The sequence below is a fragment of the Macaca nemestrina genome, chromosome 13 (genome assembly GCF_043159975.1).
Source record: "Macaca nemestrina isolate mMacNem1 chromosome 13, mMacNem.hap1, whole genome shotgun sequence".
Taxonomy (NCBI): domain Eukaryota; kingdom Metazoa; phylum Chordata; class Mammalia; order Primates; family Cercopithecidae; genus Macaca; species Macaca nemestrina.
In genome coordinates this window covers 103,153,433-103,297,611 of record NC_092137.1, presented here as the reverse complement: position 1 = coordinate 103,297,611, position 144,179 = coordinate 103,153,433, and the positions used below count along the sequence as shown (strand labels likewise).

Sequence of the window (144,179 nt, the reverse complement as noted above, 5' to 3'; positions counted from 1 at the left end):
TGGATGGATGAATGCATGGATGGATGGACAGATGATGAATAGATGAAATCATCATGTTAAAATCCCAGTACAGCGTAGGGGGTCACTCCTGTAATCCCAACACTTTGGGAGGCTGAGGCAGGCGGATCGCTTGAAACCATAAGTTCGAGACCAGCCTGGCCAACATGGTGAAACCCCCGTCTCCACTAAAAATATTTAATATTAATACAAAAATTACCCAGGTATGGTGGTACATACCTGTAATCCCAGCTGCTCAGGGGGCTGGGGCACGAGAATCGCTTGAATACAGGAGGCAAAGGTTGCAATGAGCCGAGATCGTGCCACTGCACTCCAGCCTGGGCAATGGAGTGAGACTCTATCTCAAAAAATAATAACAAATAAGTAAAATAAAATCCCAGTACAATCCAGAAATTGTATAATTGCTTACAGTTTATTAAAATATGATTTAATTGTTGTATAGTATAATGGTATAAAAGTGCATGGTATAGTAGATAATGGAAAATAAAGAACTGAGTTAGAAGAACCAATTTTTAGTCCTCTCTTGGTCACAAACTGGTAGAGGTTGCCTGCATTTCTTGGCTCATGGCTCTTTCTCTGCATCACTCCAACATCTTGGTTCCACGGTCACTTCTCTCACTCTGATCTCTTGGTTCCCTCTCACAAGGGTCCTTATGATGACACCCAGCCCACATGGATAATCCAGGATCACTTCCCCATCTCAAGAATCTTAAAGTTAATCACACCAGCAAAAGCGCCTTTGTCATATAAGGTAACATTCTCAGGTTCTAGACATTAGGATGTAGACATTATTCAGCTTGCCATTGATAAGTATAGGCAAAACTAAACAAAACAAAAGTTTGGGTGCGGTGGCTCATGCCTATAATTCTAGCACTTTGGGAAGCTGAGATGGGCAGATCACTGGAGGTCAGGAGGTCAAGATCAAGGCTGCAGTGAGCAGTGACTGCACCACTGCACTCCAGCCTGGGCAAAACTCTGTCTCAAAAAAAAAAAAAAAACCAGAAAAACCACTTAAACCTCACACTTTATACAAAAATTAACTCAAAATGGATCACATATTTATTTATTTATGAGACAGGGTCTTGCTCTTTTGCCCAGGCTGGAGAGCAGTGGTGTAATCTTGGCTCACGGCAACCTCGACCTCGTGGGCTCAGGGGATCCTACCACCTCAGCCTTCCAGGTAGCTGGGACTATATGCGCATAGTACAGGCACTCATTTTGGTATTTTTTGTCAAGAAGGGATTTCGCTATGTTGCCCAGTGTGGTCTCGAACACTTGAATTTAAGCAATCCACCTGCTTCAGCCTCCTGAAGTGCTGAGATTATGGATGTAAGGCACAGCTCCCAGACCCAGTTCTGTATCTTGATCACAGTGATAGTTATATGGATTTACCCGTGTGATAAAATAGCATAGAACTATATATTTATCCTGTGCCAATATCAATGTCCGATTTTGGTATTACACTCTAGTTCTATAAGATGTAACCATTTTTGCCACTTCCTGTGAATGTATAATTATCTCAACATAACAAGTTTAAACATACAGGCATATTGCATGTAAACTATACTGCAACAAAGTTATTTCTTATAGAGTGATCTGTTAAATATGTGACAAAATGCAGTGTAACAGCCTGAGATCATACTTTGGTGCCAGAAAGAACTGAGGTTGAATCAACTGTGCCCTTTATTTTCTTGCTTAATCTCAGAGAAACACCTTAACCTCTCTGAGTATCCATGTTAGCATCTGTAAAATTTATGTAATATTATCCATGTTACAAGGTTGTGGGAGAAATTTATGTAGATGTCTAGTTCACATGAATATTCTGCAGGTTTTAGTTCTCTTTTCCGTTTCCCTTACCCCATTGTGAGATTTCTCACGTACAATAATTCACAAACAATTTTAAAATATCATTTGTGAAGTTTATTTATTTTAGTGTTTAAAAATACAGTCAAAACCTAAGGCGCCTCCAGTTCTTCTTATAATTCTATGCCCAATTAATTCACCCCATACAGGAATTGTGCTTTACCAGGGAGCAATGTTAGGAGTTACCATTAGGTGGCAGACCATCCTCCCTATTGACCCATCAATTTGGTCAACAGAGGTAATGGTAACCACCTATACTTAGATTATGAAGTCTTTCTGTGTTTCCTGCTGTGAGGAATTTCTGGAACAGCCCAGTTCCTTCAGCTTTCCTGGCCCTGAAGCTTTAAAAGTGATCTGACAATATACTCAGCTAAACTCGGCTCAACAGTTTATCGAATCTTTATCAAGCTCAGACAACAGGTGCTGTACAAAGGATTTGGAGTCAAACCATATTCAATGTTCAGTCTGTGTGGCACGTTTGCTTTGTGTGTGTGTGTGTGTGTGTGTGTGTGTGTGTGTATTGCAAGGTATTTTTTTTTTTAACAAATCCTCCTATATAATGTCATCCAAAGTATTGCAAAAAGTATTTGTTTTTCTTTGGTATCCAACTTTCATGACTTAGACAAAGCTAAAGAGAATTAAATTGAATGGTCAAAGGTGATTCAACTGGATTTTTCACTGTTGAACTTCCTCAAGAGATCTCAGATCGTAGGGTAACCAACTTGTCCTAGTTTTCCTGAGACTTTCCCAGTTTTTGATTTGAAAACCCCATATCCTATAAAACCCTGGGAATCTGGGCCAGTTGGTCACTCTACCAAAAGATAGCCTCTCTTTTTCTCCCACTCCAAGGAGTATCAGAATGAGAAATGGGAGTGGATTTGAGAATGACCTTGTTCTGTCCTTTCACTAAGCCTGTCTTGTCACGGTACCTGCCAATCAGGACACCATGTCTAAATGTCAGGCAGACCTAATGCTGTTCTTTGAATCTTGGGACAGCATCCAGAGCAAACATGAGTCAGTAAAGCCTGGAAAACTCTGGTGATAAGGTGGAGAATAAATTGGGGTGGGAGAGCTTTAGTTTGGGTCATCAGAAGGCTACTCTGAGGAAGTGACATTTGAGCTGAGCCCTGAAAAAAGAGAAGGAGACAGATATCCAAAGTTCTGTAGGGGAAGGCATTGCAAACAGAAGAAGTAGCAAGTGCCAAGGCCATGCAATGGGAAGAAATGTAAGATGTTTGTGGAACCAAAACAAAACAAAACAAAACAAAATGCTCAGTGTGGCTAGAGCAGAGTGAGAAGGAGAAGAAGGTAGAAGGTGAATTTGTCAGGGCAGGCGGCAACTGGTCCATGGAAGGTATTGTGGGTCTTGGTAAGGAGTCTGGATTTTATTCTTGGTAAGGAGAAGCCACTGGAGATCTTAAGAGGGGGAAGGACATGATCAAGCTTATGTTGTAAAAATATCCCGTGGGGCTAAGGTGGGGATAGGTAAACCATTCAAAAGACACCCACTGTTGGAATCAAACTCATGGTATCAGACTGGCGAGAACCCCTGTGCCATCATCTGAGAGGACATGCTGCTGTCGGGGAGAGAAGGTAACAGCTTTTCCTCACCCGTCACAAGGTTCATGATTGATCCTCCCATGACAAAAGACAGATTAACAAGAGAAATGCGCACACGTGTATTTCATATAAGTTTTGCATGAGAGACTTCAGAAACTAAGATGCAAAGAAATGAAGAAAACACTGTTTTTACGAACAGTCTTGCAGAAGTATGATTGGAGGACCAAAGGGTATGAGCTGATAGCAACAAACTGAGGGAAACTTAGCAAGGTTGGTTTGTTTAGATTTTTCTCGGCTCTCCTGTGTAATATTCCTCTTCTCCAAGTGTAGGATGGGCACCTGTCACATGGGGATGTTAAGACCTGCTTCAGGAGAAGCTCAGCTTAGTTTCCTGGTCTGCTTCAGAGGGTAAGAGGTGAGGGGAAAGTACGAGTGGCCTTCCTGCTTTTGCTGTTTTCTCAAATGCCAAGGTGCCACATATTGTAGTAGCGTGTCCTGAACCTTATAAGTATCAACAAGGAAAGAGGGCCGCCACTAAGAACAGCTACCCGACTGGAATCTCTCCCCATTTCCCCACACCCTGCCTTAGAGCCGAGAAGCGGCTCAGTCACCCAGCATTAGGCCTCACCAAGAGCAAGGGATTACTCCCCAGAGACAGCCACGAAGTCCTTGGACACTACTACCTATGTATCTTTACCCTGAGAGCATGCAGAAGAGGGAGAGATGAGAGAGTGAGGAGATGTGGTCCAAAAGTGAGAGAAACTGTAAAAGCATGAGCCCTCTCTAGTGCTCTTCATCCTGAAATGCCCTGCAATACACACTCACTGCCTCATCCCACTAGTTTTCCTCTTCCATCCGTCTGATGCTGGAGCTGAGCAGAAGACGATCGGAAGTGTCTCTCAGGATCTGAGAATGCATCCGCTATCATTCTTGAAATGAAGAGGAATGTGAATGCGAGATCAGCCAGCCTCCCCCAGCAGCAGCATGGGCACATCCTGACATGCCAGGCTATTGGGGTGTCAAGTTTTAAAGAGGTGTAAAAATGGTGGCACTGGTTGCCCCAGGTAGGGGGCATTAGCGAGAATTCTGGTGGCAAAGGCAAGATCTCTGAGAGAGAGAGGTAGATAGAAAAACAGAGAGAGATCTTTAGCAGGTCCTCAAATGATCATACCACCTGCTCTTCTGGACACCCCATTTTACCCTTGGATTGGACACAGGCATGGATTCAGCAATGAAATTTGTGGGTGAGAGGAAAGAGATGATGAGCTGGTCAGCTGGTGTTAATAAAAACACTCAACTACACACATTGTTGGTCTTCAATACTCCACCCCTCCAAGGCCAAGAAGTTTGTGAACCACACAGCTCTGCTTTCTGCTATGAAGAGTGCTGAGTTAAGCTTGATTAAGAGTTGCCACCAAATAAATGCTTGGAATGAGTTAGGGCGATTGAGAAAAAGTGAATCACCTGCGCCAAGAGGCGCTCCTGGGTGATGTCTGGTAGGAGTGCTAGGAGTGGGGGAATTCAGGGACAGTGAGGCTGAGGAGGGAATGAGGCCTCAGCATGGGGTCCAGGGAGTGTGTCCACACACAGTCTGTACCTTAACAATGGATTTGCTGCAAAAACTGGGCCAAGGTTCCAAGGTAAACAAGACTCATGGCCAACTGCATCTGTGACTAGTATGTTTGATCTGGCAGGGACCAGGGTGGGAACAGACACAAGCATCCCATGAGCATGACTCATACCTCTGCTATTGACGGCACCTGAGAATGAGGGCCTCTGAGAAGAGCAGCAGCTGGGGAAGGCAGGAGAGCTGCCACCCAACCACCTTTGGAGAACCTAGACCTGGACTGGACTAATCACAAGGTATTGTTGGACAGCGTCATTCTTTCCTCCGCCCTCACTGGGGTAAGGTTATCTTACCTGTGATACTTAGGTCTGTAAAGATAAGACTTCTGGCCAGGCACCGTGGCTTCATGCCTGTAATACCAGCACTTTGGGAGGCCGAGGTGGGCAGATCACTTAAGGCCAGGAGTTTGAGACCAGTCTGGCCAACGTAGTGAACGCTGTCTCTACTAAAACTACAAAAATTAGCAAGGCATGGTGGCACACACCTGTAATCCTAGTTACTCGAGTAGCTGAGGCATGAGAATCATTTGAACCCAGGAGGCGGAAGTTAGCCTGACATAAAGTTTGTGTAAAAGATAGTAGGTAAATTATTGAATCTTCCTTTGATTTATAGGCCACTGTCACTTCCAACATGGTCCAACTGATAACACCCCATCATGATATTTCTGCCATTACATTTGATCACCAATATATTTATATGTCTCCCTTCCCGCTCTCATGTGAGATTTTTGAGGGCAAAAGGATGGTGTCAAACATCTCTGGAACCTAGCACTCTGCTTGGCACATAATAAATACCAAATGATTGTTTGTTGTATAAGTCAATGACTGTATCCTAGTCCAGGACGTTCTGTTTTTTACCTTTATGCTCCTACCATGGACTGCTTCCAAGTGAGAGTTTATTTTTCTCCTCTCATAACCCTGAGTCAGAGACTTGATGGAGCCTTCTTAATAAGAACAAAACCCAGGTCCTTGGACACTAGACCAAGGATCTCCATGTGAGATGGGGGCATGTGGGCCATGAGGTTGCACCTTTGGTCTAGTTCCTCTGCTTGCCCAGCTGTGAACAAGCTCTCCTTACTACACCTTATATCACAGCTGAAACATGCAAACCCAACTTCAAGAAGGACTGGACAATCATACCCAATACTTTGTTATGAGGACGTTTTATTCATTTATGTAAAAAAAAAAACTTGCCAATATCTACTTGTTAGTAATTGCTTTGTTGTTATTGTTGTCTCCCTCTGTCACCTAGGCCAGAGTGCACTGGCGCGATCTCGGCTCACTGCAACCTCCGTCTCCTGGATTCTAGCGATTCTCCTGCCTCAGCCTCCTGAGTAGCTGGGATTACAGGTATGCACCACCATGCTCGGCTAATTTTTGTATTTTTAGTAGACATGGTGTTTCACCATACTGGCCAGGCTGGTCTCAGACTCCTGACCTCAAGTGATCCCCCACCCTTGGCCTCCCAAAGTGCTGGGATTACAGGTGTGAGCCACTGCACCCAGCCCAGTAATTGTTCTTCTAGTATTTGTTGACTAATAAAATTCATAATGAAAAATTAATACATTCCCCAATGATTTAAAACATATTTGCATTTTATTAATCATGCTATTTCTAGATTCATTAGATAGATTGTCATCTGTATGTGTGAGATATATTGTTTATTCAGCCCATAGCCAAAAGCTTGGTGGTCCTGTGGGTTTTCCAAAGCCTTGTCCCTCTCCAAACCTCATGTCCTGATGACTCTGTGGTCCCTCAGGAAGGTAGCTTGCCTAAAAGATAAGGCTTGACTCCCAACTCAGGAGACACCCATTCATATGAGATTCTAGGAAAATAATACCACTCAGGAAGCTTCCCTTCTTCACTTCTCAACTCTTCCTTCTTCAGTATCAGCCCTGGGTCTCCCCACCCTTCCAGAAAGGTGTTCTTTCAGGATTCCCCAAAGACATATTGAATAACTTCAGTAGTTCTTAGGGGTTAGATGCCAGCCCCAAGGTCTTAGTAAAAGACTTATTTTGTCTAATATAAAATAAAACTAAGCGAAATTAAAAATGGGGACTTTCTCATATGGGGAGAGTTCCACACTCTTTAAAAATCCCTAGCTGCAGTGGCTCACACTGTAGTCCCAGCACTTTGGGAGGCCAAGGCGGGCGGATCACTGAGGTGGGGAGCTTGAGACCAGCCTGACCAACATGGAGAAACCCCATCTCTACCAAAAATATAAAATTAGCCGAGCGTGGTGGCACATGCCTGTAATTCCAGCTACTCAGGAGGCTGAGGCAGGAGAATCACTTGAACCCGGCAGGTGGAGTTTGTGGTGAGCTGAGATCGTGCCATTGCACTCCAACCTGGGCAACAAGAGCGAAACTCTGTCTCAAAACAAACAAACAAACAACCCCTAGATATTGTCATGCATGTCCACAAGAATTCCTCTACTACCTTTCTCCTGATGTGATATCCAAACCGTATCAGGAGGTTTAAAGACATAGAGTCTAGATGGAGCATTCAGAAACAACTCCCAAATGTGAAGTAATCAAATAGGTGACCAGGGGCTCTACTACATTGGGAGGCTGTCACACAGCCCTCCTCCCCCTCCAGCCAGTGCTAGCACTTCTAATTTTGCCGCCTTTCCCACTTAACTCAGTTCTGAATTCAAATGTCACATACATGCTTAGGATTAGTGGAATGAGAATGAGATTCAGAGCCCTACATGCAAGGGGAAATGTTTGTAGATTTCTTGCCCCTACAATACAGGCAAGCACACAGGAAGAGGCCCACACAGAAGTTGGGGCGCCAAAGCACAGAATTTCCTGCCTGTAGACACCCTTCATCTTGATTTCACCCCTGATTGGAGGTCTTGGAATCCTACCCAGATTTTCTGGGACGTTGCTAATCCAGTGTGATCCGTGGACCAGTAAGTTAAGCACCACCTGAGAGCTTTTAGAAATGCAGACACTCGGGCCCCATCCCTACTTCATTAGAATCTGCATTTTAGTAAGATCTTCAGGTGATTTTTACGATGTTAATGTTTGAGAGTAACAGTTTGACTCTCAAACTTGACTTCACTGGGGAAAGTTTAAAAACTACCAATGCCTGCTTCCCATCTTCAGAGCATCTAATTTTACTTGTCTGGGGTAGTCTGAGCATCAGCTTTTTTTGATATGCTCAAAGTTAGAGAACTACTAGCCTAAGAAAACAGAAACCCTTGCTTGGGCTTTGCACACTAACCTTGGAGCTGAGTGTTCACCGTGCTTGCACTTCACTGTCTCATGGAGTTTGAATGCCAGGACCCTGTCAGCCTGCTAAAGGTCTCAAGCAATCACAGAGTTATGTTACTCTTCACAGAATTTTCTGTTTAGTTTAAGAGACCATGGAAATCAGAAAGGTGCTGAAAACTAAAATTTCCAAACTACCATGAAAAATAAATTCCAAGATGAAGGAGTTGCAAACAGGACTACACCCTTTTCTTAAAGACTCCTGCTTGGATATTTAACACAATACCTAGCACATTACATATGTCCATTTAAATGCCACAAAAGACTGGGCACAGTGGCTCATGCCTATAATCCCAGCACTTTGGGAGATCGAGGTGGGAGGATCACTTGAGGCCAAGAGTTCAAGACCAACCTGGTCGATATGGCAAAACCCCATTCCATTAAAAATACAAAAATTAGTTGGGTGTGGTGGCAGGCACCTGTAGTCCCACCTACTTGGGAGGCTGAGGTAGGAGAATCGCTTTAACCCTGGAGGTCAAGATTGCAGTGAGCTGGGATCGTGCCACCGCACTCAAGCCTGGGTGACAGAGCAAGATTCCGCCTCAAAAAAATAAAATGAAATAAATGCCACAGAAGTGATTTTGGATACTGACAATGTACTGTGCTTCTTAATTGGTACAAATGCTTCCACACTGGTCAGATTCATAAGAGTATTCCCTGTACAATTACAAGCTGGATTAGATCAAACTTTCATTGTGATGAGACTCTTGGGCTCCATGTCATGGGGCACAGTAAACGTGTGGTCCATTGCATTCTACAGCAGTTCAACTCTTGGTTTAGTTCCAAGACAGACGTATATTATAACAAAAATTTTTAACAAAATGACATCCAAGAAATGTTCATTGAATTGAACATGTGGTGTTGCGTGTTTTACAGGATCTTTGTCTATACAATATCTTTTGTAGTGTAGATGCTCAGAAATATTTACTGGCTTTGGATATGACTGGTTTTTCATTCAAAGCTAGTGAGATTGCATCTGCAAAGACTGAAAGGTGCAGCTACATAGGTGATGAGTGTTATCCATTCCCCAAAGTGTACAGACATGTCCCCTCCACCTCTCTGGCATTTACATCACTGTGGCCTTCCACAGTTCATAATGAGGTCAATTTTGATCAGACAATAGAATTAAGTGCATCACTGCTCTAATCTTCTTTATACAGTGTTTAATAGGCAGAATTAGAAAGGTTAACATTTCACAATGGGCTAAGATGCCTGAGCTAGTTTATCCTGTAAAATGAAAAAGTAGTATCAAAATTAGTTTGGGTGTTGGTCACCAAACACCATTTAGTGACGGGGCCTGGAAAGGTTAGGATTTCAGAATGGGAAGAGAAGAAAGAAAGAAAATTTGGAGAATATTTGGTAGATCAAATTATGATATACCAAATGACAGTCTTTATGAACGTGAGGTTGAGAACCTACAGGTAGGTCTAACCAAATCACTACGGCTGAAAATATTCTCTGCCCCCATATGGCCCCAGTGTTTGATACAGGTTGCCCCTTGCCTTTTGTCCCACCTGCGTTTCCCAGCATACATCGACATCTCCAAATCTTCCATGAGTCTTTTCATTCAGTCTTTAGAGTCTGGAGTAATTAGATGGTGTGGTTGCCCTTGGGCTAATTGACTGGCAGCCAGCAACTCACTCTCCATTCCCGTGTTGGCTTTCTATTGAGCTTTTAAGAATTAAAGCTTGTATTGTTTGAAGCATGAATAAACACTTCGGAAAAAACGACTTTAGAGACAAAACTACAAAATTTCATGACAACTAAGGTTGGTGTAATGGGTTTAACAGAAGGGATCTGTCTACTTTACATATCACCTTGGTTGTACCTGAGTTAAGTGTTTAGTTAGGGCCTTACCTCCATGGAAGTCAGATGACAGAGAAGGGAAAGCAGCCTGAGAGGAAAGTCACTCCAAGTGACCTGGAGCCTAGCAGATTGGGTCCAACTCTATAGTACATCTGCAGAGGTGTGAGGGTTAATTTTATATGTCCACTCAGCTAAGCCACTGTACCCAGCTTTTTGTCAAGCACCAGTCTATGTGTTACTGTGAAGGTACATATATTTTAGATGAGATTAACATTAGAGGTTGAGTAAATGAGAATACCCTCCATTATAGGGGTGGGCCTCACCCAATCAGTTGAAGGCCTTAAGGGAAAACACTGAGGTCCCCCTAGGAAGAAGGAATTCTGCCTCCACACTGCCTTTGGACTTGACACTGCAACATCAACCCTTCCTTCAATTTCCAGCCTGCTCTCCAGATTTCAGTCTTACCAGCCCCAACAATTACGTGTGACAATCCCTTAAAATCTCTCCCTCTCTCTGACACATACACCTTCCCCCACCTGCATACACACATACATGCACATTCTGATCCATTTCTCTGGAGAGCCCTAATTCCAGAGGAGACCCTCCCCCAGGTCCAGATATCCTCCATCACTCTCATCTGGCCTACCAGTGTGTTGTATGCTCTGGGAAGGGAAGAAGTATAGTACAAATGAGTAAAACCATGACACGGGGGCCCTGTGGCTCTCCTAAGAGCAATCTCTCTGAAATGAGTTTCCCTGCTGGCCAGAGAGAAGACAGCTTGGTGCAGAGTCATCTGGAATGTGTCCATGAACAAGGACAGGCATGAGTGGGCAGAGAGGAACAGCGGCAGCCTTGGGGCAGGACCACATGAGCTGGGGTGTGAATGTGAGTGTGGGAGGTAGCTCTCCCTCTAGCTCTTTTGCTCCCTAAACTATAGAAGAAAGGAAACTTAAGTAAAATTGCAAACTGGCCAAGCCTTGGAGGCGCTGGAACTATACCTGTGAGCATTCCAGAAATATTTGCAGATGAGAATCTCTAGAAATATGACTTTCTGTCAGACCTAGTGAGTATTACGTTTTATAATATTACTATCAATGGAACTTATTTTGAGGTCATTTGCTCCTGGGGCTTGGACATGCTAGTTATATTTGCCTGATATTAAATCAATTGGACAATATGTCCACGCAAGTAAAGAAACTGCTTAGAAATGCAGTTGCCTGTGCTATTGAAGAAGGATAGTTATTTTGTTGTGAGACTGGCTAGAAAAATAGAATCGTGTTCTCAGCGATACACTCTCAGTTGGTCTCCACCTCTGGTTTAAGCAGAGTACAATAAAAATCTTATGACTTCTCAGAGACTTGACAACAAAGATGCTTTGTGAATTTTTAGGATATTCTAGGACTAGTGTGAACTGTGTTCCCTAAACTTATTTGCCCATGGAACCTTTCTTCAAGGGGTATTTTTTGGGGACTCGTGTTTCATGGAACACATAAACTGGTGATCTTCCTTTAAAGATGCTTTTCCTATTATTCACCAGCTCCAAACCTTTTCATTCTTTCTGCTTGCAGAACAAATCCCTTAGTCTGACATGAGAGGCCATTGGTGATCAGGCCCTCTCCTCTGTAGCTGTATCTCCTACAATTCCTGTTTAGTGATGTACTTCTGCAGCCAAATTCACCATTCCCGGAACCTGAGTCCCATGCCCAGCTTTTCTAAAAGCTTTCTTGGCTTTGTTCTGGTTCTTAAATCCTCATGTCCGAAAGTCCTGTCCTGGTGCATGTGTACAAAGGGCCTTCTGGGTTTTAAAAAGAAATAAGTAGAGCTGCCGGTTTCTGGGAGGCCTTTACACCTTTGAGAAACGTAATCTGAACTAAGACCCACTTGTGGTAGCTGAATTTTATATCCAAAAAGTTTCCCTCTTATGGTTTTGGTAGTTTATGTGTCTTGGTTATTCAGAGGACCAATTATAGATTCCCCCTTTAGCCACCAGAGAGAAGAAAAAAACTCAAAGCATCTCTGGTATTGCCACACACTGAGATACCAGATGCCCAAATGCCTGTACAGAGTAGTACAATGTGGCCAGGGCTGGTACAGAGTATTCAGTAGGTGCTTATTCAGTAGGTGCTGTGTTGTTGTGCTTCAGAAGAGAAGATTCTCTCTTCTATTCTCACATCCTCGAAGAGTCTTAGTGGGGATTTATGTCTATCTTCCTTGCTGAGCTGCTTATAGCTCATTCAAGTTCATGATGTGCGTGGCCTTTTGACTTTAACAATTCTGGCCAGGCGCGGTGGCTCACACCTGTAATCCCAGCACTTTGGGAAGCCGAAGCGGTGGATCACCTCAGGTCAGGAGTTCGAGACCAGCCTGACCACTGTGATGAAACCCCATCTCTACTAAAAATACAAAAATTAGCCAGGCGTGGTGGCATGCGCCTGTAATCCCAGCTGCTTGGGAAGCTGAGACAGGAGGATTGCTTGAACCCAGGAGCTGGAAGTCGCAGTAAGCCGAGATCATGCCATTGCATTCCAGCTTGGGCAATAAGAGTGAACCTCCGCCTCAAAAACAAACAAACAAACAAACAAACAAACAAAAAACAAAAAACAATTCTGAGGAATGTGGGAAGCCAGAACTGTGTATGGAAACTGCCCTTCTTTCTGCCTTCTTTTCGGAACAAAGAATTTTTCCTATCAAATGGCAGTTCTCCCTACCCCCGGCCCCAAAGAGAGAGGCAGCAAGGGAAGAAGGTGGAGGAGGGTCCACTTCACAGCCTCCCTCTGACCTCACTTTTCCAGCTCATGCCAGTTCTCCCAGAATAAACTGGTAAATAAAGTCATCTGATCCTCTGAACCCCACCCATGAGCAGCAGGCCACAGCCGCAGCTGCCTTAGGCATTTCAGAAAAACACATCAGAGTCACTACTGGCCTCTCTCAAGGGTCAGGTGACTGTCACTCTACTGAAAACGCAATTTCCAAGCCAATCAAGAAGAGCTTGTTATAAGCACACATTTCCTGCTTTTGGGATTCAGGAGCTGCAAGGAAGCTGCTTTCAAAGTGAAAGAAGGATTTCAGGAAGCTGCAGACTGCTGGGAAAGGAGAGAATAGAAACATCTTACCTAAAGCACAGCAGCAAGAGGGGAAGCCCTTGTTCCTGTAGAGAGACGCGAGGGGCAAACTTAGCAAGCTGACCACCATCCACTGCATCTGGGCCCTTTGTTGATCATCTCACTCAGAATGTGTTTGGTAGAGGAAGGCATTAAAGCATGGGATAGTACTGCCCTTTCCTGAACTCCTTTTTTTCCTGGAAATCCTTTAGATCAGCACTAGGAGAAGAGTGGAGGCCCCATATTCTTGATTCGAGAACAAGTCCAGGCAAAGACTCTTCGTTCCAGTCATTCATTTCTTCATTTGTCATTTATATTGTCAAATATTTAAGGAGTGCCTACCATATGCCAGATGGTGCATAAGGACTGAGGACACAGCAGTGACCCAGAGAGCCTGGAACTCCCAAGTCATCAAGTCCCTTATCTTCCTGAATGGAATGTGGGCCATACCCTGGCAGGGTGCAGCCCTGACTTACTGGGCTTTAGAACTGGCAGTATTAACCAGTCACCATGCTGCCAATAAAGAATAGATGTACCGGTCTTAGGAATGCAAGTAGGTGGAAATGTAGAACCATGTGACCTTTGTGTCGGAAAGGACTGTCAAGATTATCTCTCAACTTCTCCATTTTCTGATTCCCAGCCCCGTATTCCTTCAATTATACTCATGAACATGACGCGACTGGCTCATAAGCAATAACATATCCACTTTGAATGATTTTTCTAGCTCTATATCAGCACTGATTTAAACTATTTTTACCAACTGCATTACTTTTTGATTTCACTAAATGGAAATTCTGTAACTGCAGACTAGTGAAGGGGGGTTAAACATTCCTACTGCAAACATTCAAAGCTAAGGATTAAACACATGTTCTTGATAACATTAGTGCTCTGGCCTTGTTCAAATAAATGTAGATGTCGTAGGAAGAGAAGAGATAGGGAGGAAACCGATAAAGAAGTTGAGCTTTCTAAAAAAGCCAAGATCTTGCCACAGTGACTCAGGATGATTGCAAATAAAGCAAGATTGGAATTTTAAAATGCTGTCTCCTTGGCTTCTCATAACCACTCTGCCAAAGGTTTTCGATCTTTCTGAAAACTGATGAGTAATAATAACAGCCATCCATTCTCCAGATCGCGACAACCAAGCTTTGCAATGCAAAAACAAGAAATTACGCGAAGTGCCCAAAGTGGCCTCAAAATGGTAAATGAAAGGCACATTATATTTTCTATTTTTACATTTTGACTCTTAAGAGAATAAAGGACCTTAGGAAAATATAAGTATCTTATATTTTATATAATATATAAAATAAATAAAAATATAGTAAAATATAAGTATATTATATTTTGCTGTATGTATTATGAAAATATATAGGAGGCACCCAGACAAGTCATCTTGAAGTTGCTATTTAGCTAGAATTTATTTTATTGTGTGTTTAAAGATATCCAAGAAGAAAATTCTGTGGCTTTCTGGATAAATTACTCCAATATTTAGTAACTTCCTTAACACTCACCTAATGTTTCTCTAATATATCTGGTTGTATGATCAGGAGGGTTACTATGCTATATTTTCACAATTCAGCATCACAATGCAATAATTATCAATAGGTAACATGAGCCTCTCAAATAGTGAGTTGGTGGTGCAGGTGAATTGGGAAGGACAAAAAAACAAAACAAAGCAAAAAACACAGTCCTCTGTAACTAGGCCAAGGGATGGAACCTTCTTTGGCAGGAGCAGGTAGCAGAGCTCTTGCCTTGAGGTATTGTGAGTTACTGCACATCCTCCTGTCCAGAAACCTTTCATGTTCTTCCGTTTTATTAGTTTCAAGTATATTTTTTAATGTCCAAGGAGTTTTATCTCTGTTGAACAGAAAAGGCCGGCCAGTCAAATGTCCTCTATTTCTCTAACGTAGCCTTTGCTTCTCAAGCTTCACCAACCACAAGAAAGTCAAGGGTCCAGGTTACCCTCCAAGGCCTACCTAGTCTTTCTGGAACTCCAGCTCCATAGCTGCCCATGCTAAGGCCCCGCCCCAGAGTTCTTCCTCTTCTAAGTAGTAGACATCTGCTGTTTCTGTCTGCCTAGCATCCATCTCCCTATTTAGCTGATAAAGGAACCCTAATTTCCCTTAGGAACACTCCCCTTCCCACCCACTCTGTGTAGTTATGAGGGGACTATTGACCAAGGGCCCTGCCCTCCCCTAGCTAGAAATAGACTCACAATCCAAGCTAGGTCAATAGTCCATCTCTCCAGGGAATGTAAACTTTGAGAGTGTAGCTCAGGAAAGAAAATTGAGGTGATTCACTCTTGAGAGATTTATCTTCCTGGATTCCAAAGCTGCTCGGGTTCCTGTACTTTTGGAGGCTTGGTTATTTAGCTTTTTCTTTGATTTTGTGAGCTATCCCATATCCTCCCAACAACAATATATCTTTAAAAATTGTCTTTAAAATGGTTAGAGTTGGTTTCTGTGGCTTGCCACAGAAGAGCCTGGACTGACATATTCCTCAAAGCCTTAGGGACAATTATCCTAAGATAGAACAAAGTATGACCAGCCACAGAATCAGAACGTCATGGAAAGACAGCCTTGTTGTCCCCTGGCTGGGCAATTCACCTCCTCCAGTTTCTCAAAGGCTTGGAGCCCCTGGCAGGATAGTGCTGCTGACTCACATTCACATTCAGTCCACTCCAGACCAATGCTTCTGGACAGCTCTGACTCCCCCGGGTCTCTTGTGACAACAACAATCTCCCTCTACACCACAGCTTGTCCCAGCTCATTTTGCCTCAAATACGATGCCATCTGGGAATCACCATATATTCTACCTGGTCAGGAATGGCTGATACCATAGGCCTTTTAGATTAACGTTTATTTTAGCAATTTAGGCCAAGCCTCCAGGAGTTCAGCTGAAAATCAGTTCCAACTGGAGTTGCACGTGAAATGAGGGTAAGATTCTAAAGACAGAACTAAGGCAAACCCACATAGGACTGAAGGACTGAAACCACCCTATGCAATGGAATGCCCTATGGCAGTGAAAAAAAAAAGAGGAAGATTTCTGTGAGCTGGAATTGAAAGATTTCAAAGATACATTATCTTTTTAAAAATTTTAATTGTGGAAAATTCCAAACATGTACAAAAGAACACAAAATAGTGCAATGAAGCCCCATAGACACACCTCCCGGCTTCAACTACCATTAACTCATGGCCAATCTTTTTCCATCTATACCCTTACCCACATCCAACCCTTCTCTTCAGATTATTTTGAAGCAAATCTCTAACATTATATATATATATAAAATATATATGATGCATTTTGATATATATTTGTATGTGTGAGAAAGAGAGGAAGACAGAGAGAGAGAGAGTCTCATTCTGTTGCCCAGGCTGGAGGGTAGTGGTGCAGTTACGACTCACTGCAGCCTTGGCCACCTGGGCTCGTCTGATCCTCCCAACTCAGCCTCCCAAGTACCTGGGACCACAGGTGCAGGCCAGCATGCTTGGCTAAATTTTGTATTTTTTGTAGAGACAGGGCTTTGTCATGTTGCCAAGGCTGTTCTCGAATTCCTGATCTCAAGCAATCTGCCCACCTTGGCCTCCCAAACTACTGGGATTACAGGCATGAGCCACAACACCTGGCCCCTCAGCCATATTATTTTACCCACAACAATTTCAATATACGTATCTCTTAAACACAATCATAATACTATTATCACACTGGAAAATTAATTGTAATTCCTTGGTATCATTAATAATAAGTTCAAATTTCCAAGATTTCATTTGTTTGACTCAAATTCCAACTAAGGTGCTATGTCCAGGGTCCCCAAGATCACCCCGAGGTTCAGGTGGTCATTAAAACCATTCACAGGACCTATACTTGTGATTATGATTTATTATAAGGAAAGGATACAAAATAAAATCAGCAAAGAGAAAAGGTGCATGGGGTAAAGCCCAGAGTAAACCAGACTTAAGCTTCCAAGGGTCATCTCCTAGAGGAGTCACAGTGGATTCACTTCATTCCTTTAGCATCAAATCATCACAACCGTGTGAAGCGTTGTCTACCAGGGAAGCTCATTAGTGATTCAGTGTCCAGAAAGAAAGCAGGCATTCACCATAAACCATACTGCACAATGGTTTAGGCACAATGAGCCACTCTTACCGTATAGGGGTTGGTAGGAAACTTCATGAACTCCAAGTTTCCATATGCCAGCCAATGGCTAACCTTACAAGGAGACCTTTCCAAGAATAGCAGTCTCAGGCCTGCTGTGTCAACTTTTTTCTTCACAGGTGCATTCACTGCAACTGGTTAGGATCTCTTAAATCTCTTTTTTTTTTTTTTTTTTTTTTTTGAGACGGAGTCTCGCTCTGCCGCCCACGCTGGAGTGCAGTGGCCGGATCTCAGCTCACTGCAAGCTCCGCCTCGCGGGTTCACGCCATTCTCCTGCCTCAGCCTCCCGAGTAGTTGGGACTACAGGTGCCCGCCACCGCGCCCGGCTAGTTTTTTGTATTTTTTAGTAGAGACGGGGTTTCACCGTGTTAGCCAGGATGGTCTCGATCTCCTGACCTCGTGATCCTCCCGTCTCGGCCTCCCAAAGTGCTGGGATTACAGGCTTGAGCCACCGCGCCCGGCCTCTTAAATCTCTTTTAATCTATGGGATTCTTCTCCATCGCTTTTTTCCTCCTTGTAATTACTTGTTTCTTATAGTCTGGATTTTGCTTACGCACTTTTGTAGAGTCATTTAAAATATTCCTCTGTTCTCTATCTTTCCCGTGAACTGGTAGTTGTATCTACTGATATAATCCAATGTGGGTTCTCTGTTTTTCCTTTTTGGGGGGTAGTAAGACAACTTCATAAGTGGTGTTGTATACTTCGAGAGGTCTATTGCATCAGGCGGCCTCTCTGCTGTGATGCCACTGGCTCAGTCCTTTGTCCATTAATTCAAGAGGGTCCAGAGCAGTGATATTCTGTCATTCCTTCTTCATTAGCTGGAATATTTCTATAAAGAGAAACTCACCACATCATACTTGATGACTCAGTGCTATAGTTTGTATAGTTTGTATAGAAAATTCACCCTCTTATTTTCCAGTTTTAAAACTAATGATGTCCTCTAGATCCCTCCAAAGATGACATATTTTTGAATATCATTATAAAATAAAGACTTACACATATTTGATGGGCACCGGACACAGTGGCTTACGCCTATAATCCCACCACTTTGAGAGGCCCATGCCAGCAGATCTCTTGAGCTCAGGAGTTCAAGACCAACCTAGGCAACATGGTGAAACCTCGTCTCTACAAAAAATACAAAAATTAGCCAAGCATGGTAGCATGCGCCTATAGTCCCATCTACTCAGGAGGCTGCGGCACGAGTATCGCTTGAACTGAACCCAGGAGGTGGAGGCTGCAGTGAACCAAGATCACCCCATTGCACTCCAGCCTGGGCGACAGAGTGAGACTCTGTCTCAAAACAAACAAACAAACAAACAAAAGATTAAAAACTAAACATAGTTGATGGTTTTCAATCTGTCAATGTCCGCATTATGCTATTGCTGCCCATGATGAGCCTCTACAGTTTGAAACCTGAAACCTTTACACATGATTCTACTGGTCTTTGAGAACTTGCTTCCTTTCTTAGGAGACAAGTTATTCCCGAATCATCTTGTGTATTTCCTGTCCAAATCTGGAATGAGCAGTTTTTCCCAGAATTCATGGTTCTTTTAAGTGAAAACTGGTATTTAGTGTTTACCATCTGGGTGCTAGGATGCCTAAATATTCTCACATTTAAAAAAAAAGAGAAGGTGCAAAATAGAACATGGTATGTTAATATTTGTGCAAAAAGGTGGAAAAAATTAAAAATGTTTTCATTAGCTGGACTTGTATAAAGAAGTTCTGGGGACCGGGTGTGGTGGCTGATGCCTGTAATCCAAGAACTTTGGGAAGCTGAGGCAGGTGGATGACTTAAGGTCACGAGTTCAAGACCAGCTGGGCCAACATGTTGACATCCTGTCTCTACTGAAAATATAAAAATTAGCTGGTTGTGGTGGTGCACACTTGTAATCCCAGCTACTCAAGAGGCTGAGACAGGAGAATCACTGGAACCTGGGAGGTGGAGGTTGCAGTGAGCCAAGACCAAGTCACTGCCCTCCAGCCTGGGCAACAGAGTGAGATGCCGTCTCCCGCCCTCTGCCAAAAAAACAAGACTCTAATAAAAGTAGTATCTATATGGAGGTAGGAGGAAGGAGCAATAAATTGGATTAAAAAATCACCTTTGAAAAATCCCTCAAATACCACAAAAACAGTATAGAGAAATATAAGCTCTTAATAAGTCAGACATGGTCAGTGTTGAAACAGATCGCTTTTTCCTCGGATGAACACCAGATGAAGTTATAAGCTTAAGTTTGGGGGTCATTTTGCGTGACAAATATGTATCTTTAAACACTAGAATCACACTCGGCACAGTATGAAATCACACTAGGAACAGTGAGTTAGACACCAAGACCAGCTACAGAGATTCCCAACTCTAGCTGCATCTCAGAATTACCTGGGAAGCTTTTACAATCCTGGTGCTCAGGCCATACCTCTAACTAATTTATTATATCAGAATTTCTGGCAGTGGGTTCTAGGCATCTGCATTTTTTTTTTTAAGCCCACCTTGTCATCCCAGTGCAGTCAAGGCTGAATCCCACCACACTAAAGGTAAAATTGATGTTAATTCTTCCTTCTCAAGCTCATCAGGGGCAACCCTGAGTGGAATGTTGAGCAGAATAACCTGTATATTAATAAAGATATAGAAACCTGCATTATTTACATACTTATTTCTTTTTTAAAAGTCTATTTTATTTACTTACTTTTTTTTTTTGAGAGGGAGTCTTGCTCTGTCACCCAGACTGGAGTGCAGTGGCACAATCTCAGCTCAGTGCAACCTCCGCCTCCCAGGTTCAAATGATTCTCCTGCCTCACCCTCCCGAGTAGCTGGGATCACAAGTGTGTGTCTCCACTCCCAGCTATTTTTTTATTTTATTTTATTTTTTAGTAGAGATGGGGTTTAACCATGTTGGCCAGGCTGGTCTCACACTCCTGATCTCAGGTGATCCACCTACCTTGGCCTCCCAGAGTGCTGGGATTACAGGCATGAGCCACTATGCCTGGCCTATTTACTGACTTTTTGAGATAGAGTCTCACTCTGTCACTCAGGCTGGAGTGCAGTAGTGCAATCTCAGCTCATTGCCACCTCCACTTCCTGGGCCCAAGTGCTCCTCCCACCTCAGCCTCCTGAGCAGCTGGAACTACAGGTACACACCACTATGCCCAGCTAATTTTTTGTACTATTCGTAGAGATGGAGTTTTGCCATTTTGCCCAGGCTGGTCTTGAACTCCTGGACTCAAGTGATCGACCCGCCTAAGCCTCCCAAGGTGCTGGGATTACAGGCATGAGCCACTTGCCCATTAAACGGTTATTTCTCTTAGATCTCATTTCTCCACCCTTCCCACTTTTACTTTTCCCCTCCTCCACCCCTCCTCTCTGCCAGACATATCTAGTTGAATTTGTATAAGTTCAGCACTTGTGTGATGCTCTGTCCCCGCTCTATCCATCTGTCTTCTGAAGCAGAGATTCATGCCTTCATAGCCTTCCAGCCTCCTGGTCTCGAAGTCTAGTTCCAGTCCTGATCCCTGCCAACACTCTTTACATTTCATTTCAGAGAAATATACCTCTCACCTAAGTAGACCTGCCTGAAGACCTGCCTTGACCTACAGCATTCCTGAGATGACTGTGCCAATCAATTCCCTTTGGAGCCCTGGTTTTCTCCTATTCATGGTGTTGGGTTTTCAGGGCTTATTAAGGCATGTAAGTTAACTGAAGAGAAGAAGGTTTCTTTGTGTTCTCTGATAATAGGTCTTACAGGCTTGGTTGTTGATCAAGTTGGGTGTCAAAGTCAGAAAACTTAGAGGAGATGAAAAGATCGAAGCTCCTGCCCGAGGCCCGCTTTGCACCCTTAGGGACCCAATTTTGAAAGACGCAGCCCCTGCCCTAAGGAAATCACAGCCTAAGAAGAAGGCAGGTATTTAAGCAGGTGAATAAAATACCTTATGGTAAGTGCTCTGCTAGTGGTGAGCATGCATTTGACAGAAACTAAGAGAAGAGAACAAAGCTACCATGAAAAGGTGGAGAAAGGGTCAAGGAAGACTTCTTGTAGGAGGTGCCACAGATACTGTGTTTTTATTTTTTTACTTATTTGAGAGGTAGTCTCGCTCTGTCACCCAGGCTGAAGTGCAATAGCGCGATCTCAGCTCACTGCAACCTCCTTCTCCCAGGTACAAGTGATTCTTGTGTCTCAGCCTCCCAAGTAGCTGGGGCTACAGGCATGTGCTGCCATGCCTGGCTAATTTTTGTATTTTTAGTAGAGATGGGGTTTCACCATGTTGGTTAGGCTGGTCTCGAACTCCCGACCTCAAATGATCCTCCCACCTCGACCTCCCAAAATGCTGGGATTACAGGCATGAGCTACCTCGCCCAGCCTATTTTTAACTTCAGAATACACAGGTAATGTATGTTCATTGTAGAAAATTAGAGTGAATTGAAAAGAGACACTGAAAATGAACATAAACACATTTTTTAAATGTTCTAAAGGCGAGGCATGGTGGCTCACATCTGTAATCCCAGCACTTTGGGAAGTGGAGGCAGGTGGATCGCTTGAGCCCAGGAGTCTGAGACCAGCCTGGGCAACATGGAAAGACCCATCTCTATTTTTTTTAATGTTCTGACTTGTGCTAAGTTGGAGGGAGTTATGAGACTAAACATGTAATCACTCCCTTGTACACGATCCTCTTCTGGAACATCACGCTTGGTAATGAGTGCCTGAAGATGCTGCCAGAGCAGTGTGCTGTATTAATCATTCCCCAAACTTGGAAGAGACCAAGATGTATTTTAGTAGGTGAATAGATAAACTATGGTATATCTGAATAATGGAATATTACCCAGCATTAAGAGGAAGTGAGCCAGGCGCAGTGGATCACTGGGAGGCTGAGGTAGGAACATCGTTTGAGCCCAGGAGTTTGAGACAAGCCTGAGCAACATGGCAAAAACCCATCTCTAATAAAAATACAAAAAATTAGCCAGGAATGGTGGCACGCGCCTGTAGTCCCAGCTACTCAGGAGGCTGAGGTGGGAGAATCATCTGAGCCCAGGAAGTCGAGGCTCCACTGGACTATGATTGCACCACCGTCCTCTAGCCTGGGCAACAGGAGTGAGATCCTGTCTGGGGGGGAAAAAAAAGGAAATTAGCTCTCAAGCCATGAAGAGACATGGAGCAAACTTTAACGTATACTATTAAGTGAAATAACCCAGTCTGAAAAGGCAGCATAGTATATTATTCCAACTGTAGAACGTGCTGGGAAAGACAAAACCATGGTGATACTAAAAAGATCAGTGTATCCCAGGGATTAGGGGAAAGGGAGGGATGAATAGGAGAGTGAAACTATTCTGTATGATAGATACTATAATGGTGGATACATGTCATTATACATTTGTCCAGACCCATAGAATGTATAACACCAAGGGTGAACTCTTGTAAACTATGGGCTTTGGACCATAATGATGTGTCAGTGTGGGTTCCACAATTGTAACAAATATACCACTCTGGTGTGGGATGTTAATAGTGGAGGTGGCTGGGGAAAAGAAGTATGTGGAAAATCTTTGCACTTTCAACTCGATTTTACCATAAACCTAAAACTGCTCTAAAAATAAAGTCTATTTAAAAAATTCTAAAGAGTCATTTAAAACATCAACTTTGGGCCAGATGCAGTGGCTCTTGCCTGTATTCCCAGCACTTTGGGAGGCCGAGGTGGGAAAATCAGCTTGAGTCCAGGAGTTGGAGACCAGCCTGGACAACATAGCAAGACCTCATCTCTACTAAAGATAAAAAAAATTAGCCGAGCATGGTGGTGCACACCTGTAGTCCCAGCTACTCAAGAGGCCAAGGCGGGAAGATGGCTTGAGCCCAGGAGTTCAGGGCTACAGAGAGCTATGATTGGGCCACTGCACTGCAGCCTAGGAGGAGACTCTGTTACCTAAAAAAGACAAAACAAAACAAAACAAAACTTTGACAGATGTTATTATGGTTGTATCAGCTTTCTTTCTTTTCTTGTTTTTTACTTATTTACTTATTTATTTATTTTTGAGACAGGGTCTCGCTCTGTCGCCCAGGCTGGAGTGCAGTGGTGCTATCTCGGCTCACTGCAACCTTCGCCTCCCGGATTCAAGCCATTCTCCTGCCTCACCCTCCCGAGTAGCTGGGATTACAGGTGTGTGCCACTATGCTCGGGTAATTTTTGTATTTTTGGTAAAGATGAGGTTTTACCATGTTGGCCAGGCTGGTCTTGAACTCCTGACCTCAGGTGATCCAACCACCTCAGCTTCCCAAAATGCTGGGATTACAGGCATGAGCCACCATGTCCGGCTTGCATCAGTTTTCTTTTTGCTATTGTCTACACGTACATCTTTTTGCAAATACACCTTACCATTAAGATATGTCTTGTCTTTCATCCAGTCTGACAAGTTTTGACTTTAAGAGGAGTACTTACTCCATATATGTTTAATGTAATCACTGATATATTAGGGTTTTAAATCTACATATGGCTGGGTGCGTTGGCTCAGACCTGTAATCCCAAAACTTTGGGAGGTCATGGCAGGTGGATTGCTTGAGCCCAGGAGTTTGAGAACAGCCTGGGCAGCATGGTGAAACCACATCTCTACTAAAAATACAAAAATTAGCTGGACATGTTGATGCATGCCTGTAGTTGCAGCTACTTGGGGGGTGCTGGGGCAGGAGGATCACCTGAGGATTGGGAGGTTGAGGCTACAGTGAACCGTGATCATGCCACTGCACTCCAGCCTGGATATCACGGTGAGACCGTATCTCAAACAACAACAAAAACAACAAAACTACAGTTTACTATTCTTTTTGTCTTATCCCACCTGCTCTTTTGTCTTTTTTTCTCCTTTCTTGCCTGCTTTGGTAACATTACATTTTTTTTTATTATTCCATTTTTCCACTCCACTAGCTTGATAGTTATACAATCTTTATAATTTTTTTCTTTAATTTTATCTATTAAAAATATAGAGACAGGGGTCTCACTGTGTGGTTCAGGCTGGTCTTCAACTTGGGGACTCAAGTGATCCTTCTGGCTCCACCTCCCAAAGTGCTGGGATTACAGGAGCGAGTCACCGTATCCAGTCAATCTTTATAATTCTTTAAGTGATTACCCTAGGATTATAACGTTCCTATTCCTGACTGGTTACAGTATAATATAAATTAGTACTTTACTTTGCCGGACAACACAAAGATCTTTGCTACTTTACTGCCACCTTTTGTGTTGTGATTTTATATATATATAATTACATATATAATTTTTTTTTTTTTTTTGAGACACAGTCTTGCTCTGTCCCCCAGGCTGAAGTGCAATGGCGAGATCTCAGCTCACTGCAACCGCTACTTCCCAAGTTCAAGTGATCCTCTCACCTCAGTCTCCAAAGTAGCTAGGATGACAAGCACATACCACCATGCCCACCTAATTTTTGTATTTTTAGTAGAGATGGGATTTTGCCATGTTGGCCAAACGGGTCTCGATCTCCAGTGATTGAGTGAAACACCCACTCTGGCATCCCAAAGTGCTGGAATTACAGGCATGTAGTTATATATTTTAATATTATATACATTCAATATTATGCATATTTAAAATTCCCAAAGACATTAGTACAATAAATTTTCCTTATATTTACTCCTAAATTTTTTTAAATTTAACTTTTATTTTAGGTTCAAGGGTACATGTGCAGGTTTGTTCTATAGCTAAACCTGTGTCATGGGGATTTATTGTACAGATTATTTCGTGACTCAAGTATTAAGCCTAATACCCATTCGTTATTTTTCCCGATCCTCTCCCTCCTCCCACCCTCCACCCTCTGATAGGTCCCAGTGTGTGTTGTTCTCCTCTATGTGTTCATGTGTTCTCATCATTTAGCTCCCACTTATAAGTAAGAACATGCGGAATTTGATTTCTGTTCCTGTGTTAGTTCACTAAAAGTGACGGACTCCAGTTCCATCCATGTTCCTGCAAAGGACGTGATCTAGTTTTTTTATGGCTGCAAGTATTCCATAATGTATATATACCACATTTTCTTTATCCAGTCTACCACTGATGGACAGTTAGGTTGATTCCATGTCTTTGCTATTGTGAATAGTGCTGCAGTGAACATATGTGTACATGTGTCTTAAAATAAAATGATTGATATTTTGGGGGTATATAACCAGTAATTACCCAAATGTCTGATATTTCTGATTTGGTATTTCTGATTTTAGGTCTTTGAGGAACCACCACACTGTCTTCCACATGGCTGAACTAATTTACACTCCCACCAACAGTATATAAGCATTCCTTTTCTCCCCAACCTTGCCAGCATCTGTTATTTTTTGATTTTTTAATAGTAGCCAAGCCGACCGGTGTGAGATAGTATCTCACTGTGGCTTTGATTTGCATTTATCTAATGATCAGTAATGTTGAGCTTTTTTTCATATGCTTGTTAGCCTCATGTATGTCCTTTCTAAAAAAGTGTCTGTTTATGTCTTTTGCCCACTTTTTAATGGGGTTGTTTGTATTTTTCTTATACATTTGCTTAAGTCCCTTATAGATGCTGGATGTTAGACCTTTGTCAGATGCATTTGTCAGATGCATAGTTCGCAAAAGTTTTCTCTCGTTCTGTAGGTTGTCTGTTTACTCTGTTGATAGTTTCCTTTGCTGTGCAGAAGCTCTTTAGTTTAATTAGATCCAGTTTGTCTATTTCTGCTTTTGTTGCAATTGCTGTTGGTGTCTTCCTCATGAAATCTTTGCCTGTTCCTATGTACAGAATGGGATTTCTCTTTATTTCTGGGTTCTCTATTCTGTTCCATTTGTCTCTGTGTCTGTTTTTGTACCAGTACCATGCTGTTTTGGTTACTGTAGTATAGTTTGAAGTCACGTATTGTGATGCCTCCAGCTTTGTTCCTTTTGCTTAGGATTGCTTTGATTATGTGGGCTATTTTTTGGTTCAACATTATTTTTTAAATAGTTTTTTCTCGTTCTAAAAATTTCACTGGTAGTTTGATAGGAACAGCATTGAATTTATATACTGTTTTGAGCAGTATGGCCATTTTAACAATATTGGTTTTTCCTGTCCATGGGCATGGAATGTTTTTCCAATTGTTTGTGTCGTCTCTGATTTCTTTGAGCAAGATTTGGTAGCTCTCCTTGTAGAGATCTTTCACCTTCCTGGTTAGCTGTATTCTTATGTATTTTATTTTTTAGGTGGGAATTGTGAATGGGATTGCATTCCTGATTTGACTCTCGGCTTGACTGTTGTTGGTGTACAGAAAGGTTAGTGATTTTCGTACACTGATTTTGTATTCTGAGACGTTGCTAAAGTTGTTCATCAGCTTAAGAAGGTTTTGGGTCTGGCACGGTGGCTCATGCCTGTAATCCCAGCACTTTGGGAGGCCGAGGCGGACGGATCACGAGGTCAGGAGATCGAGACCATCCTTGCTAACATGGTGAAACCCTATCTCTACTAAAAATACAAAAAATTCGCTGGGCGTGTTGGTGGGTACCTGTAGTCCCAGCTACTCGGGAGGCTGGGGCAGGAGAATGGCGTGAACCCAGGAGGTGGAGGTTGCAGCAAGCTGAGATTGTGCCACTGCACTCCAGCCTGGGCAACAGAGCGGGACTCCGTTTAAAAAAAAAAAAAAAAGAAGAAGAAGAAGGTTTTGAGCTGAGACTATATGGTTTTCTAGATGTAGAATCACGTCTCTGCAAACAGGGATAGGTTGACTTCCTCTTTTCCTATTTGGATGCCCTTTATTTCTTTCTCTTGCCTGATTGTCCTGGCCAGAACTTCCAATACTATGTTGAATAGGAGTGGTGGAAGAGGGCATCCTTGTCTTGCACCAGTTTTCAAGGGGAATGCTTCCAGCTTTTGCCCATTCAGTATCATGTCGTCTGTGGGTTTGTCATAGATGGCTCTTATTATTTTGAAGTATGTTCCCTCAATACCTAGTTTACTCAGATTTTTTAGTATGAAGGAGGATTGAATTTTATCAAAAGCCTTTACAGCATCTATTGAGATTATCATGTATTTTTTGTCTTTAGTTCTGTTTATGTGATAAATCACATTTACTGATTTGCGCATGTTGAACCAACCTTGCATCCCAGGAATAAAGTCTACTTGATCATGGTGGATAAGCTTTTTGATGTGATGCTGGATTCAGTTTGCCAGTATTTTGTTGAGAATTTTTGCATTGATGTTTATCAAGCATATTGACCTGAAGTTTTCTTTTTTTGTTGTGTCTCTGCCAGATTTTGGTATTAGGATGATCTAAGCCTCATAGAATGAGTAAGGGAGGAGTTCCTCCCCCTCCTCAATTTCTTGGAATAGTTTAAGCAGGGATGGTACCAGCTCCTTTTGTACATCTGGTAGAATTCAGCTGTGAATCTATCATGTCCTTGGCTTTTTTTTGCTGTTGTTGTTGTTAGGCTATTTATTCCTGACTCAATTTCAGAGCTTGTTATTGGTCTGTTCGGGGATTCAATTTCTTCCTGGTTCAGTCTTGGGAGGGTGTATGTTCATAGGAATTTGTCCTTCTTTGTTTTTCTAGTTTATGTGCATACAGGTGTTCATAATACTCTCTGATGGTTGTTTGTATTTCTGTGGGGTCAGTGGTAATATCCCCCTTGTTGTTTCTGATTCTGTTTATTTGAATCTTCTCTCTTTTCTTCTTCACTAGACTTAGCTAGTGGTCTATGTTATAAATCTTTTTAAAAAACCAGCTCCTGGATTCACTGATCTTTTGACTGGTATTTTGTGTCTCAATTTCCTTTAGTTCAGCTATGGTTTTGGTTATTTCCTGTCTTCTGCTAGCTTTGGAATTTGTTTGCTCTTGGTTCTTTAGTTCTTTTAGTTGTGATGTGAGGTTGTTGACTTGAGAGCTTTCTAACTTTTTGATGTGGACATTTAGTGCTGTGAATTTTCTTTTAACCCTGACTTAGCTGTGTCCTAGATATTCTGGTATGTTGTATCTTTGTTCTCATTCGTGTAAAAGAACTTCTGATTTTTGCCTTAATTTCATTATTTACCCAAATGTCATTCAGGAGCAGGGCATTCAATTTCCATGTAATTGTATAGTTTTGAGTAAATTTCTTAATCTTGATTTTTAATTTGATTGCACTAGGGTCTGAGAGATTGTTATGATTTCAGTTATTTTGCATTTGCTGAGGAGTGTTTTACTTCTGATTATGTGATCAGTTTTAGAAGATGTGCCATGTGGCAAAGAGAAGATTGTATATTCTGTTTTTTCTCAGAGAGGAGTCCTGCAGATATTTATCAGGTCCATTTGATCCCGTGCTTAGTTCACATCCTGAATATCTTTATTAATTTTCTGTCTTGATCTGCCTAATATTGTCAGTGGGGTATTAAAGTCTCACACTACTATTGTGTGGGAGTCTAAGTCTCTTTGTAGGTCTCTAAGAACTTGCTTTATGAATCTGGGTGCTCCAGTGTTGGGTGCATATATATTTGGGATAGTTAGATCTTCTTGTTGAATTGAACCCTTTACCACTATATAATGCCCTTCTTTGTCTTTTTCAGTCTTTGTTGGTTTAAAGTCTGTTTTGTCTGAAACTAGGGTTGCAACCTCTGCTTTTTTCTGTTTTCCATTTGCTTGGTAAATTTTTCTCCATCCCTTAATTTTAAGCCTGTGCGTGTTGTTGCATGTGAGATGGGTCTTTTGAAGACAGCATCTCAAAGGGTCTTGTTTCTTTTTTGTTTGTTTGTTTGCTTTTTTTTTGATACAGAGTCTCACTCTGTCACTCTGTGGCCCAAGCTGGAGGGCAATGGCATGATCTCAGCTCACTGCAACCTCCACCTCCTGGGTTCAAGCCATTCTCCTGCCTCAGCCTCCCAAGTAGCTGGGACTACAGGTGCATGCCACTACACCCAGCCAACTTTTGTATTTTTAGTAGACACAGGGTTTCACCATGTTGGCCAGGCTGGTCCCAAACTCGTGACCTCAAGTGATCCTCCTGCCTCAGTCTCCCAAATTGCTGGGATTACAGGCGTGAGCCGCCGCGCCCAGCCAGGTTTGATTCTTTATCCACCTTTCCACTCTGTGTCTTTTTTTATTTTTCTGAGACAGAGTCTTGCTTTGCCACCCAGGCTGGAGTGCAGTGGCATGATCATGGTTGACTGTGACCTCCACCTCCTGTCTTCAAGCAATTCTCATGCCTCAGTCTCCCAAGTAGCTGGGATTACAGGTGTGCACCACCACACCCAGCTAATTTTTGTAATTTTAGTAGACACGGGGTTTCACTGTGTTGGCCAGGCTGGTCTCACACTGCTGGCCTTAAGCAATCTGCCTGCCTTGGCCTCCCAAAATTCTGGGATTACAGAATTTTGTGGCTCACTGCACCTGACCTCTGTGTCTTTTAATTGGGGCATTTAGCACATTTACTTTGAAGGTTAGTATTGATATGTGTGAATTTGATCCTGTCCTCATGATGTAAGTGGGTTATTTTGCAGACTTGTTTATGTGGTTGCTTTATAGTGTCACTGGTCTGTGTACTTCAGTGTGTTTTTGTAGTGGTCAGTAATCGTCTTTCCTTTCCATAATTAGTGCTTTCTTCAGGATCTCTTGTAAGGCAAGTCTCATGGTAACAAATTCTGTCAGCATTTGCCTGTCTGAAAAGGATTTTATTTGTCCTTCACTTATGAAGCTTAGTGTGGCCAGATATGAAATTCTGGGCTGGAATTTCTTTTCTTCAAGAATGTAATATTGGCCTCCAATCTCTTCTGGCTTGTAGGGTTTTTGCTGAGAGGATTGCTGTTAGTCTGATAGGATTCCCTTGTAGGTGACCTGACCTTCCTCTCTAGCTGTCTTTGAAATTTTTTCTTTTATGTTGACCTTAGATAATCTGATGATCAAGTGTCTTGGGGATGATCTTCTTATGAAGTGTCTTACTGGGGTTCTCTGGATTTTTTGAATTTGAATGCTGGTCTCTCTAGCAAGGTTGGGGAAGTTCTCATGGATGACATTCTGAAATATGTTTTCCAAGTTGGTTCCATTCTTCGCATCTCTTTCAAGTACACCAATGAGTTACAGATTTGGTCTATTTACATAATTCCATATTTTTTGGAGGTTTTGTTCATTTCTTTTTATTCTTTTTTCTCCATTCTTATCTGACTGTCATATTTCAGAAAGCCAGTCATCAGACTCTGAGATTCTTTCCTCCATTTGGTCTGTTCTTGCTATTAATACTTGTGATTGCATTATGAAATTCTCGTAGTGTCTTTTTCAACTCTATTAGGTCGATTACGTTCTTTTCTGTACTGGCTCTTTTCTCTGTCAGCTCCTGCATTGTTTTATCATGGTTTTTATCTTCCTTATATTGGGTTTCAATATATTCCTGTTGCTCAATGACCTTCATTCCTACCCATATTCTGAATTCTATTTCTGACATTTCAGCCATCTCAGCCCAGTTCAAAACCCTTGCTGAAGAGACAATGTGATTGTTTGGAGGAAAGAAAGCACTCTGGCTTTTTGAGTTGTCAGAGTTTTTGCACTGATTCTTCCTCATCTTTGTAGGCTTATCTACCTTCAATCTTTGAGTTTGCTGACCTTTAAAATTTTTTTCTTTTATCCTATTTGATGACCTTGAGGGTTTGATTGTTGTATAAGGTAGATTCCACTGACTGGCTTCGTTTTTGTTTTTGTTTTTGTCTTTGTTTTTGAGACAGAGTCTTGCTGTGTTGGCCAGGCTGGAGTGCAGTGGCATGATCTTAGCTAACTGCAATCTTCACCTCCTGAGTTCCAGCAGTTCTCCTGCCTCAGCCTCCCAAGTAGCTGGTATTACAAGCGTGCCCTGCCACCATGCCCAGCTAACTGTTTTTTTGTATTTTTAGTAGAGACGGGGTTTCACCATGTGGGCCAGGCTGGTTTCGAACTCCTGACCTCAAGTGATCTGCCCGCCTCAGCCTCCCAAAGTGCTGGGATTACAGGCGTGAGCCACCGCACCCAGCCTGGCTTCATTTTTGGAAGATTTTAGAGGGTCAATGCTCGGCTCCCAGCTCCTGGACTGTGTGCTGTAACTCTGGGGGACTTGTATTGGGCCCTGGCTTTGTTCTCTGGCTCCTTGGGGTTAAGGATTCACTGTGTTAAGGGGCCATGGTACCCCCGGACCACTGGTCACTACACTCCAATAGGGGGTGTCAGCCGAAGTGTTTCATAGTGGGATGACAGTGAGATTTGACCTCATAGTGGCAGCTGTGTCAGAGTGCTAGCAGGTGCCAGGTTGCCTGCCCCTCTGTGGGTGTTCACCACATTGGCAGAGGCAATGCAGCTGGGGCAAGAGGGCAGGGTGTGGGGTGGTTGTGCTGGTGACTGTGGGCAGTTACACTGGAGGTGGTGTTTGCTGGGGGCAGGACGCCGGTGGGTGCAGGTCTGGGTGCCTTCTCTATGCTCCATAATTAGGAGTGGTTGCTCAGGGCTGGGGAGAACCCACTGTTCTCTGTGCAATGCTAGCATAAGGGTGGTGCACTGACAGAGGTGGCGCTGGCTGGCTTTGTGCCCACCAAGGCTCCATCTGCAATGATGGTTGGCGACGGGCGGGGGTGGGGGGTGGGAGACTGCACTCCCCCATGCTGGTGGGGCAAGGAAAGCAAAATCTGCCTGTGCAGACATGCACCAGCAAAGCTATGTGGGGAGCTGTGGTGGGCCCAGGGGGAGCTACAGTATGGGGAGGGAGTGTGTGGGCTGGTGTGTGGCCATACGGGCCACTCCATTGTAGCTCTCCACCGGTCAAGCATGGTCCACGAGTACAGAAGGTATGATACCCCCCAGGGCACCCTAGACTGCCCTGCAAGCAGGTGTGAACAGGCTGGGGTCCCGGGAGAGGCCGGCATACCAATTAGTGCTCAGGTCGGACTGGCTCCATCTGATCTGCAAGACCACCCTGCAGAGTTCAGTTTCTACAGCTCCCCTAGAACTAAAGTCTCCTATGGGAGCAAGGAGAGCCTAGGGAGATTGCCATCCCTAGCTGTGCTCCACTACAAGCGCTCCCATATCAAACCCTCCAGGCTCCACATCAGCTGGTGTACTGCCCCTACCGCTGCTCTAAGCAGCTCTCCCTGCCAACTCGAGTGTCATGGCAAGAACAGGTTCCTCCTTGCCAGTTCAATTCACTCATTTTCCCAGAGCCACTGGGGGTCAGGAGCAAGTCCCGGTGTGCAATAGCCTTATGTAGGGTTCCCAGCTTCCTCCCGCTTCAGCCCAACTTCTGTGTCTTCCCTCATCCACTCTCAGTGCCTTCCCTCTGAAGCTCTGTTAGGAGCATGCCAGTTGTCTCAATGCCTTGGTGGGAGCTATTTTACCTGGCTGTGTCTAGTGGACCATCTTCTCTCCCCCACTTTACTCCTAAATTGACCCTTTCCCATAATAATCTTCAGTTCTCCTCCCCTTTATTTTCAAATTTTCATCTTGGGCCATTTTCCCTCCATTTAAAAATCTCCCTTTAGTATTTATTTTACTGTAAGCCGATTAGAAACAAGTTCCTTTGGTTTATTTTTTAATGTCTTTTTCTTGCTTTCTATTTTAAAAGATATTTTCACTGAGTATAGTAGTATAATTGGTCAGTTTATTTTTTTCAGCACTTCACAATGTCACTTCTTTGTCTATTAGAAAGGCATCTGTCAATCCTTCTATTGCTCCTTTGAAGGCAATGTGTATTTTTTCCCCAGAGCTTCTTTTAAGAGTGTCTCTTTGATCTTTGTTTTTCAGCAGTTTTCCTAGATGGATCAACATGTGGTTTTGCTTTGTATTTAAACTGCTTGGGGTTCAAAGAAACTTTTGAATTTGTGGTTTTTTTAAAACTGATATTTGTAAATTGTTAGTATTTCTTTAAATATTTCTTCTGCCATCTCTCTTTCTTGAAGACTCCAATTACACATATGTAAACCATTTCATAATGTTCCCTGTATCTTTTAGGTTTTTTCCCTACATTTTCCATTATATTTTTTCTTTGTGATTCAATTGTAGTATTTTTTTCCAGAGAAGTTTTCCAGTTCACTAATTCTCTCAGCAGTTGTTAAACCCATGTACTGAATTATTAATTTTAATTAATTAATTTTTTCTTTTAATTAAATAATAGCTTTTGGGAACTAAATCCACATACCATAAAATCTTTTACAGTGTATAATTCGTAGTTTTTTAGTATAGTCCTAGAGTCGCACAACCATCACCACAATCTAATTTCAAAACATTTTCATCATCCCAAAAAGAAACTCCAAGTACATTAGCAGTCATCCCCTATTCCCTCCTCTTCCCAGACCCTGGCAACCACTAACCACTACTTTCTGTCTGTATGAGTTGCCTATTCTAGACATTTCGTATAAATGGAATCATACAATAGGTAGCCTTTCATGACGGGCTTCTTTCACTTGGCCTTTGTTATCAAGGCTCAATCATGTTGCAGCATGTGTCGGTACTTCATTCCTTTTTATGGCAGAATAGTATTCCCATATAGAGATACATCACATTTTGCTTATTCATTTATAAGTTGATGAACATTTTGGTGGTTTGTACTTTTTGGCCATTGTGAATAATATTGCTATAAACATTGCTGTACAAGTATATGTGTAGATATATGTTTTCAATTCTCGTGGGTATGCACCAAGGAGTGGAACTTCTGGGTCGTATAGTAACCACGTTGAACATTTTGATAAACTGCCAAACTGTTTTTCAACGTTTCAGCACAATTTTGCACCCCCAGCAAGGTACGAGGGTTTACATTTTTCCACATCCTGGCCGAACTTTGTTACTGCCTTTTTTATTTTAGGCATATTGGTGGGTGTGAAGTGGTGTTTCGTTGTGGTTTTGGTTTGCATTTCCCCAATGACTAATGATGTTGAGCGTTTTTATGTGCTTATAAACCATTTGTATGTCAATTAGTTTGTCTTTAAGTTCTAAAGTTTCTAACAGATTCCAGGTCTTTGATGAAATTCTCCATTTTGTCATCTTTTTTAAGGATGATTATCATTTTTTAAGGAAGATTATAAAATAACCACAATTAATTTATAACCTGTGTCTGATAACACCAATATCTCAATCTTCTGTAGGTCTAATCTGTTTCTGTTTTTCATTTTTTATTTTCTGTCACTTGGTTCTATTTATTGACATGACCTAGAGATTTTTACTCAGATGCTAGACATTGTATATGAAAAATTATAGAAGCTCTGTGTGATGTTTTCCTTCTTCAAAGATCATTTAATTTTCTTCTGGCAGACAGATTGGGGCAGATCACCCTAATCCAATAGGTAATGTGATACTTTGAGGCTGGGTTTTAGGTTTTTTGAAGCTAGTTTATTTCTGCTTTGCCGTTACTCCTATCTGCAGTCTGTCAGAAGTCTCAACTGAAAGCCTGGAGGTATTTTTCAAAGCTCCAACTCTTTGCTAAGCCTGACCTCCGATTTTTGACTCCTCAGCACAATGAGACTTTCACTTTTTAGCTTCTTACCTGTCTCTCACTATGTAGTTTTTGTTTTTTGTTTTTTAATTTCTCTGATTTGAATGACTTAGGAAGCAGCAACTGCCTTAATGGAAAAAAAAGAAAAAAAAAAAAACTATCAGTCTCACTTTTCAGCCATTCTATTTCCTCTGGAATCTTTTTTTTTTTTTTTTTTTTTTGAGACAGAGTCTCGCTTAGTCGCCCAGGCTGGAGTGCAGTGGCGCGATCTCGGCTCACTGCAAGCTCCGCCTCCCGGGTTCACGCCATCCTCCTGCCTCAGCCTCCCGAGTAGCTGGGACTACAGGCGCCCGCCGCCTCGCCCGGCTAATTTTTTGCATTTTTAGTAGAGACGGGGTTTCACAGTGTTAGCCAGGATGGTCTCGATCTCCTGACCTTGTGATCCGCCCGCCTCGGCCTCCCAAAGTGCTGGGATTACAGGCGTGAGCCACCGCGCCCGGCCTCCTCTGGAATCTTAAACCTTTTAATCCGGGTTGTCTTGCTAGCCCTGAACTCCACATTTTGTTTCTCTAGCCTTATAAGACTCCTACAAGCTCTCTTAAGCTGTACTTTCCTGCATGGTCCTAGACCCTGTGCTTTTTGCTTATAATTTTTTGCTTATAATTCATTAAATGTCTCAAGAGAGAAAATGATAAGGAGTGGTACCCTGATCTAATTGCTTTTTATTTCTTTCTCATTCTTAGCCCCTCAAGTCTTGGATGCTGTGGTTGCTTTCTGATACCTTCAAAGATTTTTTTTTTTAATCTAACTTAACAGTCAAGCTCAGTGAGATATGTGGTCTAAAACCAGCGACCATGTCAGTACTGGTAGGTGATGCCCAACAGATGATAATTTAATGAAACTACAGCACTACCCTGAAAACAAATACAATACTGACAGCTAAGACAGGTTGTTCTCAATCTGGTTCATTGACAAAACTACATTCTATGTGAGGACTAAATTCTCCCATAACTTTTCTTTATTCGAACCACTGTGTAACATTTGCTTTAAGAGGATACTAGTCGTTTGGCATTTATTTGGTAGCAATGAATCATTTATATACAAATATGCATCTTACTTTTTCTCAGTTGCCTGTAACAATTAAGATAGCGTTACTGGGTGGTGGTTTGATAGACACAAATGCAAGTGTAGGCCCTGAAATGCCAAAGGGGGTTAGCCAGATTATCTTATAATTACATTATATTAAAAAATTATCATCCAAATAAAAACATAAGAAATCCGAAATCTTATTCTATACTTGCTGACCATTAAGAATATGCTGGTGTCCACCATGTGAAATAATTTTATCTATTGTTAGTGATACAAAGTGATACTTCGCATTTGTGCTTACTATTGCCACCTAGTTGTTTAGATTGTTCTGATTATAAAATTGTGTAAACATTCTCTACAGAGAAAAGAGGCAGAACATTATAGAAAATGGAAATGAAGTGACTGAAGACAACCCTTGGTGTAAGTGCCCACTGAGAACACAAGAAGAAAGTGACTTCAGTGTCCACCTGGTACAAATGGCCACTGAGAGTCCCTGGTGTAAGTAACCAAAGCAGTGCCTGGTCCAAGATGCCACCTAAAACACTGTGAGACTTAGAGAGGAGAAGCAGATTGTTTCAGAGCACACAGCAAGTTACTTGGCAGTTCCAGGGTCAGTGCTATGCTCTACATTGCCTCTATTTCTTCCTGAATTAGAAGAATTACAGACAACTGGAAAAACAAAATTACTCCCTCTCTTCCCCCTAGACAGAAAATGAAAGTAATGAAGACTTTGGGTAAGAATTTTACAACAGCATTCTCAAAGCTTTGCAAGGGGCTTTGTGCATGTAAGAGAATTTGCTATTTAGAGGTTCAGAGATCTGGCTCCTGGAGTTTGGTTATGAAGAAGGCAGAGGCAAGTTTGAAGAAAAGGCACTGACATTTCTCAGTACAATGTGAAGTCCTGAAATAGTTAGGAAATAGAATTCTTTGCAATTTCTAAAGTGGTTAGGAAAATCCTCTTCTTTGTACTTAAGAGTTCACATGTACACATACTCATGTACATAAGTGTGCACAGGCACGTGTGCTAGCATCTGTTTCTGCATTTATGCATACAGGTTTGCAAATCCCCCTTTTGGATCACTCACCAAAAGGAACAGAATGGATCATCCATATTGGCCCAGGACTGGACCAGACTATATAAATTCAAGGGTTTATAATGATCAATTACTGTCCTTGTGAAGCACCAAGGCATTTCTCTAGACTTAGTTACTCAGACAGGAAAGAAATACTCATGACGGGTATGGCCGACTGAATGTATGGTCACAATGCTTCTCTCTCCTGTGGTAGCATACACATCCACACTCCAGCTGTGACCTCATGGTATGTGAAGTGTGCTTTCCAATCCTTGCACTTCGAACTTGGCCATGTGACATACTTTGGCTACAGAGCTGTTCATAGACATAGGAGGGCAGAGACTTGAAATATGTATGTGTGGCAGACCTTGCCCTCTTGCATTTCTATTATTGCCATGAGAAGAACATGCTCCAGGTAGACCATTCTTCCAAGGAGAATGAGAGACCAGTGGAGTAGACCTGGGTCCAGCTTAGTTTGGAGCCAAGCCCCAAATGCCATGGAGACTTATGAAGATGAATACATGACTATTGTTAAACCACTAAGTTTGAGGGTAGTTTGTTACAAAGAATTATTGCCACAATAGCTGACAAATACAATGGGGGAGGCAGTGAGTCCTGGACTGAGACCAATTTCTGTGGGTAAGAAGGTGAAAAGAAGTGAAAATAAATGTATCCAAGACAGAAAAATAGACAACAGAAAGCCGGGTTAGGAACAGAAGCATGCATATGAGGAGACCCCCGAAGGCAGCATTAATTTTTGGAGTTTCTGCTTTAATTAGCCCATCCTTTCAGCAAAGTTCGATCTGCACATGCAATCTTCTGTGGTGGATATAGAGAATAAAGCCTGGTTGGAAGTTGTGGGTGAAGAGGAGCCTCCTACTTAGGGGCTGTGTCTAGGAGTTCCATGCAGTGACTACAGTGAAGTGGCCATGCCCCACAGTCAAGTTGCAAACATCTGAGATGAGTTTGCTATGGCCAGGAAGAATTTTCTAGTACATCATAAAGGAGAAATTCAAGGTCTCTGAAGTGGCGGGGGATTGCTGGGAACGATAATGGACTCTCAAGTAGCACTTCAATGTAAAGAATCTCTGACGTAAACTATGCACATGTAAATAAATTACAGGCATATAGAAAAATTATGAATTTCACAAAATCCACAATTTATCAAATATATTAAGTCCAAAGTGCCATGTTCCTCCAATTTTAGTATACATAAGAGTCTCCTAGGGTGTTTATTAAAACTGGAGATTCCTCGACCCCATTCCCTCAACTTTTGATTCAGTCAGTCCAGGGCCACACTTTAAGAAACATTGATAAGCTGCTTCCTTGCTATGGTTACAACAACCCCTTGTCTTTCATGTAGGAATTTGGGTATTTCAGGCCCATTTTACACAAGATCCAACTATAATTGTCCTTTAAAAGGTTGAAATAGCCACCAGAAGACCAGGCTTATTGCTATGTGCTCTGCATATTTAAAGCAGAACCTCCTGAATTCCTCTTTCTATCCTTGTTAATCAAACAACTTCTAGTGCTTAAAATGCACCCCAAAACTCCTTATTGATATGTCATGTGTCACATCAAACCAAACTACATTTAATTTTTTGTGTTTGATTTGTCACTTCACGGGCTAAAATCTTTGAAATTTCAGTTTTTAAGCAAATAAAATCTGTTTTCACATCCTTCTGCCTTTTTCAGGGCAAGGTGGAGGAGAAAAAGTCTGTATTGCTTTTTGTTTGTTTTAAGTTAGGTCTATTAATGTATGATTTATACACAGTAAAATTCACCCTTCTTAGGTACACACTTCTACGAGTTTGACAAACTTATATACTGACATCACCACCATCACCAGTAAGACTTGGGATATTTCCATCACCCTAAAAGAGTTTCCTTGTGCCCTTTTAGTCAATCTCATCTCCTTTGTCACTATAGTTTTATCTGTTGCAGATGTCATACACATGGAATCATACAGTATATAATCTTCTGTATCTGGCTTCTTTTACTTGGTTCAATGCTTTTGAAATGCACCCTTGTCATTCATATCATCAGTAGGTTGTCCCTTTTTACTGCTGAGTAGTATTCTAGCATATGAATGCACCATAATTTGTTTACCCATTAACTAGTGGATAGACATTGTGACATTTCCAGTTTGGGGCAATTATGTAAAAAAGCTTCTATAAACATTTGCGTACAGGCCTTTGTATAAATATATGTTTTTACCTCTTAGGTAAAAACTTAGGAGTGGGATTGTGGAGTCACATGGTGTATTAGTCTGTTTTCACACTGCTGTAAAGACAGTACCTGAGGGCAGGGCACAGTGGCTCACGTCTGTAATCCCAGCACTTTGGGAGACCAACGCGGGTGGATCACTTGAGGTCAGGAGTTCAAGACCAGCCTGGCCCACATGGCGAAACCCCATCTCTACTACAAATACAAAAATTAGCCAGGTGTGGTGACACAAACCTAGAATCCCAGCTACTTGGGAGGCTGAGGCAAGAGAATCACTTGAACCTTGGAGGTGGAGGTTGCAGTTAGCCGAGATCATGCCGCTGCACTCCAGCCTGGGAGATAAAGTGAGACTCTGTCTCAAAAAAAAAAAAAAAAAAAAAAAAAGATACTACCTGAGATAGGTAATTGATAAAGGAAAGAGGTTTAATTGACTCATAGCCCCGCATGGCTGGGGAGGCCTCGGGAGACTTACAGTCATGGTGGAAGTCAAAGGAGAAGCAAGGTGGCAGGAGAGAGAAAGCACAAGGAAGTGCCACACTTTAAAATCATCAGCTCTTCTGAGAACTCACTCACCATCACAAGAACAGGATGGGGGGACCATTCCCATGATTTAATCACCTCCGAACAGGTCCTTCCCTCAATATGTGGGGATTACAATTTGAGATGAGATTTGGGTGGGGACAGAGTCAAACCACGTCATATGGTAAGTATATGTTTAATTGTTATAGAAATTGCCAAGCTGTTTCCAAGATAGTAGTTGTACCATTTTACCTTCAGGCCAGCATTGTATGAGAAATTGCTCATATATCCTTGCCAGCACTTGATATTGCATTTTTAAAAATAGCTATTCTAATATATATGGAGCAAATACATGTGAAGCAAATTGCTTCACAATTGTTCATGCTAGGTTCAGGAACAGATATAACTGATTACTCCCATAGTACTTGTGGTAGAGTCTCCTAGGGTGTTTGTTAAAACTGCAGATTCAGGCCAGGCACGGTGGCTCACGCCTGTAATCCCAGCACTTTGGGAGGCTGAGGTGGGTGGATCACCTGAGGTTGGGTGTTCGAGACCAGCCTGACCAACATGGAGAAACCCTGTATCTACTAAAAATACAAAATTAGCCAGGTATGGTAGCACCTTCCTGTAATCCCAGCTACTCAGGAGGCTGAGACAGGAGAATCACTTGAACCCAGGAGGCAGAAGTTGCAGTGAGCCAAGATTGCACCATTGTACTCCAGCCTGGGCAACAAGAGTGAAACTCCATTTCAAAAAAAAAAAGGAAAAACTGCAGATTCCTGGACCCCATTCCTCGAACTTCTGCTGAAGTCAGTCTAGGGCCACACTATAAGAAACATTGATAAGCTAATTCCTTGCAACAGTTATATTTTAGTTCCATGCCCTTTGTCACATGACTTTGCAGTTTCTTTCACTAGAGGCAGGGCATGTCTTCCTGCCTCTTTGATGGCAGGCCTATCCATATGCCTTGCTTTAGTCCATAGTGCTCCAGTAATAAGTGCTCCAGTTCTGATACTAGTTTTAAGAGGCCATGTAAGTTTCCACCCATCTTAATTGTGTTTCTTCCATTACCATAAGAAAATCATGTTCTGCTAGATCAGGCAACTCCAGGTGAAGGGTGTGAGAGTATACATTTTTGCTGTTTTAAGCCACTTAATTTTGGTGTGGTTGCTTACACAGCATTGTTATACCAATAGCTAACTGGTACAACACAACAAATTTCACTGTGTGGCAAACTCTTCAGTGTGCCTACCCAAAAACATTCCTCTCTTTATAAACACCTATAATAGACATTTTATAAAAGATGATATATAATGTCCAACAAGCACATTAAAAGATGTTCAAAATCATTAGTCATCAGGGATATGCAAACCAAAGCTACACTGGAATGCCATCACATACCTACTAGAATAGTTAAAATTAAAAAGACAATTACCAAATGTTGGTGAGGATACAGAAGAACTTGAACTCTCGTGCATCACTGGTGGGGGTATAAAATGGTACATCACTTTGTGAAAATGCTTGGCAGATTCTTATAAAGTTAAACATCCATCTACTATATGAGCTAGTTATTCCACATCTAGGTATTTACCCAAGAGAAATAAAAACCTACATCTACAAAAAGACCTGTACCTACATAAATATTCTCATAGTAGCTTTATGTGTAATGGCCAAAAATTGAAAATATACCAAATGTACACCAACAAGTGAATGGATAAACAAACGTGGAACATATAAGACAGAATACTACTCAGCAGTAAAAAGGAACTAAGTATTGCTACATTCAACAATGTGAATACATTTAAAAACATTATATAGAGTGAAAAAAGTGAGACACAAAAGTACATACTGTATGACCGCATTTATTAAAGATGCTAGAATATGCAGACTAATCTATTGTGATGAAAAACAGATCAGTGGTTACCTAGGGGTCTCGGGTAGAAGGAGGGATTGACCACAAAGGGACACAAGGAACTCTCTTGGAGTGATGGGAATGTTCTGTATCTTGACTGTGGTATATACATTTGTCAAAACTCATCCAAATGTATATTTCCAATAGGTTCAGTTAATTGTACAAGTATTATACTTCAAGAAAACTGATTACACATTCTTCCTTTCATCCTCGCTAGCAGAATCCTCATTTTGTTTAGCGGCAGCAGGCTTTCTTTGTAGCTCTGAGTGGCTATTTGACATGGTCCGGCCTGGGAAATGTCAGTGAAAATTCCTTGGTGGTGCTTCCTGGAGAGCTCTTTGATAGGGGCAAATTCAGGTGGTTACATGCCTTTTGTCATTCCTCTTTGCCCTACCTATAATAAAGAAATGATGCTGGAGTTGCCATCCCAAGACAGTGAGACAACAGGCAAAAGGAACAAACTCACCCATGAAGCATGGAGAAATAGAAGGAGCGTAAGTTTAAATAAAACGTCACTGTAGAGCTGTGGTGTCAGTAAGAAAAATAAACCCACTTCTTGCTTCAGCCACTATAGGGCAGGGTTTTTGCTACTTACAATCAAATATCATTTCAACAGATGCAGTCTCTCTCTGTTAAGGGATTGAACTCACTGTTTCTAAATCTCAGACCTATTTTGCTGATTTTCTGGGCCACACTCAGTTGTAGAATCTTGGTTGTTTTGGGCAACCAAAGCACCAGCTTCTTTTCCTGGCCCAGCCTCACTGGCGCGCTCTCATGCCCGGTCCCCACTTTCTTACATTTCCCTGAGACAACCAGGTTCCAGAGTTCCCACAAAGTCACTGTGAAGCTCCATGCTGTCCTAAAGCAGGTAAACTCTCTTTTCTCTCCTTAATTTATTTTCCCAGTCAGCACACTTTGACTCAGGCTTTTTTTTCCAAACTAGAAAATTTGTGTTTTGTTCTCAAGTATAAAGCTTGACTCTCCTTACTGGCATTTTCCACCACTGTGCTCTTCTGCCTGTGTCTTTTTCATCATAGCACTGATCTTAGTTTTAATAATACATGTGTGATTGTTAATGTCTATCTCCCTAACCAGAGAGGTGTTAACCTTCAGAAGGGCAGGAACCACATCTATTTTGTGCTTATCTTTATTCTCATTATTTGCAGGTAGTCACGTGGAATCCCTGAATGTTAAATGAATAAACAAAACTTCCACAGTATTTACAGGTAGTAATCAGACTCCTAATTCATTAGCTCAGATTAACAGCCTTGTTCATGCCATGATCATTTTTTGAAAAAATTACAAAACCATGAAGACCAGGCCCACTAAAATATATACACTAATTTCAAACAGGTAGTTAACAATCATTTTTCATCTTGTGTTAATTTTCTGACACCTTCCTCATACCAACTGGTATAATCCCTTTTTTATCTCCTATTTTGTTGAGTAGATAATGAATTGGTTTGAGTTCGCTCATCTATTTTCTCTACTTTTCAAAATAACTTACTCTCTAGGAGTACCTCCTAAGCTCTACTTTCAACATGGAAGGCAGAGCTGCCCCCTTTTCTCCAGATACTCTGGAATCTTGTTCTCGCAATCAACCCCCTCTGCAGCAACTGCAGTCTCTTCCTTTCCAGTTCTCTTTCCTTCTGTCCTCAGGTATTCATTCATTCATTCAACAAACATTTATTAAATGCTTGCTAAACACTTTGCACTGTTTTATATCGTTGAATACATCAATGAGCAAATCTTCACAGAATTTACATGCAAGTGGAGGGAAAGAGCAGACAATAAACAAAACAAATATGTAAATTACAGTATTTGAGGGCTAAGCAGAAATAAAGCAGGAGAGAAGGAAGGTGGTGGAGGTTTTAATTTTAAATAAGATAGTGAGGAGGGACTTCATTGGGATTAGCAAAGCCTCAAATAAAGTGAGGGAACACATCTTGTGGGTACCTGGGTATTATGTGCTAAATTGTGTCCATCCAAAATTTATATGTTGAAGTCCCAACCCTTAGTGCTTCAGAATATAACTATACTGTATTTGGAGATAAGATCTTTAAAGCAGTGATGAAGTTAAAATGAGGCTGTTAAAGGTATCCCATACTCCAATCTGACTGGTGTTAGAAGAATAGGAAGAGACATCAGAGAGAAGAGGCAGTAAGGGGGCTGCCATCAGCAAGGGAAAAGGCAGTAAGAGGGCTTCCATCGGCAAGCCAAGGAGAGAGGCCTCAGAATCCAACCTTGGACTTCTAGCCTCCAGAACTTCGAGAAAATAAACTATTTTTGTTCAGGCCACCTGGTCTGTGGTATTTGTTAGGGCAACTCTAGGAAACTAATATATCTGGGAAGAGTTCCCTAGGCAGGCAAAACAACAAAGGAAAACCCCCAAGATGGGACTTGATTGGCCCAATGGAGTGAGCAAAGGCAGTATGAAATGAAATCAGAAAAGCCATAGGAATCAGATGTTGTAGCATCCTATGGTTTATTGTAAGGACTTGGCTTTTCTCCTGAGTGAACTGGGGGACCTTTTGAGGGTTACGACCAGCATTATGGAGAAGCAAGAAGACCGGTGAACAGGAAAGACTTGAGTTGCTGGATCAAATACAGCTGACAAAACAAAGATTATCCTTTGAATACAGCACTGGTGGCCTCAGCGAGAGCAGTCGTGGTGGAGTTGAGGGTGTGAATGCCTGACTGTGGTGTACTTGGGAATGGGAGAAGAGGAATTGAAGATAAGGAATTCTGAACACTCGAGTTTTGCCATACAGAGGAGCCAAGACATGTGGTAGGAGCTGGAAGGGGAAATGGGGTTTCTTGTTTGTTTTGGGCTGGGGAGAGATTAGAGCATGTTTTTAGCAGGTGAAGGATAATCTAGTATACCCATATTGCCAACACTTTAACACATCTTCACTGGTTTTGGACCAGGTGCAGTGGGTAATGCCTGTAATCCCAGAACTTTGGGAGGCTGAGGCAGGAGGATGGCTTGAGGCCAACCTGGGCAACACAGAAACCCCATCTTTACAAAACAAAATTAAAAATTGGCCTAGCATGGTGGCACACATCTATAGTCCCAGCTGCTCCAGAAGCTGAGGCAGGAAGATCGCTTGAACGCAGGAATTCAAGGTTACAGTGAGCTATGATCAAGCCACTGCACTCCAGCCTGGGCAAAAGAGCAAGACCCTCTCTCTAAAAAAATTTTTTTTTAATGTTCACTGGTTTTGATGCGGGTAATAGCCTCCCGGCTAGTTTCCTCATCATTGATGCTGTCACTGCTGAAGATGCATTTTCTTATCACTTCATTCATCTGCTCAAAAATCTTCAGGAAGCCTTGACTTGCAGTATTAAAAGTTCAAATGCCTTGGCTGAACATTCCAATCTTCTCCACTCTGCCCTTTTGCAGTTTCATCACTGTCTTTGGTGAGGTACAAAGCGTGCCAGGTCAGAGTCAGAAGACATGAATTAAAGTCATGATTCTGTGACCAACCAGCTATGTGATCTTAGGCAAAATATATCAGTGCACCGGGCCGGGGCTCCTTCCCGTTCCTAAGGAGGCGGGAGGCGTGTCGGGTAGACTGGATTGTCGCAAGTCACTGTCATCTCTAACAAGCGGACTTCTGAGCACAGTTGCGGCCACAAGTAGGCCCATCTCCTGCACCCTCCTTACCCTTCCACTTCTAGGGGCCACACGACTTCTATGGCCACTTCTTCCTACTTCGCTTTTGCCTTCCTAAGTAGTACTAGGCTTTAGAAGAGCTACAATGCCAGCTCCTTTAAGGTCGACCTCCTGCCGGTCATAAGGGACTTGCCTCCCACTCTTCACTTGGGACCGTCCCTACACTTGGGACCGTCCTCTTCACAGTCAGAATCCGCCACGTAGTAAGTGCCGCTTCCAACCAATCAAGAGGCAGTTAGCGCAGACCTTTGAGGGATATCCACTTCCACCAATGATCTTGAAGTTTTCTCCAGCGCCTTGCTTTGTGGGGCGAGGCCAACCACCGCGATGGCCAATCTGTTGCAGGAAAGGTATTCCGGGAACTGATGAGTACACCAATCAGGTAAAAAGACGTCGGGGAGGGGCATTTCTCATTGGTAATTGCGCCCGGAAGAGGGACGGGCCTCGAACGACGCAATTACGATTTGATTGGTTGGTGCGATGTTGACAACCAGGGAAAGCCCGCCTTCCCCAACAAGGCCAGCCTGGGAACATAGAGTGGCAGCGGCCGCAGCCAATGAGAGAGCAGAAGCGCGGAAAGTTTGCTCAATGGGTGATGTCCGAGAGAGGCTGTCACTCAGGTGGCAGCGGCAGAGGCCGGGCTGAGACGTGGCCAGGGGAACACGGCTGGCTGTCCAGGCCGTCGGGGCGGCGGTAGGGTCCCTAGCGCGTCTTTGCCTTGGTGAGAGCTCCGAGCGGCGGGAAAGGCAGACGCCAGTGGCTGCGCCTCCATGCCTGCGCGCGGGGCGGGCCGCTGATGGAGCGCGCCACCCGCCCGGGGCTGCTGGTACTGGCGCTGCTGCTGCCGCTGCTGCTGGGGCTCGCGGCATGGACTGTGGCCGCGGGGCGCGCCCGTGGCCTCCCAGCGCCGACGGCGGAGGCGGCGTTCGGCCTCGGGGCGGCCGCTGCTCCCACTTCAGCGACGCGAGTACCGGCGGCGGGCGCCGTGGCTGCGGCCGAGGTGACTGTGGAGGACGCTGAGGCGCTGCCGGCGGCCGCGGGCGAGCAGGAGCTGCGGGGTCCGGAACCAGACGATGAGGCAGAGTTGCCACCGCGCGGCAGGTGAGGGGCTGCCGACCCTGGGGAGGCAACTTGTTTACGCGCGCGAGCTGCGGAGGATGCGGTGTCAGGGGGCGGAGATCCGGTACCCGGGCGGGCGTCTTCCTTCGGCTGCGAGGGCACCTGGCGACTTGGGGACGAGCGCGGGGCCACGACGCCCTCCCATCCCCCGGCCAGCGACCTGCCTGGGCTCGGCTCCCGAGCGCCTGGTCCTGGCCGACGGGTGAGAGCAGCATCCTCGCATGTGCGGGAGAATGGAATTCCAGGGTTGCAAAGAAACGCCACTTCCCCTCTTTCATTGTTTTCGAGCATTGATTATCTTCCAAGGAACCTTTCCCTCTTTTTCCTTACTCACATCGCCTCCTGTCTGTGCTGGCGTAACAGCTGTTTTGAGAAAGGACTTTAGCAAAAGACGTCTGCATTTTCCTTCAAACACAACTATGTAGTGCACCCAGGCAAGGATTGAGATCAGTGTCTCTCTAATTGAGATCTGCGGAACACCTGCAGCCGAATCACCTGGGGGTGCTGGTGAAATCTGCAGTTTTCTAGGGCCCACCCCAGTTTTACTGAATCAGACATTCCCTGGGTAAGAGCCTGACATCTGCATGTTTAACAAGCACTCCGGGTAATTCTTGCACGCTAAAGTTTAAGAGCTGTAGTCAGATTCTTGAATATTGATTCTTGAACCTAAGAGCCGTAGTTGGGTTCTTGAATAAGGGGGGTTTACTGTATAAACATTTAATATAGGGTTTTCTTTGAGTTTCTCAGCATTCAAAAAATATTGCTTCAAGGTGATTGTTTTAAAGCACTTTTCAAAGTCTAGACACAATGTAAGGCATGTTAACAGTAAATTTCTGGGACAGCCAATCTTATCACACCCGTGGAGAAAGTGATGTCCCATTTTATAAATGGAGTGTTAAAGGGAGCATTAAGTAAATTAAACCAGGGAAGGCTGGGCTCTGGATTGGAACATATTTTAGACTTATAATATAGTCATTACTAGATCATAACAAGTTAGATTTAATTTTAAATTAATATTAGAACTTTGATCTATATATCTACAGACTACTATAAATAAGATAGGTACCAAAATTCTCTAGGCACCATTTGAATATATAAACATTTGTAAAAAAAAAAAAAGTGTGTGTATATATATGTATATGTGTGTGTATATATATGTGTGTATATATATATATATAAAAAACAAAGTTTTCTTAGGTTTGCTAATGACTCAATTTTCCTGGAAGAGTGTTTTTGTTTATCATAAAGAAATTTCTGAAGCTCCTGCTCAAAATGAATTACATGAAGTAGAGTTTTGTTTTTCTTAGAATTCAAATCCACTTCAACAGGTACTTACTGGTTAACAAGAGCCCAAGGATGCCCTGGGTGACGGAGGTCAGGCAGGTAGATCCTGCCTTCCAGGAGAGTGTGCAGTCTAACAGTAAGGATGAAACGAGAAGATCTATAACAGCATTACAGACCAGAAACAGTGCCAGTGTCAGGGATGTCCCAGGGTTTTTGTGGTATTCTACTAGGTGAGGTATGGGATTGGGGATAGGTAAGAAGATAAGAGAAGGTTGTGGCAGAATGTATTGGTTCCTGAAAAATGGGAAAATTGTAATGGACAGTCACTGGACTTGAGGAAACAGCAAGAGGCACAGAGGCTGGAGATTATGTTTGGAAAACATTTTGTCTATGTATATGTTTATTTGTGTGTGTGTGTATGTACGTAAGAGATATTGACATGCACGTATGTATGCTAGGCAGGGAGAAGTAGATGAGGCTAGAAAAATAGGTTAGAGCTGACTGTGTATATGTATACAGCCTGATGCTAATAGCATCATGGTCACTTGGGAGTATGTTAAAAATCCGGAGTCGGGCACCACCCCACACTCCCTGAATGAGAGTGTCTGCATTTTAACAAGATCACCGTGTGATTCACATGCACGTTAAAGTTTGAGAAATGTTGGGTAGAGTATCCTGGGTGCCAGGCTTGATCAAAATTACGCCTAAGGAATGTTTCTCTAGCAATAGCGTGTACTGAAAACTTAAGAATAACAAAAGGAGAGTGTTATAGCAGTTCAGATGAGAGGTTTAGTGTAAAGTGGTGTAGGACAGAGGGGACAGAGTTGAGATATTTGATGCAAAACCTAGGTTCTTGGCAAGTGAATTCATTCTTCCTTTCTTGGTACCCTTGTCCAGAGATGGAGACTGTGGCCAGAAGCTGAGAAAAGAGGTTTAGGGAGCAGGGAAGAAAAGGTAAGGGGTTTGGTGTTGGACATGTGACTCGGAGGTGCAGGCAGGACATCCAGAGGGAGACGTTAGGTAGGCGGGTGGAAATGAGTGACTAGACCCAGTGAGAGGGCAGTGTAAATATGAATAGTTGAAGTTGTGGGAAAGGGAAGGCTCATGAGAAAACCTCAGGAAATGCCTTTTATTTTAGGAAGGAAGATGAGCCAGCAAAGGAGACAGAAATACAGCTGGCTAGGTTGGAGGTACAGGAGGAGGACTGGGAAAAAAGAGATTGGTGATGAGCACACTGAAAGAAGTTAAATGAAGCAGCAGAGGCAGTACTCAAATTGCAAGAGGTTAAAGATTCAGGCTTTTCTGCCCCACTTCCTCCTTTCTTCACTGATGAGGTAATTTTTAGAGAAGGAACCTCTGAACTTATTTATGTGCTGAAAAGAGGGAACCTGTGTAGACAGAATGAAAATAAAGGGACTGGACGCATTGGCTCATGCCTCTAATCCCAGCACTTTGGAAGGCCAAGGTGGGTGGATCACCTGAGGTCAGGAGTTTGAGACCAGCCTGGCCAACACGATGAGACCCCATCTCTACTAAAAATACAAAAAATTAGCCAGGCGTGGTGGCGGGTGCCTGTAATCCCAGCCACTTGGGAGGCTGAGTCAGGAGAATTGCTTGAACCCGGAAGGCGGAGGTTGCAGTGAGCTGAGATCATGACACTGCATTCCAGCCTGGGCAACAAGACCGAAACTCCGTCTTGAAAAAGAATAAAAAAAGGAAAATGAAAGGAACAGATGAGGAGGTGAAGGTAGTTGGAGAAGATCCACTTAGCAAGAAGGAGGATCATTTCTTTCTCATAAATTGCAGTGAAAATAGGTATTTTGGCTTGAAGAGCATACATGATCACCAAACAGAATTGGCTAGGAAGAGATAAGACCCAGTTTTGGGGTCTGACTTGTAGTGTGTACTTCAGATAGTGTGGAATGTTTGAGAAACCTTGAATAAGTCGATGGTCAACAGGAGATAACTGCGTAAAGTTTATAAAAGTTTTTTCTAAATGCTCTTTAAAAAAAGATAAAAACCCAGACAATATTAATTAGTTCAGTAATAATAGACCAGTAATTCTGTTTGTTTCAAGGAGTATTAGGGGAACAGATTTGAATTAACCAGGCCTTTTATTATGAACAGCTGTGAAGAACTGCAGTACTGGCAAGACTTTTAAAAAGAGGGAGGTGCGGAATTATCTTTATTTTTGCATGTTGTCTTTTGATACTCAAGGAGCAATCTGAGATTCACCAGTTCATTAATTTTTTTCCTCTTGATGGAATTTTCAAGTTTCATTCTAAATGATTACTCTGCATATCAAGCATGTGAATGAGTAAATAAGCTACTTATTTTCTTTAAAAGTTAGCTAAAATAAACTTGTTTTTCTGGTACCCATCTCATTGTCCATGTTTCTTCTGTTAAACATTACATTAGTTGATATTTAAGTGGGATGGTCGTTGCAGAAAGTTGGGAAGAAAGTCTTATCACCTCACTGTTAGATTTTACATATGTTTATGGAATTTTGTGAGCTACCAGTCTTCTGACTTCAACACAAGTAGCAAATTGCAAAGTGTTACTTGGGGTTCTTGGGATGGGTTGGGAAGTCATTCTGACAATCTCAGAAGTTCTAAAGAACTAGTTTTATCTTAACTGTCACTAATTTGCAAAGTACATGTTCCTTTTTCCTCTGATTCTAATTCCTCTCTTAAAAAAGTATTTCTAAATTTGACATTAATCTCTGGTGCTTCTTCAATTTGTGCATCTGTAAACTGATTTTTTTTTTAATTAAATGAGATAACATGAAAATATTTCTAAATATAAGATGGAATACTTTCTTTTTTTTTCCTGTCCTTTTACAAAGTGATCTGATGTGAAACAAAGATACAGAAATCTGGTCTTCCTCAGACTTTCAGATTTATAATCATTTTTCTGTTTGGTTTTTTTTAACTACTAGGACCCTTGAATAGTAGCATATCACAATACCATGTTGAAAGGAAGCTCAGTCATATAGTCTTGTTCTTATTCATCCACCCAACTCCAGACTTTTATGGTTAACTGTCACCTTTAAAGAAGAATTTACACAGAACTTTCAAAGCAAGTAATAAGCTAAAATAAATATACTTCAGGCAAGTAATGAACTATCTTTTGTGTCTACAATTGTCTTTAGCTTAATTGATGCCAGGACTGTGCTTAGACTATGTGGACAGGGATGGGAGATTGCTTTTTATCTGATCTCAGGTCCCTGCGTTCATAGGCATCTTCCAGATTGCAGAGAGGACCTGTCCTTATCAGTTGCTGTGAACTGTAGCTTCACCGTGTCTCTTTACTCCCTAAACACTGCCTGATAACTCCATTTGCTTTTGTCCTTTATTGTAAGAGGGGAACTTCTAATACATTTTTATTACAAATTGTTTTAAAATACAAAGGAGAAAACTTGTAAGTTGCAGAGCTAAATGTGAGGGGAGGAGATAAATGTGTGTGTATGTTTAATTTCATTCTATTTGTAAATGACCATTTTGATTAAAAATGTTTCATAGGGCCGGGCGTGGTGACTCATGCCTGTAATCACAGCACTTTGGGAGGCCAAGGCAGGCGGATCACCTGAGGTCAGGAGTTCAAGACCAGCCTGGCCAACATGGTAAAACCCTGTCTCTACTAAAAATACAAAAATTAGCCAGGCATGGTGGCACGCGCCTGTAGTCCCAGCTACTCAGGAGGCCAAGGCAGGAGAATCAATTGAATCCGGGATGCAGAGTTTGCTGTGAGCCGAGATCATGCCACTGCACTCCAGCCTGGGTGACAGAGTGAGACTCTGCCTTAAAAAAAAAAAAAAAAAAAAAAAAAAATTATGGAATAAAGTAGAAAAGATACTTTCAAAAATGTTTTAATGTAACAGGAAAAGGATATCTGTTACGCTCATGTTAAATGTGTATCACTGAAAACTTAGATTGTATGTCTTTAAGGTCTAGCTGATATGCCAAAATTATAAAGTATAGCTGGTAATTTTTGATATATTTGTTATGATTTGGGGCATGGCTAATCTTGTCATATGTTTAAGTAAAGGAGATTTGACTTGAAGATTTACTTCATAGGTGAGGACCAGGAAGTATAGTCCAATCAGTGCTAGTTTGTTTATAAACAAGAACATATGCCTCCTTTAGTGAGAGCACAAGTTTGGGTAAAGGATTCTCACCTACACCAAAAAAACAGGTTCAACCAAATCACATTTGTAGTTTTGTGAAGTACGGCCCTCCCCTCAACCCCCAGAAAGGAAATTTGAAATTTTAAAATAAGCAGTTGTTAATGTAGAAACTATTCAATCTATACAATATTCCGCAGGAAGTAAGGTTCCTTTAAAATGATTTTATGAAGAAATTTAGCATACACTTATCAGAATTTGATAAACTTTAAATAGGCAGGTGTTCTGGGTAACTTAAGTCAGCCAGTTTTTCTTTTTTTACTGCATATTCATTGTGACATAAAGTCATTTCTCCTGGATCGAGGACGTAATCAGAGCAATTACAGGATGAACAACGTCTATGAGATTTCTGAGAGGAATAAAAAACTGCACATTGTAGTAATATAGTAGTTGCCACTTATGCAGACTTACAGTTAACACAATAACAGAGTTAACCTGAATTTCTGCTCCTGTTCAAAATTTCGTATTTGGTGCATAACCTGAGGTAAATCACATCTTTTCCCATCTTCTCAGCCTTTTTGGTGGTGATTGTTTTATGTAGGTAATATGTTTGTCCTACCAAGGTTTATTCATTCAACAAACATTTATTTAGTTTTACTGGGGCCCAGGTACTGTTAGGCCCTGAGAGTAGATGTCTTTTCCTTAGGAAGCTCCAAGCCTGACAGATCATTGTGTTAAAGAATTAACTGTCCTCGAATGGATGATAAGTGACATAAAAGTAGTGTTAGAGTGAAAAGAATGGAAGTGGCAAGTTATTGAGTCCCAGAATGAGAAAAATATCAAGGACAGTGTAGGCAACAGAATAGTGTGAGCAAGGGCACAGAGCAGGGAGTTTGTACAAGTGAGTACAGAGCAGTGATTCCTAAGCCAGGGCTCTAGGACCCCTACGGAACTGCAAAGATAAAAATGGGGATCCATGAGATGCCAGTATTTTAAAATAACCTAATGGAAATTAAATATGTAATAGAAGGTACATTAAAAAGTCAAGTTCCTTTGCTTTGAACTAGAATTATATAAAACCTTATATAGGAATTATAGTTCTTTCAAGAAATGTTGAATATTTTGATTGTTTCTTAAGTATTTCCTCTAAAGATGGGAGAATTTATTATACACAGCGTTCATTTGGCAAATGGAATACTTTAAGACGTGGGGAAAAATATAGATGAGAACTTTTGAAAACCTCACCCCATGGAAAGTGGGGAGCGTGGAGCTGGGAAGGAGAGGGGAGAGGGTGTTGGGCTGGCAGAACAGGCAGAAAAATGAGATTAGGAAAGTACACTGAAGCCAGATTGTGCAAAGCTTTATGTGCCACACCAAGCAGTGTGACCTTTCTTCTTCAGTGGGCACAGGGAACCTTGGAAGGTTATCAGATCTCTATTACAGAAACAAAACTGCGGGAAGAAGAGAGGGGAAAGAAACCTGAGGCAGGAAAACGTGTTAGAAAGCATTTTAAGGTGTTCTGATGAGAAGTGAGAATCTTCTAGAGCAAGAGCTGTAGTAATAAAGAAGGAAAAGGGTTTTTTAAATTTTGTTTTATTTTATTTTTTGAGACAGAATCTTACTCTGTTGTGCAGGCTAGAGTGCAGTGGTGCAATCTTAGCTCGCTGCAACCTCTGCCTTCCAGGTTCGAGCAATTCTCCTGTCTCAGCCTCCCAAGTAGCTGGGATTACAGGCGCATGCCACCACACCCGGCTTACTTTTGTATTTTTAGTAGAGATGGGGTTTCACCATGTTGGCCAGGCTTGTCTTGAACTCCTGATCTCAGGTGATCCACCCGCCTTGGCCTCCCCAAGTGCTGGGATTACAGGCGTGAGTCACCAAGCCCGGCCGGAAAAGATTTAAGAGAAGCTTCAGAAATAGAATTAAGAGTACATGGCTAGGCCGGGCGCGGTGGCTCAAGCCTGTAATCCCAGCACTTTGGGAGGCCGAGACAGGCAGATCACGAGGTCAGGAGATCAAGACCATCCTGGCTAACACGGTGAAACCCCATCTCTACTAAAAAATACAAAAAAAAACTAGCCGGGCGAGGTGGCGGGCGCCTGTAGTCCCAGCTACTCGGGAGGCTGAGGCAGGAGAATGGCGTAAACCCGGGAGGCGGAGCTTGCAGTGAGCTGAGATCCGGCCACTGCACTCCAGCCTGGGCGGCAGAGCGAGACTCCCTCTCAAAAAAAAAAAAAAAAAAAAAAAAAGAGTACATGGCTGTTGGCCGGGCGCGGTGGCTCAAGCCTGTAATCCCAGCACTTTGGGAGGCCGAGACGGGCGGATCACGAGGTCAGGAGATCAAGACCATCCTGGCTAACACGGTGAAACCCCGTCTCTACTAAAAAATACAAAAAACTAGCCGGGCCAGGTGGCGGGCGCCTGTAGTCCCAGCTACTCCGGAGGCTGAGGCAGGAGAATGGCGTGAACCCGGGAGGTGGAGCTTGCAGTGAGCCGAGATCACGCCACTGCACTCCAGCCTGGGCGACAGAGCAAGACTTCGTCTCAAAAAAAAAAAAAAAAAAAAGAATACATGGCTGTTGTTTAAATGTAGAGGGGGAGGGAGCACAAAGAGTTGATGTCTGATTTAAATGTTAGGTAATAGGATGGATGGCTACGCTTTTAAGTGGCAGGAATAGATTGTGGGAAAGAAGTTTCCTGAGCCTGTTATGGTGATAACAAGTAGATCCTGCTGAAGATGCAGAACTAGGATAGGGAGAGATGGTGAACTGTAAATCCTGTACAGGTTTGGGGGCTGTCATACTACAGATGGAGGTGAAGCTGTGGACATTGACCATCTAGGAGAACATGTAGTACAAATGGGAAAGTGCCTGCTCTATAGATAGAAAGCTATAAGAATGATAGGTGAGGCTGGGCATGGTGGCTCACGCCTATAATCCCAGCACTTTGGGAGGCTGAAGCGGGCAGATCACCTGAGGTCAGGAGTTTGAGACTAGCCTGGCCAACATGGTGAAACCCCGCCTCTGCTAAAAATACAAAAATTAGCCAGGTGTGGTGGTGGGTGCCTGGAATCCCAGCTACTTGGGAGGCTGAGGCAGGAGAATTGCTTGAACCAGAGAGGTGGAGGTTGCTGTTGAGCCGAGATTGCGCCATTGCACTCCAGCCTGGGTGACAAAGCAAGACTCCATCTCAAAAAAAAAAAAAAAAAATTAGTGATAGATGAGGACCTAGGAAGGACTTGTCCTGTAGAAACCAGGAAAGAATAATGTCCAGAATGAGGAGCTGGCCACAACGGTGGCTTTTGTGAGGAAAGACCTGATGAGGGGAATGAATCTGGCAGTTAGGAAACCATTGAAAATCTTTCTTGAGAGTAGCTTCCAAGAGTTGGATCATGGGCAAGAGATCGGGGCTTACTGAGGAATCATCTAAATAAATGCCTTTGTAAGCTACAGCCAAATGTAAGTGAGAGATAGAAGTCTCCGAAGTGTTTACTGACAGAGATGTTCAATATGCCTTCTTCATCCAGGTCATAAATTTAATTTTTCTCTATGGAAATGGCTAAGGTAAAACAGTGTTTATACAACTGGTCTTATGAGACTCACCTGCGGTGCTTGTTAGGCTACATTCTCCCAGTCTCCCTGTTAGGATGAGACGTGTGAACCTTTAATGGTTTTTAATAAGCACTCCAGATTATTTTTATGATCAGGTACACTTGGGTTACACTGAGATAGGTGAAATAGCCATATTTTGCCTATGAAAAAATAACTCAAATGAAGCCATGAGGAGAATAAGAGCAGAGCCATTGGGATGTACACCCACGTCTGACTTAGGCTATGATTCTTTCCACTGGAAAAACTGTCTCTGCAGTTCCTTCAGTTCTTGAATAAGTTAAGAGTTTTTCATCTTGATCATGGAACCCTCAAAATAGGGCAAGTTGGTCTTGGGGAGATAAACAACCTTATATTCTTCCTGTATTGGGAGGTGTTCATTTTTCACTTTTTTTTTTTTGTGTGTGTGAGACGGAGTCTTGCTCTGTCACCCAGGCTGGAGTGCAGTGGCGTGATCTCAGCTCACTGCAAGCTCCGCCTCCCGGGTTTACGCCATTCTCCTGCCTCAGCCTCCCGAGTAGCTGGGACTACAGGCGCCCGCCACCTCGCCCGGCTATTTTTTTGTATTTTTTAGTAGAGACGGGGTTTCACCGTGTTAGCCGGGATCGTCTCTCGATCTCCTGACCTCGTGATCCGCCCGTCTCGGCCTCCCGAAGTGCTGGGATTACAGGCTTGAGCCACTGCGCCCGGCCCCCATTTTTCACTTTTTATCTCTGTTTATGTTTCTTCTTCTTTCTGAAGATAGCATTTCGCTCTAACGCTTAGGCTGGACTGCAGTGGTGCAATCACAGTTCACTGCAGCCTCGACCTCCTGGGCACAAGCTATCCTCCCACCTCAGATTCTGAGTAGCTGGGACTACAGGTGTACGCCACCATACCTGGCTAATTTTTAAAGTATTTTTGAGTACATTTGGAGTCTCACTATGTTGCACAGGCTGGTCTCAAACTCCTGGCCCTCCAAGCAGTTCTGCGTCAGTCTCCCTGAGTGTTGGGTTTGCAAAGGAAAGCCACTACACCTGGCTGTGTTTGTTATAAATGCCATATCTTTATTTAAGTTCAACTTTTGTTTCAGATACAGGAAGTACATGTGCTGTTTGTTACATAGTATATTACACCTAGGTAGTGAGCATAGTACCCAATGGTAGTTTTTCTTTTTCTTTTGAGGTGAAGTGTCGCTGTGTCGCCAGGCTGGAGTGCAGTGGCACGATCTCAGCTCACTGAACCTCTGCCTCCCGGGTTCAAGTGATTCCCCTGCCTTAGCCTCCTGAATAGGTGGGACTACAGGCATGCACCACCTAGCCCAGCTAATTTTTTTTTTTGTATTTTAGTAGAGATGGGGTTTCACCATGTTGGCCAGGGTGGTCTCAATCTTCTGACCTCGTGATCTGCCTGCCTTGACCTCCTAAAGTGCTAGGATTATAGGCATGAGCCACCACATCTGGCCCCAATGGTAGTTTTTCAGTTCATCCCCTGCCAGTAGTCTGCAGTGTCTGTTGCTCCCATGTTTATGTCCATATGTGCTCAATATTTAACTTCCACTTACAAGTGAGAACACGCAGTATTTGATTTTCTGTTCCTGTGTTAATTCGCTTAGGATTGTGGCTTCTAGCTCTCTCCATGTTGCTGCAAAGGACATGATTTCATCGTTTTATGGCTGCTTAGTATTCTATGGTATGTATGTACCACATTTTCTTTATCCAGTTTACTGCTGATGGGCACTAGGCTGATTCCACGTCTTTGCTCTTGTGAATAGTGCACTAAATGCTGTATCTTGTTGCTATCCTCTGGTCATCTCTGCATTCAGCCTGAGGACTTTGTTTTTCAGCAATATGTATCTACTTGGTGTTTTTCTTGATGAGCACCTCTCTCTAATGAGCACCTCTCTCTTAGACTGTGATTAGGTATAGTAGCAAATCTTCATTGCTCTGGTGGTGTTTCTTAATTCCAGCCACAGCAGAAGGGGAGCCTCCATTCCAGAGACATGCTTGTGGGGAGGAGCCCATAATGAATACTACAGCTAGCTTGTAACGCAAGAGAGGAGGAATACCTTTTTTTTGATACCTGACAGAATTGTTAGGGGATATGCTATTATCCCCATTTCAAGGGGTTAAAATAATTAAGGATACCTGACTCAAATCTAAGAACTAGATTAAGTATCAATCGCCATTAAGAAGGAAAGGGAGATACTTTTTATTTTGTTTTCGTGACAGGGTCTCACTCTGTCCTCCAGGCTAGAGCACAGTGGTGCAGTCATAGCTCACTGCAGCCTCGAACTCCTGGGCTCAAGTGATCATCCCACCTCAGCTTCCCAACTCACTGGGACTCCAGCCCTGCGCCACCGTGCCCAGCTAATTTTTTAAAAACTTTTTTTTTTTTTTTAATAGAAATGTGGTCTTACTATGTTACATAGGTTGGTCTTAAACGCCTAGGCTCAAGCAGTCCTCCTGCCTGGGCCTCTCAAAGTTTTGGAATTGCAGGTGTGAGCCACTATACCCAGCCAAAAGTGAGATACTTAATTGTTCCTGCCCATGTTTGTATTTTTAAATATTGCTGAAATAGTCACATACTGCCTAAACATAATAGTTAATGAAAATTTTTTTTTTTTTTTTTTTTTTTTTTGAGACGGAGTCTCGCTCTGTCGCCCAAGCTGGAGTGCAGTGGCGCGATCCTGGCTCACTGCAAGCTCCGCCTCCTGGGTTCACGCCATTCTCCTGCCCCAGCCTCCCGAGTAGCTGGGACTACAGGCGCCCGCCACTGCGCCCGGCTCATTTTTTGTATTTTTAGTAGAGACGGGGTTTCACCGTGGTCTCGATCTCCTGACCTTGTGATCCGCCCGCCTCGGCCTCCCAAAGTGCTGGGATTACAGGCGTGAGCCACCGTGCCCGGCCAATATTTTACTTTTAAAAGCAAAACACATGGGCCAAAAAACAGAATGTTTGACTCATTTAAGTATACTCTCATGACAGGTTTTCAGTGAAAGAATAGTTAAATATTAAATCCCCGATTACTTATTAAAACGTGTTCTCATACACACGACACACATATCCAGATTTTATTGTTGAATTTTTGTTTTGAAGATGAGAGCTAGTATTTTATTCTCTGAATATACCTCTAGCACACAACTAGCAACATATTCAGAAAAAGTATCGCTTTTTCTGGCTGTTGTAAATAGAATGTCTAAGTGGGAAAAAAAGAGTTTGTCCTGAATTTAAAAGAAAAATCGTATTTGAAGTGTTCTGATGGTCTCCTTGATTTTTCATGGGTCAACACTGTTTGCTTACACTAAATTTTGTTTCAATTTGATTTTTTTTCATTCAGCCATTTATTTGTGGTTAATGATTCTTGAATAGAAAAATGAAACATCTCTACAATGGGACTAGGAAAGAGTTAACTTGGCTGTTAACTGTTGATCTCTAAATTAATTAGATTGCGTTGTTTTATAAAGTGGTATATCCAAGGTGTGAATTTTTATACTCTTTGTTATAAAATAATTTTCTTACTCAAAGTATCCTTTTGCTTTACCAACTCCTAATTTCTTTTTTTTTTTTTTTTTTTTTTTTTTTGAGACGGAGTCTTGCTCTGTCGCCCAGGCTGGAGTGCAGTGGCCGGATCTCAGCTCATTGCAAGCTCCGCCTCCCGGGTTCACGCCATTCTCCTGCCTCAGCCTCCCGAGTAGCTGGGACTACAGGCACCCGCCACCTCGCCCGGCTAGTTTTTTGTAGTTTTAGTAGAGACGGGGTTTCACTGTGTTCACCAGGAGGGTCTTGATCTCCTGACCTCGTGATCCACCCGTCTCGGCCTCCCAAAGTGCTGGGATTACAGGCTTGAGCCACCGTGCCCGGCCTACCAACTCCTAATTTCTTTAGAAAGCAGAAGGATGACATGGAGGGCAAGAAGTTGGATAGTTCTCTTTTGGTTTGTTATCTAAAATTACTTGAGTTTGTAGGATGGCAAGGTCTTTCCTTTCACAAATCAGACTAAGTTACCATTCAAAAAATTCGAAATTAGAATGAGTGTAGAGTTTGGAAACTAAATTAATTGCTCTTTGAAGGGTTTCAGATGGATTTACTTGAACATGTCTGTCTTGGTCAACTTGCGGCTTTACTTTGAATTTATATACATTGTGCATCAAGTGATATAGAAGAGATAAAGTGGCATCTTGTCCTCCCAACCAGGAATATAACTATACATGCTTACAGCGCGCATGGTCTTTAAAGCTGATAAATACACCTAATGAATTCCTAGAACAACTGTACAAGTCATCCTTTAAACAACTATTTAGGCCAGGCACGGTGGCTCACACCTGTAATCCCAGCACTTTGGGAGGCCAAGGTGGGTGGATCACCTCAGGTCAGGAGTTCGAGACCAGCCTGGCCAACATGGTGAAACCCCGTCTCTACTAAAAATATAAAAATTAGCTGGGTGTGGTGGCGGGCACCTGGAATCCCAGCTACTTGGGAGGCTGAAGCTGGAGACTTGCTTAAACCCAGGAGGCAGAGGTTGCAATGAGCTGAGATTACGCCATTGCACTCCAGCCTGGGCGACAAGAGTGCAACTATGTCTCAAAAAATAAATAGATAAAAATAAATAAAAAATTTATGGAGAGTCTGCTCTGTAGCTGGAGGTGTATGTTCCAGGCAGAAGGAACAGTAGATTCAAAGGCCTTAAGCAAAAATTTTGCATGATGTATTTGAAGAGTTGGGGGAGTCTGTCTGTGGATATGCGAACTCTGAGAAGCCTGTTAGACAATCTAAATCAGGTAGGTGGTTAGATATGTATGTCTGCAGTTCAGGGGAGAGGCCTGAAACCAGATATAAATTTGGGAGTTGCCAGGATATAGATGGTATTTAAAGCTATGAGACTGGATGAGATCACCAAAAAAATCACATGTAGGTAGAGACTATTTTAAGAGATAGGAAAGATAAGAAGGAACCAGAAAATGAAACTGAGAGAGAATAGCATAGAACTGAGTCCAAAAAAAAAAAAGGCGTGGTGTCTTGGAAGCCATATAGAGTGTGTTTCTTGGAGGGCAGGAATGGCTGGTCAGGTGCTGCTGGGTGGTCAAGTGAAGCAAGACCTGACCATGGGATTTATCAGTGTGAAGATCATTATTGACTCTGACCAAAACCATTTCAGTAAGATGACAGGGGCAAGAACTTGATTAGAAATAGTTCAACATAGAAGGGGAAGAGGAGATTTAGAGACAGTATATAACAACTCTTTCAAGGAGTTTTGTTGCAGAGGGGCAAGAAATAGATTGGATGCTCGAGGTGGGAGAAGGATTCATTTTGTTTGATCTGGTTTGGTTTTTAAGTTGGGGAAAATAGTAGCAGGTTTGAATGCTGCTATAACAAAATACTGTAGACTGGGTGGTTTATAGACAACAGACATTTATTTCTTATAGTTCTAGAGACTGGGAAGTTCAAGATCACGGTACCGGCAGATTCAGTATCTGGTGAAGACTGATTCCTCACTAATTCCCCACATGGTGGAAGGGGTGAGGGAGTCTCTGGGGCTGCTTTTACTTTACTCATAAGAGGACCCCACCTTCATGAACTAATCACCTCCCAAAGCCCCACCTCCTGGTACGATCACCTTGGGGATTAGGTTTCAACTTGTGAATTTTTGGCGGTGACACAAAAGTTCAGTTTATAGCAAATGCTGATGGGAATATTCTAGTAGAGAGGGAATGATTGATGGTATGGGAGGGACAGGAGACATTTGCAGGAGCAAGACCTCACGAATGCCTAAGGGGGAGCTCTGTTGCTTACTTGGAGGTGTTGGTGGTAGATGGGAGTGTGGACAGTTCACTTGCACTAACAGGAGGGAAGTTGGAACTCATGGTCCAGGTACTGATGAATAGATAGAGGTGGTGGGGGAAAACAAGCTGATTTCTCCTGTTTTTCTCCATGAAATAGGAAGCACAGTCACCAAGATGTGTGAGCTTGAAAGAGCTGGTATCAGAAGTTTGAGGAGCGGGGAGACATGAAATGGTTAACATGGTTTAGTGGCATAATGAATAGATTAGGGAAGGGTGTTATGATTACTGAGCATTGTTAGTAGCCTTTTTGAGGTTGGTGGTCATTAATTAAAGTGAGGATAGTCAACCTGGTATGTTTCTCTTGAGATACATTCAACTGTACAGATGTAGGAGTGAGAAAGGGGAGAAGACTGACTTTAACCAGTTCTTCCAGAGTGTGACATGTGAGAGGCAGGGTAGGGAGTTGAGGTGTGTGCAAAGTAGTGCTTAAGATGAAGGACTGTAGGATTTTAACTGGTTAAGAAAGAAGTGAGGGCATGGTGGTAGTGAAGGTTGTAGTATCAGGCTTGTAGGTTCTGGTGGGGTCAGAAGTTTGTTGCAGTCAGGGAAGTAGAGGAAGTGAGCTGAAGAGAGGGATTGGTGGTTAGGGGGTTGCGGTGATTTGTAATGACAAGGTCTAGTGTTTGACCACAGGAGCAGCTGAAGCAAGGTAGACAGATAATGAAAACCCAAAGAATTGAGACAGAAGTATGTTAAATATGTTAGGTAGTGACAGTAAACCAGCAGCTGAAATTTTCCAGGATGGGGCTAGTTACCAAAGGGTAAATTAGATGTCTACTGGGAGGGGTAATGGACAAAAAAGTCTGATCCTGAGGATTTTCAGAGAGGAGTCTGGAAATGGCAACAAGATACATGGAGTCCACTTACCCCATTCTGAGCAAGGGTTATGCTTCTGTAGGGCAGCGATGTCCTCAGGGAAAGCCCGGTTTCTATGAGAGCAAGAAGATAAGTGAACGTTCAGGGAAGACAGTGTTTCAGGGGAAGGGCTTTCAGGAGGTAGGCAGGTAGAAGAGGACATACCAGGGGACATTGTGTTCCTTAGGGGAATTAGAGTGTGGAATGAAGGATGACCTATGAGTCAGGGGCTTTTCATAAGTGACATAAACAGATAAAGGGCATATTGAAATTGTCTTGGTCCAAAGACAGTGGTGGCAAGAGTGGTAGAAGGCCCCCTCTTCCTTTCTACTAATAGAGGCCTGGACATGGGCTGGTTTTCTTTTGAGTATGTGGGATAAGTGCCCAATATCTTAGATACCTGTTTAATTTTAAAAATATTTTTAATATTTACAGGCCACTAGTAATTATCAGCACTTTAGATGGGAGAATTGCTGCCTTGGATCCTGAAAATCATGGTAAAAAGCAGTGGGATTTGGACGTGGGATCCGGTTCCTTGGTGTCATCCAGCCTTAGCAAACCAGAGGTAAGAATTTTCTGTTAAGTGTTGACTGGAAAACTTAATTCTAATGAGTAATTGCTGATATTAAGAAGTTTGGGGCCCTATTGCCCAGGTTTGAGGCCTATCTGCCTCTTATAGGTTGTGTCCCTTTAGGGCAATTACTTAACTTTTCTATTCCTCAGTTCCCCTCTTGTGAAATGAGATGGATAATAACATCTTCTTAGGATTACTTGGGGCATTAAATGAGTTAATCCTCTAAGTGAGCAGCTGAGGATCCTATCTGCCATATCAGCATAGCACATTATCTGAGCTATAAATGATTGTTTATTATCATCACAAGGTCTCTAGAAATAATAAGATAAATATAAATAAAAACTTTATTGAATTTTACTACTTAGAAATCTGTGCTGCAAAATCCCATAAATTATTATTCCCTAATTATAAACAGAATTCATCTGAAATTTTTTTGTAATGTAATTCTAGGCAAATTTGATTATTTGCAGAAAATCTATACTTAATAATTTGGAGCTCTAGAATAGTAGAGGGGAAAGAGCATAGATTCAAAGAGACCTCACTTCCAAAATTACTCTGGCACGTGACTTCAAGCCCCTCAGAGTTTTAGTTGCTCTCATCGATAAAGTGAGGACACAGCCTGCCTTCATGGGGTATAGATGGGGGAGATTAAATAAGAGAAGCTGATTTTCCTCACCTTTAGTTTCAATTCTGGTGGATGAAGTCTCTCTCCTTTTGTGGAGCTTTAGTCTGTTGTTTAAATTATTTAAGAATGAGTCCATCTTTTGAGTGGTGACTACTAACATTGAAGCAGTCACCTCTGTTTTCCAGAATGCCCGTGGCCTTCTTTTATATCGAGTTGTTCCTGTAGGACACTCCCTAGGGTAGTCTTTTTTCTGTTTTGTCATCAGTCTTTTTCTTTAAAAAGCTTCCTAGCTGATATTAAGTATGGAAAAGACAAAATCTTACATGAGGGGTTTGACAATGACCTGATTATTGGTGACCAAACTTTCCAATGGGAAACTTTTATCAGTGACCCATCTATAATAACACACTTTCCTGTGCTTTCCAGTAAACCCAGCCCGAACCTTTTCTGGTGCACCCAAACTGATACTTAAGGAAACAACACTGCCAAATTTCCACATTTGCTGTGTGCTAAACCCCGAGTAGACTTTATACGTGGCTACTCTTTCTCAGTATACTGAAAATATATTTTGAGAATAGAGAACTTCTATTGTATTATGAGTTATTAATGCAAATAGCAATTTGATTGTAAATTACATTGTTTATAATTGAGTATGGTATTCAAGTGAATTACTACTTAAGATAAACTTGTTTATTTTTCTTCTGTTGGGATTATGCTTGGGTATGCATGTTTTACTTTATTTTTAAACTAGACATAGACGATCAGCAAAATAAGAAGATTGTAAGCTGCTTACATCTGAGGTAATATCAGTGTGTTGTAGTGGTTCAAAGCATGTGTGTGTTTGCAAACTGAAGTATACATAGGTACAAAAAGATAAGTTGCATGGTATGGCAAAGTAGAGTGCAAATAGTTGTAATAACCTGAGTGCTAGTAAGAGTGTTTGAGTTATAAGCAGCTAGTTGGATTTGAAGATTTTTTTAGAGATAGCAGTTATATTAGCTGTTTTTAAAACTACAGTTCAACTTTCTTACTGTCCTTAGTTTGCACCATTTTCTGTGGTTTATTAGGGCTCCCTTGTTTTTAGTGTCCTCTCTCACACCCACCCACCCCCAATCCTAGATCTTTTGGATAGAATGCTTTGAAATGTTGAATCGTAGGCTGGGCGTGGTGGCTTATGCCTGTAATCCCAGCACTTTGGGAGGCTGAGGAGGACTGATCACAAGGTCAGGAGTTTGAGACCAGCCTGGCCAACATAGTGAAACCCCATCTCTACTAAAAATACAAAAACTTAGCTAGGTGTGGTGGCGGGTGCCTGTAATCCTAGCTACTCGGGAGGCTGAGGCAGGAGAATCTCTTGAACCTGGGAGGCGGAGGTTGCAGCGAGCCCAGATTGTGCCACTGCATATCAGCCCAGGTGACAGTGCAAGACTCCATCTCAAACAACAACAACAACAACAAGAGAAACGTTGAATCGAAAGCCTATTCAGAAAGCTCACGGGTTGCTTTTCATGCAAGAAAAGAATCCTGGGCCAGGCAGGTGGCTCATGCCTGTAATCCCAGCACTTTGGGAGGCCGAGGCGGGTGGATCACGAGGTCAGGAGATTGAGACCATCCTGGCTAACACGGTGAAACCCCGTCTCTACTAAAAATACACAAAATTAGCCGGGTGCCTGTAGTCCCAGCTACTCGGGAGGCTGAGGCAAGAGAATGGCGGGAACCCGGGAGGAGGAGCCTGCAGTGAGCCGAAATCGCGCCACCACACTCCAGCCTGGGCCACAGAGCAAGACTCCATCTCAAAAAAAAAAAAGAAAAGAAAAGAATCCTGATACCTCTTTGCATTATCTAGGTTTTATTTTTCTACTTCATAGAAAAAAAAAATCTGAAGGCATTGAAACAGCTGTGATAACATGATAGATTAACTAGATTTTACTGCTGCCCCAAATTCTTGGACCATTTCTTGAGAGTGGATGTTTAATATGTAGAGATACTGATGATATAACGTTGTTCCCAGCATTGTAACATATACTCAATGCTCCTTACACAGTGTAATCCTCATAGTAACCCTTCTGAGGTTACTACGTTGGTCCCATTTTGTAAAGAGGAAATGGCAGCTCAGATAAATTTGCTTGAGGTTGCTGACTGGCTATATATATATATGATGAGGTTGGAACTGAGCCCAGGCTTGCCTAACTGTACTCCATTCTGCCTGCTCTGAAGCCCCTTTGCCACCTTGTATATACCTCCCTTTCTTTACAAACTCAGGCTATTCATAGAGTACAGTGGTTCTCAGACTGTTTGGTTTCAGAACCTGTTTATACTCTAAAAAATTATTGAGGGCTCCAAAGAGCTTTTTTTTCCGGCTGGAGTATAATGGTGTGGTCATATCTCTTTGCAGCCTTGAATCCTGGGCTGAAGTAATCCTCCTGCCTCAGCCTCCTGAGTAGCTGGGACTATAGACATGCACCACCATGCCCAGCTAATTTTTTTTTTTTTTTTTTTGGTAGAGAGAGTGTCTCAATATTGCCCAGGCTGGTCTCGAACCCCTGGGCTCAAGTGATCTTCCCACCTTGGCCTCTCAAAGTGCTGGGATTACAGGCATAAGCCACCACGACCAGCCTAAAACAAATGTTTGAAAAACATTTATTTTATTAAAGAAATAACAGTAAACCCACTCCACAATAGCATAACATTTTTACGAATAATAACTATATTCTTTAATACAAAAAATTTAATGAGAAAAGTGGCATTTTACATTTTTGCAAGTCTCTTAAATTTCTGGTTTAATAGAAGACAGTTGTATCCGCTTCTGCCTTAAAAATATTGCATTGTTGTTTTGATTTAACTACATAAAGAAGAAAATTTAGTCACATACAAATGTAGTTGGAAAAGGGAGGAATATTCTAGTAGCCTTTTCAAATAGTTGAGGCCATTCTTTTTTAATACTCTGCCAAAACAAGTGGAAGTTTTTTAAAGGTTAGTTGCAGTGTGGAATCAGAAAACATATCAATGAACATTTTATACTCTGAACACTAACATCCATTGGTCTGTCTTGCCTTTTACTCACGCATGATTTTATAACTTGGAAAATATTGACTGAGTTACACAGATCTTTTAAATATTGGCATATTTCCTTATGGAATATTTTTTAAAAATCAAATTTGTTGCTGTTAACCACTGATCTCGTCAGAAAAGTCTGTAAGTACTGGGAAGCTGTCAAGAGAAAATTGGCAGATGCAAGTTTTTTGTTTTGTTTTGTTTTGTTTTTTGTCTTTTAGAGACAGGGTCTTGCTCTGTTGCCCAGGCTGGAGTGCAGTGGTGTGATCATAGCTCACAGTAGCCTCCAACTCCTGGGCTCAAGCAATCCTTCCACCTCAGCCTCCTAAGTAGCTAAGACTATAGGCGCTTGCCACCAAGCTCAGCTACTTTTTTTTATTTTTTGTAGAGATGGAGTTTTCTTATGTTGCCCAGGCTGATCTTGAGCTGCTGGGCTCAAGCTGTCCTCCTGCCTCAGCCTCCTGAAGTGCTGGAATTACAGGTGTGAGCCACCACGCCTGGCCCAAGTTTTCCAGTATTCTAGAATTCACCTGAAAATGTAAATTTTATCACAAATACTGTCAGATATGTTCTTTGAAGTCAAAAGTTCACTTTGTTCATTTTTTAGAAAGTGTCTACCAGATACCCAAGTCCTATAATCATGATTTTTCTCAGTTGACTTTTGAGTAAAATTGGAGCTCAATGAACAAAGCTGCTAGTTCAGCTCACAACTCAGTTCCAGAAGTGCTTTTCCTCAAGACATGCTTTAGCATGTGAAGAAAGGCTTGTTACATACTTCATAATTAGTCATGCAGAATAATGAAAAGATATGTACTCAGGGTCAAGATTTAATGAAATCAGCCTTTTTTATTGCTTCATCAAGAACATTCTTAAGTGCAACTGTCTCTGTTTTTTTCCTTTTACTTCAGGTGTATGACAGTGAAGAATACCATTGTATTCTTAGTTTGGTTCCTGAATTGTGCCAAGGCACCTTCAGTTTTAGTCAGCATTGCTTTTATACCTTCAGGGCAAATAACCCAGTGAAAAGGCAAATCACACCTTGCTTGAAAACTGTTTGCTATTTTGCACCCCTGAAAGAGTCCACAAACCATACTTTGAAAATTACTTATTTGGTTTATGATAGAAATATAAGAATATTTGTGAAATTATAAACATATTAGCAAGGAGAGAAGAATGTATTGTGAGCGTGAGTCATCTGTTATTCAGCAAGGTGTGTGCTGCTCAGCATCTAGAAGTTATGTTCAAAAGTTGAACATTTGTTCAGTTCAGATTTAGAAAAAAAAAAAAGTTGGACAAAACACCACAAAAGGATCATCAAGGCCGGGCACGGTGGCTTACATCTGTAATCCCAGCACTTTGGGAAGCCAAGGCAGGTGGATTGCTTGAGCTCAGGAGATCAAGACCAGCCTGGGCAACATGGCGAAACCCCATCTCTACAAAACATACAAAATACAAAAAGAATTACAAAAATTAACTGAGTGTGGTGACATGCACCAGTAGTTCCAGCTACTCGGGAGGCTGAGGTGGGAGGATTGCTTGGGCCTGGGAGGCGGAGGTTGCAGTGGGTCAGATCACACCACTGCCCTCCAGCCTGGGTGACAGAGTGAGACCCTGTCTAAAAAAAAAAAAAATCAAAAACTTCCATTTGAAATGCTGTGAATTGGATGCATAGAGTAATACTACCTTCAAAATGCATCCAGTGCAGTGTTTTCTTAAAGTCCTTAACCTTCATAATGGTTAACTTTGTGAGAAGTAGTTAACTTCTTCTCTCAGAAACCCAGTGTGTTTGGTTGTAAAGGCTGGTGTAGGGAAGAGGGCCAGTTGTAGCAAGCAGAAAGAGCTGGCATGGATATATAGCAGGTGTCACCTCCAGGTAACAATAAATAGGTTCATGGCTTCCTGTGGGGACTCCTGTATTAGAATGTCAGTTCCTCCAAGCTTTCATCAAGAGTGGTATGAAAGTTGGGTGCAGTGGCACCTGCCTCCTGAGTAGTCGTCCCAGCTACTCAGGAGGCTGAGCCCAGTTGAGCCCAGGAGTTTGGGGCCAGCCTGGGCCACAAAGCACAACCCTGTCTTATGAAGAGGAAACAGATTCAACTCAGAAGACCAGAGAAGATGTATTCTCTGCAACTATCAGAGTTACTTATTAATCTGAGAAGCTGAAGGATAAAGGATTTGATAGACTGTATAACAATTTTTAAGTTATTGATAAAGGAATTGATTGTGGATCCCATGTACTTTTGCTGGAATAATAAAGCCACACAGGAACTTTTTAGACCGTGTGGTATTGTGGAGGAGGGCCTAGGATTCAGGAGCTTCAGTTTTAGTCATAATTCTTCCATTAACTTACTGTGTGAACTGGCTAAATTATTTAATCAGTAGAGCTTTAATTTCCTCCTCTGTAAGATTATAGGATTGGACTACATTTCTAAAGATAATCTAACTTCATGCATCAGGTACAGTCACATGCATGAAACACCCAAGTAAATTATCTGGAGAAATTTTTGAACTTTCGCTTTTACTACATTTAAGGATTCTTCTGAAAACAAAGAACAAATTCACTAGGAATTACCATTAGGTACATACTTGCCTCCTGGCTTGCTCTGATGTTGTTCTTAACCTTTTCTGATCCAAAAGGCTTATAAAATAGTGTATTTTGTTGCTTTAGTGGGGTTTTGATTATGTCAATGAAAAAAATAAGCTCCTGGAAGATAAGGGAAATTGACAGTTCCATTAAGAACAGGATGTTTTACATTATATTTAGAATGAATTGTATGAATTGTGTACCTTGGGACACACATCTCATTTGCCATTATCTCCTGAAAAGTGTCTGGATACATAAGCTAAAACCGTTAGGGTGCATGTTTGTGTGTCTTAGAATAAATGATGCACCTAAAGTTCACTGTATTAGCTTTAACAGATATGCTTAGGTTCTAAGCATAATATTTTTGCCAGTTAATGGTAGCTAAGAACTTTTTAATTTTCAGAAGGACCACCTGACATGAAATCTGATTTGCTTTCCTCTAGTAATTTATATTCAGATTCAACCTTGGAACAAAGCACTAAGGAAATTTGTCTGTGGTTCCCCACTGATTGTCTTAAAATTTTGTAACACATGAGCATCATTTTTTCTTTAGGATCTCTGGGCTACATTTGGATCACTTCACCAAATCTAAGTAGATTGAACTATCTACTTCTTTATGTCTTGGAACTCCTTTTTAAATATGAAGACCTTCCTTATTGTTATTCAGAAAGCATATTGTTATTGTGTATATATAACTAATTTGTACTTAGATGAATACCTTTATCTTTTCTTTATTTAGAGATACCATATTTGTTTTCTGTTTTGCTTTTCTGTTAAAGATGCCCTTTTTTTCCTCTTAAGAAGAACAAACAACTCTAACGTCTAAACTTAGATAAGGTTTGGGGTTTTGCTTTATTTTGGGCATGTTTCTCCCCAAGGGACACCGCCTTTCTGTTTCAGACAGGTGCAGAAACAGACAGCTCTGATGCTGGTGCTCTCCAGCCTCCTCCCCCTCCCCACATCAGACTGCATGCATTCCACTAATATAAGGGCTTTGAAAAGTGGGACTGCCTTTGAAAAGGGTACAGCTTTACTGGTTACTGATTTGTTCAGAAAGAGTCTACTAGTAGACCCTTTTAAGTGTTTATTAAAAGAGGATCTGTAATCTCTTTTAAAGCCTCTCTTACTTATACTGAAAGCTGTCCAAGTTGTTTTGCAGTTTTTCATTTGTACGCAAACTAGCACATTTTGAGTCTGTGTCATCTAAGATGGCAGTTTATTTTGAAGCGTAGCTGTCAATCATGTAGCAAGCCAATATTTAAATAATTGCCTGGGTTAATTGCTTTTCTTTTAATTATAGAAATGAAACAGTGCTTTAATTTAATTTTGTTGTATTAATCCCTTAGCATGGCTGAAAGTAGTGCTGTGAACTAAGCTAATTTATCCCAGCATTGCACGTCACCAAAGGAGAAACTTATTTGGTCCTGTTTTTTTTTTTTAATTTTTTTAGGAAATTGGCTCTTCATGTACATTGTTTATGTCGTGAATATATATTAATCTAGGTGAAGGCAGAGATAGTTACTAAAATCAGTGTTCTTTTATCATGACTGTGAGAAGTATGCTTAGTCTGGTAGTTTTCCTTGAGGCAGTTTGTTTTGTAGGTTGACTAAATTAGTGAAAAAAAGAATTAAACAGTTATCTACTTGGTATTTCTCTGCTCTTGAATACTAATTTACAGTTTTTGAAGATAATAAATACTAAATCATTGCAGAGTTTTTCTCAACATTTAAGCATATAGCATGTCACTTGGGATGCATTCTGACTAATACACGGATCTGCTGAACGATCTCATTACCCCTCCCTTTAGGGCATCATCATCTAATGGTGATACCCCTTCCCTTGTCTTTCAGGTACCATTCCTGGAGACCCTTTACTTTTATCAAACAGTCTTCCTTTTACTTTCCCCAATGTTTCCAGGGAGGTGTAAAAATATATGTTTCTGTAATACAATAATATTGAAGCATCTCTTTTTTTTAAGTCACAAATAGTCAATTCTGACGTCTAGTAATGTAGTCAGTTGCTCATTTTGGTTAATTAAGATTTACTGTTTATGTTCCATTCAAGTGTACCATTTTTGAAGAGTTAAAATATACAAACATATATGTGTTAATTTTTCTTTAGCATTGATTGTCCTTATTGATTAATAAAGTTCTTTCAATCCATTAGAGTTTTTATGTTACAGTCAAAGAATTTTAGGCCTGGTAGAGCTTTCTGATAAAAACTGCAGCAGTTTGAGATATTTAATTCTACATTGAATTAATCTTTATTTGGTTTTGAGGCCTTGTTTTTAAACAGATGTGAATCTATGTTTGAGAAAGAAATAACTGACTTTGCATAATTAAGCTTTCTGTCTGCTTTCCCCTTTAATTTACTTCTGGAACAGGTATTCTCTAGAATTCAAAAAGCTTTTGTTATTTTTGAAATTTTGTATTAATGAATAATAGTTCTCTCCTGAAGTTTCCAATAGAGAATAAAATAAAGTTCATAATGAATTATAAGTAGTCACATGAGCTAGATTGAGTTTATATTTTTGCTTTTAACTAAGTATACATGTATATATATACATAAACACACACAAGTTACCTTAGAAGTTCAAAGTAAGCAGCCCTGGATCATAACTGTTGTTTGAGTAGCACTTTATAGTTTGTAAAGTGATATCTATTCTTACTTAGTCATTTACATAGCCCTGTGAAGTAAATATTCTTATTAACCGTAATTTTTTGGATGATAAAATTGGAGATCAAAACGGTTCAGAGATTTGTCTGATGTAGTAAAGCTGAGACTCAACCCTAGATATTTGTACTTACGTCTTCCCTCTTTCCAAATTTAATGTTTTTTTTGTTTTGTTTTGTTGTTTTTGTTTGTTTGTTTGTTTGTTTGTTTTTGAGACGGAGTCTCACGCTGTTGCCCAGGCTGGAGTGCAGTGGCGCGATCTCGGCTCACTGCAAGCTCCGCCTCCCGGGTTCCCGCCATTCTCCTGCCTCAGCCTCCTGAGTAGCTGGGACTACAGGCGCCCGCCACCGCGCCCGGCTAATTTTTTGTATTTTTAGTAGAGACGGGGTTTCACTGTGGTCTCGATCTCCTGACCTTGTGATCCGCCCGCCTCGGCCTCCCAAAGTGCTGGGATTACAGGCTTGAGCCACCGCTCCCGGCCCAAATTTAATGTTTTTTAAAATACCTTAATGCTTACCAATTTATTTGTATTTTCTCTACTAATAATTCTTCATGTGCTTTATGGAGATTAATTACTCAGAGACATCCTGCGTAGGGCACACTTAGCACATAACTCAGCACATTTTGAGCACCTAAACTGCTTCTAGGACAATCCTAGTGGGATAGTCACAGGCACCAAAACTTAACACATCCAAAACTGAATTCAACATTGTTGGATTGCAGGAGGGAGGCATGCAGAATTGTGCACTGCCCAGGACAGATGTGATTCCTGCCTTCCTAGAACTTACAAGGTACTGTGTGGAGCCAGCTAGGGAGGCAAATATGAAATAATTATAGTGTAAATAATGCAATTGAGTGTGGTAACTGGCGCAAGGCAGGATAGAGCACAAAGAAAGACTCCAACAAGCTTAAGTGCTTACCTAGCCTGATGGTCAAAGAAGGCCTTTCTTGTATGATCAGGAGTTACTGAGGCAAGAGATGGGTAGAGAGGAAGGGGAGGATTGCTCTGGGAGAGGAAATAGCCTATCTCAAGGCCTTGAGGTGAGAGTTACCATGGCATTTTCAGGGAACTAAGAGAAGTTGAGGATGGCAACAGGAATGAGGGTTGAGAGAGAGTAGCCGAAATGAGCCCATTGAGGTAGGCCAGGCCAGGACCAGGTTATACAGGGTCTAGTAAGCTATGTTTGGCATTTCAGATTTTATCCTGAGCCATGAGAAACCATTGAAGGTTTAAGTGGAAGTGATCACTCTGACTGTAGAAAATGGACTGGAACAACAGCAGAAATTGGGAGACTATTTCTAGTCTCCCACGCTAGTTAAGAGACTGCATGGTAGTCATCCAGATGGGGATGATAGACTGGATGGTGACAGTGGAAATGAGTGAAGTAAAGTGATGGATTCAAAGGATGTTTAACAAGGAAGATCTTTATGAAGATACAAGAGCAAAGGAGGATTTAGTAGTAAATTAAGAACAGGTATAGAAAGGAAGAACATGCGTTTTCTAGATATGAGTTCGGAGAGACCATGAGAGCTCTCCAAGCAGAGATGCTAAAGAAGGCATTTGACTTTATGGGTCTTGTGCTGACAGAGGGAAAGTCTGGGCTGAAATTAAAATTAGAAACACTTGTGTCATGAGAACTGAGAAGATCAATCACCTTGAAAGAAAGTAGGGTGAGAAGACCTATGACCAAGTTTTAAAGTCCAACATTTTAAAATTGAGAGAGACTGATGAGTCAGAGAAAATTGAGAGAAAAAGTGTTTCAATGATAGATTTGTTTCAGTAGGATTTTAGGGATTATCCTGCTTTCCTTCAGATTTTCCCATCTGCTACTTGGTGTGAAGACTTTATGAATATTTATAAATACTTCCATAATTAGAGATAACTGGCTTATAATGCAGATGCCTCTTCAAACAACTCCTTGATTTGTTAGTCTTATTGAAAGTTTTCAGCAAAACAGAACATCAGAAAACCCTTTCCACTCTCAATTGGGGGAACTTGGAAAGCAGTGGGAAAAAGCAGGAAGCCTGTGGATGCCCAAAGTGTTAAAAGCATTAGTCAATGGTTGGAGACCAAAAAGGAATCCCTTTTAAGTTAGTCGTGGAGAGTGACTTTGAGAATCAAGTGAAATAAGAGAACGTGAGACATTCTGTAAAACAGTGAATTGTTCGTTTTTATCCGACGTCACATAGTGAATGAGTAGTAGAGTCAGGGACCCAGGGGATGGGGTTGGATGAGGTGCAGTCAGCTGCTCTGGTTGGTGTGGATACATCTTGATTTTGTATTTTGGATGTGTGCTGTTGCCCTACCACCGTGGTTTGCAAAACAACTAGTATGGCTAAGAAAGTAATTGTTCTAGATGGAGACTTCCAGATAATAAAAAAGTAAACAATTGAGCATTTTTAATGGCATAGTTTTCTTTTTCTTTTCTTTCTTTCTTTCTTTTTTTTTTTTTTTTAACTTTAAGTTCCAGGATATAGCAGAACGTGCGGGTTTGTTACATAGGTATACATGTGCCATGGTGGTTTGCTGCACCGATCAACCCATCATCTAGGTTTTACACCCCACATGCATTAGGTGTTTGTCTTAATGCTTTTCCTCCCCATAACCCCCAACCCCGACAGGCCTCAGTATGTGTTGTTTCCCATGTGATCTCATTGTGTCCATGTGATCTCATTGTTCAACTCCCACTTACAAGTGAGGACATTAATGGTGTATTCATGTATTTCACATCTTCCCAATCTTAATGAGTTGTATCTTTTTATTTATTCCTTGGGATCATTGTTGTAAGCATGTTACTGTATTATCCTAGAAATGTTCCTTGGGGTTCTTAGGTGGGATAGTGATGTGTGCCCCTTTAATAAATATTCTAGGACAATTGGTGTTTTACACGCTCTTTCTTCATGGCCTATGTTCATTCTTCCTTATCTCTACACTCGGTGCATCTGCATCTTGCCACACTTTTTCTTACCCTCTCTTCTCCTTTTTAAACCTTGTTGCTTCTTACCTTATACACAGAACTTGGCTTTTGTTAACTATCAGGGCACTAACTATCAGTGTGTTCCTTTTCCCTCTTTCCTGGTTAGCGAACACACCGGTCTCACTAAGTCTCCTGAACCCTTTTCAATTTTCAGTCTTATAGTGGGTGAGTTACTTCTGGATACAATTTTTGGGATTTGAGAGTGTTTAATGCCTGAGTCACTAATCAGAATGCTAGTGTGTGCAAATCTGGCTTCCAAAACCGAATGAGGGAAAGTTCTTTATAGAAAAATCCTAACTAGGCCGGGTGTGGTGGCTCAAGCCTGTAATCTCAGCACTTTGGGAGGCTGAGGCAGGTGGATCACGAGGTCAGGAGATTGAGACCACCCTGGCTAACACAGTGAAACCCTGTTTCTACTAAAAATACAAAAAAATTAGCCAGGCATAGTGGCGGGTGCCTGTAGTCCCAGCTACTCGGGAGGCTGAGGCAGGAGAATCGCTTGAACCCAGGAGGCGGAGGTTGCAGTGAGCCGAGATGGCGCCACTGCACTCCAGCCTGGGTGACAGAGCAAGACTCCATCTCAAAAAAAAAAAGCAAGAAAAAAGAAAAATCCTAACTAATAAATGCAGAAAGAATGATAAAATTAGAAATTGCTGTTCTAGTTCTTTTATTGAAATAGGCCATCAAGCAATACTAAAATGGTAAAAAGTTGATGGGACACTTTAAATGGAGGGATCAGACTGACTCCCCCAAACTCAAGTGATTGACAGTAACATCATTAAAAGTGGGGCATGCAAACACTATATGCCTCCTAATATGGTATAGCACAGGGGCCAGCAAACTTTTCCTGTAAAGGGCCAGATGGTACTTATCTTAGGCTTTGGGAACCATGTGGCCTTTAGTTGCAGCTAGAAAGCAGTCATAGACAGATACATAAATGAATGAATGTGTGGCTGTGTTCCAATAAAACTTTACTTACAAAACAGGCATTAGGCTGGATTTGGCCCATGGGCTCTAGTTTGTAGACCCCTATTATAATAGGAAGTGCACAGCACCAGATATGAAGTCTTCTTGTCAAAATAATTGAACCTGCATCAGATCAAAGCTCCAAGTCTAATCATACTTTTCAGGATATAAAGGAACAAGTTAAATGACATGTACAATCCTGACTGTGGGACATTCTATAGGACAGATAAGCTGGTTTCTCAAGTAAATCAGTGAATAACAAAGGGGGTGAAAGAAGCTCCTTTGTGGAGGGAAAAGAATCAGATGTAATATGTAGACTTGGAATTCCTCATCATAAAATAGATCTTTGAGATAATAGGGGAAATTTTAAAATTTGATGATTTTACTCCAATAAACAAGTATAGAGTAGGTGAGTGGAGATAGATGGAACAGTTGGCAAAATGTTGATAATTGTTGAAACTGGATGGTAGATACATGGGAATTTATTAATCTCTCTACATTCTATATGCTTGAAATTTTTTATAACAAGTTAAAATAAAGTTGAATATACCCCAAAAAGTGTGTGAGTCAGTCAGGGAGAGGGGTTGGCTGCATAGAAAAATAGGGAAGAATCAAGTGGCAAACATTTTTTCTTATAGTTGGAGGAATTTTTGTTTTTTATTACTGGTAGTGCTCATTTTAGTAGTAGTACTTCCTTTATTTTCTCACATGAAATTCCTTCCTCCACTTTAAAACTAACGTTCTTATTTTCACATTTTAATTTCAGATGGAAGTCCCTGATTGCAAGTGCCACTGGTATTCATTGTACCACTTAGATTTTGTTAAGAAACAGAAACGGGATTACTTTACTAAACTGCTTTGTGATTACACAGATAGACTCTGGGAGTTTGCTAGCACCTTTTATTTTAAATTATAAACAGGGAAAAAACAAAGAAAATAAATACAAAAATTTAGACTTTTTAAAATGACTTAAGGGAGAAGCAAGTCACACAATGAGTTTGAGATGCAAAGCAGCGGATCAGAACAAATAGCTGCTTACATGAACAAATCAGTGGGATGTGAAAATGCATCACCGTAACCTACATTTTTTTCTACCGAGAGATTTGCAGCTGACTATCGGGTGACTCATTCCTATGCTTAGGGGGTGAGGTAATGCTATTGTGAAGGGTGATGTCATCTCTGTACCTGAACTGCATGCATATATTGCTTCTGTGGCTCTCAAGGAAAAGCTCCATCTGCTTTCACATATGCAGCCTGAAAGACTTGACAAGATTGGCACAAAGGTCAACAGCCATGTGTATGACTCATAAGCAACCAATTAGTGAAGAGCAGCTATGTAAAAGTGAACTTTTAAAATCATAATCCAGAAATATGACATGATGATTCATTATTGAATCATAATGCCTTGTTTGTGTTTTGCACTTATTGAGTTAATGCTGTTGAGCATTTAACTTTTAAAATAAGGCAGTTTTCTCAGTATGGTCAATCATACCAAGTCTTGGTTCTTTAAACTATATTTTTAATTGAAGATAAGGTTGGTTGGTCAGTCTGTTGGTTGATTGGTTGGTTTTACTTTTGGAGAGGGCAAAAATGGATTTTATTCCATATTGGTTTGGCAATTGATTTTTGCACTTAGGAGACATTGTATTCCCTGAGGACCCGCTACTGCTTTAGAGGAAAAGAGGTTTTTAATGGAAGAGGAAATAAGTCAAAAGAAATGCTATCTGTTTACTGCAGACGCACTTACTCCTCTTCCTCTTTTAGTCATGCACACCTGCTTTCTCTGTTTATACTTTAACCTAATACTACTGTTGAGATGACCAATTAAAATATCTATTTTTAACTTTATTATCATTTGAATCTAGTGTTCTGGTAAATAAATCTAGAATATTTAACATAATATGGAGGTAGATAACAGTAAATACTTGATTTTCTATCTGATAAGTAACTCAAAATAGAAGATCATCTAGGCTAAATACTACATATTGTTATTATAGGGTATGTGCATACTGTGACCTAAATTTGTTATAATGGCAACTTCAAGTTGGACATTCTACAAAAGATAAAAATAAAGGTTTTAATTTTTGAGAATAAAATTTGTTATCTATTATCAGGAAATAGAAGGAAACAAAGAATAAAATAGTTATGCTAAGACTCCAAGGTAATATTAGGTGAGGTATATACCAATGTCACTTGAGAACTTACTAAAAATCAAATGTTTTTTCAGTAAGAGTAACAGTTAGGAATCTTTAAGTATCTAGAATTATGGTAAACCTTCATTTAATGGTATGGTCTTGAGTTTCATTATAGAGCTCCTACAAGACTCTTGAGTACCTTTCTTCTGTTTTTAAACTCTTGTTTGGAAATAATTTCAAACTACAGACAGTTGCACAATAAACGTGGTACCAAAAAAAACCAAAAACCCTTATATGCTCAGATTTTACCTACCCCAACCAGGTTGCCTGCTTTACATGCTCGCCCACGTCCTCTTACCCACTGTCACTCTTCTCCCCCATTCCCTCATACACACTTGTTTTTCTTGAAATATTTGAGGATAAGTTAAATATGCATCATGGCCCTTTACTCTTAAATACATCAATGTATACTTCCTAATAGAGATATTCTCTTATGTAATTACAAAAGTTATAAGCGTTACCAATTTATGTTAATACAATGCCTTACCATCCATATTCGAGTTTTGTCAATTGACCTAATAATATCCTTTATAGCATCCTCTACCCCAAGTACAGCATCTAGTCTAGGGTCAGCTATTGCATTCATTTGTCACGTTAGCCTCTTTTAATCTAGTTGTTTTTTTTTTTCCCCCACAACCTTTCTTTGTCAGATATTGACATTTTTGAAGAATATGGTTTCTCTGTTATTTTATTTTTAAAATGGACTTTTCCTTACTTTGTGCTTGCCTGATGTTCAGGCTGTGCATTCCTGGCTGGAATACTACATAGGTGATGAAGTCTCAGGGCATCTCACTCTCATTGATGATTTTTACTTTGGTTATCCAATCAAGGTGTTATCTCCACTATATAATATATAACTTTTGTTTTTTAATTTCTTGTAACGATAAGTACTCTGTAAGGAGACATTCTAGACCATGTAGATATTCTGTTCTTCATCAAAGTTTCCACCTCAATTTAGCACCATTTCTGACTCTGGTATGACCCAGTCTCTACTGTGATGGTGGCAAAATGCTAATTTTTCCAACTCCAGCCCTTCCTTTTCCCTCATATATTATTTATTTTATCTGCTTGCAATTGGTGTGAACATGTGAATTTCTATTTTTAAAACTTCAGTACTTAACTATTTTGGTGCTTAATTGTCCCATATTTGACCAGTGGCATGCCCTCACCCTTTCCAAGCACATCCTTGTTTTTTGAAAGAATAAGATGGTAAAGGCTCATCTTGCATCTACACTGCCCCAGCCCTGGAATCTGCCATTTCTCTGAGGAGCCCTGGTTCCTTTTGGTGGAGAATGTAATTAGATAACACAATTTGGGCACCGGGTATGAGTGCACTACTTTTACAGCCACTGTGTAAACATAAATATAAACATTAGCTGACCTGGTAAGTATTTCTTGGAGGTTCAGTGAACAATTTTTGAGAATATCACAGTGTCTCAGATTATAGTTACAACAAAAAGGAAAGATAAAGGAATGATAGGATTTTTGTCAGCAAACTTACATTGCTAAAATTTTCTTAGATTTCAAAGCAAAAACATACGTGATGCTAGGTTGAAGGCCAGATAGGATTTCTCTCGACAAAGTTGGTACAGAAGGGTGTTCCAGAAAGAAGAAATGACATTGACAATGACATAAATGAACAATATCAGTAACATTAAATGTTGTGTTTAAATAACCATGCCTGATTTCTACTCATTTGGGGAGAAGTAAAAGACAGGGATGAAAGGTTTATTTAAGGTCAGATTTAGAGGACTTTGAATGTCCTCTAAAGGATTTTGGATCTTTAGGATTTGGGGTCTTTATTAAGAAGATAATAGCTGTTGAAGATTTTGGAATAGTGTCATAACAAGCTTAACTCTGACTCAGAGAGATTAATCTGGAAGATACATAGAAGATTAAGGAAATTTGCAGTTAAGAACTGTAAAGAGGCTATTATAGTAGTTCAGGCAGGAGATAATAAGGATTTGAACTGGAAAATGAAAGAAAGAAGTGAATTAGAATAGTGGCTTTTAATCTATCTTCCAAAACCCCAGGTTTGGGGCAAAGTGGATGTGTGAGTTGAAGACCAAATGAGAACTCTCAGTTACTGTATGCGAGTTTTCAAGTAAGTATCCCTTTAAAGAAAGCAGTCTGCTGCTTAAAGAACAAAAAACTATGTAGAAAAATTTTGTTAACTCTTACTTCTCTCATATTCCTGTTTCCTAAAGTTTTGAGCCTGGATAATCAGGAAAATAGTTGTGTCATTAGTTGATGTAGATCAAATTATGAATTTTTTAAATGCCAAAGGTCAATGTCACAAAGACGTACTAAAACTCTTACTGAGGAGATAAGATATTCTTGGCCAGAAACCTTGGAATTATCCTGGACTCCTTTCTTTTGCTCATGCCATAAAGAGAATCTACCATGAAATCCTGTTGGCTTTACCTTTCAATTATATCCCAAACCTGACTATCTTAAACAGCTCAACTGCTTATCAGCTAATCTCTTACCTTCCGCCTGCTCTCTCTGCCTCCACCCTTGCCTCTCAGCCTGTTCACTTTCCTTATGGTTTTTCAGACGTGATAGGTACACTTCCATCTAAGAACCTTTGCAAAACCTGGCCTGACCTGGTTAATTATCTCATGTTTAAGACTTTGCCCAAATGTTACTTTCTCAGTGGGGTCTACCCTAAGCTCTTTATTGATAATCCCCTCTCCACCCCATGCATATTTACCATTCTCCCTTTATCTTGTTCCATTTTTTTTTTAACGGCATTTATCACCTAACATACCCCATGTAATTTACTTATTTATTAAGTTGTTTGTCTCATGACACCAGAGTTTAAGCTTCACAAAGGCAGTGATTTGTTTGTTTGGCTCACTGATCTATCCCAGCCATCAGAATGTGCCAGGCCATAGGTAGGCCCTTAATAAGCATTGTTAAAAGAAGGAAGGGCAACTGAGAACACAAAATCAGTAAGCTTACTTACCAGGCTTCTAGCTCATTGCAGATTTGAGAAAGCAAATAAAAGAAAGGATGGGATACTACTTGAATCAATATCTCTAAACTTGTGTTCTTTGGAGCTGAGTCTATGACAGTAATTGGCCTTGATAAAAATAGCCCTAGAAAATACTGCATATGTTATCTATAGAAAATCATATTACACATTAACATACTAATGGCTATAAGAGCTCCTATAGTAACCTCTTCTTGAACTCACTTGATCATAAAACTCTCTTTTGGTAACTCAGCCTACCATTATGGGACCCTTTTGGCTCATGGTAAACTGAGTTTGAGAAAAACCTTACTAGAGTACTATGTGTAGGGCCTGGGAGTGATTGGCAGTTCCTTTAAATTACTTCTGGTTGATCGACTGCGCTGCTTCATGTGCTAGTCAGAAGGAGGCTGGAGTACATCAGAATCAAGACTCTAGCTCTTAATTACTATTATTCTTTTAAAGGTATGACGTTTTTATTTTTCTGGGAGAAATAAAAAAATAATAATTAATGTTATTGCTCTTTTAAAAAGTTAGCTTCTGTTTTAGGTATTTGGGAATAAGATGATTATTCCTTCCCTGGATGGAGACCTCTTCCAGTGGGACCGAGACCGTGAGAGCATGGAAACAGTTCCTTTCACAGTTGAATCACTTCTCGAATCTTCTTATAAATTTGGAGATGATGTTGTTTTGGTTGGAGGAAAATCTCTCACTACATATGGACTCAGTGCATGTAGTGGAAAGGTAAGTGAAAATACTGAATTTACTTTGGGGAAATCAGAATAAATGAGGGTAGAAAAAGTAATTTATTAAACGACACTTATTACTAGTTGAGATTTATTGTAATTATTCCCTGAGGTTGTCATTTGTTTTAATAAGAGAACTGTGAGGTAGGAAGGGGAAACTAGTAACGGAATAAATGGCAGAGCCAGGAATAGAATAGCAGGAGGAAGAGAATTCATAAATATGGTCTACTGTGTCTCAGATTTTTTTTTTTTTTTTTTTTTTTTTGGAGACAGAGTCTTACTCTGTTGCCCAGGCTGATCTCAGTTTATGGCAATCCCCACCCCCCACCCCATTTCACACCCCCTCAGGTTCAAGTGGGTTCAAGTGATTCTTGTGCCTCAGCCTCCTGAGTAGCTGGGATTACAGGCATGTGCCACCATGCCTGGCTAATTTTTGTATTTTTAGTAAAGACAGGGTTTTACCGTGTTGGCCAGGCTGGTCTCCAGCTTCTGGCCTTAAGTGATCTACCCACCTCAGCCTCCCAAAGTGCTGGGATTATAAGCAGGAGCCACCGCGCCCAGCCTCAGGTGCTTTTTTTTATACATTATTTTGCAATCCTCACAGTCTTCCTAAGTGTAATTTTTTTTTTTTTTTTTACATTTTGACAGATGAAGAACCTTCTAAAGATTAATAGTAATCCTAATGATAAGAATAATTGACACTACTTATTTATAGGGTTTGATCCTATAATAAGGTGATCCAAGAGGAAAGTTTATACTCATTTTACAGATGAAGAAACTGAGACTTTAAAAGATTCAGAAACTTCCAGGGTCACATTTAACTTAGATCTATCTGACAACAAAGTCATGCTGTTAATAACCTAGACTTTCTCCAACATTAGCTCTTAGGATATAATCGTAATATAATCTGCTTCTAAGGTTGGGTCTTATAAATCCATTATCAAGAGTAACTAATTAAAAACATCCTTTCAACCAGGCACAGTGGCTCACACTTGTAATCCTACCACTTTGGGAGGCCAAGGTGGGTGGATCACTTGAGGCCAGGAGTTTGAGACCAGCCTGGCCAACATGGGAAACCCCATCTCTACTAAAAATAAAAAAAATTAGCTGGGGATGGTGGCACACGCACGCCTGCGGCATGTAGTCCCAGCTACTCAGGAAGCTGAGGTATGAGAATCACTTGAACCTGGGAGGTGGAGGTTGCAGCGAACTGAGATCACACCACTGTACTACAACCTGTGCAACAGAGTGAGACATCATTAAAAATAATAATGACATAAATAGATAATAGACTCCATTAAAAAATAACAAAAATAAATAAGTAATTAGCCAGGCATGGTGATGGGTGCCTGTGGTCCCAACTACTCGGGAGGCTGAGGCAGGAGACTGGCGTGAACCCGGGAGGTGGAGCTTGCAGTGAGCCGAGATCGCGCCACTGCACTCCAGCCTGGGCCACAGAGCAAGACTCCGTCTCAAAAAAATAAATAAATAAAATAAAAATAAATAAATAAATAAATAAAAACATCCTTTCTAAAAAGGTAAAAAATAAAAATCTTTGTAACCCTTTAACACCTTGACATGTAAACGGTTTATATACAGACTTGGACTAAAATAAGGAAGAATAGAAACGTGGTCTTTTTACTCTTGAGTTTTTCAACTTTAACAATTCCTTATCTAAGTGTTAGGCCCATAGCACTTTCTTGCTCTTGCAGATGCTTTTCTGCCTTCTCCACCCACCTGCATCTGCATTGTATTGAGGAGGCCATGCCATCCTATCTGGCCGTTTTTTGAGCAAAGCACTTCAATCTCTGTTTACTTCGGTAGTCTCATCTGTAAACAACAGGATTGAACCCGATCACCTGGTTTTCTGATTTGATGTGCTGCTACATAATTCTGGTATTGTAGAAGGTATGCTTCTTTTCATGAGGATTTTAGTTTGGATCATATTAAGTCTTCCTTTTTTCTTTTAGTGAAAACTTGAGGGAGTTACTTTTGAATACAAAAAGCTCTCAGAAAAGTTTCAAATTTTTAAAAACCAAACACTTTTGTTATACGGAAACTCTAAGGTTGATTTTTTTTTTTTTAAACTCACCTGAAATTTTATTAATGATATTGTAGAAAAGCTATCACAAGTAGCTATCCATTTCTTCTTGTATATTCCATGGAAATTCTCCAAAGTAAGGCTAAAATTACGTAAATCCTTAAAAATCATTCCCTGAAATAAATATTCATTGGTACTGTCGTTGTTCTAAATAACTCATTTTAGGAGTTAGTAATCTAACTGATGCTTCTTATTACTTGAGTACTTCATACACATTTCCTTAGTTTCCTTTCACTTTTTAAAAATTATAGATTCCTTTAATATCTCTGATCTCTTATGAGTTTATCCTTTTACTAATTTTGTGTCTAATTTTGTCTTTTCAGGTGAGGTATATCTGTTCAGCTCTGGGTTGTCGCCAATGGGATAGTGATGAAATGGAACAAGAGGAAGACATCCTGCTTGTACAGCGTACCCAAAAAACTGTTAGAGCTGTCGGACCTCGCAGTGGCAATGAGAAGTGTGTATTCAGATAGTATTGCTGTTGGTATTGTTTAGAAATACACCTAATACCAAAATTTATCAGACTTCTGTTTTTGGAAATTTTTGACTAGTTTGTTGCCTTAAAAGCATATTATTCTTTTTTTTTTGAGATGGAGTCTTGCTCTGTCACCCAGGCTTGAGTGCAGTGGCACGATATTGGCTCACTGCAGCCTCCGCCTCCTGGGTTCAAGCGATTCTCCTGCCTTAGCCTCCCGAGTACCTGGGATTACAGGCACGTGCCACCACACCCAGCTAATTTTTGTATTTTTAGTAGAGATGGGATTTCACCATGTTGGCCAGGCTGGTGTCAAACTCCCAACGTCAGGTGATCCAATGTGGGCCCTAAAATAAAAATGATTTCATGTTTATTAACAAATTCTGAACTGAACTTCTCACCATATGCTTCAGGATATGGTAACCACAGGGGTTCTCATATGACTACTATTTATTAGTTTAGTCTCAGGTTAATGATTTTTTTTTTTTTTTTTTTTTTTGAGACAGAGTTTCACTCTTGTTGCCTAGGCTGGAGTGCAATGGCATGATCTTAGCTCACCACAGTATCTGCCTACCAGGTTCAAGCGATTCTCCTGCCTTAGCCTCCCAAGTAGCTGGGATTATAGGCATGTGCCACCATGCCTGGCTAATTTTGTATTTTTAGTAGAGATGGGGTTTCTCCACATTGGTTAGACTGGTCTCGAACTCCCAGCCTTAGGTGATCCACCCACCTCAGCCTCCCAAAGTGCTGGGATTTCAGGTGTGAGCCACAGCACCCGGCCTAATGATATTTTTTATAGCAATCTCATCCCTCGAAGTTCTTTGAATACAGAAAGATGTTAAGAGAAAATTGATGTGTTTCTTTGAGCTTGAACCTATTTGACTCTCTAATTATGTCTAGTAGGTAGTTTCATAGTTTGTCTGATTATCCCAATTTTAAAAAAATAATTTTACTCAATTTTCTTGAACTATTAAAACATTTCTTTAGCCTAATTCCTTTCTGTTCCCTTCTTTAAATAATGAATGCCCTTATGTAATTTTTATATTTAAATATGTGATTAAAAAATGTGATACCTAGATTGGATATGTTGATCCTACATCAAATGCTTGATTTTTTTTAAACCTAATATTTAAGTTTCAAATTGCCTATATAGTAAAAATAACTTTAGATTCCATCTTTATCTTTTGAAAATGAACCAGACTTTAGGGTTTTCTCTGATCCAATGCAACGTAATTCAGTTTCTTTTCCTGAAAACTGTTTTCTCAAACTCAGTTAAGAATGCATTTATTCTTTCAACTTTGGACTATGAATAGGGCTTTGCATTTGCAGACAACTTGACCTTCTTTATCCTGACTGGATTTTGTTTTTTAAGTGTTTGAGTGCTTACTGGGAGCTCAGCTACCATAGCAGCAGATGTCCAACTTAACAGAATTTTGAGTTACCAGAATAGGAAGGATCTGGGTTTCTAAGATCCATGATTGTTTAAAATATAATTATTTCCATAAATGTCAGAATTCTTAACTATGCCCTTTTATATCTAAGTGATGAGACACTATACTCTCAGTAGTTGAGTGATTTTTCAATTTACTAATTATAGAGGAAACCTTATTACTGCCACTTTATGGATAAAACTACTGAAACTTACTTAGGAAAGGGTAAATGACTTGCCACATCTTGTTCAGTGGAGATCCAAGATTGGGGCTGAGGAGGTATGACCTTCACAGGTTTGGTATCCTGGATCACATTGCCTTTTTGAGGCCATGTTTTAGTGTGAATTTAAGACTGGTTCATTCATCTTTTACAGTGGTTTATGAGGGCATAATTTTGCTGTAGTTAAATGAAATGTATCCTGCCTTTAATCAAGAGGTAAGGCAGACTGTGTGCTACCTCATTTTAAGGTGACATTGATGTGTTTTGGGAAAATCACTCTGATGTAGAAGTACAAACATTTGTAAATTTTTGAGAGAAAATCTGTCCCTTAGCTGTTGTAAGGGACACATCAGTCAGTCCACAACCCTCAAAACCATTGTATCTGAAGGGTCAGAACAAAGTTCTTGTGGGCCCTCTTGTGGCATGAATCAGCGGAGCACTCTTTTCCAGAAGGTTACGTTGACTTGTTCTTTTTCTCATCACATAATTTTAGTATTTGCTTCTTCAATCTAGAAGAATTCTATATTATTTTGTCCCTTTATTTAAATGTAAATTTCTAAAACACACCTTTATAAATTTAAGGTGGAATTTCAGTGTTGGCCACTTTGAACTTCGGTATATTCCAGACATGGAAACGAGAGCCGGATTTATTGAAAGCACCTTTAAGCCCAATGAGAACACAGAAGAGTCTAAAATTATTTCAGATGTGGAAGAACAGGAAGCTGCCATAATGGACATAGTGATAAAGGTTTCGGTTGCTGACTGGAAAGTTATGGCATTCAGTAAGAAGGGAGGACATCTGGAATGGGAGTACCAGGTACCTAACATCACTGAGGATTTGTAAATATGGTTCTTCCTCTCCCAGTCTGACCAAACTTATTGATCGGGTGGAACGAAATTACTACTACTTGGGGCTCTCAGCTTGTTCTCTGTGCTTTTAGAAATTTGTGATTTTAAATGGTATTTTATGGGTTGGAACTACATAACTACTGCTTGAATTATTTAAGACCTTTTTTCCATTTTTGTTTAGTTTTGTACTCCAATTGCATCTGCCTGGTTACTTAAGGATGGGAAAGTCATTCCCATCAGTCTTTTTGATGATACAAGTTATACATCTAATGATGATGTTTTAGAAGATGAAGAAGACATTGTAGAAGCTGCCAGAGGAGCCACAGAAAACAGTGTTTACTTGGGTGAGTAAATGTATCTTATCTAACGATAGTATACATTGACATCTAGATTGTCTTCTTACACTGTTCCTTCCTACTTCAAGAGTGCCTGTAGTAGTTTTAAATCCTAATATCATCTCTGATTTAGGTTGCCCTTAAGATTTATACTTTGATTTCCATTCCTGCTACTTTTCCATTTGTCCAATTCTGAAATTTGTTTTGTTTTGTTTTGTTGGAGATGGAGTTTCACTCTTGTTGTCCAGGCTAGAGTGCGATGGTATGATCTCTGCTCACCACAACCTCTGCCTTCTGGGTTCAAGCGATTCTCCTGCTTCAGCCTCCTGAGTAGCTGGGATTACAGGCACCTGCCACCATGCCCAGCTAATTTTTGTATTTTTAGTAGAGATGGGATTTCACCACATTGGCCAGAATATAGTGCACCTGACCTCAGGTGATCCGCCCACCTCAGCCTCCCAAAGTGCTGGGATTACAGGCGTGAGCCACCGCACCCAGCCCAATTCTGAAATTTTTAATTACTGTCACATATTCTTTTTCTCTGAGATCTATATTAGAAAGGCTTAGAAATATTCTCATTATATAACATGATTTCAAATTACTCATTAGCCCAAGAATGGTGCCATGCACCTGTAATCCTAGCTACTCCAGAGGCTGAGATGGGAGGATCTCTTGACCCCTGGAGTTAGAGGCTACCCCAAACTATAATCATGTCACTGCACTCCTGCCTGGGTGACAGGACAACACTCTATCTGTTTATATATGAGGATCGCTTGACCTCTGGAGTTAGAGGCTACCCCAAACTATAATCATGTCACTGCACTCCTGCCTGGGTGACAGGACAACACTCTATCTGTTTATATATATATAATTGTTTATATGTAATTACATATATGTATTACATATATAATTATTTATATGTAATTACATATAAAATATACTTATATAGCTAGTTATATATCCTCAAAGTCTATAATTACCTATATTTGTATTTGCATCCTTATTAGTTTGTGTCCCTCCCCTCTTTAAGATTAGGTTTATTTCTTTTTTATCAGTGCATCTATACAACTGATCTAAAAAATAAAATTCTGGTGTGCTTCTGGGCAATTGAAAGCCTTTAATATTATAAATTTTGAAAACTCTTGAATCTAATTATTTGAATTAGTCTGTCATCAAATACTTATAAAATTCTTTAAGCTCTGACAATGTGCCACCCACCTGTCGGTTTGAATGCAAAGCAAAGCAAGAATTTGTATGTTGTTATTTGTATTTGTTATTTGTTTTTTTTTTTTTTTTTTTTTTTGAGACTGAGTCTGGCTCTGTCGCCCAGGCTGGAGTGCAGTGGCCGGATCTCAGCTCACTGCAAGCTCCGCCTCCCGGGTTTACGCCATTCTCCTGCCTCAGCCTCCGGAGTAGCTGGGACCACAGGCACCCGCCACCTCACCCGGCTAGTTTTTTTTTTTGTATTTTTTAGTAGAGACGGGGTTTCACCGTGTTAGCCAGGATGGTCTCGATCTCCTGACCTTGTGATCCGCCCGTCTCGGCCTCCCAAAGTGCTGGGATTACAGGCTTGAGCCACCGCGCCCGGCCTGTATTTGTTATTTGTATGTTGAATTTGTATGTTGTTAATTGTCATGTGTATTTTGATAGTATTTAACTGAATTGTTAGCAATATTTCTAGAATTTAGGTAAACTTTCTTGGGAAAGTTACTTAGCCTAAGCTGTTTGTTTTGTGAGAGTACAGTGACTTCCTGTCTTTGAATTTTTCTACTGGAACAGTTTTCCTGTGTTACTGAAAAGGTGCTATTATTCAGTGAGAAATATCATATGGACCTTGTGTGTAACTTTCCCTCCCTGTTTTTGTTGAATATCTGTTGAGTTTATCTTTGAATGCTTCAAGCATGTTTCTTCTTTGACAAGAGTTCTGTAGTATATGTAGAAATAACTGGAATTAATGAATTTTATTTAATTAAAAACCTTTTTTAAAAAATCAATGCATAATTGACAATGTTCTGGTTGATTCAGGAATGTATAGAGGCCAGCTTTATCTGCAGTCATCAGTCAGAATTTCGGAAAAGTTTCCTACAAGTCCCAAGGCTTTGGAATCTGTCAATAATGAAAACGCAATTATTCCTTTGCCAACAATCAAATGGAAACCCTTAATTCGTAAGTGAATTGTAAACTTTTCTAAATACCATTAGCGTTCAGAGACCTAATCCTGACTGTCTTTGCCCTAGTTTTGAATACTGCAGAGATAAGAACTGTTATATACTTTTATTGGTAAACCATCATGGTATTTCAGATGTTAATAATGAATTTTTATTATCATTTAGGGCATTATTTCTTGGAAGCAGCAGTTGCTTCTATAAAAGTGTTAATAAAATATTTCTCTATACAACTTAGAAAAACTCTTAATCATTCGCTGACCATGCCAAAGTAACATTTAACTCTTAATGTATTTATATTAAGACCATTTAGGCAAAAGTTCTCTGGCTAGCACATCATATTCTTTGAGACATGAATGAATAGAAATCAAATACTGGGCACCTACTTCTTTCATTATCTTTCTATACCTTGTACGTGTTTTTTACTACATATATCATGTCATATTTTAATTGTTTATTTAAATGACTCAGATTCTCTGTAAGACTGTGTGCTTTTCAAAGGCAAGAGTCCTGGGCCATTTGTTTAACTTATATGTTTGAACTGAATTATGGTTGAATATCAGTTTATTCAATTAATGAGCACATGCCTTTTTATTCAAGTCATAACAGATAAGATTTAAGAAATATTATTATTAATAAAATAATTATTTTATTTTAGATTCTCCTTCCAGAACTCCTGTCTTGGTAGGATCTGATGAATTTGACAAATGTCTTAGTAATGATAAGTTTTCTCATGAAGAATATAGTAATGGCGCACTTTCAATCTTGCAGTATCCATATGGTAAGTGAAAATACTGAGATTTATTTTATTTTTTAATTTGAAATTAATTAATAGAATTCAAATGAAGAAAAGTCGATTAGAATATAGAAAATAAAATATCTTGGGAGACAATTTCATGAATTATTACTAAGTATACAAACTTCAAAGTCAGGTTGCCGGGGTTCAGATCCCATGTTTGCCACATACTAGATTGGGCACATCTAACTCCCTGTGTCTCACTTTCTTTATCTGTAAAATTAGAATAATAATCCTAATATCTATGTATTAAGTTGTTGTGAGGCCTAAATGAGATAATGCATGCAAAGTCTCAGTTAACATCATGCGTGTCACATAGTGTCAATAAACATTGGTTCTCGGCCGGGCGCGGTGGCTCAAGCCTGTAATCCCAGCACTTTGGGAGGCCGAGACCATCCTGGCTAACACGGTGAAACCCCGTCTCTACTAAAAAATACAAGAAACTAGCCGGGCGAGATGGCGGGCGCCTGTAGTCCCAGCTACTCAGGAGGCTGAGACAGGAGAATGGCCCGAACCCGAGAGGCGGAGCTTGCAGTGAGCTGAGATCCGGCCACTGCACTCCAGCCTGGGCGACAGAGCGAGACTCCGTCTCAAAAAAAAAAAAAAAAACAAAAAAAAAAACAAAAAAAACATTGGTTCTCGTTATTAGCTCTTCTTTATCAGCCTATATTATGTAGGCTGTATAGTAGCCTGTATAATGAAGAAAATGTGTTTTTCATAAAACCACATGAAAATGATGCACAAGTAGGTTATTTTAATTTCTTACTCAGACAAGAGAAATTAATGCAAAAGTCAAGAATAGGTGAAATTTGGCATGAAATACATTTCTATTTAGTAAGCAATTTTTTGAAGTTAGGATATATTCAGGTATGAAAGCCTTTTAAAAAGTTGTGTAATTAACAAGTCCTCAAATTTGTATCAGGTAAACACACAGACTCCTCATCAGTTACCCTAGATGTTAGCACTGGAAAGTTATTATATAAGTTAAATTGATTAAAAAACAAATGAAAAAACACCTCTGAACTAGAAACAGCAGCCTTTATCTTTTTCTTTTTTTTTTTTTTTTTTTTTTTTGAGACGGAGTCTCGCTCTGTCACCCAGGCTGGAGTGCGGTGGCACGATCTCGGCTCACTACAACCTCCGCCTCCTGGGTTCAAGCGATTCTTTTACCTCATTCTCCCCAGTAGCTGGGACTACAGGCGCCCGCCACCATGCCCAGCTAATTTTTGTATTTTTAGTAGAGACGGGGTTTCACCATATTGGCTAGGCTGGTCTCAAATTCCTGACCTCATGATCCACCCGACTCGGCCTCTCAAAGTGCCTGGATTACAGGTGTGAGCCACCGCGCCCAGCCCCTTTATCTTGAAATTGATCAAAAGACAAGGTAGGCTGGGCGCAGTGGCTCATGCCTGTAATCCCAGCCCTTTGGGAGGCCGAGGCTGGCGGATCACTTGAGGTCAGGAGTTCAAGACCAGCCTGGCCAACATGGTGAAACCCCGTCTTTACTAAAAATACAAAAATTAGCCAGGCATTATGGTACACGTCTGTAGTCCCAGCTACTCAGGAGGCTGAGGCAGGAGGATCACCTGAGTCCAGGAGATGGAGGTTGCAGTGAGGCAAGATCACTGCACTCCAGCCTGGGCAACAGAGCAAAACCCTGTCTCAAAAAAAAAAAATAAAAAAAGACAAGGTAAAAGAGAATTGTGTAATCTGAGCACATAGTACAAAATGGAAGACAAAAAAAGACAGGCTATTTTTCTGGGGCAGACTCATTTTGGCAGCCTAAAGTGAACCAAACAGCATGGATGTTTTCCTTTCATTTTGTGAAGAATGATTGGTGGTAAAATTTGGTATTTTAGGCCGGGCGCGGTGGCTCAAGCCTGTAATCCCAGCACTTTGGGAGGCCGAGACGGGCGGATCACGAGGTCAGGAGATCGAGACCATCCTGGCTAACACAGTGAAACCCCGTCTCTACTAAAAAATACAAAAAACTAGCCGGGCGAGGTGGCGGGCGCCTGTAGTCCCAGCTACTCGGGAGGCTGAGGCAGGAGAATGGCGTAGACCCGGGAGGCGGAGCTTGCAGTGAGCTGAGATCCGGCCACTGCACTCCAGCCTGGGCAACAGAGTGAGACTCCGTCTCCAAAAAAAAAAAAAATTTGGTATTTTATTGATAACCAAGCAAAAGGAAAGCTAAAAATACCCTGAAGGAAGATTGAGTATTAATTCTTGTATTTAAGTAATTGAATTATTAATGAGGTTATGAATGGAGTAGCCCTTAAGATTGTTTCTGATATTATTACTTAATATAAAGAAAATTTAGTATGCTTATAGGATAAAGGAAAATGTCTATTTACTGGAGAAAAATGAGACAAATTATGATGTTTAAAATATGTTAAAGAAGACAGACAAAAGGAATTAGTGTGATCAGTCATAGGAAAATAGATAAATTGTAATAGTTAAAGATGGGCCTATTTTCGATTGCCTTTTAAAAAAAACCATTTTAATGTTTCTATTTGAAGATAATGGTTATTATCTACCGTACTACAAGAGGGAAAGGAACAAACGAAGCACACAGATTACAGTCAGATTCCTCGACAACCCAAATTACAACAAGAATATCCGCAAAAAGGATCCTGTTCTCCTCTTACACTGGTGGAAAGAAATAGTGGCGACGATTTTGTTTTGTATCATAGCAACAACGTTTATTGTGCGCAGGCTTTTCCACCCTCATCCTCACAGGGTAAGTAAGAATCATGGTTGCTTACTCTCTGGTTTCCACTTCCCCACCTCCCATTTGCTTCTCAACCATGGCAGTCTGGCTTCCATCCCTACTGCTCCACCAAAGCTACTCTTGCCAAAGGTCTCAGTGATCTTCCTTGTGTTAAATGTAATGGACATTTTTCAGTCCTTATCTAACTGAACCTCTTTGTATTTGACACTGTTGAGCATCTCCCTTTGACCTTTCTTGCCTGACTTCCTTGACACCATGCTCTCCTGGTCTCCTTGGGTGTGATGTGGATGCTTCAGGACCTGATCTTTCTCATCCTCTCAGTATTGTTGGTATTCCTCAGGGCTCCCTCTTTTCACTGTTCATCCCACAAACTCTCCTTGGATGGTCTTCCCTACTTTCCCAGCTCCAATCTTCTTATATACTAATGGTTCCCAAATCTGTTTCTCTGGAACAGCTATCTAGTAAGTGCTACACAGGCACTTCAAATGAGCCATATCTCAGACTGTCCTGATTTCCACTCCCATTCCCCTCCCCAGCCTATTCTAGCATTTTTCTCTCTCAGAGAAATGTACTGCCATATGCAGTCACCAAAGCCGTGAATCATTTTTCTCTCCCTTGTCAGTCACCAAGTTCTGTCAAATCCTTCCTCCTAGATATCTTCATATTTTTCTTCTTCTATGTGTCAGTTTTCATTTCCCCAGCACAAATACCATCATCACACCTCTCCTGAATCACTGAAATAGCCTCTAACTGGCCTCTGTGCCCCTAGCCCTGAGGCTTTCTGCAGTCCGTTCTCTACACCCTAACTCTAGCTGCATTTCTGGGCTGAAAAACCTCTAATACCTGACCTTTCTCCCCATTGTTGTTAGGCTCAAGTCCAACCTCCTTAGAACATGCAAGATTCTGAATGATTCATACCCTGGCTGCTCATGTCCCGTCCTTCACTGGTACCCTAATCCCTTCCTCCCCTCCGCCATGCTCAGCCACTAGACTGAGCTTCTTTCAGTCTTCCCTGTAGACCATGCTCTCGCTGAGCCTGGTAGTGCTCATCTGTCTAACCTTGCCTTGGAACCTTGTTCCCTACCTCCTCTCCCTTCCCTCTCAAATAATTAACTCCCGGGTAATATCTTTTAGTTTGAAATTAGTTGACACGCCCCCCTGGGAAGTCATCTTTAACCTCCTATTTCTGAGTTAGATTTCCTGCCTGTGTTTACGCTCTGTACTCCCCTTACTAGAGTATTTACTAAAATATTTAATAGGTAATTCCTAATTTCTCTCTCTACCTCTAGACTGTACATTCTTTTTTTTTTTTTTTTTTTTTTTTCAGAGACAGGGTCTCACTCTTCTCACTCTGTCAGTGAAGCTGGAGTGCAGTGGCACAATTTTGGCTCACTGCAACCTCCGCCTCCCAGGTTCAAGCAATTCTTGTGCTTCAGCCTCCCAAGTAGCTGAAACTATTGGCATGTGCCACCACACCTCGCTAATTTTTGTATTTTTTGTAGAGATGGGGGTTTTGTCATGTTGGTCAGGCTGGTCTCAAACTCCTGGCCTCAAGTAATCTGCTCGCCTCCGCTTCCCACAGTGTTGGGATTACAGGCATGGGCCACCACACCTGGCCTAGACTGAACATTCTTAAGGACAAGGACTAGTCTACACTGTTTACCACCATCTCCTTAGCCCCTTACACAGTGCCTGGCACATAATTGGAGCTCAGTAAAGATATGTTGAAAGAATCAGTGACTAAACAGGTGGCCCACAGTGCCCCCATTTGACCATAATAATTATTAATATCCTCTAAAAAATATTTTAGGAGATGTTGGTAAAGAAACATTGCCTAATTTAATTTCCTGTTATTAAAAGCATTTTTAATGCAATTTGTGAAATTGGTTGGGAAAGAAATCACTCTAGTTTTTTTTTGTTTTTTTTTTATTTTTTATTTTTATTATTATTATTTTTTTGAGACGGGGTCTCACTCTGTCACCCAGGCTGGAGTGCAGTGGCCGGATCTCAGCTCACTGCAAGCTCCGCCTCCCGGGTTCACGCCATTCTCCTGCCTCAGCCTCCCGAGTAGCTGGGACTACAGGCGCCCGCCACCTCGCCCGGCTAGTTTTTTGTATTTTTTAGTAGAGACGGGGTTTCACCGGGTTAGCCAGGATGGTCTCGATCTCCTGACCTTGTGATCCACCCGTCTCGGCCTCCCAAAGTGCTGGGATTACAGGCTTGAGCCACCGCGCCCGGCCGTTTTTTTTTGTTGTTATTGTTATTGGGTTTTTTGTTTGTTTGCTTTTTTTCCTACCTCATTTTGTCAAAAGAAATCACTCTAGTCTTGCCCAGGAGTTTGCGTTTATGCTTACATGTGTGCACTGTCTTTCTCTTTATATCTAGTTATATATCATGCTGTACATATGACATACCCACATTATAAAGAAACAAAATTCCCTCAAATACTGGAGGGATAGCAATGGGAAGATAAAGTTTTTTTCTTTTGTAATAAAGCAAAATGCTGCATTTTGTTTTCATAATGCTTTTATTTTTCTTGATGCTACTTGTGTATCTTTCAGTGTTGTTTATTTTATAACCAAAATCGTTAGCTAACTTCAGTTCAGCTTTGTACTGGTAGTGATTTTGTTTTTCACCTTATCAGCAAAGGAAGGAGTCTGAAACTCAGTGTCAAACTGAAAATAAATATGATTCTGTAAGTGGTGAAGCCAATGACAGTAACTGGAATGACATAAAAAACTCTGGATATGTATCACGGTAAGAGTCTTATAAAATACAGCCATTTGAATCAAAGAAGAAATGACCTAAGATCTTGTTTAAATTTTTTAATGTGTAGATACCTAGAAAAATAAAACGTAGACTTAACCCTCAATAAATAAATAAATTCAAGTAACTTAAATGTATTAAAAGTGGTATATACCCTAAGAAAGATAAAAATAGAGTGTTACAGGAGTTTAGAATTTCAGCTACCAAATTAAGTTCTTATTCAAGTAACTTAGTTATTTAGGGCCTACTATGTACTAGGATTAGCATTTATAGTACCAGATAATAATTACTATGTTTATAAGATGTGATATAAGTCTCCACATGTTTCTGAATCCTCATTTATTTTCATTGTTTTATCTGTAATAGGAAGTAGAAATATAGGGAAAAACACTAATAGAACAGATAGTTTTTAAAAGCAGAAGGGGGAGATGGATTAGCTAAAAGTAGGCAGTTTAAATAAAAGTAAAATAAAAGTAGAGAAGCTATTACAATCTCTCAAGTATAAAATGTAACCTTTGATGCATTGTGGTAACTATAAATGGTGTCATGGTCTATTTTTCGTATTACATGGATTATACCTACTTTTCTCTTTGTCTTGATAGCATACTTCTTATCACTTTAGTGATATGGGGACAAGGAAAAGACGTGGAACTATACTGCTTAATATCTAGGGTAATGATTTTATGGCAGAAAAGATTGAAAATAATAGATAAATATGTATATTAGGGCCCTCCAAGGAAACAGAAACGGCAAGATGTGCATATATACCTTATACATAGGCATATATCTCTATATATCTACTTCTATATAGATAGAGATGCACAAGCATATTCACAACAAATTAAGGAAATACTTGTGATAATTACAGTCCTCATTTTTGCCACCTGTCGTGTGGTCACAGCTGGTATTTATAAGTACCTTCTTCCCCTGTCTATCCCATATTCCCTTTCCCATCAGACAACACCTCAGCTGGTTGTAATTCTTTATTTGGTGACCCAAATCCACAGTCCTGAAGGGTCTTGGGAGACTGGTAGTTCTGCCTGGATTGAATTGTTATAGTTTTCCATTGATTTTCATCACAAGGCATGATGATGCAAAGAGGTCCCTAAGGGATTTCATGTGTTTCAGACCTCCTCTTTCTTACACCTCCACTGTGAAGCAATACTCCAGCTTCCCCTTGGTAGTCAGGATCAGTCACCCAGCCATCACAGTAGCTGTCTTCTTTGTTGATTCAAAGGCATGAGGAGTTCAAAGTTGCTGTTGTATCTCCTGGTGGAAGTGTTCCTCTCTCTTAGACGAAGACCTCTAGGCCAGCCAAACATAAGTTCACAGGAACAGGAAGCAAAACTGTTGCTAATAGATCACTAGGGGGTAATGGTGGGTGATGCCACTCCCATTTCCATTCCTTGATCCCTGGACCTGTGCATACTGGCTATGGGAGAAACCATGCTACAATATATTAGACACTGATTCAGAGCATATACAGCTTTCTGGAGAACCTTCCCCTAGCCCTGCAAGGCACCTACCTGGCAGTGTAATGGAGTCTTCAAAAGGCCATTCTACCTTTCTATCAAACCAGCTGCTTCAGGATGATGGGGAGCAGGTAAAACCAGTCAATTTCACAAACAAAGCAAAATTTACTAGGTGATTAACAAATGCTAAAGGCTACTTTAATACCCTTGCTAATAAAAATACTAATATGTCAGTGACTGTCAACACCAGCAGGCAGTGAGAGAAAGAATAAAGAATCCAACAACTCCCACGAGGTAGTCTACTACTGAAGTCATTCATTGTTCATTAAACATTTATTCTGAACAGCTGTGTGCAGGACAATAATTCAGGCTTTGGGAGAATTAAAAGACCACTCCTATCCTGGAGAAACTTAAAGTCTATGGGAAAGATACTACTGGGTAAAACAAACATATAAGAAGAAAGTCATGAACCAAATCACTAAATCTGTGATGATCTAGGAGGGCATCATAAGTGAAGTCATATTTGAACTGAATTTTAAATTGTGAGAGTTCGGCAAGTAGAGATGAGGTTTGGGGAGTAGAATAAATGCGGTATCATGAATAAAGATGTATTTGTCAGGCTGTTGTCAAGAAAATTAGAATAATATACTCAAAACTGAATTAGACTTAAGTCAGTTTTTCTTTAACTTTATTCAATATGAAGAATGCAGCTCTTGAGTCTTTTTTTTTTTTGTATGGGAGTTCTATAGAATACCTAATGTTTTTAGGTGGCAACGATGTTCTAAGCACTGTTAAGAATATAATCTCTGCATTCAGTCATGAGTTCAAATCCCACCTCTGTCATTTATCAGCTGACAACTTAGGCAAGATGATACTTACATTTCTAGGGTCTGTAATAACATAAGGGTGTTACTCTTTTTAGAAGATAATCCATTTTTATATAGGTGTTTTCCTTAATATAGGAAGATAATTCAGTTGGCCCTCCAGGAGTAGGATATGAACTTTGTGGGCTTTTGCATTTGGGGAGATTGATTTGTACTGAGGTACCTTGACTGGCTATTTTTAGGAATACAGATTATTACTCTTCATTTTCTATGAAAGGAATTGGCCCATGGAACGTTGAAATCTATTGCTTCTCCTTAATTCCATGCTTTAACCAGCTGAGGCAACTACTAAATTAATAAGTATGTAAGTCATAAAGTAATTAACTTACCCTTATAAGGGATATCAGACATAATCTAATTTATTCATTTATTAATTCATGCATTTATTCAACAGACGTTTGTTAGACTTTCGGTTTGTCAAGTAGTGCCCACCCTTTGGAAATACAAAGAGAAACAAGAATGGTTTTCTGCATTCACGGCCCCCACAATACAGTGGCAGTGGGAGAAGGGAGCGGCTTACAAATAATTGCAAAAAATTAAGGTTAAGTTTAAATACTTCAAAGTATTGTGTGAAGAGTGTTATGGGAATGTTGAGACAGGAGTCTAAGAAAGCCTTACAGAGGTGGTGAGACGAGCAGAATCAAAGAAGAATAGGGTTCATTAAGCGCACAGAGGAAGGCCATCCCAGTGGAGCAGACAGCAGAAGCAAAACCTTGAATTGTGAGAGAGCATGGTGCAAATTGACTGGATTGTACAGTGCAGGTCAGTGAAGTCAGCACTAAAGGGAGAAAAAGCCTGCTTAGTGGAGGCCCCTGTGAGTGACAGATGGTGAGTTGGCTTCTGTCTGACTTGGTACCTCCAGTGGTAAGTACACTGACTCATGAGGCAACCCAACCCATGTCAGCTTTGGTTCCTAGGAAGGTTTATGGCTAAAATAGTACCTGGGTAAAATAGGATTGATTAAATTTTTCCCATAAAATTTACAGGTAATTAGCTAAGATAAAACCACATTTTCTGTAATTGAGTACAAAATGTTACAGAATGTAAAAGATACGAGAATTAGGAATATGATATTTTGGTAGATGATAGGAAGTATTAGACAGCACACATCAGTGGTGCAATAGCTGTAAGAACAAGTGATTCCCAATTAAACACATCTTTTTTATTTTTAATTTTTTTCTAGGAAATGTAAGAATGTGTTTGCTTCATTTATACAAACAGAAGAACTAAAAATGCGTTAATCAAATTATACTATTTATTAAGATGAGTTCTATGAGTTTATACATTTTTATGTGTCATAAGATTGAACTGATTTTCACCTTACCACAAAATTTAGAACTATTGCAAACCTTTATAAATTTTACCTCTTTTTAAAGATATCTAACTGATTTTGAGCCAATTCAGTGCCTGGGACGTGGTGGCTTTGGAGTTGTTTTTGAAGCTAAAAACAAAGTAGATGACTGCAATTATGCTATCAAGAGGATCCGTCTGCCCAATAGGTAATGGGTGGTACCTTTAGTAAATTGAAATCAGCACAGTGTGATCTAATCTCATGGGTAAATTATCCTTCTTACTGTACTCTGTAAACACCATAGAAAACACAGTTTCAGACCTTTCAAATCTTAGGTTCTAAGTGCTGCCAATTAACCAGCTGTCTAAAAGTTGTTATCTATATAGGTTGCTTTCTATCTACTTTTAAAATATGCCCTTGTTTTTTATTATTAACTCAGGACTTTCGTTTAGTGGCTTATAATAACTAGACTTCAATAAATTGCAGCATTTTAAAATATTCTATATTTTTGTGTAAATAAGGAAAAGTACTAGAACAAAAACATTTGAATTATATTGTCTCTATCCGGTAATAACTATTATTAGCACTTTAGAGTGTATCCTTTTGATTTTGTTTTCTGGTCATAAATTTACCTAACTGGTAGCCAGTTGCCAGTACTGTACAGTTTTGTCTGTTGCTTTCTTCTTCATATCCTCTATGTTTTTCATGTTATTAAGAGTATTTTGGCTGGGCACGGTGGCTCATGCCTGTAATCCCAGCACTTTGGGAGGCCAAGGCGGGCGGATCACAAGGTCAGGAGATCCAGACCATCCTGGCAAACGCAGTGAAACCCCGTCTCTACTAAAAATACAAAAAAATTAGCCAGGCGTGGTGGCGGGCACCAGTAGTCCCAGCTACTCGGGAGGCTGAGGCAGGAGAATGGCGTGAATCTGGGAGGTGGAGCTTGCAGTGAGCTGAGATGCACTCCAGCCTGGGCGACAGAGCGAGACTCCATCTCAAAAAAAAAAACAAAAAAATTTTTTATTAGAATCCTAAAGTATATTAAAAGTATTTTATGGCTTGGTAATAGTCCATTTAATACACGTGCTATATTTTGTTTAACCATTTCTTATTGTTAAACAATGTGGTTTCTAATTTGTAACAATTAGAAATAACTTTACCATAAAAAAAAAACTTTGCAATATTCATCTTTTTATGTACATTTTGACAATTTCTGTTTCCTTAGGATAGATTCCTAGAAGTGTGATTTCTGGCTCAGAACAGTGTGATGCTTAAGATGATAGGCTTCCAGCAATACGTTTTATTCTAACTATGTAGAAGGCTCTTGTTGCTTTTTTTTTTTTTCTTCTCTTTTTTTTTTTTTTTTTTTGAGACAGGGTCTCACTCTGTCACCCAGGCTGGAGTGCAGATTGCACAGTCTCGGCTCTCTGCAACCTCTGCCTCCCTGGTTCAAGTGATTCTCATGCTTCAGCCTCCCGAGTAGCTGGGATTACAGACATGCACCACCATACCCAGCCTAATTTTGTATTTTGGTAGAGATGGTGTTTCACTCCTGACCTCAGGTGATCCACCTGCCTTGGCCTCCCAAACTGCTGGGATTACAAGCATGCACCACCATGCCCAGCTAATTTTTGTATTTTTAGTAGAGACAGTATTTCACCGTGTTGGCCAGGCTGGTCTCGAACTCCTGACCTCAAATGATCCACTTGCCTTGCCCTCCCAAAGTGCTGGGATTGCAGGTGTGAGCCACTGTGCCTGGCCTCTTGTTGATTCTAGATTAAATGCACACTAATTGTTGTGCTGTCGTCATATCTGGTAGTCGCAGTTTTTTCAAATTCCTGTCTGGTAAGGACAGGAGTTGGGTGGTTTGGGTACTAGGGAACTTATTTTTTCCTTTTGGTAAATAACTTTTGAGTAGTTTAAATATTCATATGTGCCAGGCACTACATAAGCTATAAAAACTAAGGTTTCTGCCCTTAAGAAGCCTGTACCTTTTTGGTGCTTTTGTATGTACACTCAAGTAAATACAATGCAAGAAAGATTTTGACCTTTGCCTTATCTTAGTAAATATTAATAGCTTATCATGAAGGAGAGCAGATGTGGCCAAAAGGCAGTCAAGCTTCATAAAAATGGTGACATTTGCTCTGGGTATCAAGAGTAGCCTTTTCCTCAGTAGAAGACAGGTGGGGAGGGATGGCCAAGTGCATGAAATGGCCCGAGCAAAGGCTTTCACAAGCACTTGGAGGTGGTATGGAGAATGGTAAGAGTTCTGGAATAGATGGAACAAAGGGTGAGAATAGGGGAGGATGGAAGAGAGGAAGAAAAGGATAGGTTGGCCAGGCACAGTGGCTCATGCTTGTAATCCCAGCACTTTAGGAGTCCTAGGCGAGTGGATTACTTGAGGCCAGGAGTTCGAGACCAGCCTGACCAACATGACAAAATCTCATCTTTACTAAAAGGCAGGTGGAGGTTACAGTGAGCAGGTGGAGGTACAGAGATCGTATCACTGTTCTCCAGCCTGGGTGACAGAGTGAGACTCTGTCTCAGGCAAAGAAAAAAAAAAAAAAAAAAGAGATAGCTTATAGCACCTTAAATGCCAAGCAAAGAAGTTGGGATTTTAAAACTTTATTTTTATGTGCAGTAGATGCACTTGTAGCATTTATTTCCAGGAAAAAAAAAAAAAACCTGAAATACCTGTATTTTTTAAAATACAGGACTTGTGTGGCCTTTTAGAAGTATACCCCCTAGGCTGGCCGGGCACAGTGGCTCACGCCTGTAATCCCAGCACTTGGGGAGGCCGAGGCAGGTGGATCACCTGAGGTTAGGAGTTTGAGACCGCCTGACCAACATGGTGAAACCCCGTCTCTACTAAAAACACAACATTGGCTGGGTGTGGTGGTGCACATCTGTAACCCAGCTACTCGGGAGGCTGAGGCATGAGAATCACTTGAACCAGGGAGGTGGAGGTGCAGAGAGCCAAGATTGTGCCACTGCACTCCAGCCTGGGTGACAGAGCAAGACCCTGTCTCAAAAAAAAAAAAAAAAAAAAGTATAACCTAGGCTAACTCATCTGTTTCTAATTTTAGTTTTCAAGAAAAGATCCTATTTTATTATTTTTCTGTTTTCACTATTAGATATGAATATTTCTTCAGATATGAACAGCCTTCAGTGTTGTCTTACTCTCTTTTTCAGGCTAATGTTATTTCTTTAATTTTCCTTTTTTATTGATATATAATACATCTACATATTTTAGGAGTATAAGTCGTATAATTTGTAAAGATAAATCAGTGCAACTGGAATATCCATCACCTTAAATATTTTCTCTTTCAGGGAATTGGCTCGGGAAAAGGTAATGCGAGAAGTTAAAGCCTTAGCCAAGCTTGAACACCCAGGCATTGTTAGATATTTCAATGCCTGGCTCGAAGCACCACCAGAGAAGTGGCAAGAAAAGATGGATGAAATTTGGCTGAAAGATGCAAGGTAACTAACTTTGTTACACATACACTTAAGCTAGTTTTTAGCTTGTGTGATTACAATATCAATTTTATAACTTTAGGGTTTTTTTTTTTTTTTTTTAAAGAAAAGGAACAGCAGAGTTCTGTTTCATGTTTTCAAAAGTTCTCTAACCACTTGTGAAATTTTGATTTAGATTTTGAGAACATGCAGGGGTGACTCATGCCTATAATCCTAGCACTTTGGGAGGCCGAGGTGGGAAGATTGCTTGAGCCCAGGAGTTCAAGACCAACCTGAGCAACATAGTGAGACCCTGTCTCTTAGAAAAAATAAGAGAGAACTTACATTCTAAAAAATTATTAGTTAATAGGGCTCTATACATTGTGACTGATTGAGGGATTTATGGTGTCTTTTCTCAATATAAGGTATCTGCTTCTGTCTCCAATTTTAAAAATGTTTATTTAATTCTTAGCACTTAACAATTTACAACTTCTTTTTAAGTAGTTTTGAACTATTTGCAGTTAAAAATACATAAACTTAGCCTGAATATATATATATATTTTTTTTTTAATTTATTTATTATTATTATACTTTAAGTTGTAGGGTACATGTGCATAACGTGCAGGTTTGTTACATATGTATACTTGTGCCATGTTGGTGTGCTGCACCCATCAACTCGTCATTTACATCAGGTATAACTCCCAATGCAATCCCTCCCCCCTCCCCCCTCCCCATGATAGGCCCCGGTGTGTGATGTTCCCCTTCCTGAGTCCAAGTGATCTCATTGTTCAGTTCCCACCTATGAGTGAGAACATACGGTGTTTGGTTTTCTGTTCTTGTGATAGTTTGCTAAGAATGATGGTTTCCAGCTGCATCCATGTCCCTACAAAGGACACAAACTCATCCTTTTTGATGGCTGCATAGTATTCCATGGTGTATATGTGCCACATTTTCTTAATCCAATCTGTCACTGATGGACATTTGGGTTGATTCCAAGTCTTTGCTATTGTGAATAGTGCTGCAATAAACATACGTGTGCATGTGTCTTTATAGCAGCATAATTTATAATCCTTTGGGTATATACCCAGTAATGGGATGGCTGGGTCATATGGTACATCTAGTTCTAGATCCTTGAGGAATTGCCATACTGTTTTCCATAATGGTTGAACTAGTTTACAATCCCACCAACAGTGTAAAAGTGTTCCTATTTCTCCACATCCTCTCCAGCACCTGTTGTTTCCTGACTTTTTAATGATCGCCATTCTAACTGGTGTGAGATGGTATCTCATTGTGGTTTTGATTTGCATTTCTCTGATGGCCAGTGATGATGAGCATTTTTTCATGTGTCTGTTGGCTGTATGAATGTCTTCTTTTGAGAAATGTCTGTTCGTATCCTTTGCCCACTTTTTGATGGGGTTGTTTGTTTTTTTCTTGTAAATTTGTTTGAGTTCTTTGTAGGTTCTGGATATTAGCCCTTTGTCAGATGAGTAGATTGCAAAAATTTTCTCCCATTCTGTAGGTTGCCTGTTCACTCTGATGGTAGTTTCTTTTGCTGTGCAGAAGCTCTTTAGTTTAATGAGATCCCATTTGTCAATTTTGGCTTTTGCTGCTGTTGCTTTTGGTGTTTTAGACATGAAGTCTTTGCCCATGCCTATGTCCTGAATGGTACTACCTAGGTTTTCCTCTAGGATTTTTATGGTATTTGGTCTAACATTTAAGTCTCTAATCCATCTTGAATTAATTTTCATATAAGGAGTAAGGAAAGGATCCAGTTTCAGCTTTCTACTTATGGCTAGCCAATTTTCCCAGCACCATTTATTAAATAGGGAATCCTTTCCCCATTTCTTGTTTCTCTCAGGTTTGTCAAAGATCAGATGGCTGTAGATGTGTGGTATTATTTCTGAGGACTCTGTTCTGTTCCATTGGTCTATATCTCTGTTTTGGTACCAGTACCATGCTGTTTTGGTTACTGTAGCCTTGTAGTATAGTTTGAAGTCAGGTAGCGTGATGCCTCCAGCTTTGTTCTTTTGACTTAGGATTGTCTTGGAGATGCGGGCTCTTTTTTGGTTCCATATGAACTTTAAAGCAGTTTTTTCCAATTCTGTGAAGAAACTCATTGGTAGCTTGATGGGGATGGCATTGAATCTATAAATTACCTTGGGCAGTATGGCCATTTTCACGACATTGATTCTTCCTGTCCATGGTATGTTCTTCCATTTGTTTGTGTCCTCTTTTATTTCACTGAGCAGTGGTTTGTAGTTCTCCTTGAAGAGGTCCTTTACATCCCTTGTAAGTTGGACTCCTAGGTATTTTATTCTCTTTGAAGCAATTGTGAATGGAAGTTCATTCCTGATTTGGCTCTCTGTTTGTCTGTTACTGGTGTATAAGAATGCTTGTGATTTTTGCACATTAATTTTGTATCCTGAGACTTTGCTGAAGTTGCTTATCAGCTTAAGGAGATTTTGGGCTGAGACAATGGGGTTTTCTAAATATACAATCATGTCATCTGCAAAGAGGGACAATTTGACTTCTTCTTTTCCTAACTGAATACCCTTGATTTCTTTCTCTTGCCTAATTGCCCTAGCCAGAACTTCCAACACTATGTTGAATAGGAGTGGTGAGAGAGGGCATCCCTGTCTTGTGCCAGTTTTCAAAGGGAATTTTTCCAGTTTTTGCCCATTCAGTATGATATTGGCTGTGGGTTTGTCATAAATAGCTCATATTATTTTGAGGTACGTTCCATCAATACCGAATTTATTGAGCGTTTTTAGCATGAAGGGCTGTTGAATTTTGTCAAAAGCCTTTTCTGCATCTATTGAGATAATCATGTGGTTCTTGTCTTTGGTTCTGTTTATATGCTGGATTATGTTTATTGATTTGCGAATGTTGAACCAGCCTTGCATCCCAGGGATGAAGCCCACTTGATCATGGTGGATAAGCTTTTTGATGTGTTGCTGAATCCGGTTTGCCAGTATTTTATTGAGGATTTTTGCATCGATGTTCATCAGGGATATTGGTTTAAAATTCTCTTTTTTTGTTGTGTCTCTGCCAGACTTTGGTATCAGGATGATGTTGGCCTCATAAAATGAGTTAGGGAGGATTCCCTCTTTTTCTATTGATTGGAATAGTTTCAGAAGGAATGGTACCAACTCCTCCTTGTACCTCTGGTAGGATTCAGCTGTGAATCCATCTGGTCCTGGACTTTTTTTGGTTGGTAGGCTATTAATTATTGCCTCAATTTCAGAGCCTGCTATTGGTCTATTCAGGGATTCAACTTCTTCCTGGTTTAGTCTTGGAAGAGTGTAAGTGTCCAGGAAATTATCCATTTCTTCTAGATTTTCCAGTTTATTTGCGTAGAGGTGTTTATAGTATTCTCTGATGGTAGCTTGTATTTCTGTGGGGTCGGTGGTGATATCCCCTTTATCATTTTTAATTGCGTCAATTTGATTCTTCTCTCTTTTCTTCTTTATTAGTCTTGCTAGTGGTCTGTCAATTTTGTTGATCTTTTCAAAAAACCAACTCCTGGATTCATTGATTTTTTTGGAGGGTTTTTTGTGTCTCTATCTCCTTCAGTTCTGCTCTGATCTTAGTTATTTCTTGCCTTCTGCTAGCTTTCGAATGTGTTTGCTCTTGCTTCTCTAGTTCCTTTAATTGCGATGTTAGAGTGTCAATTTTAGATCTTTCCTGCTTTCTCTTGTGGGCATTTAGTGCTATAAATTTCCCTCTACACACTGCTTTAAATGTGCCCCAGAGATTCTGGTATGTTGTATCTTTGTTCTCATTGGTTTCAAAGAACATCTTTATTTCTGCCTTCATTTCGTTATGTACCCAGTAGTCATTCAGGAGCAGGTTGTTCAGTTTCCATGTAGTTGAGCGGTTTTGATTGAGTTTCTTAGTCCTGAGTTCTAGTTTGATTGCACTGTGGTCTGAGAGACAGTTTGTTATAATTTCTGTTCTTGTACATTTGCTGAGGAGTGCTTTACTTCCAATTACGTGGTCAATTTTGGAGTAAGTACGATGTGGTGCTGAGAAGAATGTATATTCTGTTGATTTGGGGTGGAGAGTTCTATAGATGTCTATTAGGTCTGCTTGCTGCAGAGATGAGTTCAATTCCTGGATATCCTTGTTAACTTTCTGTCTCGTTGATCTGTCTAATGTTGACAGTGGAGTGTTGAAGTCTCCCATTATTATTGTATGGGAGTCTAAGTCTCTTTGTAAGTCTCTAAGGACTTGCTTTATGAATCTGGGTGCTCCTGTATTGGGTGCATATATATTTAGGATAGTTAGCTCTTCCTGTTGAATTGATCCCTTTACCATTATGTAATGGCCTTCTTTGTCTCTTTTGATCTTTGATGGTTTAAAGTCTGTTTTATCAGAGACTTTAGTATTGCAACCCCCGCTTTTTTTTTGTTCTCCATTTGCTTGGTAAATCTTCCTCCATCCCTTTATTTTGAGCCTATGTATGTCTCTGCGTGTGAGATGGGTCTCCTGAATACAGCAGACTGATGGGTCTTGACTCTTTATCCAGTTTGCCAGTCTGTGTCTTTTAATTGGAGCATTTAGTCCATTTACATTTAAGGTTAAGATTGTTATGTGTGAACTTGATCCTGCCATTATGATATTAACTGGTTATTTTGCCCGTTAGTTGATGCAGTTTCTTCCTAGCCTCGATGGTCTTTACATTTTGGTATGTTTTTGCAATGGCTGGTACCGGTTGTTCCTTTCCATGTTTAGTGCTTCCTTCAGGGTCTCTTGTAAGGCATAGCCTGAATATATTGCCCATATTAACTATGATATGCTATAGGAAGGAAGGCCCTTTAAAAACTGTTAAAGGAGAAGAAAAAGGAAGCATGTGTAGATAGACTGCCACCAAACAACTGGAGTGAAACTCCTACCTACAGGTGTCTAAGCAACATTAGACCCACATGAGGTACCTTGTTAAAGTGGTGCTTATTATAGACTCAACCAATAAGTAAGCTGTGGAAGGTCCAAGTGAAGTGGCCACGTATCTCAAGGTCTTGTGAGGCGCTGCCCTACTTTGGATTAGGGCTTCAGAATCACAGCCACCAAGGAATCCTTTCTTCACTTTGCATAAAAGGCTTAGGCTGCTCTGGCAGCCCCAGACAGTCCCAGGTACTGTTTCATGTATAAAATTAAGCTTTAAAATTAAGTTTTTTAGAAGGAATGAATGGAATGTGATGTTCTCTATCTCACATTACATGTTTTTATTTAGTTTGTATGTTGTTTTGTTGTTTGCCATTTGGTAAGTGGCCTTATTATAGTTGCTTTTTAAACAGAGGGTGCAGTTCAGGTACTTTAATCAATATATATTCACTCTTACCCCTTTGTATTTCTCCCACTTTTAGCACAGACTGGCCACTCAGTTCTCCTAGCCCAATGGATGCACCATCAGTTAAAATACGCAGAATGGATCCTTTCTCTACAAAAGAACATGTTGAAATCATAGCTCCTTCACCAGAAAGAAGCAGGTCTTTTTCAGTAGGGATTTCCTGTGACCAGACAAGTTCATCTGAGAGCCAGTTCTCACCACTGGAATTCTCAGGAATGGACCATGAGGACATCAGTGAGTCAGTGGATGCAGCATACAACCTCCAGGACAGCTGCCTTACAGACTGTGATGTGGAAGATGGTACTATGGATGGCAATGATGAGGGGCACTCCTTTGAACTTTGTCCTTCTGAAGCTTCTCCTTATGTAAGGTCAAGGGAGAGAACTTCCTCTTCAATAGTATTTGAAGATTCTGGCTGTGATAATGCTTCCAGTAAAGAAGAGCCCAAAACTAATCGATTGCATATTGGCAACCATTGTGCAAATAAACTAACTGCTTTCAAGCCCACCAGTAGCAAATCTTCTTCTGAAGCTACATTATCTATTTCTCCTCCAAGACCAACCACTTTAAGTTTAGATCTCACTAAAAACACCACAGAAAAACTCCAGCCCAGTTCCCCAAAGGTGTATCTTTACATTCAAATGCAGCTGTGCAGAAAAGAAAACCTCAAAGACTGGATGAATGGACGATGTACCATAGAGGAGAGAGAGAGGAGCATGTGTCTGCACATCTTCCTGCAGATCGCAGAGGCAGTGGAGTTTCTTCACAGTAAAGGACTGATGCACAGGGACCTCAAGGTCTGTATTTGTGGCGCATCACCCTTGGGTTTCAATCTGACGTTTTGTGATTCAGAGAAGTACTTGCAGTACTCTGACGCATCCTTAAGAGTTGGGGAGAGTAAAAGCATCTGAGAACAGAGGTCTGAGAAAGTAGCCTTGGAGGGGCCTGCTGCAAGAATAAGAAGTCTTATGTCTGAAACCTTTAGGCAAACCATGCATTCATTCTCTTCGTTAATGTGTTTGTGTTCATTTTACTGTAAAAGGTATTCTCAGTAGTCCAGGTGAGGGAAAAAAAGAAAAAGGAATCTTTAGGTAAAATCCACCATGAGCAGATATAGCCTGTTTTTTTGTTTTTGTTTTTGTTTTTTTGTTTTTTTTCCTCTATGATTTTGAGTAACCCTGACACGAATGCCTGCAGGGCTCTGAAGCAGCATGGTGAAAGGTATCCGAATGGAAGGAGAGACATGGGTTCCTTCATTAGCCAGCTTGAATTGGGGCAGATCTCCACACTTTTCCTTCTATTTCTGAACTCTTTAGACTTTGGGGGAAGGGGTAAGAAGCTGAATGGGGGCCGGGCGCGGTGGCTCAAGCCTGTAATCCCAGCACTTTGGGAGGCCGAGACGGGCGGATCACGAGGTCAGAAGATCGAGACCATCCTGGCTGACACGGTGAAACCCTGTCTCTACTAAAAAATACAAAAAACTAGCCGGGCGAGGTGGCGGGCGCCTGTAGTCCCAGCTACTCAGGAGGCTGAGGCAGGAGAATGGCGTGAACCCGGGATGTGGAGCTTGCAGTGAACCGAGATCTGGCCACTGCACTCCAGCCTGGGCGGCAGAGCGAGACTCCGTCTCAGAAGCTGAATGGGGAAAGGTAGCAAATAGTTAACCAGATGACTGTTTATAGCTCTAAAACCTTGGATTCTATTTTCAATATATTCAATAGTGAATGTTGTAGTAATGTAATGTGCAAAATTAATTAAAGATTCTTACTAAAACATGACATTTCCTTAGTAGTGTTTCTAAAAATAAGTATATGGAACTTTTATTTAACTAATTTCCCACATTCCATGTACTCTTAGCCATCACCAATAGATGTGGAGTGAATGTATAAATACTTTTCTGATGAAAGTAGCTTAAAGTCTTGATAGATGTGATTCCATTTTAAGTCTTTCCAGTTTTATGTAACCACAGGCTTGTTTCAGACACAAAAGTAGCTATTTGGACACAAGTTATTTTCTTCTAAAATCAGCGGTAGGTTTTCAAATTCTTTGGTATATTTTAAGAGTTTTAGGGTAACAAGTGTAGGAATTAGAAATAATTCTTATTTTTCAATATAATTGTTATTTAGTCACACATAATGATTATGCTTCAGTGATTTTGATGTGGGCCCAAACTGATTACCAAGAATTACCAAGAATTGTTCTGCACTGAATGAAAAGTTCAGAGATGAATTATTTGGTTGGATTGGAGAAGACAGTTTACAAGAGACCACACACCGCTAATTTGAGAGAATACTAGCATTTAGGTTTCAATATAGTAAATGGTTATCACTAGGTGGAAAACAACTAGCTGAAATACACATTCTTCCTGTACTTAACACTTGCTGTACGCACAAATGCCAACTTGAAAGACAATGAATCATGTTTTCACTAATAATGAATATTCTTCTGCTAATGTTATAATGTAAATGAGATATTGGTAAATATCCATTTAATGCTACAATGTTGTCTAAAGATTTTTCTGTAATTGTCTATGCACCAGAAAAATTGCAAGAAGAAAGTTAATATTCCTGTTAGTTTTTCTAGAAATCAGAAAGGTTTTTTCCTTTCTAAATAGAAGGCAATTCCTTCTAAAGATTTCTAGTGTGGTCCCCAACCAAAAAAAAAAAAAAAAAAAAGCCAAGATTTTTATTCCTGGGTGAAAAAGCTGTACATTTTGCTACGTTCTGACCTAAATCTTTGGCTCAATGTTAAACCTCCTAGGCCCTCTCCCCCTGTTATATTTTGGTCACATTTTTGTCTTCAGGACTTTGACTCCTACCTCTTTAGACTGACTTCTGGTCTTCTCTTTTCTCCACTCTGAGCTTTTCTCAGTTTCTCTTGATATACAGTATTCTGACAGAAACCTGGCCTTTCTTCATTATTCTCATCACACCTGGGTTATTTATTCTCTGGTTTCTATGGGGCATGAACCATGTCTGTTTTTTCACCTGTTATAGTCTCAGTACAATGCCTGAATGTTCTAGATGGTCATATCATTTATTTTGAATTTTATTTTTTTTGCACTTAAAAGCGTTTATACTGACTTAACCAGAAAAGAAAATCTGTTGGCCCATGTGGCTAAACTGTTGAGAATTCAGGTAAAGCTTTAGCTGAGATCAAGAGAGTTAGCCAGAACCTGGTTTCTCTCCTCCCCATTTCTTATTTCTATTTAAGTCGTTTGGAGGTGGTGGGGTAGAGCGTGGAGAGAAAAGTATTGCTTTTTCCCACTATTTATCAGAAGTTTTATTCTACTTAAACCAAGGACACCTACCCATCCCCCAACAAGTCCACTCCCTGGCCAGGCAATGGGATTATGTGGATTGGCTTAAGCAACTTGTAGAACATGAATGCCTTCCACACTAACCATGGGGTTTTGCTGCACAGTCAGCAAGAAGGAAGTTCCCAAAGTAAAGTCAAGATACTTCTGGTGGAAGCACAGGGAGATAGACACTGGAGAGCCAAAAAACTTATCTGTTATAGGGTTCAGTAAATAACAACTGCCATCAGATGATGGGAGTTGAGAAGAAAGATGACATTTAATGCAGGATAGTCTATTATTGCCTCTGGTACAAAGTTATTTATTGGAGAGCTGCAGATTATTACCATAGATCTTATACACAATAACTTGATGCTTCCAAGTCAAAATCGTTTAATGGTATTTTAGAGTTTGGGAATGCAATGTTATTTTCTGTCATTATTTGAAACATGATGAAATTCAATTTCATGAGCTACATGGCTTCCTTTTTCCTCATTTCAGCGGCTATGAATGGTGGTCATATTACCCGCAGAGTAGAGTAGACTCTGAGGGAAAGATGATGTATTTCATGTAGGGCATTTTGGGTTTGAGGAGCCCATGAGATCTCTGGTTAGATGTATTCAATAAACAGTGTCATACGAGTTTAGAACTCAGGGCAGATATATGGGAGTAGATGTAGTCTTGAGAACACAGAGGTTTTACAAGAGGCAGCGTACAGTAGTAGTGAAGAGCTCTTATCCCTTCTGATAATCTATATCCCCCCCTCAGACGAAAACCGAAAGATCAGTCTGTTTCATTCATTCACCAAATAGTAATTAGCTACCATAGAGCAAGAACTGGACTGAAATCTGGGCATGTGGCAGTGGATCACAAGGTCCTTTCCTCATAGACCCAAACTGCTCAGGTTTGAATCCCTGCTCCACTACTTGCTAGCTGGGTAACCTTGGGCAATTTGTTTAACTTCTGGGCCTCACTTTTTATGTCTGTAAAATGGGGGTAGTTCTCATCTAATGGGGTTGTAGTACACGAGTTAGTTAGTAGTAAACTGCTTTGAACTGTGCCTAGCACATTGCAAGTTGTATTTACAAACTCGTTATTATTAGTTATAATTATTAAGGCTTTAAGTCATAAATGTAGAGATGCTTGCCTGGGAAGAATACATAGAATAATAAGATTGAGGATTAAGTACCATGATCCCTAGGGAATGTGCATCTCAAAGGGTTTAAGTAGATGTTCAATAAATACTAGCACTCTTTGCTACCCTTCCCTTTTCTTTACTAGCAGTACTTGTCTGGCACAGAAAAATTGTCACTATTTTCATATTAGCCCATTTTAAAAATAAATATACTTGAAAATATCTAGTTTATTGTATTTTTTCTTTGTAGTCATTTAAATAATTCTCTTTACTTTTTCTCCTTCATGCACACCCACTGTACTTTTGTCTGTTGTATTCTTTCCAGCCATCCAACATATTCTTTACAATGGATGATGTGGTCAAGGTTGGAGACTTTGGGTTAGTGACTGCAATGGACCAGGATGAGGAAGAGCAGACGGTTCTGACCCCAATGCCAGCTTATGCCAGACACACAGGACAAGTAGGGACCAAACTGTATATGAGCCCAGAGCAGGTGAGTTTTTCAGACTTTTACTTATTAGCACAGCAGCAGATGTACCTGATCAATCTCTTCCCATGTTTTCATTAAAATGCCCAGTAATCTAAAACCCAGTAAGTCTGAAAATTATGAAAACTGGCAGTAGTGTTCCAGTAGTAGAATAGTGACACAGCTAAGATGTAGTTTCTACAACCTGAATTGGGGCTGGATTAAGAAGAACACAGCACATAAAATGCACTCACCCCCTGAGCAAGCACCTGACAGTAACCAGGAATTTGGAAAGAGACTTTGAATGCCACCGTCCCAAACTTAACTTCGGTTTGCCTTGTGTAGACTGTGTTGGAACTGTTTTCATAGCCAGCTAGACCCAGAGGTACTATACTGAGCTTCCCTCTGTAGTCATTCATAGGCAACTTCCAGCATGTACCATAATAGGAAATAGAGGCACACAGGCTGACAGGTGTTGCCTTGTGGGCTGCTTGGCCTTCACAGGAAAAGTACTGTAATCAGGGCTGGAAAAGTACTGGAAGAGCAGGGGGAGCAGGGTATCCTGAAAACGTCAGATGAGCATGCTCAGCCACCACCAGGCAAATGACCTTCACAAGCTTCTCTATGCTTAGGGCAGCGGGTCTCAGACGTTTTGGGCTCAGTACCTATTTACACTTGTAGAAATAATTGAGAACCCAAAAGTTTTCTTAACAAAATTTTATCTATCAATATTTTTCATATTAGAAGTTAAAAGAGAAATTTATAAAACTTTATTAAATCAATTAAAGTAACAGAATTAAACCTATCACATCTTAAGATATTTTTATGAAAAATAAGTATTTTCTAAAACAAAAAAAATTCCCCTGAAAAAAAAAAAATTAGAGTGACATTTGTTTACATTTTTGCCAGTCTCTTTAGAGCTGACTTATAAAAGTGCTACATTCTTCTGTCTGCTTTTGTGTTCAATCTGTTGCAATATGTTATTTTGGCTGAAGCACATGAAGAAATCTGGCCTCACACAGATATGTAGTTGGAAAAAAGAGCAATATTTCATTTCAAGTAATTATAGGTATTTTCTTTGATAGTATATCAAAACTATTAGTATATCAAAACTTAGTAATAGTTTCTTAAAATTCATTTACACTGTGAAATCTAAAACCATTCATGAATATTTTGTACTCTGGTACTTTTAACATCCCTTGGTCCATTTTGTACTTTGAATGGAACTTTTTACCCATGCTTGACTTTATATTGTGCATTAGTCATTTGGAAACTATTGGTTCCCTAAGTTTAGCAACTATTCCAAAAGTTGTCACAGTTCATCATGTAATATAAAAAGTCACTTTGGTTAATATGACCACCAATGTCATCAGAAAAGGCTTTACGTATTAGGAGGCTATCAAATTCCCACTGGTAGATTCAAATCTTCCAAAATTTTAATTTTCACTTAAAAGCTCAACTTTTTATGATTGGCAACAAATACTGTTAGTTTTCCTTGAAGTGCCATTCTCACATTGTTCATCTTTTTTTCTCTTTAAAAAAAAAAAAAAAAGTATTTTTTTTTTCATCTCAAGACCCCGGAGATGGGGTCATGCTGTGTTACCCAGACTAGTTTTGAACTTCTGGCCACAAGCAATCCTTGAACCTCAGCCTCCCAAAGTGCTAGGATCACAGGCGTGAGCCACCATTCCCAGTCTCATTGTTCATCTTTAAGAAACTGTCCCTCGGCCGGTTGCAGTGGCTCATACCTGTAATCCCAGCACTTTGGAAGGCCGAGGCAGGCAGATTACCTGAGGCCAGGAGTTCGAGACCAGCATTACCAACATGGTGAAACCCCATCTCTAGTAAAAATACAAAAATTAGCTGGGCATGGTAACGCACGCCTGTAGTCCCAGCTACTCAGGAGTCTGAGGCATGAGAATTGCTTGAACTCGGCAGGTGGAGGTTGCAGTGAGCCAAGATTGCACCACTGCACTTCAGCCTGGGTGACAGAGCAAGACTCCGTCTCAAAAAGAAACTATCTGTCAAGTATCCAAGTCTCAATAACTGTAGTTTGTCAACCAATTATTCTTTCAAGTCAAAATGGTGTTCTATGAAAAGAGCAGCTAGCACATATTGTAACTCAAATAATTGCACAAATGCTAATGATACTCACAAGCTAATCTATGCTTACATCAGCAGGTCTGAACTTCTTAATATTAGTTTGTTTTTTAAATTGACTCATAATTGTACATATTTATGGGGTACGTAGTGTCGTTTTAATACATACGCTATTGGATCAGGGTAATTAGCATATCCAAGGTGTCAAACTTGGAGACAACTATTGTACTTTGGTATGGAGCATAAATGTTTTTATGAATATTTTCCATTTTGTCAGATCATGAAAAAGGTGTATATTTAAAGGTTGAGATTTAATAAATTAATAATTTTTACTGCTAAGGACATTTTAGGTGAAGTGGTTTTTGGTTTTGCCTGTGAGCACGTGGTGCTGAATGTAATTGCTACTGGTACAGCTTGGCACTGCTCGCTTGATTCATGCTTAGGTTCTGTCAATGCAAATGTCAACACAGTGAAAAATTATGTCTTAGTATTATTATGAAAATAGTCTTGGCCTTGCAGACCTCTTGAAAGGGTGTTAGGGTCCCCAGGAATCCATGGACCATACTTCAAGAACCACCGGATTTGATTGTCTTTGAAAGATTGTATCAGAGACCAGTAATAGGAACTGCCTTTGAGGAAGGCAACTTTAACTGTCATAGAGCATCCTTTTGAAGTGTTTGCATTGTTTACGTTAGTCAAGTGTTTCTTTTTTACAGTTTGAAATTTCATTTTGTATTTCATCTTTGAAGGAGGTTGCAGTGAGCCAAGATCCTGCCACTGCACTCCAGCCTGGGCAACAAAGCGAGACTCTGTCTCAAAAAACAGAAAGAAGAAATCAAGCATTTTTACGTAGAGTCAAAAAAGTATCTTAAATGAAAAAAAAATATGCAGAAATGTGTACACCTTTTGTGTAAAGGAGGAAAAGATAGATACACATTTGCTTATGTTTACATAAAAAAAACTCTGGAATGATGCGTAAGAAACAAATGGTTATGGGGGCAGTGGCAGAGGGGAAGTGACTGGTGGGGCTAGGCCAGTGAGGGACAGAGTGAGAGGGAACTTTTACTGTTGGTTCTTTTTGAGCCATAGGAATGTGTTACCTATTAAAAGTTAATTTGAGATGAGAAACATATAAAAATTGGCAATAGACATCAAACCCAATGAACGATAGGTGCCAGTGGTTCTTGTGAATATTGATACCAAAATGAGAATAAAATGCAAAATGTATTCCTAGTAAAAGACAAATAATTTTAAGTATGCTTATCATTATAAGCTGAGTTGGTGATTCCTATATTAAATTAACAAAGATCAGAAAATGGATGACGGTAAGAACATGGAAAATAAAGGTGGGAATAGGGATTTGTACTTGATGTAGCTAAATTTGGCAAATAGAATAATAAAACAATATTTCTACCTCTGTATCACTACAGACAACAAACACAAACTGCAGCAAAGGGAAAGGATGTGGAAATACAAGTGGTGCTAAAGCCAAATATTAGTTATGACAACAAATAAATAGATGTGTTTAAATAGCCCCACGAAAGGGAAACTTCAGATTGGATTATAACTAAAAAAAAAAAAAAAAGCTACAAAGGGAAGCTAGGTAAAAAATATACTAGGCTTTATATATAGTTGCTATTTGAACATTTATTGATGAGTAAATTATAATTATATATACTATCATTTTGAACTTCTAGGCCACAAAGAAATATCACAGATATTGTAAATGCCTTTTTATGATCACAATACATTAAAAGAAAGGTATAGTGGTTTATAAATTGATGTTTATAATTTTGTTTGTTTTTATTTTTGCTTTTGCTTCTGTTTTGGCTGGCTGGAAATTTTATTATTTTATTTTTTTGAGACAGGGTCTTACTTTGTCACCCAGGCTGGAGTATAGTTGTGTGATCTTGGCTCACTGTAGCCTCCACCTCCTGGGCTCAAGTGATCCTCCCCCCTCAGCCTTCCAAGTAGCTGAGATTATAGGTCCACACTGCCATGCTCAGCAATTTTTTTATTTTTTGTGGAGATGAGGTCTCACTCTGTTGCCTAGGCTGGTCTTGAACTTTTGGGATCAAGCAGTCCTCCCGCCTTGGCCTCCCAAAGTGCTAGGATTACAGGCGTGAGCCACTGTGCCTGGCCAACTGGAAATTTTAAAACCCTCCTAAATTACTATCAGGTCAGCAGATGGTGGGTTGATAAGTGCAGCAAACCACCATGGCACATGTTTACCTGTGTAACAAACCTGCACATCCTACCCATGTACCCCGGAACTTAAAAAAACAAACAAAAAAAATTATTAAAAAATAACCATCAGATCAATAATGAAGTAAAAATACTCATACGAAGTATGAAGAAAATGTTGAAAGAAGCTGGGCACCGTGGGTTGAGCCTATAATCTCAGCTACTTAGGAGGGTGAGGTGAGAGGATCACTTGAGCCCAGGAGTTCCAGGCCAGCCTGGGCAAAATAGTGAGACCCCATCTTTAAAAAAAAATGTAAAAAACTTTTTTCAAAAATGAAAGACATGAAAAATGGTGAAATCTATAGAAGTTTTCAAAGTTCCATTTTGAGATAAATTTATTTTACAGGCCTTCATTACATAGCACATTACTGTATAAATGATTAGAATTCTGCTCAGTAGAAGGCAGGGAGGAGCCAAGAAGATGGAAAACGAACATAAGAATTGATACGGGTGAAACAGTAAAATAACATCACCATGGTTGTTTCTAATAGTTTAAAATAAAGATAATCCTTTCTAGCATAGATACCTACTTAAGGGGGGGAAATCACAAATAAATTTAGAAATTAGAAAGGATACAGAAGAGATTTTTATTTATAAGGGACTGTCATATATAGTCAATTGGTTGCAACCAAAAGTATCCAAACTGGCTTACATAGAAAAATAAATAAAATAAATCTATTGGCCCTGGTAATTGAATCATCCTGCTCAAATGATCTGGCCAAGGCCTGGTGAAAGGAAAAATTAAAACTATATGAAATACCAAAATACTATAAATACATATTTCTGTCTATAGGAAAAAATACTAGAAGAGCCATAAAATATCAAGTCACTGCTTCTGAGTAGCGGGACTTCTAATGAATTTTAACCTATTTTGGACGTTTCTGTATGTTCCAATTTTTCGACACAGTCATATGACAGAATTGATATTAAAAACAGTTTTGGTTGGGCATGGTGGCTCATACCTGTAATCCCAGCACTTTGGGACAGGTGGATTGCTTGAGCTTCAGAGTTCAAAACCAGCCTAGGCAACATGGTGAAACACCATCTCTGCAAAAAATACAAAAATTAGCTGGGCGTGGTGGTGTATGCCTGTGGTCCCAGCTACTTGAGAGACTGAAGTAGAAAGGATCACTTGAGGCTGGGAGGCGGAGGTTGCAGTGAGCCAAGATCATGCCACTGTGCTCCAGCCTGGGTGACAGAGTAAGACCCCTTTTAAAAAATAAAAAATAAATAAAGGTTTTTTTGGCCGGGCGTGGTGGCTCACGCCTGTAATCCCAACACTTTGGGAGGCCAAAGCGGACAGATCACCTAAGGTCAGGAGTTCGAGACCATCCTGGCCAACATGGTGAAACCCCATCCCTACTGAAAATATAAAAATTAGCTGGGCGTGCCGGGCGCGGTGGCTCAAGCCTGTAATTCCAGCACTTTGGGAGGCCGAGACGGGCGGATCACGAGGTCAGGAGATCGAGACCATCCTGGCTAACACGGTGAAAGCCCGTTTCTACTAAAAAGTACTGAAAACTAGCCGGGCGAGGTGGCGGGCGCCTGTAGTCCCAGCTACTCGGGAGGCTGAGGCAGGAGAATGGCGTAAACCTGGGAGGCGGAGCTTGCAGTGAGCTGAGATCCGGCCACTGCACTCCAGCCTGGGCGACAGAGCGAGACTCCGTCTCAAAAAAAAAAAAAAAAAAAAAAAAAAATTAGCTGGGCGTGATGGCAGGCACCTGTAATCCCAGCTACTCGGGAGGCTGAGGCAGGAGAATTGCTGGAACCCAGAAGGCGGAAGTTGCAGTAAGCCGAGATCTTGCCATTGCACTCCAGCCTGGGCAACAAGAGCAAAACTCCATCTCCAACAACAACAAAAAAAGTTTTGAATCATGTTTTTAAAAATGTATGATTATTTAAGAGGCTGGAAACAATACTTTTACGTTTTAAATATTGTGAAAACAAATAAAAGGAATTCTATCTGGATGCTTATTAATGAAGGCTCATGACTTGGGAAGCCCCTCCCACCCAGCCCTATTTAAAAGAGATGCTTCTCCCTTCACTCCCTGCCAGAGTCCATCCCATTACACTGGTTTCTTTTTACAGCATTTTTAACTCTTTGAGATTCTTTTTTCTTTCCCTGTAAAATATAAACTATCAGTATAGGGACTTAGCTTGTCTCTCTTTCTACTCTAACACCTGAAACAACACCTAGAATGTGGCATAGTTTCATAAGTGTTTGGTGGATGAGTGAAGGTGAATGCTAGTGAAAAGATGAACACCAGGTAGTCCTGGTCACCCCATACACACTTCTGTGGTGACTGTAGTGTGGCTTGTGGCTGCTGTGTGTGTGTGTCTTGGAAATGGGTTGCCATTTGAGAAAGGAAGAGGTTGATGACAACTGAAGCTATATTTGGTAGTGTTGAAAATACTAGAAGATTAGGAGAGCTGTAGAAATTGTATGGCAATGTATAGTGGTTAAAATTTGGTAGTTAAAAATGCACAGTCTTAATTATCTTCTTAATCCTCTTTAAATGTAGAAACTGTCACTTTATAAAGTGCTCCTTAAAACGTCGCTCAAAATAGTTTGGCTGTATGAATTGTACAATCTTACCCAAACCTTAGAAGCCATATTAAAACATTGTTTTAAAATTATTTATTATTAGAACTCTCTTAATTTTCTCATCCTTGAAATAAATGAGCAGGACCCATGGTTACTTTGTTCTTGGTTGTAATTACAAAGAAACACAGCTTAAGTTCTAGATTTGCACAGTGATTAAACAATCAATTCAAACTCAAAGGATATATTCTACCTCCTAATTCCTTATTTTTTAGATATTTTGTAAATATAACTTTTCATGCATTCATAAGGCTACATTTCTTTTTTAAATATATTTAATAATATTAGAAATAATAAATAAACTTAGTAACACATTATATATCAGTCTGTCCTCTAGGGAATATGGAAGGTATAGGGATATATAACAAAAAAGTAAAAATCACTTACCAAAAATATCTCTAAGACATTAACAGCAGTTACTTCCTTTTCTCTCTCTCTCTCTCTCTCTCTGTGTGTGTGTGTGTGTGTGTGTGTGTGTGTGTGTGTATACACACATATATTTATACCTTACTTTAGAAAATAAAATTGGAATTCTACACTAACATTTTGGATACAATATTAAAATGTAAGCATTTCCCATATTATTAAATATTCTTAGAAAATATTTCCAGCTGCATAGTGTTCAACATTCATTTGGGACATTTTAATTCCTTGTAAATTTTGCTATTAGGAATATCACTTGGGTCACTGTCCCGACACCCAAATGTCTGTACACATTTCCATCTGCCCTAGGGTGGGTAAAATTAGATGGGATCATTAAGCAGGAGTAAACATTTTTTGCCAAGTTGCTTCTTATAAATTTGTGTTAATTTATATTCTCCAAATAGTGTGTGAGGGTGTCCTTTTCAGTTCCCCTATACGATTTGTTTTTGCACATTTTTTTTTTTGACACTTTCAAAACCCCAGGGATAAGAAGTGAGACAGGGTTCAGATTGCTACAGTCTCTTGGAAGGGAAGAGGGTGATGCCACTGATGTGGTCGCTGAAGCTTTCCATCTGCTCTTCTGTAAGCACAGAGGCAGGCAGCCTGCGCAGAAGGCCAGGGAGACAGATGCCAAGTACAGTTTAGAGGGGAAGTTGTGGAGGGACCATAAACGCTGGCAACTGCCCCGTGACCAGCTCTACTCCCGAATTAAGAAGTACTGGTATGGAGCATTTCCAAAGTTCCCTTCTTTGGCTGTTTCTCAAATGTCAAGTTATATCCCTAAAGAAATTTTCACAAATAAAGGGGTTCTTCTGAGTCACCAAAAGGTCAATTTTCATTTAAATAAAGCTTTATTTAATCGAGTAGTTCTGTTGTAATTCATTTGTTCATTTTAACAACTAAGTATTTACTGAGGGCCTTCTCTATACTTAGCCCCAGTGCTGGACGATAGCAACACAAAAGAAGCACTTCCTTTCCTCCAGGACTTGATAATCTAGTTGTGAAGAATAAGAAATATACACATGAAAAATACAAGCAAGAATGCAAAGTATCCATAATTAAGTGCCCTAATGAAGGCTAACTACAGCTGATTAGTGGTTTGGAGTAATGAAGATTTTCTCATAAAAATGGGTTAGCACTAAGATGATTAGAAATGAGAGATTTGCTTTAGATAGCGTTCCCTTTGAAAAACCTCACCTCAGGGGTAGTCAGGCAGATTTTGCTGGCTCCCACAAACTTTTTTAGCATGGCAAGTCTCCAGGTTTCCAAGAGGCCTGTTTTACTGATGCATATCTCAGCGCTGTACCTGGGCTTTCCTTCTGTAATGCTGAGTAGTTTAATTACTCTTGGTGTAGTAGTGAAGAAAAGAGACTTGGGAGATTAACTCTTTGCTAACATTTTTACACGTGTACTTGCATTTAAACCAAGAAGTGACTAAGTAAACTTTGGGATTCAATAATGCTGTAATATCAACTGTACTGTCTCTATGTTAATTTTTAAACTTTCTTTATATGGGATTTCAGATTCATGGAAACAGCTATTCTCATAAAGTGGACATCTTTTCTTTAGGCCTGATTCTATTTGAATTGCTGTACCCATTCAGCACTCAGATGGAGAGAGTCAGGGTAAGTACCCTCCCTACTCAACAAAAAAGGTTCAAACAGAAAATAATCTAACATTTACAAAAGAGTTTTGTTTTTTTTTTTTTTTTTTTTGAGATGGAGTCTCGCGCTGTCACCCAGGCTGGAGTGCAGTGGCCGGATCTCAGCTCACTGCAAGCTCGGCCTCCCGGGTTCACGCCATTCTCCTGCCTTCACCTCCCGAGTAGCTGGGACTACAGGCGTCCGCCACCTCGGCCGGCTAGTTTTTTGTATTTTTTAGTAGAGACGGGGTTTCACCGTGTTAACCAGGATGGTCTCGATCTCCTGACCTCGTGATCCGCCCGTCTCGGCCTCCCAAAGTGCTGGGATTACAGGCTTGAGCCACCGCGCCCGGCCTACAAAAGAGTTTTTTAAAGACTTAGGTGTTCTTAATACCAGCAGACCAGTTAACTAAAAGTAAAAGAGGTGATGTGAGTAACACAGGGAGGAGTTCTAGACTATTTGCTTCCATTTAAAGTTCAGTCTTCAAAAATTTGGTCAGATTGTTTGTTCTTAGTTTTTGCTTAAATTCATCATAATTTAACAATGTTTTGCACTCAGTAAGTTTGTAATAAGTAAATATTTAGGAGAACCACAAGGTAATGGGGGCCATACATTCATATATTTAAAAGCTGTCAGATTATGCACAATTAGGTTTTTTTTCCTCTCAAAATAAACCATGACCACAGCCTTTAAAGCAGGTAGTACTGAAAATCTTTTTTTTTTTTTTTCAAGACAAGGTCTTGCTCTGTCACTCAGGCTGGAGTGCAGTGGTGCAATCACAGCTCACTGCAGCGTCAACCTCCTGGGCCCAAGCCATCCTCCCATCTCAGTTTCCCCGGTAGCTGGGACCACAGGCACGTGCCACCATGCCTGGCTAATTTTATTTTATTCATTTTGTAGAGATGGGCTCTGCCTATGTTGCCCAGGCTGGTCTCAAACTCCTGGGCTCAAGTGATCCTCCTGCCTTGGCCTCCCAAAGTGCTGGGATTATAGGAATGACTGAAAGTTGTTTTAAAGTAGCCCTCTGGGCCAGGCGCGGTGGCTCACGCCTGTAATCCCAGCACTTTGGGAGGCTGAGGCGGGCGGATCCCAAGGTCAGGAGATCGAGACCATCCTGGCTAACACGGTGAAACCCCGTCTCTACTAAAAATGCAAAAAATTAGCCGGGCGTGGTGACAGGCGCCTGTAGTCTCAGCTACTAGGGAGGCTGAGGCAGGAGAATGGTGTGAACCCGGGAGGCGGAGCTTGCAGTGAGCCGAGATCACGCCACTGCACTCCAGCAGCCTGGGCGACACAGAGCGAGACTCCGTCTCAATAAAATAAAATTTTTAAAAAGTAGCCCCCTGGGCCAGGCATGGTGGCTCACACCTCTAATCCCAACACTTTGGGAGGCTCGAGCAGGAAGATCACTTGAGGCCAGGAGTTCAAGACCAACCTGGGCAACATAGTAAGACCTCATCTCTACAAAAAATTTAAAAATTAGCAAGGCATGGTAACACATGCCTTGGGAGGCTAAGGCAGGAAGACCACTTGAGCCCAGGAGTTCAAGGTGGTTACCGTAAGCTATGATTGTGCCACTGCACTCCAGACTGGGCGACACAGCAAGACCCTGTCTCTGAAAATAAATAAAGTAGACCTCTGTCACATTCTTCCCTATCTTTCATAAGTAGCTACCCTCACCTCTTCTAGTTGTTGTCCCTGGTACTTACCTCTGTATTTTCAAAGTTTAGGCTCTTGTCACTGTTCCTTATTTTATCAGTTTTAGATCTTACTTACTGATCTCTGGCCATGGTAGAAGAGGAAGTAGTTCTCACATAGAGCGAAATGACTCATACCTTCTGACCGAAAGGACCTACCAAATGTTCTGTATAATAAATTGGGAAAAAAAGAAAAAAGAAAAAAACAGTCAAAATAACTAAATTTCAGAACACCAGAAATAAAGACCCTAAAAGCTTCCAGAAAGAAAAATAAAACAGGTCTAACCTAAGTAAAGGATCAAGAATCAGAGGGCATCAAAATTTATATAGTTATAAATGCCTCAGAGAACACTATCAAGAAAGTGAAAAGACAAGGTGGATGCGCTATGTGGGAAGCTTGAAGCAAGAGGAATTCCTTGAGACCAGGAGTTCACGGCTACAGTAAGCTATGATTATGCCTGCAAATAGCCTGGGCAACGTGACACCCTATCTCTAAATAAATTAATTAAATAAAATAGAAAGTGAAAAGGCAGCTCACAGAATGGGAGAAAATATTTGTAAATCCTATATCCGAAAAGTATCTAGAATTCAGAATATATAAAGAACTATTCCAACTCAACAAAAAGACAACTCATTTTTAAAAGGGACAAAGCAATAGACCTTTCTCCAAAGAGGATAAACAAATGGCCAATAAGCATGTGAAAGATGCTCAACATCATTAGGCACTAGGGAAATGCAAATCAAAACCACAAAGAGATACCACTTCAGCACAATCTAGGGGATCTGTAATTTAAAAAAAAAAAAAAAAAAAAAAAGCAAAGAAAATAGCAAGTGTTGGCTAGGATGTGGAGAAATTGGAACCCTCATGCCTTGCTGGTGGAATGTAAAATGGTGCAGCTGCTTTGAAAAACAGTCTCTTTTAAACAGTTAAACATAGAATTACCATAGAATCCAATAATTCTGCTCCTAGGTATATACTCACGGGAAATGAAAACATAGATAAAAACTTGTATACAGCTGTTCATACGAGCATTATTTCTAATATCCAAAAGTAGAAACCACCCAAATGCTCATCAACTGACGAATGGAAAAACAAAGTGTGGTATTTTATACAATGGAAAGTATTCAGCCATTGTAAGGAAGGAAATACTAATATGTGCCGCAACGTAGATGAATCTTGAAACCATGCTGAGTGAAAAAGCCAGACACACAAGTCCACTTCTGTATGATTTAATTTTTATGAAATATTCATAATAGGCCACTCCATAGAAACAAAGATTTCCAACATTTTCTTTGTGCTTTAATATGGCCCTTTCTCTCTCTCTCTCTCTCTCTCTCCCTCCCTCACTCCCTCCCTCTCCCTCTCTCTCTCTCCCCCCCTTATCCTTCCCTCCACACATATATACATACATACACACACACACACGCGGGCGCACACACAGTCATCTTGGTATCCACAGGGGATTGGTTCCAGGACTCCCTATGGATACCAAATCTGTAGATGCTCAAGTCCCTTATATAAAATGGTGTAATATTTGCATAGAACCTACATATATTCTGTGTATTTTAAACCTTCTATAAATCATAGTACCTAACATAATGTAAATTCTATGTAAATAAGTATTATACTATATTACTGAGGTAATAATGACAAAAAAAAATCTGTATCTGTCCAGTACAGATGCAAGCATCTATTTTTAAATTTTAAAAATATTTTCATTCCATGGTTGGTTGAATCCTTGGATGTGGAATCTGTAGATGTGGAAGACCAACTGTATATACATATATATTTCTCCTATATTTTGAGGATATTTGATGGAATGTACATCTGTGCTCAGGAAACATATAGTTATTAAATCAGGAAAAGCTATTGATAAATTTTCCACTTGAGAAATATATAACCTCTTAGTCATTTTGTTAGAGTATCAAACAATATTTTCATGTTTTTTGTCAAAGTAAACTTAATGATACTTTTTTTCTTTTTAGACCTTAACTGATGTAAGAAATCTCAAATTTCCACCATTATTTACTCAGAAATATCCTTGTGAGGTATGTGTAGTTCTCATCTTTTATCTTCTTTAGAATCATCTTTAGAACTTAAGGGGTCCTTAGCAGTCGCTCAGTTTCCCCATATTACAGATGAGGAAGCCAAAAGTCTAGAGAGGAAGAGACCTGCTCCCAAGAGCACAAAAAATTTTAAACACTGGAACTGGAGCCTGGCTCCTTCAGCCTAATGTCCAGTGTTCCACACTGTAGCACCAGTAAAATTTATATATTGATAAATCTTGCATTTCCTTAAATAATTCAGTTGGAGTTAGTATGTGTTCATTTTCAAATTGGAAAAAGTCAAAATTTATCTTTCAGTATTATAAGTATAATGAAGGGTTGCATTAAAAAATGGACTTTGTAACTAATATATTAATACCTATATATACTTACATATGTTTTACTAAAAATTGTCATCATGTATTTTGCAAACTTGATGGATCTATTCCCAGGGTGGCTCGTAAGAGTACATGTTATATTCAAAGAGATTTTTAGAAACCAAGAAAAGGTGTTGGTTGCTGATCTCTGCTGTAATTTTTTCTAATTAAAATTTTTATTGAGATAATTGTAGATTTACATGCAATTGTAAGATTTTTAAAACTCAGATTATATCTGTGTTTCAAGGATGTGATTAAATAATCCTTTATAATATGTTAGAAAATCAAATTACCCAAAAATTGTCCATGCTTTTTTGGAATGAGGGTTGGCAAACTAGTGCCCACAGGCCAAATCCAGCCTACCACCTATTTTTATAATAAAGTTTTATTGGAACACAGCCATGTCCATTAATTTACGACTTGTCTCTGGCTGCTTTTGTTCATCGATAGCAGAGCTGAGTAGTTGTTATCAGAGACTTGAAAACTCGAATATGGCTCAAAAACGTAAAATATATGCAGAAAAATTTTGCCAACACTGATTTTAAAAACTGTACAGTGATCAAACCTGGCCATTTTATCACAAAACAATTTTTATATTTCAGTATATGATGGTTCAAGACATGCTCTCTCCATCCCCCATGGAACGACCCGAAGCTACAAACATCATTGAAAATGCTGTGTTTGAGGACTTGGACTTTCCAGGAAAAACAGTGCTCAGACAGAGGTCTCGCTCCTTGAGTTCATCGGGAACAAAACATTCAAGACAGTCCAACAACTCCCATAGCCCTTTGCCAAGCAATTAGCCTTAAGTTGTGCTAGCAACCCTAATAGGTGACACAGATAGTAGCCTACTTCTTAGAACATGCCTGTCCAAAGTTGCAGACTTGAAAAGTTTGTTATTTGCTCAATTTTCTTGTGGACTACTTTTTTTATATCAAATTGAAGCTGGATTTGGGGGCATAACCTAATTTGAGCCAACTCTTGAGTTTTGCTATATGTAAAGAAAGGGCTATCTGTGTTCTTTGTTAGTCTCTTGAAACTGGCTGCTGGCCAAGCTTTATAGCCCTCATCGTTTGCCTAAGGAGGAGGCAGCAATCCCTAAAATACATATAGTGAAAACTAAAATGGAAATATTTTTATAATACAGAAGAAGGAAAGTCCCCCTATGTGGTAACTGTATTGTTCTAGAAATATGCTTTCTAGAGATACGATGATTTTGAAACTGATTTCCAGAAAAAGCTGACTCCACTTCTGTCCCTGGTGGGTAAATTAGGAATCTGCACTATTTTGGAGGACAAGTAGCACAAACTGAAGAACGGTGTATGTCCATAGTTTTATAGTCCTATTTGTAGCCTTCAATAGCTTTTATTCTTTAGATGGTTCTAGGGTGGGGTTAGAGCTTTTTGTACTTTTACCTCCAATAAAGGGAAAATGAAGCTTTTTATGTAAATTGGTTGAAAAGTCTAGTTTTGGGAGCAAAAAAGCTGTAGTAAGAAATGGATCATATATATTACAACTAACTTCTTCAACTATGGACTTTTTAAGCCTAATGAAATCTTAAGTGTCTTATATGTAATACTGTAGGTTGGTACTTCCCCAAAACTGATTATAGGTAACAGTTTAATCATTAACTTGCTAACATGTTTTTATTTTTCACTGTAAATATGTTTATGTTTTATTTATAAAAATTCTGAAATCAATCCATTTGGGTTGGTGGTGTACAGAACACACTTAAGTGTGTTAACTATTGTGACTTCTTTCAAGTCTAAATGATTTAATAAAACTTTTTTTAAATTATGTATGGTTGACTCTTATTTTGAGGAGTTAGTCCCAAAATGGTAGATTTTCAGAGTTATAAAATGGGATCATAGATCTAGAAAGAGTCATAAACCTATCCTCAAGAAAACTTCCTAACCCATTTCAGACAGGTATCTTTTTCATCATTTCCCAAAGACTTGGCAGGCCCTTTCAAAATTCACAAGGTCCATAATTGACAGACATTTTTGCTCAGTGCCTACCCTGTGCCCAGGACTGGGAATATAGAGGGGACTCTCCCCTAAAGGGAGAGCTCTCAGAGAAAAGGGCTGTGGTGATGCTAGTTGTATTGATACCGAGGTGCATCTGACATGTGCCACATGGAGGCATGTGGCATGCTGGGCTGACGGGGCATGAACCAGCTAGACACAACCTAGAAAGGTCAAAATGCATAGCATCTCCATCTTACAAACAAATAATGTGTGCCACACAAGGTGATGAGCAACCTGTCAGCTGGAAAAACACTTCCCAGATCTTTGTGGCTGACTGTCTATCCGGACTCACTTGCAGCAGCGCTGCTCTAATGACTTCCCCAGCCTCTAATTGGTTCCTGGCCAGCTCACCCCCGTTGTCTTCATCTCTTGGTCTGCCTGCCTTAGTTGCTATTCCGTTTCTCCCTTCTTCTTCACCCCAGCCAGGGGTGTGCTTTTGGCAGCATACCCCACTCAGTCCCCCAAAGATCCTTTGACCCCCCCGGGACTCCCCTAGGAGCTAGCCATGGCAGACACTGCTATTACCACTCTACTTACGGTCAAACCCAGGTCCAGAAAGGTGCTGTGATTTGTCCAAGGCCACAAAGACAGCAAGAGCAGAACCGGGATCAAAACCTAGGTACTGAGATTCCTAGTCAGTGTTTTGTCTACTCCCTTGCACCAAGCTGTCTAGGGATTTGTAAATTCTTACATGATGTAATCAGGTTTTCTTTCATTTTTACGCTGAGTCTGCTTTTGCTGACCACCAGCAGGAAAGCGGGCACGGGGTTGGGGAAGTTAAGAGACTGGGCTAGCAACACTTAAGTCCGTAACAGTAGTTAGAATGGAGACCCCTGTGTTTTCACCCACAGCCCTTTCTACTGACTCCAAACCCCACTGCACTCTTTAAGTTCTGTTGTTTTTCTGGCATCTTCCCATTCCCTGCCCTTGCCTCTGCTTTTAGCACATTGTATTTGATAACACTTATTCTCAGGCTGCAGAGGAGCCAGCAACTCTGATGAAGATTAGCTCCCCCTTGTTCGTTTCTAAGATCTCAGAAAGTAAGGGGACACCTTCTTGTAGTCCAGTAACATCCAGCATAAAGCCTGGTACTTGATTACATATTTGCAGAATTGAGTTTGAGGAACCTAGATATAACCCCCACTACAATAAAAATTTGGCAAAAGTGAAGGAGGAAAGATGGCTTTAAAATCCTGATACTGGCTGGGTGCAGTGGCTCACACCTGTAATCCCAGCATTTTGGGAAGTCAAGGCAGGTGAATTGCTTGAGCTCGGGAGTTTGATACCAGCCTGGGCAACATAGCCCCATCTGTACAAAAGATACAAAAGTTAGCCAGGTGTTGTGGTGCATGCCTGGAGTCCTGGCTACTCCTCCGGGGGCTGAGGTGGGAGAATCGCATGAGCCCAACAGGCAGAGGTTGCAGTGAGCTGTGGTTGCACCACTGCACTCCAGTCTGGGCGGGAGAGTGAGACCCTGTCTCAAAAAAGAATCCTGATGCTAAAAACAGATGAAAGCATCAAATCCCAGAAGTGTTTTGTTTTGTTTTGTTTTGTTTGAGATGGAGTCTCCCTTTGTTGCCCAGGCTGGAGTGCAGTGGCACCATCTCGGCTCACTGCAACCTCCACCTCCTGGGTTCAAGCGATTCTCCTGCCAGGAAAGAGCACAGGGCTCTCCTGATTCACCCTTCAGGGAGGCAGTAGGACTAGCCTGAGAGCTGGTCCGGGGATAGGAAGCCCATAAGAAATTTTGAAAACTGGTTACCTAGTCTGCTGTTTGCCTCCCAGGATTAGACAGAAAAGCAGACCTTTATGATGTTAGGATGGTGTGGGGGGGTTTCTTACTGATACCTTTCTCTGGATGCATTTACAACAAAAGCTATTTTATTTCTGTGCCATTTTTCTCTGAGAGAGTGGAGATAGAATAAGCTCCCAGTCTAACCACTAGCCATAGTGGAGAAGTCAAGGGCTAAGCAGGGACTCTGGATGTTCTTTGGCTCACTGCTGGGAACATCTATGATCCCCCATAACTAGATTGTCAAGGCACTGCCTCGCGAGACTTCCCCCTGGAGAGCCTATCCCTGCAACTACAGTAGCTGTCACCAGGTGGCTCATTTTCACCGTTTTCCCCAAGTACAGTCATGCGTTGCTTAAAGATCTGAGAAATGCGTTATTAGGTGATTTCGTCCTGCAAACATCACAAAGTGTACTTACACAAACCCAGACGGCACAGCCTACTGCACACCTGGGCTGTATGGTGCAGGCTATTGCTACACACCTGGACAGCATGATGTCTACCGAATACTGTAGGCCATGGTAACAAAATGGTAAGTATTTGTGTGTCTAAACATAGAAAGGGACAGTAAAAATACGGTATTAAAAACTTTTTTTTTTTTTTGAGACGGAGTCTCACTCTGTCACCCAGGCTGGAGTGCAGTGGTGCGACCTCAGCTCACTGTAATCTCTTCTTCTTCGTTCAAGCAATTCTCATGCCTCAGCCTCTGGAATAGCGGGGATTACAGGTGCCTGCCACCAGGCTCAGCTAAGTTTTGTATTTTTAGTAGAGACAGGGTTTCATCATGTTGGTCAGGCTGCCCTCGAACTCCTGACCTCAGGTGATACACCCACCTCAGCCTCCCAAAGTGCTGGGATTAGAGGCATGAGCCACCGCGCCCAGCCCCGGTATTACAATCTTATGGGACCACTGTTGTATATGTGTTCCCTCACTGACTAAAATATTGTTCTGTGGCACGTGACTGTAGTAGACAGTTGAGGACTGAGATAAAGAACATTCTTCCACCAGTAAAGGTATTCCTCCCTCCCCTCATACGTTCAACACATCATGAGAACAAGCATGTCAACATTAAATATGGCAGATATTGCAAAATTCAACCATACAAAGTCCCACATGCCATGAACTGCTTTTAAATTTCTCATGTGGACAATGACTTAAAACAACAAATAGGCTAGGTGCGGTGGCTCACGTCTATAATCCCAGCACTTTGGGAGGCCGAGGTGGGAGGATTACTTAAGCCCAGGAGTTTGAGACCAGTCTGGGCAACATGGCGAAATCCCGTCTCTACAAAAAAAAAAAAAAAAAAAAAAATTAGAAAATAGAATAGAAAACAGCCAGGCATGGTGGCACATACTTAGAGTCCCAGCTGCCTGGGAGGCTGAAGTGGAAGGATCACCAGAGCCTGGGAGGTTGAGGCTACAGTGAGCCATGATTGTGCCACTGCACTCCAGCCTGGACTACAGAGTGAGACTTTGTCTCAAAATAAACAAACAAAAAACAAATACAGGAACAGTATGTACCTGGCTACTTCCAACAACTCTACTCCTAACAACTCTTAGTATCCCTAATCCCTAATCCCTTACTCGGTGCCTCCCTCTTTGGAGCAGCTGAGTAGCTTTCTTTTCTGATTCTTCTTCGTGTTCTAGGGGACTAAGAAAAGGTTGGGGAAGGGAGAGGGAACAGAGAGAACACCCCATGCAAAGGAATGGAGGGAGGGCAAGAGTAAAAAAGAAAGTTCTCAAAGGTGGTGGGGAGCAGACCAACTTAAAAATTATTTTTGAGTCGGAAAGGCCAGGACACTGGAATTCACTAAATACAGATGAAAGAGAAGATGGCTCCTGAGTTTCTGGTGTGGACGATTTTATAGAATCCAGAGGAGGGTGCAGTTTGGGGACAGAAGAAATGACAGATATCCCTTTTTGAAGATGATGGATGAGTATTCCAGGACTTTCTTGGTAAACAGTTAAGGTATTATTAGAAAATCAGAAGCTGGCCGGGCGCGGTGGCTCAAGCCTGTAATCCCAGCACTTTGGGAGGCCGAGACGGGCGGATCACGAGGTCAGGAGTTCGAGACCATCCTGGCTAACACGGTGAAACCCCGTCTCTACTAAAAAATACAAAAAAACTAGCCGGGCAAGGTGGTGGGCGCCTGTAGTCCCGGCTACTCGGGAGGCTGAGGCAGGAGAATGGCGTAAAAACCCGGGAGGCGGAGCTTGCAGTGAGCTGAGATCCAGCCACTGCACTCCACCCTGGGCGACATAGCGAGACTCCGTCTCAAAAAAAAAAAAAAAAAAAAAAGAAAATCAGAAGCTGTAGAAAGTTACTGAACTGAGGAAGGACATGATGAGAGATTCTAAGATCACTATAGGCTGGACACAGAGGCTTGCTCCTATAATCCCAACACATTGGGAGGTCAAGGCAGGAGGACTGCTTAAGCCCAGGAGTTCAAGACTAGACTGGGCACCATAGTGAGATCCCTATCTCTAATTTTTTTTTTTTTTTTTTTTTTAAATCACAAGATCACTATGGGGACTGAGGAAGAGGGTTGACAAGAGGGAGAAAGAGTTGGAGATGAAACCAGACAGGGGCCGTTAGCCTTTATCCAGCAAGAGGTTAGAGGGCCTGAGCCAGGGCAGTGGAAGCTGAAAGCCATCTCGTCTTTGTCCAGCAGCTGACCGACCACGTGCTAGCTCCCAACAACCAGCGGAGGGCCTTCTATCAATGCTCTGTAATGTTGAGTTTTAAAGGACTTCAGGGGCTGCTATAGTGACTGGCTCTTTGGGAAGAACCTGCTGCTTTCTCAAATGTTAGCTTTTAGAGTACCCAGAGAACACCGTCATAAATGATGGCAGCCACTTGGGGACCAGCTCCTCTCTTGCTAGCAGCAAGAATGTGAGTAGGAAGAGGAGAGGAAACAGTATAGAATTTGCGGGCGTAGAGCTCTACTGCCTGCCAGGAAGAGCCTGGGAGAATTTTCGCCACCCAGAAAGGTCACAAACTTGCCCCGAGGGAGTCAGAGGGTTTTATACTGAGAAGTAATGAAGGAGAAAGGGTGCTGTTTCTCCAAAAGGATCTTTTCATGACTTACTCAAGAAAACGGCTGTCCAGCCTGGCCAACATGGTGAAACCTCATCTCTACAAAAAAAAAAAAAAAAAAAAAAAAGCAAAAATTAGCCAGGCACACTGGTGCACGCTTATAGTTCCAGCTACTGGGGAGGCTGAGGCCGGAGAACCGCTTGAACCCTGGAGGTGGTAGCAGGAATTGTCGGTACAAAGACCTGGCCCAGGAAGAAGAAGAGCTCAGGCTGGCCAAGCCAAGATCGTGCCACTGCGCTCCAGTCTGGGCCACAGAGCGAGACTCCGTTTCAAAACAAAACAAACAAAAAAAGCCCAAATGAATAAGTGAAGATATATTCATATTATAGACACGCAATAAGTCAGTAGCACAAGTAGAATTACTAAATGGTTTATTAAGCAGATAAATGACAAATGCAAGTTGCAGAGAAGTGTGAATAGTACAATTGCAACCAAGTAAAAGAGTTTCTATGTCTGTTTAAATGGAATTTTTCATGGGCGTAGAGGAAGTTTTGGAAGGATTCTCACCAAATGCTACACTAGTTACCTTACAAAGGTAGAGCTGGGGAGGGTGGAGAAGATTATTAACTTCAATATGCATCTCAGCATTGTTTGAGTTCTTTCCAATGCAGATAATGCTTTAATGCAATGTGATTAATAAATTAGATTTTAAAATTAAGAAAAAGGACACCAATAAACAACATTTACTATATATATATACTTTTTTTTTTTCGAGACGGTGTTTCACTCTTGTCACTCAGGCTGGGCTGGAGTGCAATAGTGTGATCTCAGCTCACTGCAACCTCTGCCTCCCGGGTTCAAGGATTCTCCTGCCTCAGCCTCCCAAGTAGCTGGGATTACAGGCATGCACCACCATGCCTGGCTAATTTTTTGTGTTTTCAGTAGAGACGGAGTTTCACCATGTGGGCCAGGCTGGTCTCAAACTCCTGGCCTCAAGTGATCCACCTGCCTCAGCCTCCCAAAGTGCCAGGATTACAGGTGTGAGCCACCGCCCCTGGCCAGCATTTACATTATCTTAGTTGATCTCATATTTGTATTCTGCTTTACAGTTTATTTGACATAGTCTCATTTAACTCTAATAGGATCTCTGCAAAGCAGGTATTTTCATTACTGTTTTATATGTAAAAAACAAACAAACAAACAAACAAAAAATAATTAAAATAACTACAACAGCCTAACAGGAAGCTTGAAATAATACAGTTATCATTGCATTGCCCTTGTTAGTATAACAATCCCCACTTTTCTGAATAACCCCCAATTCAGAGAGCATTTTAGAGGAGTAACAGGTGACAAGACAGTGCTGGGCTTTGGAATTAGGACTGGCTGCATTACTTCTTCCTTGTTTACAATTTTCCTTCAGCTTTCCAATCTGTTTCCTCACTGCAAACAGTACATTTTGAAAATTAAGCAATATAATATATAATATTTAGTGTAGAGGCCGGGCGCGGTGGCTCACACCTCTAATCCCTTTGGGAGGCCGAGACCGGCGGATCACGAGGTCAGGAGATCGAGACCATCCTAACACGGTGAAATCCCGTCTCTACTAAAAATACAAAAAATTAGCTGAGCGTTGTGGCGGGTGCCTGTAGTCCCAGCTACTCGGGAGGCTGAAGCAGGAGAATGGCCTGAACCCGGGAGGCAGAGCTTGCAGTGAGCTGAGATCATGCCACTACACTCCAGGTTGGGCAACAGAGAGACTCCGTTTCAAAAAAAAAAAATTTCGTGTAGAACCTGGTAAATAGAATTCAATAAACGGAAGCAAAATGAAATCACAACTTCAGTTCTCTCAATTCTAAAATGGGCACAGTCCTGTGGTAGGCTTATTCTGAGGACTAAGAGACAACTAAGAGTTAAAGGGTCATACAAATATGTGTGATTTATATTTCTTACGATTATATGATGGGGGAGAAAGGTACAGAAAAAAACCTTTAGTAAAACACGCAGCATATAAAAACTTTATAATGTTTATGTTTTATGTTTAAATTGACTATGCCTATGACAAGGACTTAGAGGCTGGCATTTGATCCGGTGAGGACAACGTGTTTTGCAAATATAAAAGTATGGTTATTATTCAAGTAGTCAAGAAACGCCTTTGTTGTATAGGGGTTTCGGGCTGCCCAGGGGGTGGAAGAGGGCTGGGAATGCCTCCTTTCTCCCAGGCCTTTGACCCTAGCTGCCGGTCTACAGGAATCAGCGGGGAGCCGGGGCGCAGCGTGGCCGGAGGGTTTGGAGATGAAAGATAGGAGGATGCCGTCTGTATTCTGGGACAGGGGCAGGGACTCTGGCTCGGGCGCAGCTGGGAGCGGCGGCAGGACCTGTCGGTACAAAGACCTGGCCCAGGAGGAAGAAGAGTTCCCGGGTGGCCAAGTGGTGACAACAGACGCCGAGGCAAAGAGGGGGTTCCGCGGGCCAGCGGCGCTCTGGGTTCCCCGGCAAGGCCTTGGGATAGAGGGCGGGAGACTGAGTGTCACCGAGTCAGTCCAGTGCGGTGACTGATCCTCTTGTGCCAGATGCCGGAGGGTGAGCTGGGCATGAGAACCACCGGCGATGGAGGTGTGGCTTGCAGGAGATGCTGGTGAAGGAGGAGGAGGGGCGGGAGGAGTCCGTCGCTCTCCTAGGTTAATTACCACTCACTCCGCCCTCGGGGCTAATGGATTCGTCCGGGGCGCAGACCTGCTGGGCAGCCAGAGGGTGGCTCCTGGGTAAGTTTCAAAACCAGCGTTTCTGGAAGACTTGCTGCATACCATGTCCTATCCTAGGCAGTTTATATTCGTGGTATCTCATAGAATACCTTCAATAACCTTGGGAGATATTATGGCCCCCATTTTATGGAGGAGGAAACTGAGGCTTACTGAATCAAAGGATTTCCATGCAATGGGTATAATCAGGCAAATCATAGGTGAATTTTAAGTAGTTTAAAAAAAAAAAGAAAATAACTCAATTTAGCTACTCATCAGAAATACAGGCCGGGCGCAGTGGCTCACACCTGTAATCCCAGCACTTTAGGAGGCCAAGGCGGGGGGATCATGAGGTCAAGAGATCGAGACCATCCTGGCCAACATGGTGAAACCCCGTCTCTACTAAAAATACAAAAATTAGCTGGGCATGGTGGCGTGCACCTGTAGTCCCAGCTATTCGGGAGGCTGAGGCAGGAGAATCGCTTGAACCCAGGAGGAAGAGGTTGCAGTGAGCCGAGATCATTTGCCACTGCACTCCAGCCTGGCCTATAGAGCAAGACTCCATTAAAAAAAAAAAAAAAAAAAAAGTAAAGAAAGAAATACAAACGAAACTAACAGCGGATCCCATTTTTCTGCTATCACATGGAAAACATTTAAAAGATTTATGTGTGTAAGTAAAAGTGTGATGAAAGAATTCTCTCATAGGCTGTTGTTAGAAATGTATCTTTATGATTGTTTTTTGTCAGTATCTGTCTAAATTCGAAAGATAATTTGTCTTGAAAATTCCACTTTGGGAATCTATTCTTTAAAAATAATCACATGGGTAAATGTTAATCTTAGTGGGAAAGGCAAGTAAAAGAGTTAAGGGTTTTTTAAATGTGATTGACCTACTATTACAGGGTTGCTGGAAAATACTAGCCTGGAGGTCCAATCAGCTCTATCCAATTCCAGTAATCATGACCCTCAGGCAGCTTCGCCATAATCACTGCACTCCGGCTTCACCAGGACCCACAGGCCCCTTTTCCAAGTGTAAGGGCTGTTTACCTGCAGTAGACTCTCCAAGAGTGCTTGCTATAGTGCACATTTCTTGCAAGGCCTCTTTCAAGTTGTTTTTCTTCCTTTATTTGTTATTATTATTATTATTATTTTTGAGATGCTCAGGCTGGAGTGTGGCGTCACAATCTCAGCTCACTGCAACCTTTGCCTCCTGCATTTAAGCAATTCTCCTGCCTCAGCCTCCTGAGTAGCTGAGATTACAGGCATGTGCCACAATGCCCAGCTGATTTTGGGGTTTTTTGTTTGTTTGTTTCTGTTTTTGCTTTGAGATGGAGTTTCACTCTTGTCACCCAGGCTGGAATCCAATAGTGCGATCTCAGCTCACTGCAGCCTCCACCTCCTGGGTTCAAGTGATTCTCCTGATTCAGCCTCCTGAGTAGCTGGGACTACAGGCGTGCACCACCACACCTGGCTAATGTTTGTATTTTTAATAGAGACGGGGTTTTGCCACATTGGCCAGGCTGGTCTCAAACTCCTGGCCTCAAGAGATCTTCCTATCTCAGCTTCCCCAGTAACTGGGACTATAGGTGTGCACCACCCATCCACTACTTCCAAGATTTAAAGAATCCAAAGTTTTAAGAACCTATATTTTGAACACTCATAGGTGAGTCTAAGACATTGCTTCTCGATCTCGACAGCACAATAGAATAATAATGTGCCCTTAAAAAAAAAAAGAAAAGCAGCCAATACACAGGCAGCATTCCAGCCCTGCAAATCACAACCTGTGGGTGTGGAGCCCAAGCCTCAGGATTTTTTTAAGCCTCCCGATGATTCCAAAGTGCAGTCAAAGCTGAGAACCACGTGCCTCCCCTTTCATAGTGGCTACAGGACCACGAGCATCAGCAGAAATGCAGTGTCTCGGGTTCTACTCCAGACCTGCTGGACCAGAATTCATGCTTTACCAGGAAGCCAAAGTAATTCACACAAACATTAATATTTGAGATAGACTGTGGTGAGGTTTTAGATTTATTTCAACCCTCCTCCTGTACTGGCCCTACCCTGACTGCTTCAGGGACAGGCGGGCACTCAGATAAAGTGCACCTGGGCCATGGTTCATTCTACTGACATCTCCCAAGCAACTCCTAAGAGGAAGGGACTATTCTAGAAGGGACCTACAACCATTCCCCCAGATCCCTAAGCTCTGGATGGACAAATGCAGGCTGAGTAGGAACTAGCTTCGAAGCTAGACAAATGTTGACAGTCAGAACTCTAGGTTTGTTGGAAACTTAAAGTAAACCAACAATGTGAGACATTTAGCAAAACTTCAGACACAAGTAGGTTGCATTCATTGGTCCCTACCACCTCTCACAGGACCTCAGAACTGGTCTGCCCACCTCCGGTCTCAAACCAACTCACGCTGTCATGACAGAATATTTTACAACATAAATCTGGCCGTGCTATTTCTTCCCTGTTTAACATCCTCTGAAAGTCCCTGGACATCCTCAGTTTCAAAGTCAAACTCATGAGCTTGGCCTACAAGGCCCTCCACCAACTGACCCAGTTGATCCTTAATTCTTGAGAACCCACATGTGCCCGTTCTGCTTTTCAGGAGTCACAAATGAACTCCTGGCCTTTTCTCAAGCTGCCATGCTCCCTAGCTTGTCTGTCTGTTCCCCCCCTTACTTCCTCTACCCACCTGGAAACCGTTCCTATCAAGTTTCTCCTCCAGGATCACAATCTGGGTGAATATCCTCCTGATCGGCCCTCATCCCAGTGAAGGGATGAACGAGACATAATTAGGAAGAGGCCTGTCACCTGACTTTGGGGGTTTTTTTATTTGTTTTTTTGAGACACGGTCTCACTCTTTTGCCCAGGATGGAGTGCAGTGACATGATCATGACTCACTGTAGCCTCAACCTCCTGGTCTCAAGTAATCCTCCCACCTCAACCTCCCAAGCAGCTGGGACTACAGGCACACATCATCACACCCAGCTAATTTGTTGTTGTTGTTGTTGTTGTTATTTTGTAGAGATGAGGTCTCACTCTGCTGCCCAGGCTGGAGTGCAGTGGCACAATCATGACTTACTGTAGCTGTGACCTCCTGGTCTCAAGCAATCCACCTCAGCCCTCGAGTAGCTGGGACTGCAGGCATGCACCACCACACCTGGATAATTTTTGTATTTTGTTGTAGAGACACGGTTTCACCATGTTGTCCAGGCTGGTCTCGAATTCCTGGGCTCAAGCTGTCCTCCCACCTTGGCCTCCCAAAGGTGAGATTACAGTCATGAGCCACTGTGCCCGGCCCTGACTTTTGATTTGAAGGCCCATCCAGTGAGAGCAGTTTGACTCTGTTCTCAAGGCACAGCTTTTAAGAGCCAAGACCCACCTGAGCTTGGACACACCAGGATACAGTTTTAAGTGTTTAACAGAAACCCAAATTACCAGTGACATAAACCAAGAGTTCTCAACCATGGCTGGGGAGCATTTTAAATATCCAATGCCGGCCAGGAGCCACCAGTGGCTCATGCCTGTTATCCCAGCACTTTGGGAGGCCGAGGTGGGTGGATCACCTGAGGTCAGCAATTCAAGACTAGCCTGACCAACTTGATGAAACCCCATCTCTACTAAAAATACAAAATATTAGCCAGGCATGGTGGCAGGTGCCTGTAATGCCAGCTATTGGGAAGCTGAGGCAGGAAAATTGCTTGAACCCAGGAGGCAGAGGTTGCAGTGAGCTGAGATTGTGCCACTACACTCTAGCCTGGCAACAGAGCGAGATTCTGTCTCAAAAAATTATCCAATGCCAGGCTATACTTCAGGCCAATTAAATCAGAAATTTAGGAGAAGTGGCAAGCATCAGTTTTTGTTTTTGTTTTTGTTTTTTTGAGATGGAGTCTCGCTCTGTTGCCCAGGCTGGAGTGCAGTGGCGTGATCTCGGCTACTGCAAGCTCTGCCTCCCGGGTTCACACCATTCTTCTGCCTCAGTCTCCCTAGTAGCTAGGACTACAGGCACCCGCCACCACACCCGGCTAATTTTTTTTGTTGTTTGTTTGTATTTTTAGTAGAGACGGGGTTTCACCGTGTTAGACAGGATAGTCTCAATCTCCTGACCTCGTGATCCACCCGCCTCGGCCTCCCAAAGTGCTGGGATTACAGGCTTGAGCCACCGCGCCCGGCCTGTTTGTATTTTTAGTAGAGACGGGGTTTCACCGTGTTAGACAGGATGGTGTCGATCTCCTGACCTCGTGATCTGCCCGCCTCGGCCTCCCAAAGTGCTGGGATTACAGGCATGAGCCACTGCACCCGGCAGTGTATATATATTTTTAAAGCTCCACAGTGATCCTAATGTTCAGGTAAGCTTGAGAAACATTGGCTCAAACAATTGGAGGTTTATTTTATTCCATGCGACACTCCAGACCTGACGAGACTACTGTGTACCACCCAAAAAGCCAGCGTTCTTCTCACTGCCATTTCACCATCCCTAGGGCAGGGCCCTTATCCACGAGGTCCAACTAGGCTCATAACTTGTCCAAGCACCAGGATGCAGGAGGGGAAGGGCATGGCCTGGGAAGAGCCATATACCATTTTTGCTTATGGCCCATTGGCGGGGATCTAGTCACACGGCTGTGTTTTATGCAAGGGAAGCTGGGAAATGTAGTCTTTATTCCAAGTGGCCATTGCTCAGCTAAAATCTTAGGGGTCTGTTAATACAGAAGAGAAGATGGCTATTGGAGAGAATCTAGCAAATTCAACCTAAGGAAGAATATTCTCAAGAAGAGAATGGCCATGTACGCTCCCTGCCACCTGGAGAAGTCATCATGCCAGGAGAGAACCACAGCTCGAAGGCAGTCAGATATTCACTCAGCCCACAACTCAATTCTTCTTTCTCAGTCACCACAGCCAATATACCAGCCTTCTTCCTGTTCCATGAGCACACCCAGCACTCTTCATCAGATGGCCTTGTGCTTGCCACCAAAGAGCTTCTGCCCAGAGTTTCTCCTGTCATTTGGATCTCAGAGAGGTATCCATTTTTTTTTCTTTTTCTTTCTTTCTTTTTTTTCCTGAGGTGGAATCTTGCTGTGTGGCCCAAGCTGGAGTATAGTGCTTGGCTCACTGCAACCTCTGCCTCCTGGGTTCAAGCGATTCTCCTGCCTCAGCCTCCCTAGTAGTTGAGATTACAGGTGCCAACTACCACACCTGGCTAATTTTTGTATTTTTAGTAGAGATGTGGTTTCACCATGTTGGACAGGCTGCTCTCGAACTCCTGACCTCAAGTGATCTGTCCGCCTCAGTCTCCCAAAGTGCTGGGGTTACAGGCATGAGCCACTGCATCCGGCTTGCATTTTTTTTTTTTTTTCATAGTGCTTATAATCTCTCTCTCTTTTCAGAGATGGGTCTTGCTTTATTTCTCAGGCAAGAATGCAGTAGTACAATCTTGGCTCACTGAAGCCTCAGCCTCCAGGGCTCAAGGGATCCTCCTGCCTCAGCCTCCCAAGTAGCTGGGATTACAGGCACATGCCACTAAATATAACTTTTTATTTTCCGTAGAGATGGAGGTCTCACTATGTTGCCAAGGCTGGTCTTGGACTCCTGGGCTCAAGCAATCCTCCCGCCTTGGCCTCCCAAAGCACTGAGATTACAGATGTGAGCCACCGCACGCAGCAGTCCTTGTAATCTTGAGATAGACTACTAGGGTTCAAGTCCTGGCTCCACCATTCACTAGCTGTCTGACCTTTCTGTGTCTCAGTTTTCTCATCTATAAAATGGGGATGGTAATAGTGCCTGTTTCTACCTGTAAAGTTAAAGCTAAAACAGTAAATGTTACGCGTGTGTTTTATGGAGCATTTCCAAACTTTACTGTGCATTTTAAGAACACTTGGTTGTCTCTTTCAGGTTTTCACCCCCAGGCTCCTTGCGGGTCACCAATAATAACCTTGTTGCTATTAATACATCCAGTGCTAAGTCCTCAGTCCTGGCCCAGCAACAGCATCTGATGCTGCTCATCCGCAGATTGCTCCCTCCTCCCTGTCACCTTTCTTCACGTCATCTCCAGAACACCAGACCCCTGTGGTTTTTGTCCCACCTCAAAGCTCCCGCCATCTGCCTGACCTTTCAACTTTGACCTGCCCTAGACCTCAGTCCTCGGACCACTTCCACTCCTTGGCAAGGGACCGAGTCTCCTGATTTTCAATGCCATCCATATGCTGTTAATTCCTGAGGATCTATCTCCAGGCCCTGACCTCTCTCCTGGACTCCGCCCTGTGGAGCCAGCTGCCTCCTCAAATCGTAGAGGCATTTCAAACTTAATATTTCCAAAACCAAACTGATCTTCCCCAAATCCATTTGGACTATCGTCTTCTCCATCTCGACGAAAAGCAGGTCACCTTTCCAGTTTGCACAAGCCAAAAAGCGGAGTCATCATCAATGCCTCTTTCTCTCACGTACTCCACAGCCAATCTGTCGAGAAATCTCAGGCTCTGCCTTCACATACAATCAAAATGCAACCGTTTCTCCACCTTCTCCACCTCCACAGTGATTGCTGTGGTCCACGCCACCCCTACCTCTCACCTGGATTATCCCGCTTCTCCCTTTGTCCCCTCCGTCTTTTCTCAAGCCAGTGGTCAAAGTGATTCTTCTAAAACAGAAACCAGGCCGGACATGGTGGCTCCCACCTGTAATCTCAGCACTTTGGGAGGCCAAGGCAGGTGGATCACTTGAGGTCAGGAGTTCAAGACCAGCCTTGCCAATATGGTGAAACCCCATCTCTACTAAAATTACAAAAACGAGCTGGGCATGGTGGCATGCACCTGTAACCCCAGCTACTCGGGAGGCTGAGACAGGAGAACTGCTTGATCCCAGGTGGCGGAGGTTGCAGTGAGCCGAGATCCCACCACTGCACTCCAGCCTGGGTAAAAGAGCAAGACTCTGTCTCAAAAATAAATAAATAAATAATAAAACAGAAACCAGGTTATGTGACCCTTTGCTCATTACTGTACAGTGGCTCCTGTCTCACTTGAAATAAGAGTCACAGCCTTTATCAGGGCTTACCTGCACCTAGACAGTCCTGAGAAACCTTGTAACCACCCTGATACTGCCTCCCAGGCGCCTCCCCAGGGTCTGCCCTTCCTGTTCCTTGAGTCCCAGTCCTCCCTGTGCGAAGGGCTCCCCTTCTCCAAGGTGTTGCTCAAATGCCACCTTCTCTGAGGAACCTGTTGAGCCTCTGCCTGGTGTCATAACTCTGACATCCTCCTTGCCTGCTTTGTCTTTTTCCACTCTGCTTACAACCTCCAACATGCCACGTTTCCCTCGTTTTATTTATTGTCATTTTCCCCAACTAGAATGGAATCTCCTTGTCTTATTATTATTTTTCATTTTTGCCATATTCCCGGTACTTAGAATTGTGCCTGGTACACAGGTGTTAAATATGTATGTGCTAAATGAGAGGAATGAATTAATGATTGAATTAAAAATCATTTTTGTCCAGCATTGTGGGTCTGTTTCTTCATAGTATAAAGAACTCAGATGTATCATTTATGTTGCAAACATTGTCCTACTTTGTTCTTTGTCTTTTAATTTTTTTTTTTTTTTGGGCAGGGTCTCACTCTGTCACTTAGGCTGGAGTGCTGTGGCATGATCTCGGTTCACTGCAGCCTCCGCCTCCTGGGTTCAAGTGATTCTCCCACCTCAGTCTCCCAAGTAGCTAGGACTCAGGAGCACACCACCATGCCTGGCTAATTTTTGTATTTTTGGTAGAGATGGGGTTTCACCAGGTTGCCCAGGCTGGTATTGAACTCCTGGACTCAAGAGATGTGTCAGCCTCAGCCTCCCAAAGTGTTAGGATTACAAGCATGAGCACTGCACCCGGCCTGCCTTTTTATTTTATGGGTTTTTTTCCATGCAGGAAGTTTGATTATTATGTAGGCAATGTATTAATTTAATTTTTTAATTTGTAGTTTCCAGATTTTATGTCATATTGAGAGAAACTTTCTTTTTTTTATGTGTGTTTGTGTCTCTCTCTGTGTGTATATATACATATTTGTTGTGATAAAGTACACACATAAAATTTACCATTTTAACTATTTTTTAAGTGTAGAGATCTATGACATTAAGTACAGTCACACTGTAGTGCAATCATCATCACCATTTATCTCCAGAACTTTTCAACCTCCCAAACTGAAACTCTGTACCACTGAATAATAACTCTCCATTTCTTTCTTCCCCAACCCCTCACAACCACCATTCTTCCTCCTGTGTCTATGAGTCTGACTAGGCATCTTATACAAATAGAATATACATTCTTTAATGTTTGGAAATTAACGGACACGTTCTGGAATGTTGCAAAGCCAAAGCATTCTTTTAAATTTGTTTAAAATAGAGACAGGGTCTTGCTTTGTTGTCCAGGCTGCTCTTGAACTCCTTAGCTCAAGTGATTGTCACACATCAGCCTCCCAAAGTGCTGGGATTACAGGCACGAGACACCACTCCGGGCCCCAAAACATTCTTGAGGGTTTGGATACGGTTTATCTGCACCCAATCTCATCTTGAAATGTGATCCCCAGTGTGGCAGCATTAAGGAGTGGGGCCTACTGGGAAGTGTTCGGGTCATGGGGGCAGGTCCCTCATGAATGGCTTGGCGCAGTTCTTGAGGAAGTGAGTGAGTTCTTGCTCTCAAGGGACTGGGAATGAATCAGTTTCCAGGAGAGTAGGTTGTTACAAAGCCAGGACACTCTTCATGTTTTCTTTTCTTTGCTTGAGTCCACTTACCCGTTGACTTTCTCTGCCATATTATGACACAGCAT

At 41.2% G+C, this 144,179-nt stretch overlaps 1 protein-coding gene and 1 long non-coding RNA gene across 2 annotated transcripts; both read left to right on the top strand.

Moving 5' to 3' along the window:
• Positions 1–35,564: 35,564 nt before the first annotated feature.
• On the top strand, positions 35,565–38,796 carry LOC139357720 (uncharacterized). Its single transcript, XR_011611324.1, has 3 exons — positions 35,565–35,637; positions 36,222–36,470; positions 36,566–38,796. It is a non-coding gene; the product is annotated as an uncharacterized lncRNA (long non-coding RNA).
• Positions 38,797–45,847: 7,051 nt separating this feature from the next.
• LOC105496025 (eukaryotic translation initiation factor 2 alpha kinase 3) lies at positions 45,848–127,588 on the top strand. Its single transcript, XM_011766062.3, has 17 exons — positions 45,848–46,367; positions 62,512–62,641; positions 81,249–81,443; positions 83,870–84,003; positions 86,254–86,488; positions 86,702–86,864; positions 88,881–89,021; positions 89,679–89,801; positions 92,336–92,556; positions 95,192–95,304; positions 99,046–99,168; positions 102,291–102,440; positions 107,780–108,560; positions 112,519–112,686; positions 121,552–121,653; positions 125,355–125,417; positions 126,394–127,588. Exons 1-17 carry the CDS (start codon positions 46,063–46,065, stop codon positions 126,592–126,594), a joined length of 3,348 nt encoding a protein of 1,115 aa, XP_011764364.2. The 5' UTR covers positions 45,848–46,062; the 3' UTR covers positions 126,595–127,588.
• The last annotated feature ends 16,591 nt before the right edge of the window (positions 127,589–144,179 follow it).

Coding starts and splice junctions, on each gene's coding strand:
- LOC105496025 (XM_011766062.3), top strand. CDS start 46,063: ATGGAGCGCGCCACCCGCCCGGGGCTGCTGGTACTGGCGCTGCTGCTG. Junction 95,305..99,045: donor AACTCTGGATATGTATCACG/GTAAGAGTCTTA, acceptor CTCTTTTTAAAG/ATATCTAACTGATTTTGAGC. Junction 121,654..125,354: donor CTCAGATGGAGAGAGTCAGG/GTAAGTACCCTC, acceptor TTTTCTTTTTAG/ACCTTAACTGATGTAAGAAA.